The 124642-nt window shown below is 36.7% G+C and overlaps 8 protein-coding genes, 3 long non-coding RNA genes, 3 other non-coding genes and 1 pseudogene across 17 annotated transcripts; 8 read left to right on the plus strand and 7 right to left on the minus strand.

Annotated features, from left to right (window-relative positions):
• The window catches only part of LOC137724912 (cyclin-D1-1-like), a 1544-nt pseudogene extending 1043 nt beyond the window's left edge, over positions 1-501 (minus strand).
• A 3572-nt stretch (positions 502-4073) lies between these two features.
• Positions 4074-9335, minus strand: LOC137726365 (Xanthine/uracil permease family protein). The gene is made up of 14 exons (XM_068465285.2): positions 9069-9335; positions 8420-8517; positions 8129-8305; positions 7809-7909; positions 7629-7704; positions 7278-7337; positions 6973-7148; positions 6193-6289; positions 5769-5855; positions 5622-5680; positions 5210-5301; positions 5033-5110; positions 4695-4855; positions 4074-4597 (listed from the first exon to the last, which is right to left on the minus strand). Exons 1-14 carry the CDS (start codon positions 9175-9177, stop codon positions 4379-4381), a joined length of 1590 nt encoding a protein of 529 aa, XP_068321386.2. The 5' UTR covers positions 9178-9335; the 3' UTR covers positions 4074-4378.
• An 11790-nt stretch (positions 9336-21125) lies between these two features.
• Positions 21126-22296, plus strand: LOC137724913 (uncharacterized). Its single transcript, XM_068463558.2, has 3 exons — positions 21126-21263; positions 21439-21802; positions 22039-22296. Exons 1-3 carry the CDS (start codon positions 21134-21136, stop codon positions 22091-22093), a joined length of 549 nt encoding a protein of 182 aa, XP_068319659.2. The 5' UTR covers positions 21126-21133; the 3' UTR covers positions 22094-22296.
• A 10846-nt stretch (positions 22297-33142) lies between these two features.
• Positions 33143-36636, plus strand: LOC137725365 (protein CYSTEINE-RICH TRANSMEMBRANE MODULE 13). Its single transcript, XM_068464023.2, has 3 exons — positions 33143-33362; positions 33520-33691; positions 36392-36636. Exons 1-3 carry the CDS (start codon positions 33311-33313, stop codon positions 36435-36437), a joined length of 270 nt encoding a protein of 89 aa, XP_068320124.2. The 5' UTR covers positions 33143-33310; the 3' UTR covers positions 36438-36636.
• A 7348-nt stretch (positions 36637-43984) lies between these two features.
• Positions 43985-52161, plus strand: LOC148696920 (uncharacterized). 2 transcript variants are annotated; one of them, XR_015962888.1, is made up of 8 exons: positions 43985-44196; positions 44862-45048; positions 45162-45348; positions 46574-46648; positions 47921-48004; positions 48704-48788; positions 49633-50932; positions 51889-52161. It is a non-coding gene; the product is annotated as an uncharacterized LOC148696920 (long non-coding RNA). The 2 variants fall into 2 exon arrangements; XR_015962887.1 differs by lacking the exon at positions 48704-48788 and having other exon boundaries at positions 43986-44196.
• A 1760-nt stretch (positions 52162-53921) lies between these two features.
• Positions 53922-60003, plus strand: LOC137725995 (uncharacterized). 2 transcript variants are annotated; one of them, XM_068464843.2, is made up of 18 exons: positions 53922-54121; positions 54393-54468; positions 54751-54844; positions 54991-55099; positions 55174-55212; positions 55312-55395; positions 55518-55579; positions 55861-55963; positions 56385-56525; positions 56889-56957; positions 57046-57102; positions 57236-57445; positions 57688-57771; positions 57853-57963; positions 58486-58556; positions 58697-58918; positions 59068-59161; positions 59336-60003. In XM_068464843.2, the coding sequence occupies exons 2-18, from the start codon at positions 54408-54410 to the stop codon at positions 59651-59653; spliced, it is 1929 nt and encodes a 642-aa protein (XP_068320944.2). In that variant the 5' UTR covers positions 53922-54121; positions 54393-54407; the 3' UTR covers positions 59654-60003. The 2 variants fall into 2 exon arrangements, with proteins under 2 accessions (XP_068320944.2, XP_068320945.2); XM_068464844.2 differs by having other exon boundaries at positions 53924-54121; positions 54996-55099.
• Positions 60004-60382: 379 nt separating this feature from the next.
• On the minus strand, positions 60383-62228 carry LOC137725996 (LIM domain-containing protein WLIM1). The gene is made up of 5 exons (XM_068464845.2): positions 61869-62228; positions 61435-61531; positions 61274-61317; positions 60871-60954; positions 60383-60752 (listed from the first exon to the last, which is right to left on the minus strand). The coding sequence occupies exons 1-5, from the start codon at positions 62004-62006 to the stop codon at positions 60525-60527; spliced, it is 591 nt and encodes a 196-aa protein (XP_068320946.2). The 5' UTR covers positions 62007-62228; the 3' UTR covers positions 60383-60524.
• Positions 62229-63308: 1080 nt separating this feature from the next.
• Positions 63309-66046, minus strand: LOC148696921 (uncharacterized). Its single transcript, XR_015962889.1, has 2 exons — positions 65793-66046; positions 63309-63829 (listed from the first exon to the last, which is right to left on the minus strand). It is a non-coding gene; the product is annotated as an uncharacterized LOC148696921 (long non-coding RNA).
• Positions 63571-63642, plus strand: TRNAP-UGG (transfer RNA proline (anticodon UGG)). Its single transcript has one exon. It is a non-coding gene; the product is annotated as a tRNA-Pro (tRNA).
• TRNAP-UGG (transfer RNA proline (anticodon UGG)) lies at positions 64248-64319 on the plus strand. Its single transcript has one exon. It is a non-coding gene; the product is annotated as a tRNA-Pro (tRNA).
• TRNAP-UGG (transfer RNA proline (anticodon UGG)) lies at positions 65468-65539 on the plus strand. Its single transcript has one exon. It is a non-coding gene; the product is annotated as a tRNA-Pro (tRNA).
• Positions 66047-67603: 1557 nt separating the features above from the next.
• LOC137726243 (ADP-ribosylation factor-like protein 8a) lies at positions 67604-70234 on the minus strand. The gene is made up of 6 exons (XM_068465137.2): positions 70066-70234; positions 68931-69012; positions 68790-68822; positions 68515-68636; positions 68127-68288; positions 67604-68051 (listed from the first exon to the last, which is right to left on the minus strand). Exons 1-6 carry the CDS (start codon positions 70101-70103, stop codon positions 67934-67936), a joined length of 555 nt encoding a protein of 184 aa, XP_068321238.2. The 5' UTR covers positions 70104-70234; the 3' UTR covers positions 67604-67933.
• Positions 70235-82198: 11964 nt separating this feature from the next.
• On the plus strand, positions 82199-85004 carry LOC148696922 (uncharacterized). The gene is made up of 2 exons (XR_015962890.1): positions 82199-84307; positions 84524-85004. It is a non-coding gene; the product is annotated as an uncharacterized LOC148696922 (long non-coding RNA).
• LOC137721793 (endo-1,4-beta-xylanase 5-like) lies at positions 84317-87602 on the minus strand. Of its 2 annotated transcripts, none has more exons than XM_088694674.1 (8): positions 87467-87602; positions 87294-87371; positions 86998-87044; positions 86596-86818; positions 86262-86428; positions 85933-86031; positions 85004-85795; positions 84317-84876 (listed from the first exon to the last, which is right to left on the minus strand). In XM_088694674.1, the coding sequence occupies exons 2-8, from the start codon at positions 87343-87345 to the stop codon at positions 84526-84528; spliced, it is 1731 nt and encodes a 576-aa protein (XP_088550800.1). In that variant the 5' UTR covers positions 87346-87371; positions 87467-87602; the 3' UTR covers positions 84317-84525. The 2 variants fall into 2 exon arrangements, with proteins under 2 accessions (XP_088550800.1, XP_088550799.1); XM_088694673.1 differs by having other exon boundaries at positions 87294-87376; positions 87467-87572.
• A 3966-nt stretch (positions 87603-91568) lies between these two features.
• Positions 91569-117730, minus strand: LOC137724915 (endo-1,4-beta-xylanase 5-like). The gene is made up of 8 exons (XM_088693282.1): positions 117673-117730; positions 117154-117200; positions 116842-117061; positions 116573-116736; positions 116368-116466; positions 115499-116287; positions 115176-115338; positions 91569-91834 (listed from the first exon to the last, which is right to left on the minus strand). Exons 1-8 carry the CDS (start codon positions 117728-117730, stop codon positions 91632-91634), a joined length of 1743 nt encoding a protein of 580 aa, XP_088549408.1. The 3' UTR covers positions 91569-91631.
• Positions 117731-124642: the final 6912 nt, after the last annotated feature.

The raw sequence follows: 124642 nt of genomic DNA on the forward strand, positions 1-124642 counted from the left end.
AAGGGGACGTTTGGCGCCTCCATTTTTGCGGCTAAAGACAAAGGCAACACGCGACGGACAGCAGCTGAAACGGTCACGACCCTCTATGTCGATGCAACAAAACATGAAATGTACTAAAAAGTCAAGGGTCAGACACGTCAGCATTCGAAAATGCGTTTTTTTTTTTTTTTAATTCTCGGAAAGTGTTACCGGGAGAGAGTGGGGGGAGAGGAAGCGGTCGAAGTAGTTGACGGAGAGGAAGGCGGTGAGGGGAGAAAAGCGGTGGTGGGCGTGGACTTTTAGGATCTAGTTGATGGAGTCCTGGCGGGCGATGATGTCGATTGTACAGTCGCGGAACCGGGAGATATAGGTTGGGGAGGGCATGTGGTTGGGCTCAGAGTCGATGAGACAGGTGAGGATAGAGGTGGTGGTGGTTTCAATCTGATGGCAGGGGAGAGGGTGGGAGCGGAGGAGGAGGAAGAGGAAGACATTGGTGGTGAGAGAGGGTAGTGGGTTTGGTGGTCATTGCTGGGCAATGGCATCGTGTGTATTTTACAGGTTTTTGGGTTGATGGGTGTGTCTGTTGGGTTTTCCTATCTTGCTTTGTGTGTTTATTTTGTTTGTCTGTTCTGTGCGTTGGTTGGAAAGAGAGAGAGAGAGAGAGAGAGAGAGAGAGGGGCTTTTAAGCTTGATGATCTGCGTTTTACTGCTTGTGGACCATTGAATCGATTCCATGATCTTGATAGGACGGAGTATTGAGATGCACCTTTTTCTAAATTATGCTTTGCCAAACAACAATGATAGAGTCACAAAATTTATTCAAGTATGGTCGTTAAATGATGTATAGGTATAGCAAATTAGGTATGTATACTGAACTTCGACTCTTAAGTCAATTATGAAATTTCTTGTTATTTAGGAATTAAATTGGTGAACTAATTTGGGATTCGGAATCATAGTACTCTTCGAGAAATACTATAATCATTTCCTCATAAGCGACGTTGATGATCCTAAACCATTGATACATTATGTATCTTTATATTGAACTTTTGAGTATTTTTCATCCGATTGAGTTCATCAATATATATTTAGGGAGAAAAAAAATTCATATGAAGTAGTGCCATAAACATGATTACAAATAACTAAAATGTAAGTTTTTGTAATGTTTAGTGAAATTTGAAAAAAGTATTTCATGGACTTTGGCACTTTTTTAATGAAAACAGTATTTTAATTAACAAATTTGTAGATTATGGCAATTAGAACTTAGATGTAAAAGAGAACGTTATTAAATAAAAATAGTTAACAGAGTTATCTATAATGAAGTTAAGAGACGTGTCAAAATATTAGCAAAGAGACACACAAAATGGGGCAGCAGACCCGAAGCCCCTAAATAGTGGCTTAGTAGTAAATGAATGAGTATCGATTGAGCTATAAACTCAAATGTTATAGATCTGAATCTTTACAATTAAAAAATTATCCAGTATATTATATGAGCTTATATTGAATGACAGAATCCTCTTTATAATACATTGGGGGTGAGATTGGAGTAATAACTTGGTTTAGTCCTAACCTTTCTTTTGTTCACCCCTAGCTTATTTACATTATAAGACATTTCATGTATATAGAAATAAACCAAGCTATTCATCGTTATCTTTTTAAAGGTAAAAATATATATATACATACACAGGCCCATTATGCAAAGGGATTTTCATTTTTTTGAAAAAAAATTAAGGATTAGGTGTGGGGTCCACTTCACATCAAATTTCAACGATCCGAACCGTCCATTTTGTAAGTCTTGATTCATAGATCATCCTTGCAAAAATTCAATTCAATTCAATTCGAAATCCTTTGCCTATTTAATGATCAAGATCAAATTTCATTGTTTTTTGTATAACAAATTATTCATTCATTTCTTTGAACCCAATTAGATGTCTTAAAAATTTCTGATTTGGTTAACATTTTGTAAGGGTGATATATGAGGTACAACTTGAAAAATAGATTGTTTGGATCGTTAAAATTCGATATGGTGTGGACCCCATAACCAATCTCCGTTTTTATAAATAAAAAAAAAAAAAATGGGGATCGCTTCCCTTAAAAGCTTCCTATATATATATATAAGACACCTAATTGGGTTTAAAAAAATTAACGAATAGTTTGTTATATAAGAAACAATGAAATTTTATCTAGATAATTAAATAGGCAAATGATTTCGGATTGAATTGAAATTTTGCAAAAATAATCTATGAATCGAAACTTACAAAATAATCGGTTCGGATCGTTGAAGTTCAAAGTGAAATGGGCCCCACACCTAATCCTTTTTTTTTTTTTTTAAATAATGATCCCTTCACATATATAGGTGGTGAAATGAGAAACGAGTAATTGGCATTAGCTAAATTGGTAAGAAATGGAGCGTAGGTATAGTAGAATATAGGTAGTATAACCGAACTTGGTCAAGAAAAGAACGACAAGTTGGGGCAAAATGGGACAATAAATATGCTATCATTCGTCGCCCACTACCATGTGGGTGATGTGAGTGGCTAATGCAGTGTGGGATTAACATGCGTCAACAGATCCCTCCTTAATTATGTACATTCATTCTCTTTTGAGCTATTCAATTGACTACCTAGGAAAAACATAGAAATGCTAAAGGTGAAAAGAAGAGTGCAAGAATCACTCTTGGATAAAATGTAAGCAATATGTGCAGCTTGAATGGAAAAGTGAAACGCAAAGGTTAGACCATCTTCAAATGAGTGTCAAATATGCTAAATATGATTAAAAGACATTCAGGTGTTCTTCAACGAATATGTCATATATGATGTGGCAATTGAGTCATTTGATTCATTCCTTCTGTCTTTTTTTACAGCAAACAAAGGAGTCAAATATATTTAATTTAATTTTTTAATGCATAGATCCAATTATTAACAACCAATAGAATAAAAATAAAAATTAATTTTGATTATTTTTTAATAGTTAATGTAATTCTGGATCCAATAAAATAATAAAATAAATATTTGACACATCCATTGAAAAAAAAAAAGGAATTTAGCACTTGTATTCAATTTGTCATATCAGCCATTAAATAAAATTTTCACATATTGTATTTGACATCTCTTTTGAATATGCTCTTACAAGTTTGGAGTGAAGTGACACAAGAAAGTCATTGACGTAGGGCTGGTTTGGTATTACTGTGCTTTGAAAAAAAGCTGATTCTGCTGTGCTGTGAGAATAAGCGGCTGTGAAATAAAGCAGCAGAGTGTTTGGTAAACTTTTTTGTAAAAGTGCTTTTGAAAAAAAAAAAAATAGTATTATAGTGTTTGGTAAACTTTTATGTAAAACAGATGTGAAAAAAAGCCGATTTTTCAAAGCTAGGTTTTGCAGCTTCTGTTTTTGGCTTTTTTTTCACCCAAAACTGTGAAAAAAAGCTGAAGCTGAATGTTTACCAAACACAAAAATAGCTCCCAGCTTTTTTTGATACCAGCTTTTTTTAGAATCACCTCAGTACCAAACCAGGTCGTAGTACAAAAAAAATGAGCTTGCTTTGATGAATTTCAACTGCGCCTTATTTTTTGATGAATTTCAACTGCGCCTCCTTTGGCAGCAACACCAATAAGCAAAACTGCCGACCACAAGAAACACGGAATTGACACCAGCGGCCTTGTGACTTGGATACCACTTCACCCGCGGAATCAGGGATGTGATTTTTTTTTTTTTTTTTGTAATATTTATCAAAACAGAGAGATGAATTCGAACTTGTAACCTTTTCAACTTTGGAACAAGAATTGCATATATTGATTTCTACGTAATTTTAGTTGGTTCTTCTTTTTGGATACCAAAGTTCACCGCTAGTTTTGGGTTTGGATTCTTGTTCTCAATTGGTTACCTGGATTCCATTTTGCTTCCTGGGTTTGATACATGAAACGAGGACGCTAAGTAAACAGCCTTCCAATCCAATCATGCAACATCATGTGAAAAGTTAAAAACATGGTGACGCGTGATGGTTTTGAGACACCGGCACCTTACATCTTAAATGTTTCACACCAGAACAAGGCAAAAGGCATCAGATTAATAGATCTCTAATGCCATAGAAAATAGATCCAAAACAGAAAGAGATAACAATTCCAATATATAAATTAAGTAGTTCTCTTCATAACATATCAAATTCTTGAAATATCAGTAATTAGATGTTTTCCATGATAAGTTATCAGCTGTAAGAGCATAATTACAAGCTTAGAGTGTGTTCAACTACTGTATGGTATCCCCATTCCAAAACACTCCGGTACGTATCATTTTTTTCCTTCGTCACGCTCGACGTCAAAACAAAAGATACTCTTCCTTTTTAGTTTCCGCTATGAGAGCTTTTCATCGATCAGAAGTATCGGATGGAGTGGAACGCTGCTCAGAATCAAACTGAAGGGAAATGCCTATTGAGGTTGTAGGGCAGTGAGTAGAACTCTTCACTCCTGGTATCTGTGTTGAAATTCTGAAACTTTTCCCACCAGTGCCTACCACTGTCTCTCCGAGTTGCGCTGTGTCCACGGCTGACAGTTGAGTCCAAGAACAAAGCGACAATGATGCCAACGGTTGCTGGAGACGAGAAAATTACTTCAACAATATTGTTGAACTGCAGTTTCAAATAAGCAACATTCATGAGTTAGCAGAGAGTTATGTGTAAGACAACTTTCAAGCTGTGCAGATAAGTTGCAATTAAAACTACTCACCCAAATGGAACGAGTGTGAACAGGACCGCGATCAGAAATCAAGTGGTATTCATGAAAGTATTCTGTCACCGAAAGACCCATGAAGATAGAAAAGCCTACAATGAACATCGTCCTAAAGCTGTTTAGGTTGCAGAACTGGAGCAAACCAAGACCAGCAGAAGCTGCACACCATGCAACGTATATCACTATCGACATTTCAAAATATAAATCTAATATGTGAACTCTGAAGGAGCATAGACACTAAACTGAGATATATTAAGTATTCAGTCCACATAAACTCAAAAGCGGAAAATCAACAATACATAGTCATAATTATGATTTAGGAACGAAATGCATACCAACATAGGCGAAGAGGACGCAATACAATGCAGCGAAAATTGGCATTGGTATCGAAGCAAGAAAAGCCCCAAATTTTCCTGCGCATGACATAATTAATGACACACTCATACTAGATAATGCAAACAAAGTTATGAATATAGTTTATATTGTTGAATGAGTAAAACAGAATACTCTACCTAATACAGCGAAGAAGAGCATAAAGGCTGCTGCTATCTGAATTACTCTCCGACTTCCAACCCGTGTCATTCCCAGAAGGCCAGCATTTTCACTAGAAAATTAGGGTAGGATCATTAGATCACAGTTGCTTTCTCTTTTTCTTTCGGTTAACGATTATAGTTTCTTTCTTCTTTAGATGAGTTTTCTGTTAACGCAGAGTTCTACAAGCCTACAACTAAGGTGCCCACGCCGTCAATGCCTAAAACTAAGCAACCATGGGGCACTTGTAACATGGATTCAGAACAGTGATTCATATTATTGTTCTTCAGAATTATATGCAGGCAAACTGTAAAATTGAGTCAGAGAAGCATAGATCCTTATTCCATAATTCTACAACAAAAGACATCATAATTGCATAAGTTAAATACTCACACTGAAGCAGTGGAGCCAGATACCGAGCCAAATATTCCATCCAGAAAAGTGCTTACGCCCTGAAATTTTACAAGACGAAATAAGTTTTTCATTGCCACAACTATAAAGATGTGATTAACATTAGAATTCAATCGGACCACTTCCTACCAGCCAGCCAACACCTCTGCTGATAACAGAAGGTGGTGTAGGGGTGGCACTCCCATATCTTGACGCAGCAATAAATGTACCTATAGACTGCCCCAAATGAATGGGGAGTAAAAATATGTCAGCGCGAATGAAAAGCAATGTGTATTCATTTTATAAACCTTTCACTGAGAAACATATTTCAAGTCAAAAGATAACATTAGCTTAAGATGAGAATGTCATATTTATTCTTCGCATAAAACGTCAAGACAGCCATCTATGAAGGCATATTAATACAAGTTTCCTCAAGAAATCGTAATAAAGATGTCTGGTCTACTTTATGTGTATATGCAAAATAAACATCTGCCTTCGTAAATTCAGTCTTGAATTATCAAAACTAGAATAGGCAATTCATTAAACAAACAAGAAAGAAATTCATAAGTCTTACCTCAATAATGGCAACGAGAGCTGCAGCCATCATTGCAAAAATATCTCCAGCATTAAAATCAGGACGCCCCCATTGAAACGGATAGGGAATCCTTATCCTGCACATGGTGGAAGAGAAAACGTTATTGAATGGCATACTGTTTTATTAAAATCATGAATTACATTACAATGATCCAGCATCTAGCAATGCAGGAGTAAACTTCTGGAGCATGAAACCAAGAGATAAGAGTGGACGTAATCGTTTATGGTGCCTCAGCAAGTGCACTATGATAATTAGGCTTAAGTTTGATCTTATAGTAACTCAAAACAGGAAGTTTTCTTCAGAACATGGAAAACACCCACAACATATTTGCGGAAACACGGTATAACTAGAACAGCTTTCTCTAACAGAAAAAGGAAAATAAGATCCCATGGTTACTCAAGACAGGAATTGTTCTTCAGAAATATTGAAAAGCATGAAGATCATCATTGCAAAGTGCATAACTAGAATATGTTTGATTGTTTCAAATAATCCACCTCCAACAATTTCTCTATTGACTGTATCCTGTATTTGGGGTCATATAATTGCACGTCTCAATTTTCATTGCAAACAAGTGTTTCCCGCTGAAGTAAACTGTTATCGACAACTCTCTTACAGAACAATCGTATGGGGAAACAAATCCATTAGCATTAGCCATGAATGGTTGAGCACTAACACAAAAAACATGAATGATCGATTGAAAATGTCAGTACAGGTGCTTCTTGCATGAAATGCAAATGCTAGCTAGAAGTTGAAGTTTACCAAGGAGCAGCGCTAATCAGCCCTGAACGATCAGTACGGCAACTAATTTGAGTTGCATAAGATCTTTTCTTATACGCACCAGCTGCTGTTAAAATTTCTGCATATGTCCATACAATCGCAACAGTAAACAGTACGGCAAATCGACCAAATATAGGCGGTTTTAACTTCATCGTGTACTGCAGTAACAATGGTCAAATATCAGAAGAGACTATTAGTAAGAGTAGATATGCACATTTTTAACATGAGATATTGAAAATTAAATTGAAGATGTCTGCATGAAAATGATCATTCAGGACATTGCCCACCTGTGATATGAAAACCACAAGGATCAGTGCTGGTAATCCAATTTCAACACATTTTGCCAGCTGCAACCATCAAACAGAAAGAAAAAACAAATCAAAACAAAGTAATACCGACATGTAGTTGACAGAGAAGCTTAAAGGAGGTCTGAGTTAAGTAATATCAAACCCAAGTTTAAAGTAGTGCCTAAAAGCTCCCGAGACTAAATACTATAATTTTTCATAGAAATGATATTTGAGATTTAACATCATGAATTGACCACTAAAGGTTCCAACTTCCAGGAGCTCTTCAATTTCTTTCTTACAAACCAATTATTTGCACTGAGCAGTACCACAATGATTGGTTCAGAATGTTACCTGAGGGAAACCAAGTGCAAAGAACCCAAGTCCAGTAAGCGTTACAAGGGGAACTGCAGAGAGAGGACTAAGATACCTGCACAAGCCACATCAATAATCAAGTTCTTTCTTAGACAAAGTAATAACTACAAAATCACATCAAGAAATTCTAATTTTGGCTTCACCGCCGCTCCAGCTTACCTCCCAAAAATTCTCACGAACCCAAGAAAACCAAAGATCACCTGCAAGAGAGATGCAATCACAATTGCTCCTTGCACTGCTTTCATGGTTTCCTTAAACCTCTAAAGAAAACATTCACAGATAACAATGAGCGTAAGTATGAAAAAACTCAAAACCCCGGAAATCATATGCATTAGACTGCCTCTATGTCAAATCAAAATAGTAAACGGTAGCCATTTTTATGTAAACCCTTCTTTACCATCCACACATTCTGTCCTAGAGTCCAACAGAAAGCTAAAATCCACGAAAAAAGGAAAATGTAAAAATTGTGGGACACCAACCCGGTGGGGGTCTATGTAGACATCGAACCTCCTGGACAACGCAATGGAGACAGCAGGGATGATGAAGGCATATGAGGCCCCCATGACCACCGGAAGCCGAGTCCCGAACCAAGTCTGCAAGAGTGTGTTGATCCCAGCAACAAAGAGGATTGTTTCAATCACTTCAGCCTTCTCCACCTATTAACACAAAAAACATAGAAATTTCTGTTAGAAATATAAACACTACGAGCAAATAAATCAGAAGAAGGAAACAAATTTATTTGTAAATTTGGGGGTATAAGGAGGTCTTACATTGCCACCACCCATGAGAGGGACAAGTAATGTGGGGATGAACACAGTGGTCCCAAGCATTACCAGGAAATGCTGGAATCCCAGAAGTATGGCTTCAGCTGCATTCAATCAAACAAGTGTTAGCAAATAGTGCAACAAAAGACAATCTTTTTAGCAGGAAACGAAGAAAAAATAGGAGGGAAAATGAAAACAGAATATAAAATACAGGGTCATAGCCAAAAACAAAATGCTTTAATAGGTGACTGGTTTCCCGGCAAATGCAGGAAAACGAGAAAAAGAGAGGCGTAAACTGAGAAAATTTTAAGAGATTCTAGAGAAAACACTGAAACACAGAAAGGGTAATTCATGCGATTATCGAGAGAGAAAAAATACCATGTTAGTATAAAGGAAGCAACTTTATCAGAGTTTGTTTCATTTTATTTTCTCACACACGCAAACAAATCTCTGGAAAACCATTTTCTTTTCTTACAACCCATTTTTTTACTTGGCAACCAAACAAAACTGACATTGCCCAAAAACTCAGAAGATGTAAAAATACCATCATAGAAAAAAATGGAAACTTTCTCCTATGATCCATGGTAAATGTAATGTGATGGAAACAGGTTAATGCTCTGTGTGTGTGTGCATGTTAGAGAGAGAGAGGGGGTACGCCATGGGGGAGAGGAGGTGACACAGAAGTCGACACCGGGAAGCTGGTCCTTGATGGGGTGAGGCTGGAAGTCATCTGTCTTTTTGGGGCCTCCTCCGGCGCTAGCCATGGCTGTTGATGGTGGAGAGGAAGGAAAAAGCTTGAACCTTCGAGGGGTAGGGGGAGCTCAAAAACTCAGAGGCTCCCTCTCTCTCTCTCTCTCTCTCTCTCTCTCTCTCTCTGTTTGCTCAGAGCTGTGTGCTGCGCGCTGTTGTCCGTTTCGGTCCTAAAAGCGTGACAAGAGTGTCGATGATCATTAAGTACAAGCAATTAGAGGGAGAGATGTTAGGCACGTACGTTATGACTTTTAATCCAAATCCCAAAACCATTTTCATCACCAACTTACTTACCAAGTTACAATTTTCTTTCAAGTTTCAAGACTAACAGCAATGCTTTTGTATCTGATTTTACACTAATTACTTGGTTGACTATCACTCTAATAAAGTTGGATTTCATTCATGCGGATCTTGTGTATGTGGGACTTATCTTTGTAGCGAATAGAGATGTAATTAGTAAATGTGAATGTAATTAAAAGTAAATGTATGCACTTACTCTTTAATAATATTTAACTCTAAAATAAATACAACTAATTTGTAACTCCGTTGATTAAAAGCTTTCGCCCTTGCACCCGAAATTTCATGTTCAAATCTAGTAAGTAAACATGCCATAAATATTTATCACAGTTTAACATATTATATAAAAAATATTTATTTTCAAACTTTTTGTAAGTCATTTATGCATATTTGTGAATGACAAATGGAGTATCGCTACACTTAGTTATACCTTGATCAGTTGTATCAAACTCTTGCAACAATGTCAATGGGTGTGATTAGTCTTCTAATTGACAAGGAGCAATGTTATGGAGACTAATTTTGTAAACCAAATGATATTAAAGTTGATGTTACTTAAGTATTGATTAACGTGCTTATTTCTTATTGGTGACATGTCATTTAGTTTATAAATTTAATCAATACAATTCGTATCCCTAGTATTACCCAATTTACAAGTAATGTATGATGGTGCATACATTTTTACATTATGTATTCAAATACGAGTATTAATTTGTTTTTTATATTTATTTGATAATGACACAAATTCACACAATAAAAATTCCCATTAGCTTTTCAGTTCCCACAAAATATTTTCATGATCCCAATTATTATTTTCTGCTCCGAAATATGACCAGCCGGAATTGCAGAGCCAAATCAGTATGCTTGGAGGCCAAGAACTTTTCATTTTCTTCAAACTTCTGCGTGTTTGCTGGTCACATGACCTGCACGCTTCCCTGAGAGAGAAGCCCTAGGGTTGTACGACTAGAGACCATCAGAGTCGTATCTGAGTGACAGACAATAACTGTTCGTTGCAGCAGCAGGAGCCACAGTAGCATATCATATCCTCTGACCATGTCAGGAGGACTTTTGGACTTTTATTGTCATATAATCCAGTAATTAATCATTAATTTCCTTTTTACTGGAAGTTTTTATTATAATTTTTTATTTTTTGTTTCTAATTTGAAGGAGAAAGAAAGGGAGTGAGCGAGTAAGCATGAGTGAGGAGACAGAAAGGTTTAATTTTTAAAATTAAATACGTCAAAATTACATGTAGGCGATATTTAAACAAACAAGAAAAAAATTTTGTTTTGTAAAATTACATTACTGTCTTTAACTTTTTTGTTGTAATAAAAGATTAAATAATATTTTCATCTTTTGTCTCTATATATAAAGTTCCTTTCTATTAATGAAAAATTACACATAGAGTATAATTTTAATATTTAATTATATATTGAAACAACACTTTTTTAAACAATTCAAGAATGGACAAAAGTTAATATTTGCAAAACATGATATCGCAAGGCCTTTTTTGTTTTGAGTGTAAATTACGAAAATATCCTCTATACTAGTCATGTCTTCACACTTTTATCTCCTTTCATCCATTGTTTCTCTCACCTTCTCCCATGGTCGCCATCACCACCTCCTAGTTGTAGCTTCCTTGCCACCACCAGCACTATTTCTGCCATACTGCACCTAGTTAAAGGTGATATTACATAAACTGGTTCGAAGTCAAATGCCCCAAACCAGTGCCTCGTTAATGGTGAATGTACATATTTGTTGGATGTCCCAAGCCTGCAACAATTGGCTCGAAATCAAATGCTCTTTTTCTTAATTTCCACAAAAAAAAAAAAAAAAAAAAAAAACAAAGTTCTTTTATTGTTTGATTAGATATGCTTATGCGAAATTCAATTCTGCATATTATGATGGGTGGATTGAGATTTGTGTGCAAATAAAGTGCGTAAAAATACCTCCAAAAGTCTTATATGCACACACCATAACTGTTTGATGAAATAGCTAAGAAAAGAGTAAGGTCACCATAGGCAACCTCTTCAATTTCATGGCCCTTCTTATCCATCATGACTGCATCGATCAAGTAATGCATGATATGTGGTTCATGTTTTGGCATCTCAATTAGTGAAGGAATTCACTTATCTAGGTTGTTCACAACAAATATACAAATTGTGTTTGCTGAATTAAATAGACTCGAGAGGAAGGCTTCATTGACAAAAACGACTTTATGCACTGTCATTCCATTTGGCAGCAGAGAAGTTAGCTTGAATTAAACACAAATGGTGTTGGGAACAACATCAAATACTGGTCAAAATCTATCCAATGCTTGGAACGACAATCATTGTAGATTGCAAGTTGGACATGTGTGATGCAGGTCTTACTGGAAGCAAGGTCATTAACACTTATGGTTTATGGGGAGCCCACAGTGGTGGATCTGTTGGTGCAAATACTTATATACCATTATTATAACCATAGTAGTTTAGTCAGTGTGAGAAAAAACATTGAGACTTAACGACAAAACTACTCGCAAATTTTCTTTTTTATTAAATTTTTAATATTATTATTATTTCTCAATGTTATACATATTACCATTCAACTCCATAAAGTGTTATGGAGGGGGAAGAAAGTTAAAACTCTAATGACATAGTATAGTGGTGGTAGCAAAATTTTGGCTTGGAATAGAAATTAGATTTTCGTCATCAGCTCGACAGGATTCAAGGATCTCTCTTTGTTTACTATTTACCTAAATTAGCGCAGCTGTGTTAACTCAATAATTTTTACTAGGGACAAGTTATTTGAAACTAATTCTGCAAAAATGGTCAAATATAGTTTGAACTGATTTTGCAAAAATTGTCGAAGACGGATTGAACTGATTTTGCAAAAATGATCAAAGATAGTTTGAACTGATTTTGCAAAAATGGTCGATGGCGGGTTGAACTGATTTTGCAAAAATAGTCAAGAACAGGCTGAATTGGTCGAAAACGGGTTGAACTGATTCTGCAAAAATGTTCGAAGACGAGTTGAATTAATTCTACAAAAATGGTCGAGGATGGGGTTGAATTAATTTTGCAAAAATGATCGATGACGGATTGAACTGATTCTGCAAAAATGGCCAAGGACGGATTGAATTGATTTTGCAAAATGGTCGAGAACGGATTGAACTGCAAAATGGTCGAGGATGGATTGAAATGATTCTGCAAAAATGGTTGAAGACGGGTTGAACTGATTTTGCAAAAAAAATGGTCAAGGACAAGTTGAACTGATTATGCAAAAATGGTCGAGGATGGGGTTGAACTTATTCTGCAAAATGGTTGAAGACGAATTGAACTAATTCTGCAAAAATGGTCGATGACGGTTTGAACAGATTCTGTAAAAATGGTCGATGACGGGTTGAACTGATTATGCAAAATGGTCGAAGACAGGTTGAACTGATTTTGTAAAACTGCAAAAATTGTTAAAGACGGGTTGAACTAATTCTGCAAAAATTATCGAGGACGAGTTAAACTGATTCTGCAAAAATAGTCGATAATGGGTTGAACTGATTCTAGTAGTAAATGATACAAATTGATTCAACATATAGTTTCAAAACTGATCTGTAGAAATAATCAAGGATGCGATGAGCTTATGATACATATTAATTTTGTTAGAGTTGTGAGGGTTGTGTTCTGTTAATACCCCTAAGGCCTTAAGGGTATGGATAATATTAAAACGTTGTTTTTATGTTTTTGGGCTAGGTTTTAGTTGTTTTTAGGTTTTTATCTCTCTTTGACATGTTTAAAAACTAGTAGAGTTCATTGAAATATAGTGAAATTTTTTATCTTTATATATAAAGCTCCCTTCTATTAATATGTAGTTTAAATTATCTCTTAAACACGGCTAGAATTTACTAAATCCAAATCCCAAGTCACCGGACCCTTTTTTGTCACATACTTTTTAATTAGACTTCAGTCATAAAACTTCATCGGCACTAGAGTTGCACTTTTTGTGCATAAAACCATTTTTTGGTAGTATTTTGTTAGTCAAAGTTTATATTAATTTCCCCATATCAGCCTAAATTCAAACAACCATATTCAAAACCTCTCTAAAATCAAATGGGTACGTACGTGTGAGAAACATGATTTTAATGTCATTCATGGACGAGAAGAAATGACCTGTGTTACACATATAAAGAGTTAAACAATGTTCTTTACACAATATTACTACTTTTTAAATCAGAATATCACTACTCGTATATGCAATATATTTTTCATTTGTTCTTTAGTGACCAAAATATATTCTCTACACTAGAGTAACTTAAAATAAAAATAAAAATTAAAAAAAAAAAAAAAAAAAAAGGGACAACTGATGGTGAACCACGATCATCCACTCTTACCAAGCAGGACAGAGGTTAGTTGGAAATTTCACCCTACTCGTGACTTTCCATGGTCAAGCTAATTCATAGCTTATAAAGTATTGAATCCAAGACCTCCTTCTTTTTTTTTTTAAGAAGCTTCTATTCGCACTTTTTCATTATGCCACTTGTCGTGGTTACACGATTAACTTTTTGACCTTGTTGGGTTTTAAAACAAGAAGAGTAGTGGTTGGTTTTTGCCAAAGTAAATGTAAAATGTCCCTCCAAATTTTGTTTTCACTTTTGCAATTTCTGAATTTTGATTGGTTGGATTTTAATGTATGGAGCAAGAAAGGAGCAGAGTCAAAAAGAAGGTAACCAACCTGTGCTCCTTTCCATAAGTTGGGTTTATGTTGGTGATCTATATTCTTAATCCCATTTCCAAGTTAATTACCAAAAACCAAACCCATCTTTAACAAGAAACTCTAGACATTCTTCAGCTACCAGGAAATATGCTTATGTCTTTGTTAAGTACCACAAGAATTCATTTTTTTCAGCATTTTGGGTAGGAACTCAAGGCACTTAATCTAGTCATAAAGTTTTGGATTTGGTAATTACATATATTTTGGTTTTGGTTTTGGTTTTTGGTACAAACTCAAAGCACTTACTAAATTTAGTTGCCATATCTCTCTCATTGAACCTTCAATACCCACTTTCGGTTTTCTATTTGGTTAACAAATACCCATTTTCTATAGTGAACGATCATGTGGGATATGACAGAGCCCAACTAACGGCATTAAGCTCGAGGCCTCTATTTATTTGGGTCCTATTTTTTTGGTCATAAAGTAACTCATTGATAAAAGGAAGGAGGGAAAGCTCCAAAGCAGATACAAAGCCCAAAATAGCACGAGGATGTGGCCAGGAAAACGGACAGGGCAAAGGAATAGAAGAGACAGTCCACCCCATGATCAGGGAAGGTTAAACGGGAAATTCAATCCGTTGACAAATAACCACAGTTTCAAGAGAGAAACTTCAATAAGGTTGTCTTGACCAAGTTGGTACCTCTTAGACCGGATAAAATCAATGTGGGATTGGGTGGGACAAAAATGTAAAAAGCCTGATGCTTTTGTCAGAGATGTCTTGTAAATGACATGGTATGCAACCCTACTCTTGTTTTGCTCTAGTTTTAAGCAATTTCTGAATACACATAGATGTGGAATCAGTCACTGTTCTAAAAATCTCAGCCTAGGCGCTAGGCAGCTGGTCACCGTCTCAATTAATGCATAGGTGTTTGAAAATTAAGAAATGACGCCTAAACCTGTTGAGGCGCCCGCCTAGACCACCTAAGTACCTGCCGAACTAGCCCAGACCTGCCTGGACACTACCTAGGTTGTACCTCACTTAGATAGAAAATAGATAACTTTCATTTTGCATTTTATTGTTTCCAATAAATTGTAAGAGACTTATTGAACACTTAAATAAACACACATTATATGTTTGCTCCCCATATTTTCATTATGTTCCAATACTTCATTCTATTTTCTAGTTTATGATGAAATTATATATATTTTAAGTATAAACAGACACTTATTTACACGAAATACAATAGATGTACTTAAATCCACCTAGTCCACCTAGGCGCTAGGCCCCAACCCGCTGCCCGACTAGCGCCTAGCGTCTTTTAGAACCTTGGAATCAGTACATCGAGCTTCAACAATAGATAGAGATTATTGGGTATTACCAATTGTATACAATAATGTCTATCTCTCTCAACACACTATTGGCCCCTGGAATCGCTTTAGCCTTTGGAGTAGACCAAACGATTGGTTGTGTGAGCGTGACACTACGGGCTAGTTTGATATTGTTGTATTTTTATGAAAAAATGCTTCTGTTGTGAGAGGAAACAACTATAAAATACAGTAGTTATGTGTTTGGTACATTTTGTTGTAAGAGTGCTTTTAGCCAAAAAAAAAAAGAAAAAAGTGCCCAAATATTTCGTAAACTTCTATATAAACATGATGTGACTATGTTAAATGATTAAAAAACTATGATATTGATATACTAATTTCTTTATTTTTTTAAATTACAAATTATATCTTTCTCTTTATGTCAGTTAGCCTTTGAGAATTGAGATGATCAAACAAAGAGTTTGCAACTGTTCCATTTCTTATGTTGGGCAACAAGATTGACATCCCTTATGCTGCTTGAAGATGAACTTCAGCTGGCAAGGAGAAGGCCACAGTTATAATGGAAAATAATTTTCTTATTCAAGTTTGATCAGATTGATGGATTAAAGGAAAAGGATTTTCGATTTGGTTAGTCGGGCGGGGCCATGGGCAGAGGTGATGCAAGATGATAAAGCATCTAGGCATGATGTATAAATTATTTAATTGTTTAAGGTCACTTTGGGTTTTGGCTTTTTTCTTTTTTCACCCAAATTGTGAAAAGAAGTTGATTCTAGGAGGTTTACCAAACATCAAGGATACCCGCCTATAATCACAGCAGTACCAAACTGGTACTACTAGTTGTCACCAGTAGACCGGCATAAAGGATTGTTGCGCCATTGATTCAGACTTCTAATTAAACGATTGAGCAGCGAGTGGGGATTAGGTTCAAGTTCTTTTCTATGTCTTGCCTATTTAAGAGCTTTGATATTTTTCTAATGTATAGGAATTGAATCACAAGCATTCAACAACAAAAAGAGCTCTTGTTATTGAAAATGGCTAGAAAGCTATTCCAATAGAATTGCAATACAAAAGAATAAATTTGGTAGGAATCGGTTTAGATTTCCTTGAGTTAATTGTGTTTTAAACGATTGAAGCGGTCTTGTTCTCTTTGTCCTCGCTTCCCTTATAAAGGGATGATTGATCATGTAACGAAAGATATAGTAGGCAAAGCAATGCCCTTTTTTTATACTTAACCCAGGTTAGGCCCTTTACCAAATCACAAGTTTGTTCTTGTTCCCAACATAATAAAAGTGTATATGTTGGCAATATTAGAGAGGAGAAAATAAAATAAAACAATTGGAAGAATTAATAAAAGCCCTGAAAATGGTTGAATATGATCCAATGCAAGAGGACGATTCTTTCGCTTTCAACCTCTAACTTGGAGATAAACTACATAAATATAAAAACTTGAGATGGAAAAACTCACATGTAAGATCTCACATCGCCTAGGGGAGTGGATCCTTTAAGCCTTATATGTATATTCTCATCTCTACCTAGCACGAGGCCTTTTGGGAGCTCATTGGCTTCGGAGTTCATTGGAACTCCGAAGTTAAGCGAGTTTGGGCGAGAGCATTCCCAGGATGGGTGACCTATTGGGAAGTTCTCGTGTGAATTCCCAGAAACAAAACAGTGAGGGCGTGGTCGGGGCCCAAAGCAGACAATATCGTGCTACGATGGAGTCGAGCCCGGGTCGGGATGTGACAATTTGGTATCAGAGCCAATCCCTGGCCGAGTATGCCGATGAGGACGTCGGGCCCCTAAAGGGGGTGGATTGTAAGATCCCACATCGCCCAGGGAAGTGAATCCTCTAAGCCTTATATGTATATTCCCATCTCTACCTAGCACGAGGCCTTTTGGGAGCTCATTGGCTTCGGAGTTCATTGGAACTCCGAAGTTAAGCGAGTTTAGGTGAGAGCATTCCCAAGATGGGTGACCCACTCAGAAGTTCTCGTGTGAGTTCCCAGAAACAAAACCGTGAGGGTGTGGTCGGGGCTCAAAGTGGACAATATTGTGCTACGGTGGAGTCAAGCCCGGAATGTAGTGGGGGCCTGAGCCAGGATGTGACAATTTGGTATCATAGCCAATCCCTGGCCAAGTGTGCCAACGAGGACGTCGAGCCCCTGAGGGGGGTGGATTGTAAGATCCCACATCGGCTAAGGGAGTGGATCCTCTAAGCCTTATATGTATATTCCCATCTCTACCTAACACGAGGCCTTTTGGGATCTCATTAGCTTCGGAGTTCATTGGAACTTCGAAGTTAAGCGAGTTCGGGCGATGGGAAGTTCTCGTGTGAGTTCCCAAAAACAAAACAATGAGGGCGTGGTTGGGGCCCAAAGCGGACAATATCGTGCTACGGTAGAGTCGAACCCGGAATATGATGGGAGCCCGGGCCGGGATGTGACATCACATGCTACAACTTGTGCAGGTGGTTTTTTGTTTATTATTTTTATTTTATAATATACAATGATACATGATTTACACCAAGAGATAAAAAAATTTGAGCTAAGTCACACAATAGGCAAACAATAACAATTTGATTCGAACTTGTAATTGACGAGAATTGAATCTAAAACTTCTCATTCACAAATGAAGAGAAATATCACTGAACTTTAAAATTAGGTTGCAACATATGTAAATGTTTGTTTGTGCATATTTGAGAAAAAGAATTTTTAATTGTTACTAGTAAAGGTCACACACTCCATGAGTGAGAAATATAACTTTTATTTTTCTCAAATATTATTTTTTTTTTTATGGTAGGCAAGCATTAGAAAAAAGAAAAAAAAAAGTGTTGGCAGTTGAGGAGAGAGAAAGAGAAGGGGAGAGAGAATGACTTTAGAGGGTAGTGATATGGCGACATGGTTGTGAGGTTAAAAAAAAAAGTAATTATTTTTGCGAACTTACTTTAATGCCCACATTTTTTTGTTTTCTAACATTTTTTTTTTCAATTATGTATTGAAGGTTATAATTGTAATTTTATTAGTTTTTTATTGACAAATGAAATTCTATTAATATATAGTTTAGATTATAAAATATAAATATTGTAGATAAACTAAACAAAAAGAAATTCAAGAAAAAGATTTTTTTTTTCTTTTTTTTTTATTGGTCAAACAAAAAAAGGTTAGTTCAAGGCAGCACGTTAGTTGATAGTTTTGACGAAAGAGGATCATCTCCGAATCCATTTTGTGGGGATCCTAGGGATCCCTACATCCTAGCCATTCATCGTACATCGTGCGACCAGTTTTCGTCAGGTACTATTTGTGTTTCATTTTAAATAAAAAAAGTCAAATGATTTTTGACCGCACGATGCACGATGAATGACTAAGATGTGAGGATATCCCTAGGATCCTCACAATTTGGGTCCAGATGGGATCCAAATCCTTTTTAAACTACAAATGCTACAAAATGAGTGGTTTTTTTTTTTTTTTTTTGGCTAAACACCCAAAGTGATGGTGGGCATATTTATTTCCTTTAGAATAGTTTCAATTTCAAGATTTGTATAATAGATAGATTAAGTCAAATTCATCCAATGGTAATTATTCAAATTCCAAATGTCATGAAGCCGCATCAAATTTCAAATATCACAAAGCCACTTCAACATTCAAATGGTACGAAGTCGTATCAAATACCGAATAGCACGAAGCTGCATCAAATATCAAGTGCTCCTTACTTGCACAAGGCATCAAAATCCCAAAATATACATTTAGAACTACACCGGTTTGATTCCGCCAAGGATACTTAGGCAATCTAGTTTCACATTCTACACACAACCGCAAAACCAAAACACCAAATCGAATCCCTGGTTCATACTTAATCCCTTAAAAGGGTACGTATGCAAACTAGGGCTTGACCTAGATGCAGTCACAAAATCAAACAAACATATCAATCCTCAAATTACATATTTTTCATGTTAGAATCAAAGGGTATTCCTTTCCCAAAAGAAGGGTTGTAATTAATAGGCACGTAGTATAGAATGGGTCAAACTCAAATTAATGAAACCCTCTTCGTCAAGATGAATGAGGGTGAAATTGTATCGAATGAATTATTTGTTTTCATAACAATTTTTGCTCAATAGAGTGCATTTTTGCTTATTGCCTTAAAGTAGTGGTGATGATCACCACCATATTAATTTATGGTTTAAATTTCAAAATTTGTTTAATAGATAGATCAAATCTAATTCATCCAAACCACCACTTTAGGGCAGTGAGAACAAACTAGATCATGTCTTAATCTTTTTTATTTATTTACCTAATTATGAAATTTTATTTTAAAATTTCAAAATTTGTTCTAGTTATCAATGTTTAATTAGGTTAAAAGAAAAATTATAGCCCGACACTTAGTACTACAGTTTAATAGTAGTTATCAATGTTTAATTAGGTTAAACAAAAAATTTGTGAATATCGAGTTCGATACCAATTCATTTTCTTATCTCTCATGTAGATATATTGTTGTATACCAATTCATTCCTTTTCCTTTTCTAATCAAACCATTGACAAAGAATTAAGTTGTACAATGAACCAAAATCGAAAATTTTCATCAAATTTAAAAGGACAAGTATGATTGTGATCACCTGCCCACATGCTATTGACTCATCAACCACATTGATAAACCCGTTTCGTCTCTAATTATTTAACATGTTTAATGAAATAATTTAGCATTTGCTAGTACGCTCACAGCTCACTGAATCCAAATACCAGTTCAAACTTCACAGCATGTACATAACCTCATTTATCTCTATTCAATAATATAAACTCATTTATCTCTATTTGAGATTGTTGATTTCAGACACGACATGTTATCATGACTCGAAGGATACACGAATATAAAATGCGACAAATACAGGAATAACACAACTAAAACATGATTAACACTGCTCCCACAATATGTACCAATAAAATTATATCTTTTCTTTTTATTATTATATAATTTGTTTTTTTTTCTTCAATGATATAATTTGTTTGGATATAACTCCAACAATTTCAAACCGAAATAAATTTTGCACATCTATTTTGACTTTCAACATACTTTTTCTTTTAGTTCTTCAATTGAATAAGTCAAAAGATAATTAAGGACTAGAACTAAGATGAGGGGTGCAAAATGTGAAAACAAAAAAAAATTGTAAAAATCACTCCAATGAAAAATGGAGATGTATTTAAAGCTCCCTTTCAAAATAACTTTACGACAGCTTTTCCAAAGACGTTCACTTGCATCACATCGTGCACAAGTGCTCTCTCAACAATACAATAATGTTAATCATTGTTGAAGAATGTGAAGTCTCACATCACAAATCTAAAAGAGTTCAATACAACTTATATATTGAAACAGTTTCAAAGCGTTAAAATTCTCATGTAAGCCATCAAATACAAATTTTATATTTTCCATTTTCATGTTCTCACTTTAAAAGAATCCAGCGTGTCAAAATTAAAACAGAATTTTGTTAGCCGCGCGCTATTTACTATAGACTCATTTCAATTAACAAACTTCCCTAGATTTTGGATATTGATGGAGATAAATCTCTCTTGGTTCCTTGACCAACAAAAGCTCACCTCCTATCTTTTTGCATTAAAAGCAAGAAATTACATAACGTAAAATTTTCATTAATCAACAAAATCGATCTAGAGAACACCAACAATGAGTGATCACAACCAACACCAGCCTCCTCCTCCTCCTCCTCAACAACAACCTCCTTCACAGCCTCCCAATAATGTTCCTCCTCACCAGCAATCTCCAAGTGGTGTTTCTGCTCCTCCTCCTCCTCAAGGTTCAATAGGTTTCTCAAGATTTGGTGTTTGATTCTCCTCTCCCTAATATCGCTTGTATATACTCATATTTTTCCTTGAATTCGCATGCATTTGTTGGAAATATAACCTTGAAATTTATATATTTCAATAACGGGTTCGTTAATTTTGATTTGGCTTTTGTAAATACTGGAATAGGTTATCCACCACCACCTGAAGGGTATCCCAGGGACATTCCTCCACCACCTTCATATCCCCCGCAAGGATACCTCCCTCCACAAGGGCAATCTCCACCTCCAGGCTATCCTCCTCAGGGTTCTCCACATCGTGGGCATCTTCCTCCAAGTTCTCCGCCACACGGGTATCCTCCTCAAGGCTATCCGCCTCCAGGTTATCCGCCCCAGGGTTATCCTCCCCAAGGATACCCTCCCCAGGGCTACCCTCCTCCCGGATATCCTACGCACGGCTATCCTCCTCCAGGATATCCCCCTCATTATCAGCCCCAACCTGTCCATCATCAGCAAGCCAATACTAGTAGCAGCACGGGTTGTTTGAATGGCTGGTATGTTTACGCCTCTTCTTTCTTTGTTCTCTTTGTATGGACGCATACGAAAATGTGTTGGCTCTTAATTAACGATCAACGACATTTTACGTGACTTAATATTTACAGTTTCCTCACCCATTTTATACAAACTTATGCATGATACTCTATATTTTGCATGATGGTATTTTAAGGGGATAGATGAATTAAGTGAATTCTCTAATTTTTTTTTTCTTTCAATTTTATAAATGGTGCAGCTTGGCTGCTCTCTGCTGTTGCTGTATGTTGGATTGCTTATGGGGAGGAATGTGATTGAAGTCTTATTTGATCGAAGAATATTCTGTACAAAATTATTCTCCTAAATGTAGTTGCCAAATATTTCTCTATTATTTAGGTTTTGTATCTTCTTCTAGAGTGTCAATTTGCACTTCCTATAAACATATGACAGTGAAAAAGGGTGTAGTACTATTTATTTTGAATCTTTTAAATAAATTAAATTTGGCCTTGTTAGTTTATTGATCAGGAATCAGGAGCTTGGATAGAAATTAAGGAGATGGAGAAGGAATATCTATCTGCGACTCTGAGCAAATAATATGCTCGATCTAATGCTTGAGGAAAAGCCCTCACTCGCTTGACAAGGTTTGTAAAAAGCTTTACACGAAATATAAATAATAAAATTGAAGAGGGGAGCAAAGTTCATATCTTCATGGAGGATAGTTGTAAAAACCAAAAGAAAAATATTAAGAAATTTAATTGTTGAAATATTATATATTTTCAAATGAAATTATTTTTATGATATTCGAATTACACTAAAAAAAAATAAGCTTTCTGGATGACCATGTAATGTAAGCCGACAATTTTAGCTAAGAAATAAATTTTTGACGGGAAAAGACCAATTTTCGCCGGCAAAGACCAATTTTCGATTATTCCCGACCCGCGTTCCATGGCCTCAACGGGAACCCTACCTCAGAGCTCGCGCCACAGACGGAGGCTACCCTTCAGATGGGCCGGCAAGCCCTAGATGCGCAAATCGCCCATCTGCGGGGTAGAGCCTTGAGATGGAACAAACCATCATCACAGCTCTCTCGACGATCAAAACACGCATCTTGCTGGCACAGATGCGTGAGCAACTGCCCTGGCCGCAGTTGGTCCCAGGGACGGGAGATTATGAACGTGGAGCGGTGCCTTTGCCTGGCTTAAGAACTGGACGAAGTTCGCCGAGCCTTGACGGGAATTAGACACCGAATATGTCCGGCTACAGTACCAAGTGGAAGCCGAGCGCATCAAGAGAGATTACGCCATATGGCTGCTCGGCAATTATCGTTTATCATATGTATTTTAATTGATTAGCTTGTTGACAATAGTATTCAAAAGAAGAGAGCGGAAGAACGTAGAAAATGAGTTGGAAAGTGAGAGAATTGATGTGTATATAGTATTAAGTACACATAGCACTGCAAAGGGGTAAATATATACAAGAGATGACGACACCGCCACGAACATTATCAATTTATACATGAAAGAACGTAGCACTTGGGCCAATCTAACCATTTATTTTGAGGACTTCGCATCAGAAAAAATAATAAAACATTGACAACGGGGTTTTGTCAAGTCAATTTTTGTTGGCATGTTGTTATTCATGTATATGTTGATTTGATTAATGCAAGTGTTTTTGGCAATTTGCCCTTCAAAAAAGCAATTGACAAAGAAAAAGAACAAGAATAGTATGTGTGCAATAACATTATGAGTCAAAGAAGTGAGACATGTGAATTGTATAGAGGTAAACAACAGTTATGTGACTTTTTTGCTGAAAAATTGTGTGACTTTTTCATATATTGTTCCTTACGAAATAAGGAAGAAGAGGAAGAAAGTGTAATATATGATCTCAACTATTCAATTGTGTTCCACGTAATAAAGTTGTTTAGATATTGGAGAAAATTAAAAATTCATTTCGAGGAGGTCTTTCTCGTTCTTTAGGTGAAATTCGGACACCATTTCTCAAGATTGCTTTTGGCATTTTACCCTAAAAAAAATAATTGACAAAGAAAAAAAGAATAAGAACAGTATGCATCCTATAACATTATGAGTCTAAGAAGTGAGACATGTCAATTGTATAGAGCTAAGCAACATTTTTGCGACGGTTTTTTGCTGAAAATTAATGACTTTTTTCATATATTGTTCATTACGAAATAAGGAAGAAGAGAAAGATAGTGTAATATATGATCTCAACTATTCGATTTTGTTTCGAGCAATAAAGTTGTTTAAGATATTGGAGAAAATTAAAAATTCATTTTGAGGAGGTCTTCCTCGTTCTCTAAGTGAACTTTGAATACCATTCCTCAAGATTGCTTTTGGCATTTTGTCCTGAAAAAAAGCAATTGACAAAGAAAAATAAGAAGAATAGTATGTATCCAATAACATTATGAGTCAAAGAAGTGAGACATGTGAATTGTATGGAGGTAAACAATAGTTATGTGATTGTTTTTTGCTGAAAAATTATGCGACTTTTACATATATATTGTTCATTACGAAACAAGGAAGAAGAGCAAGAAAGTGTAATATATGATCTCAACTATTCGATTTTGTTCCAAGCAATAAAGTTGTTTAAGATATCGGAGAAAATTAAAAATTCATTTTGAGGAGGTATTTCTCATTCTCTAGCTAGGTGAAATTTGGATACCATTTCTCAAGATTGCTTTTGTCATTTTGCCCTAAAAAAAAAAAAGCAATTGACAAAGAAAAAGAAGAAGAATAGTATGCATGCTATAACATCATGAGTTTAAGAAGTGAGACATGTGAATTGTACGGAGGTAAGCAACAGTTATGTGACTGTTTTTTGCTAAAAATTTGTGTGAGTTTTTCATATATTATTCATTACGAAATAAGGAAGAAGAGGAAGAAAGTGTAATATATGATCTCAACTATTCAATTTTGTTCCAAACAATAATGTTGTTTAAGATACTGGAGGCAATACAAAATTCATTTTGAGGAGATCTTTCTCATTCTCTAGGTGAAATTCGGATACCTTTTCTCAAGATTACCAGCACCACAAAGTGGCCATATAAGGTCACCCTCTTGGACCTTGAGTTATTTTTAGATTTTTCCCATTTGCATGTTAAAATTCACTTAAGCTATCAAATACAAATTTCACATCTTCCATTTGCATGTTCCTAACTTTAAACAATCCAGCGTGTCAAAACTAAAACATAATTTTGTTAGCTGCTATTTACTGCAGGCTAATTTGAATTAACAAACTTTTCTAGATATTGAATATTGATGGAGATAAATTTCTTTTGGTTCCTTGGCCAACGAAAACCCATCTCCTAGCATTTTGCATTAAAAGCAAAAAAATTACATAAGGTTACATTTTCATCAATCAACAAAATTGATCTAGAGAACACCAACAATGAGTTATCACTACCAGCACCAGCCTCCTCCTCCTTCTCATCAACAACAACCACCTCCGATGATGTACCTCCTCACAAGCAATCTCCCAGTGGTGTTCCTGCTCCTCCTCCTCTTCAAGGTTCAATAGGTTTTCCCTTATTATGTGTTTGGTTCTCCTCTTCCTAATATCGCTTATATAAAAGAAAATAAATATTCCCTTGTTTTTTTAGCCTAATAATATTTCTTCAATTTTCATGCATTCGTTGGAAATATAACCTTGAAATTTATATATTTTTAATTTTTTCAATAAAGGGTTCATTAATTTTGATTTGGCTTTTGTAAATAATAGAATAGGTTATTCACTTTCACCCCCTAATCTTTCAGACCCAAATATTGCCATCTCACATCTTAACCTTCGACCATGGACAATGGCAGAGCCAGGATTTCGACTTAGAAGGGGCCTCCCACAAAAGTTAGGAAAAAAAAAGGGATAGTATTTGCAAAACTATTAACCAATACATCATAATATATAAATTGACAAAACTACTTTCATTGTTCTTTGGACTCATTGGAGACGACAACTCTAATATCTCAGGCTATGATTTTATTTGGAAATACCTTTCCATAACTGAAAACTGAAAAATATAAATTGATTAACTTTAAATTATAAGAAATATGAACATATATACTAAATTTTACAAACTAAAACAAATTAGGCAATTAATTAAAAGAAATTACAAGACATCAATTTAGTAAGAAAATAACCGTAATTTAGAAACAAAAATTGCAAGAGGGATTGAGAATAAAATGCATACTTTGGGTTGTAGGTCAACTAACTAAACTTCAATTTCGTTTTCTTTGTTGGAATAATGGAAGTAATCTTCTAGTCTAAAAAACAAATATTATTTGTTGAATTAATTTACATATGGAGATGACAATCTATATAAAATTGACAAATTGCAAAGAATTAAAGATGAGAACATGTGGAGATTTGCAGTTCATGCTGCACTATAGTTGTTGCTCCAGTGAGACAAGGTGGGACAAGGATTGTTTGTCCTTCCACTTCCGATGCTCTCCCGTGTCCTCCTGTTTTGTATGGTCATGGTTAAGCCACGTAAACATCTTATATTATTTTTTTTATAAAGATAATAAGACAAAAATGAATATAAAATATTAATGTGGTTTAAATGTGACCACACAAATAGAAAGTACGAAAGAACATCGAAAGTAAGAGAGCAGACAATCATTGTCTGACAATGTAAGAGAACAAAAAACGAGAGTTATATTATATGATGGGACGAGTGAAATCTTTTTGTTTCAAATAAAATATTTATTTTATTATTCGGAAACGGAATGAAGTTGATCAGATTGTGTAAAAGTTTATGTCAATTAAATATTTTAATATTGAAAAGGAGGCCAATTGAGTAAAAGTCTATAACATTAATTATTTTAATATTGAAAAAGGGGCGCCAATTTGATTGGAAAGTGCACTAGAAATGGCATAAGCCACTACTGTGCTACAAATAGGATATAGGTTTGAATTACAAAAGTTGGATTGGGAAGAGGGTCGAACGGGTTCTTTTATTTATTTATTTTTTTTCTTTTTTAACAAAGGTAGGGTAGGCCTAGGACTACTGTGGTCCTTAGGTCCCTCTGCCTCTGACCATGGACATTTGGCCATAAGGCTTTGAAGAAGGGAAGCTCTTCCAACGACCGACTCATCAACGTTTATTGCATCTGATTTCTGTATCCATGCCATTATGCCTCGACTGCCACAACTTGCCACGCATTAAATCCTTAAGGTATCTTTTTGTCTTCGGCTGTTTCACGCGCTGCATGCTCTAGTCGTTTAATCATTTATTAATGGACGTGCCTAAAAACGGAGACACATCATACCCGTGTATAATGGGACGTCGTGAAGACGGCTCAGACACTTTAAATTTTAACATTTTGATGATTACGGGGATTTATTTGGGATTTTCTCAATTCTCCAAAATAAAACCCTAAATCCTCCCATTGTCTTGCCTATAAAACCTCGGAAAAAACTTTTCCTCACGCTTTCCATATTTCACCTAGAAGCTCTGCAAATTTGCATCCAAGCCTTCGAATTTCCAGAAAATTCAACTTTCTTCTCTATTTTTATAGCAATCTCTAAATGGCTTCATCAAATAACTCCCAACAAACTTTTATGAGCTCCAGGAAACCAAGGAATCCATAGGTCGCCAAACCATCAAGTTCTTCAAATTCCCAAATAAAGAAACAACAACCTACTAAGTCATTGGCCCGCTTTATAAAGACATCATCCCAAACTCCATTGTTACGCTGATGAAGGAAAACCTCCTTAAAAGTACTATTCTAAAGTGGTAACTGGGCTAAGTGGGAAGTTGCTAAGCCCTAGGTTACTTGGCCTTCAGCCCTAACTGCCTGGGCTGCATGGGTTTGATCGAATGGAACACCACTTCGGTAATGACCAGAAAAGCCTAGCCTCTTCAACGCTTTCAAGATCTCGACCATCAAGATTAACATGGACCGAGAGATTTTGATGGCAACTCTTAACTTCTGGTGCCCAGCCACTAACATAATGATCCTGCCTCTCGATCCCATTAGCCTCACCATCCTATACATCACTGCCATCCTTGGCACTTCCCCACCCCCTATCCGTTGATGCTACCATGCCCTCCTTCCAATACGATATGGAATTGAAGACGGCATTTAAAAAACGAGCCACCGAATTCCTGAAAAGCAAGGACAACAAGAAAGTGTGGTCGAAAGAACACATTGCCAAATTGGCGAAATACTTCTTGAACTACAACACCCTTATCTCCAATTTTGTTGGCAAGGATGATAAGCCCATTCAACCCAAAAATAAAAAACATGAGGTTTTCTTGTTCTACTGGTACAACAAGTTTATCTTATGGTCGAAGTCTAGCAAGTGCATGATCGAAACTATGTAGCACTGGAAATCGGTCAGGTATTGGCCCTCAGCCCTGCCATTCTCGCTAACCTCTTCCACTGCCTATTCGACATCACACTGGAGGGATGAAGCCTCACCAGCATGGCCCTCTCTGGGCCTTTCAACTGTGGCTACAAACCTACTTCACGTCGTTGAGGCCTAACTGCGCACCCTTCAAAGGGGACGAAACGATGGGCTTTCAGCTTACATCACTTCCGGTTCTAGATCATTCGGCAGAATACATCTACTGGTACAACACTAAAAAAGAACTTCATGTATGCTGCTGAAGACCTTATCCCAACTCCCTCAGACTTCTAACCTCTGGATGGGATGACAAGTTGGACGTTGTGATCTGGCCAAACTGAGGCCCATTCCTACTAATCCGCAACTTGGCATTTAGTTATGAGCTGAGATGGTCTAACTTTGAAGGTTATTATCCAAACTTATTGGCTCATCAACTGGGGTATCATCAGGGCTGCCCCGTTCCTCTTGTGTCGTCTCACTCCCAACTGGGCCGAACATGGGAGAAACCACAATCGGACAAGGACTGCGAGGAGGCGCATGACAAGCACACCAACTAGTACACGCAGTTCAGACTTCGGTTATGCTCCCCTGAGGTGGGGTGTCGTCCCACTCTTTCCAAGGACGCCCTCTTCGCGCTAGTGTTAACTAAACCTTGACCAAGGTCTTTGAAGAGTGGCCAAAGAAATCCGCGACACTGAAGCCAAAATAAGTTACACAACAAACCACCCTTCGTATGTTTTAAATTCCTTAATTATTTTAATACTTGGTCAATTCTAACACTTATTCACCGCAGCAGGCTGAAATTTGAAGGGCTTTGAAGTAATGGCCATGGTAGCTGCCAAGAAGGATGCTACTCTTCTGGCAAAGAAACTTTCCAAAACTTCAGCCATTGTCCCTGTGTCGGCCCCTTCTTCGGCCAATGCCCTCTAGTTTTTTAGTCTCACAATATATAAGACAAGTAAACACAACAAATCCCTAAGTCACTATGCTCTTCGCAATCTACCTCGCAATATAAGCACCAGATTATTCAAGTTTGGTTTGGTTGGATCTGTTTTCCAACCTAAAGTGTGAATATTGGAAAACAAAAGCTGCATCTTTTAATAGAAGGCTGCCTGAATATCATCACTATGAAGGCAAAATTCCAATCCAATTTGTAAAACTACAAAGCCTTCCAACAATAAATTGAAAAAGCCAATTATTTTCTTCATATACTACTAGCACAACGTATTTTTCTTATCAAATTAGGTTACTTATGTTTGCGATCAACTCAAACATATTTATCATTTGTGTCATATATTGATTTTCATGCCAAGTAATGGTCAATTTAAAAGGAAAACTAACAAAAAATCCAAAAAAAACTTTAGTTTAATGAAAAATGACAAATAAAAGTGTAGTGAATAGTACCAGGAAAAGGTAAAAATATGATTTTTCATTAAAAGTAAACAGTATCGGAAGTGTTTCGTTAAAACTCCCTCATTTAAACATACTATCTTTATGCGAATTTTCTTGAACAAAGTGAAAGTCTTATTTCGACATCTTAGAAAACAAATGACAACTTATATTAAATTGTTCCTTCTAATTTTATCGAACCCTTTTGCATGCCACATCTATTAATTAAGTGGAGACAATATTGATGGGTTTAGTGGTGGACCTTGCTTGCTAAAGCCAAGTGTAGGTTTCGTGTAGCAGAATAACCTCGAAATCCGAGTGTTGTATTCCTCCGTGAGTATTGAAAAAGAATGCAGAACTTATCAAAACAGAAATAAAAAACATATTGAATGAGATGTAACTTTTAGAAGAAAAATGCAACAATTAAGAACACTAAGGCATCAAGGTTCTGCCTACATACAACTATGCAATTCCACCATTTCGATTCAATTTATAACTCAAATGAGATATAAACAAGAGTCTCAATCGAAAGATATAGCAAATAGGTTTTCCCAAGGGAATTGTTATTAGCACTCTAAAAATCTCATTTCGCACTCCAAACTTTCTATAATTAGAAAAAAAAAAAAAAAAAAAACACTTGCGAAGAGTGTAGAATGAGATTTTTGGAGTGCTAATAACAATTCTCTTTCCCAATATAAAAGCGTTTGATGATTAACTCTTCAATGTAGATGTTCAAAACACATAAAGGCCTTTCAATTCCTTATAGAAATAATCCCAAAGATAATTTGTACCTACAACGACAAAATATCAAGAAATTACTCTGTCGAAATCATACCAATTTATTCAATTGACTAAAAGCATGAATATTGAAACAAAACCATGATTGAACCTATGAATCATAACTAACATTCATCAATCTGAAAATAGAATAAATAAGAAATTTCCTTGAACATCCACTATGTAAAATTAACATTGAAAATCCAAAATAGAATTGAAATATTAAAACTACATAGTCATAGTATAGGTTTCTCCCCTAACCTTAGCTAAGGAGATTAGTTCTCCATAAACGAAAATTACAGAATTCTAAGAATTGAAAACAAATAGAAGGCAGAGAGGATAGAGCTTCCAAATGGAACCAAGTCTCTGCCCTTACACGGAAATTGACTTTGAACCCCAAGAGAGATACCAGGACACGGAGACCCAAATCCATTTCTTTTAATGGCACATGAATTCCCGCTGAAGGCAAATATCAAAGAATCAAAAATCGTTGGCTCCCTATTTTCTCCGCGTGCTCTGATTTCTCACCCTACAATGCTATCGGCTCGCTAGGGATGCTTTTAAAATGATTGAAAACACTTTTGGTGAAGATGTTTTTTAAATCAATTCTTAGTAAAAATCTAGTGAATCTTGAAAAACACTTTAAATACTTTTGGAACCCAAAATCAATTTTACTAAAAGCACTTTCAGTCATTTTAAAGTATTTGTAAACAAGCCATAATTCCATCTTCTCTATTTGCTTGGCATGTAAATTGCAATAGTCATCTAATTTGGGCATTTTGCTTCCTAGCCCAACTTAAATATCCTCTTACTTTTTACCGAGATTGCACCACCACTTTCCCACCTTTTACTTATTTATCTTCATCATTCAACTCCTATGCTCCCGCACATGCACATGTAAAAATAATACCAATATTTAGAGAAAAGTTATACAAATCAATCTTTTATACCCATTAAATTAATTGTAAGCATTAAAGCGCAAAATCGATTAATTATTAAACAAAAGCACTTTATGGGCCAAATTTTTTTTATGATCCTTATGGTGATACCCTACTTTTAAATAGATATATGTGGTGAAAAAGCTATTAATTGTAATCCTGTAGTGAAATTCGTTATCAATCATAGTCCAAATTGAATTTTTTCTCATTCTGTTGTCATTTGTAGGGGCAAAATTGTTATTTTCATTTTTATTGATTCCATCAACCAATCATAAAGCGCCATATGGACATAATTTTTTTTTTTTAACTTTTAGAGCTACAATAAAAGAATAAATAAAAAATAAAATTACAAAGTTAATATTATCAGACTTTCTCATTTTAAGAGAGCTAAGAGTCCAAATTCAAGATTTAAAAAATCACAAAGTACCACGTTGCATTTAGGTTAGAATATAAGTTATTATGTAAACATTGAATTTAGTTTCATTTTAAAAAGAACAGTGGTGGACGGGATGACTAGGGTTTTGTGAGGGAGAGGGGGAAAGATGGTGGGTGGTCGCTGTGGTTGTGGCAGACAAGAGTAGGGATTGGGGAGGAATTTTTTTTTTCCTTCTATTTTTGTTGATCATAAAAAAGTGGAATTACCAAAAAGAAAAGAAAAAAAAAAGAATGGAATGACCTTTTTACCCCTGCATGTGGATGAGATTTTGACAAAAATTTCAATTTGGACAATGATTGATAATGAACTTCACCACAGGGTTAAAATTAACATTTTTTTCACCACATGGGTCAATTTAAAAGTAGTGTCTCACCACAGGGATCAAGAAAAAAATTTAGCCCACTTTATGTGTACAATGAATGCGAATTAAAATGCACTTTTAAGCAATTATCAGACCTCAACATGTAATCTTTGGCTTTTGTACTTTTGCTCTCTTGAATTAACATAAGAGAGAAGCTTGGCTCCTTAAGATTGAGGAGGAGTTCCTCCTCAAGACATGTCGTGGCCAATTCACAAAATTTTATGCTTATGATTGAAATCGTTCATATTATAAATCACTCTGCAAAAATCATCTGCAAAAAGTTAATTAAACTAAAGTCATTTAGTCACTTAACTATAATAAACAATGGATAGACAATTTGTAATACGTTTATTGACACCGACCATTTATTTTATACATTACGATAAATAAACGATCTCATTTTTTTTTCTCTTAATTTTTGCATAAATAATATTTAAATGATAATTTATATTACGAACCATTTTAATAAAAAACATGAAATTCCGTGAATTGGTTATGAGGATCTTGAGAAGGAGTTCCCGCTCAAGAACAAGTCTTTTCATTAATAGAAACGGTAATGTCAAAGGGGTTCTCAGTTATGCTCCAGAGTTCTAGAATGTTGAATTTTTTTAACACTTCAACCAGATAAAATTAGTTTTGTAAATTTCTGACGCTAGAAGAGCCCCATGAATGTTAAAGAAAGAGCTAAAAACAAGAATAAAGAAGTTATAGGGAGTATGGTATTCTGTGCAAATCAGTTTAAACAAACATATCTAAATTTAAATTTTGAATGATATTTAATAATACGGTTTAATGTTATTATTTTTTATTTGTAAATAAGGGATTTTACATTCAATTTTCATCAAAAACGAATTTTTTGAATTGTATTATTACTAATTCATTATAAAGTTTTGCTGATTTGTTAAAAAATAAATAAATAAATAAAATTTGAATACGGGCGGGCACAAAACAAACCAACCTCCCTTTCTTTCCTTGCCCCAAGTAAAACCGCCCTCCTGATTTACTGCCTTCCAAATTTATTCATTCGGAAAAAAATATAATATTGAAAACGAACACCCGTTCCCACATACAGCCTGTCCACACCTCTCTGTCTCCCTACATCCACATTAAATAACTTCTCTCTACTTATTCCAGAAGCAAAAGAGCAACCACCCAAAAAAACAAAAAAACAAAAAAGAAAGAGGACTTGAGATATTTTCTGGGTTTTTTCTTTCTTCCGACTTTTTAATTTGTTAGCTATTGCAATCCATCAAGAACACCGCCAACAATGAGCTACTACAACCAGCAGCAGCCCCCAGTTGGCGTTCCTCCACCTCAAGGTAAGCAGACTTTGCATGTTTGGTTTTTTTCTTGATTATGTTTAGATCTGTACAAAATCTCCAAGTAATTTGATGATTTTTTTAATTCTGTGACACGGGGTTTGTTCTGATTTTGTATTTTTGCCACTTTTGTTTGTGTAAATTGTGATTGGAATAGGTTATCCACCGGAAGGATATCCCAAAGACGCTTATCCGCCGCCGGGGTATCCACAGCAGGGATACCCTCCACCTCAGGGGTACCCCCAAGGGTACCCTCCTCCCTACGCCCCTCAGTACGCCCAGCCTCCCCCTCAACAACAGAACACCACCAGTGGCCTCATGGAGGGCTGGTATGTAATTTCCTTCCCTTTCTTGTCCTCCTTTTTACTTTCTGTATTTCGCTTTGTAAAATTAGTGAATCTGAGTTTTGAGTCTTGGGTCTTGACTCAGATCTGGTTTGGTCTTGTTGAGTCTAGCACCGAGTCAACTCGGTCCCTGGTTTGTTGTCTTTTAGTCAAACATATCTTACAACTCTTTTCTGAAAGAGGAAATTGGAGCGATGGTCCTGAAATTATGACTCAAATTGTAGCACTAGTCCCTGAATTAGGAATTCATTAGAATCTGCCCTTGACTTTGCCAAACTATGGAGCTTTGGTCCTTTATAACTCGTTAGATTTTCTGTCAGTACGCTGAAGTAGGAAGATATCGGATCCAAAATGGTGTTAATGTAGATGCCGGGATAAATTATTAAAGAAGAAAAAAATAATCTAGCTTATTTATTATTTATTAATTTATTAAAATAAAACTAAACAAAGAAGAAAAAATGGCCAAATTGTAGCAAAGGTTCATGATCTATGCCCCAAGTCTAGTTTTTGTTCTTGTGCTCTACTAATAGTTTCTTCCGTTCTTGAATTATGTTATTTGTTGTACTATAATCATTTTTGTTAATTCCGACAATTTTTTCATTAACTTGAGGGATAAAACAGGAATTCCATCCAAACATTATGAAATTGAATATACTTGGCTCCTTAAGTATTGAGGAGAAAGTCCTTTTTCCTGACTCCTGGCACATAAGTGCGGGGATACTCCAATTTCCACTTTCTAGAAAGACGGGTTCACACAAATGGTCCTAGTCTTGACCAGAGGCCATGACTTTTGTTCCCAAATTACCCTTTTTTCATGGACAGGGACTTCCTCATCGTGATGGCATTCCAAAATAATAAAGGAAAAATAATGAAAATGGCTTGAAAAGTTTTAGTTTTAATTAAAAACCATGTTATAAGTTTTGTTTAATGATTAGAACAATGCTCATATTAAAGTAGTCCAACTAAAATGACCCAACTATAATAAATTATGATTTGTCGATTCTATCCCTAACTTTTTTAGGTTGAGTTCCAGATTTTCGTCGTTAATGGAGTTCATCGTTGTTTTGCAGATCTTCTTCTTTTTCTTTGAAACAAAAATATCGATCATTATGCTATTTAATTTATATTTTGTATTATTTCGTTGAAATGTGATCGTAGTTATTATTCATAGTGTATTTGAGGTATTGTTTTTCAATTTTTATTCGTCAGTGGAGTTCATCGTTTGTTTCTCCAAAAAATAAATTTGAGATTTGCATGCTATTCAATAATAACGGCGGGTCATTCTTTCTGGACTATAAAAATAAATTGTTTCTAGATTTTAAGTATCATTGTTTCTGGAATCTAAGTTACTGTTTTTGGAATCTAAGTTACTGTTTCTGGATTTAAATGAAATAGACACTGTTTTTTAAATGTAAGCTACAAAAGAAATAGTAAAATTCATTGTATTAGGATTCAAATCAAAATAAGCATCATGTTTCTTAAATAAAATAAAATCAACTGATGCATGAAAGAAAAGAAAGCATAGACTGTTTCTGAAATTTAAGTTACTGTTTTTGAAATTAAAGTTACTGTTTTTGAAATTTAAGTCAATGCTTCTGGAATTTAAGTCACTATTTTTGGATTTTGGTTTTTTATTTTTATTTTTTTTTCAGATACAGTGTTTGTTTATTCATTGACAAAACAAACACTATATCTGATTTTTTTTTTTTTTTTTTTTTTCTAGATACTTTTTCGTCGGTTTCTACCATTAAACTTCTTTGAATTTTTTTCGGCGGCTTTGTTCCGATGAATGCTTCATTTTTCAACTTTGATTTAGTTGTTTTTTAAATGGGGGAATTCAATTTGATAGGAAGACAGGGAATTATTATAGCGGTTTCGTGCTGGGTTGAGGTTGGTGAAGAGTCAGGACAATATCGAATCATTTAGGGGTAGTACGAAAGTGTAGATTTGTAGCGGGTTGGGCTTGTAAGTTTGACTTGAGGACAATAGTTTTGAATGATTTTTTATTAAACTTTGAGCCCTTTTGATTAAATAACATTTTGGGAGGGTTTTGGGTTAAATATTTGTTGGTCCAAACCTTTTTCATTAAAGCTCTCAAATAATAATGTGCGTGAGAAAGTTGAATCTCGTAACATTACATTATTTGTGTAGAAGAATGCATTCCATTAATTATTGTCATTTTTATCTATTTATTACATAAATCTCAAAATTTAAACTCATTCAACGATAATAATAGGATGATATGTTTTTCGTTGAGAATATCAAGATAGTGTCGTCTAGGTAAGTATATTTATGTCACAAGGGTCAGGGGCAATCTAGTTATTTAGGTATTGTTTGATGATTTTGAGGTTGTACTTGCGACAAGAATGTTCTGCAGTTTTTGGACAAGTACTATGCTGTGTGATTTTTTTAAGGGTCAAGGATTGTCTTTCCTTCCACTTCCGGTGATCTCTTGTGTCCTCTTATTTTGTGTGGTCATGGTTAAACCACGTCAATCTTTTATATTGTTTTTTTTTTTTTTTATAGAGATAATGAGACAAAAATGAATAGTAATATAAAATGTTGACGTGGATTAACTGTGATCACACAAACAGGAGAGCATTAAAAGTGGGAGGGCAGACAATCCTTGTTCTTTTTTAATGTCTGCATTCCCTAATTTGTTATCCAATTTTATGAATGTTGCAGTTTGGCTGCTCTGTGTTGTTGCTGTCTGCTAGAGGCTTGCTTTTGAATGGAGTTTTGGATCAAAACTACGAAGTGAAGCTGAAGTCCATTTATTTGGATTGTGAACAATATTTGATTCCCTGATTTGGGCTGTCAAATTTTTCTATCTGTTACATTGTGTAGTTTTTGTTTTTACCTTTTGGATTGTGAACAAAATATAATTCTCTGATTTTCATAAATAATATGAACTTGTGCTTGAAATGTTACATTGGTTTTAGATCTTCTATCTATGTGCTTAGAATGTTTCCTTTGAATTCTCAACTCGAAATGTGATGGCTTCATGTATGCGTGGTTGATGCTAGCATAATCCTTACCAATGCCAGCGAAAATGTGTCCCATTGGGTTTGAAGGTTAAAGTAGGAAGTTTAGGGAGATTTGGAAGTTCTTTACAGGAGTAGGACATTGGACAAGTACGATTTTCTGGCAGCTTTTAGGTTTTGGCTTTGTAGGGTTTGTTGATGTGATGGGTTGGATTTTGTTTTTGGGATAAAAGAGAAGTAGAAGAATATTTCCTCTGAGCTGGAGGAATGTTTCAAGTGATGCTTTGAAATATGCTTCTACATTGAGGAGGCCGTCATGGAATCTTTACATCAAAAGCAAGCAAACGGGAAGATTAAATAAAAAAGGATAGGGAGCAAGGCCTTTTTTGGTAATGAGAGTGCATTTCATTTAGTAGCAGCCCAAAAAGGCCCTAATACAAAATATTCCCAACAGTAAAAAAGAAAATACATCAGCAGCCCAAAATGTAAAAGAACCCTAAATTATAAACCCTAACATCAAACCATACGCACGCAGCTGCCGCTGTGGAAGAAGACGCCACCACCGTAGAAAAAAGTCAAAAGACAAAGAAGAGTGGTCATACGAAAATGAGGACATTGTGACGCACATATTCAATCGACCAACTGAATACAACATGATCCTGAGATCGTAGTTCCATTGCGACACATTTGCAGCCCATCGATAAAGTACAACGTATAACATGGGAAAAGGCTTTATATTCGAGCTATTTAGAGAATGAATTAGAAACATGTTGAATATGATACCATATTTGCTCAACTTTCAAGTATCCATTATGATCTAATGGTATGTTTGTTTGCCCTCACTAGTTTTCACTGGACTTGATTGAATTAGTTGTTAGAGTAGTCTAGTATTTGTTAGCCACATTACTCGCCTAGACAAAACGCCTTGCCATACAGTCTTAACAAAACCCCCAAATCTAGCGGATTGCTAAGACCACCACTGCTCTACGCCCCTCCCCGCTTTGCCCCTCTACGAGTTTTGGGCTTTCGTTCTTGCAAGCTTCAATTCCCAATGCTTCAGTGATATCATGGATGCCAAGCTCTTGTGATAGCCATGGATGCCAAGCTTCAATTCCCATCTCTGCTCTAGTGAGCTCTTGCAAGCTTTAATTCACAAAGCTTTAGGCCACAACGCCTCAAGGCCTTCAATACCCACTCCCCATTTGGTCTCCTACGCCATTTTTAACACACCCAACAAATTTTTTCCGATCAAATCCCAGAAGAAAACTACGCCATCCCACCGCGAATTCTGGGCTCTAGTTCTTGCATGCTTCAATTCCCAACGCTTCAGTGATTGTCATGGATGCCAAGCCCTTGTGACCGCCGTGGATGCCAAGCTTCAATTCCCATCTCCACGATTTTTGGACATCTTCTTCTTCTTCTTCTTCAACCTCTCCATTCATTTAAAGACATTGTTTTCACTTTTTGTTCTTCAACTTTTAAATGTCTTTTACATTGGTTGTTTAGTCTTATGTCTTAAAAATTGGGAAATTCTAATGGAAAATAATCAAAATATATGGTTTTATGAAAAGAGAGTGTTGTTTTCATAATGTTCTTACAAGGAAGGTGGTAGTATAATGTGCACTCGATTACAACAATGTTCTAGAGAACTCGACTTGTTGCATTTCAAAAACCAGGATATCTTTGAAACTCAGCTCTTTGATGGGAAAGATTCATATGAGCATCTCTAAAAGATATTTGTAAATGTCTAAATCAGCAATTACAATAAGAAAAGACAACAATATTTTCCAACCGAGAAGCCAAATCTGATATAATATGACATGGAATAGCATCTCTCTCCTTGCTGTCAAATTTGACAGCAGCTTCAAATATTTTTTTAATTAATTTTTTAATTTTATTTTATTAATTTTTTTTTTAATCAAATCTGCAACTCTCCTCTCTCACTCGAGCCTAAGAAGCGCCGCTCGTCCTTCTTCTTCCCTTTTCTCAAAACCAAACCCAGAAACCAATCTCACGATTTCAACCTAAAACCCAAATGTAAGACTCCATTTCGCACCGTTGCTCATACAAGAGCTCTCGAATCCTTGCTGCAAATCCTAGGCTACGATTCGAGGAAGATCGTCGTCGACAGACTGCAATCCCCTGGCTACAATTCCTCCACTTGTAAATCGAAATTGGAGAAGTCGTCATCTTTCCATGCCGGTAATTTAAAATCTCACACTTTCTCAGCATCCAAACATATTTTATAAAAATTGAAATTAAAAGGTTAAAAGAAAATTTTGGTTGTGGCCTTTGGATTTCAGGTGAGTTTGAGTGATGGTAGAGGCCAACAAGTTGTTGATGGAGAAGAGAAGCAGGTATACAAAGATTCAGAAAAAAAAGAGAAAGAAGATGATAGGAGATGTAACATCCCACATTGACCAATGAAGAGGGAGCGATGTGCCTTATATGTACATGCCCACCTCCATATAGAGGGCGATAGGTTGTCAATGAAGAAGAGAAGCAGGTATACAAAGATTCAGAAAAAGGGAGAAAGAAGATGACAGGAGATGTAACATCACACATTGACCAACGGAGAAGGGGTGATATGCCTTATATGTACATGCCCACCTCTATATAACACGATGCCTTTTGGGAGCTCACTGGCTTCGGGTTCGTTAGGAACTCCGCAGATAAGCGAGTTCGCGCAAGAGCAATCCTAAGATGGGTGACTCACTGGGAAGTTCTCGTGTGAGTTCCCAAAAATAAAACCATGAGGGCGTGGTCGGGGTCAAAGCGGATAATATCGTGCTACAGTGGAGTCAAGCCCGGGATGTAGTGGGGGCGCGGGCCTGGATGTGACATGAGAAGTCTAGAAAGAAGGGGCATAAAATAATGGTTTAATAAAATAAAATGAAAAGAAAATAATAATTTAATTTGACTTATCGGGTGGAGAGCAAAATTTTGAAAGATGTCAATATATCACATAGGCTTTCAAATTCAAATTTTATGTTTAAAATTTGACTTCTCCTTTGAAGATACTCTAATTCAAGATTTTGAATCTTTGGTATTTGACATAAGATCTGATTTTCCCTTTCCTTTTTATTTATAGAGTGCCTTTTTTTTTTTTTAAATTTATTGACAAGAAAGTGAAAGTTTTCATAATTAAAACTAAAAATTAAAAATTTAATCCTAACTAGTTAGGCACTGCATCAAACGTTTCACAATTTTAATACTACTTAGTCCATGCTAAGCTAATCCATCTTGGACCACATGCTCTCGCCCTATTTTATTCAATTTAGTTGAATGTCATCTAAAGTTAACCGAGCCAAATGACTTGACACTAATTTAAGATGTTTGAGTTTATCTTCATCTCTATTAATTAATGAAACTTTCTCTGTCAACCAAAAGATGGTGAGAAGACTACTTAGACCTGGTTTGGTACTGAGGTGATTCTGAAAAAAACTGGTATCAAAAAAAGCTGGGAGCTATTTTTGTGTTTGGTAAACATTCAACTTCAGCTTTTTTTCACAGTTTTGGGTGAAAAAAAGCAAAAAACAAGAAGCTGCAAAACCCAGCTTTGAAAAATCGGCTTTTTTTCACATCTGTTTTACATAAAAGTTTACCAAACACTATAATACTGTTTTTTTTTTCTTTCAAAAGCACTTTTACAAAAAAGTTTACCAAACACTCAGCTGCTTTATTTCACAGCCGCTTATTCTCACAGCACAGCAGAATCAGCTTTTTTTCAAAGCACAGCAATACCAAACCAGCCCTTAGTCTACTATCACACAAAAAAAATGATGGGCAATAATGTAATTTCACATGTCCAAATTTTACTGTTTTTTATTGAAGGCTCACCTACAGGTGATGTTAAAATACCTCCAATATTTATAAATAATAAAAAAAAAAACCGAAAACAAAAACCTCCCACTCCCCCCCCCCCAACGTTCTTTCTCATTCTCATTTTCTAAAAAAAGGTGTCCATACACACAAAGTGTTTAAGCAAATACTAGTATTTTGTAAATGGACATTTGTGATTAAGATTGTATTTGCTTCCATATTTGTACATTCCTTATAAATTATACTTGAATTTTTCAAAATGCTTTCCATACCTTGTGAAAAAATGAAATACAAAGACAATAACACAGTAGTGCTCAAACAATAATTAGTAACCTAATTAATATAACATTAACTACTTTCTCGGGCATGCTCCACAATGTTTCTTGTAATCCAAACTATTTATTTTTCGGTCATTACTAATCGTATGTCATCCTTGTGACATCCCACATCGCCCAGGGTAGTGATCCTTAAATGTATATTCCCATCCCTACCTAACACGAGGCCTTTTGGGAGCTCACTGGCTTCAGGTTTCGTAAGAACTCCGAAGTTAAGCGAGAAGAGGGCTAGAGCAATCCCATGATGGGTGACCCACTGGGAAGTTGCTCGTGAGTTCCCAAAAACAAAACCGTGAGGGAATGGTAAGCCCAAAGCGGACAATATCGTGCTACGGTGGTGGAGCAGGCCCGGGAAGTCGTCCCGCCCGGGCCGGGATGTGACAATTTGGTATCAGAGCCTAACCCTGGTCGCGCGTGTGCCGACGAGGACGTCGGGCCCCTAAGGAGGGTGAATTGTGACATCCCACATCGCCCAGGGTAGTGATCCTTAAATGTATATTCTCATCCCTACCTAACACGAGGCCTTTTGGGAGCTCACTGGCTTCGGGTTCCGTAGGAACTCCGAAGTTAAGCGAGAAGAGGGCTAGAGCAATCCCATGATGGGTGACCCACTGGGAAGTTGCTCGTGAGTTCCCAAAAACAAAACCGTGAGGGAATGGTAAGCCCAAAGCGGACAATATCGTGCTACGGTGGTGGAGCAGGCCCGGGAAGTCGTCCCGCCCGGGCCGGGATGTGACAATCCTTGTAAGAATTCACTCAAATTGAAAATGGTTTGTTACTTGATTTTTATTGTGAAAATTTCTTTTTTATTAACAACGATGTTCTTCTATTTATCACGTCACAATTAGATAACTAAATGATTTTCAGGTGCAATGAGTTTTTGCAAAAGCGCACTAGATCCATTGTGGATGTTATTGCGACAAAGGCTATGCTAGGCGTGTGGTGGACGGGTTGGGAGTTCCTATTGATGGAAGAGGAACTCTAAGTGATCACGAGCAATTGTTAAATAAGTCACAAGTTCGAATCGCCCTTCTATCCTCAATGGAAAAAGAAAATAAAATATTGAAAGTTTAGGATGCCCTAGTTTTTGTCCTATCAATTTATTTCAGTTGAATGTCATTCAAATTAACCGAGTTAAATGACTTGACACAAACCTAAGATTTGAGTTTATTCCTGTATCTTATAATTGAAATTTTATGATTAAGATTATATATTTACATTTCTTATTAATTCTATTTAGCTGAATGTCATTCAAATTAATCGTGTCAAATGACTTGACACTAACCTAAAATGTTTGAGTTTATCCTTATATCTTATAGTTGGAAATTTATGATTAAGATTCAATATTTGTGCATTCCTTATCAATTTGATTCAGTTGAATGTCATTCAAATTAATCTTATCAAATGACATGGTACTAATCCAAGATGTTTGAGTTTATCTTTATATCTTATATTTGGGAATCTATGATTAAGATTCAATATTTGTACATTCCTTATCAATTCGATTAAGTTGAATGTCATTCAAATTAATCGTGTGAAATGGATTGACACTAACCTAAGATGTATGAGTTTATCCTTATATCTTATAATTGGAAATTTATGATTAAGATTTCAAATTTGTACATTCCTTACAAAATACATTTGAGTGTTAGCAAAAACAAAAAAGAAAAAAAAAGGAAAAAAAAAATCTATAGTTTCTCAAAGTACTTTTCATACCTTGTGAAGAAATGCAAGTGACCCTCTACCATACTAGTGAAAATGAGTGTTGACTTTGCACCACGGCATAAGTTCAAACCCCGTTAACTTCCTAATCTAAAATCTAATCTAACAAATCTATTATTTGACGAAAAAAAAAAACATTGTGAAGAAATGAAAGATAATGATAATAAAAATAATAATTATATATCGTAACGCATGTAGAATCGCATATAGTTTGTTCACTATAATGCCCAACTACATCTAGGTAACAATTTTTGTATCTGGAAGTCGAACATAAGAATCTTAATGTTATATCACGTACTTTAAACACGCATAATGGACAATAATATAAATATCAAAACCGGAGCGTATCTCTAACTAGTTCCGATTTTAATATTTCAACATGTTTAAATCATCTATTCTAAAGTTGGAGGGGAATTGGCACTGTTCATGGCTATAGTCAATTGTTTGCCCCTCGATTTCACGCTATTTACAGCAAAACCATCAGATCTGGGCTGGGTTGGGAAGGTAATTCTCAAAAGTTAGGGGGTAATTGTGTCCGAATTTCACTTTATTTACAAAATTGCCACCACCTTTTCTTTCCCTCTTTCTCTCTCCCGACTCTCTCGATAACCATCCGTCAAAATCCCCCATCCTTCCTTTTCTCACTCTATGAGCTCATTTCCTACAACCCTAGCACCGTTTCTCTCTCATTTCTCTCAAATTTGAGAGACTTCTCTCTCTATTTCTCTCAACCTAGCCCCAGCGCTGCTCACCCCATTCCTCTTCATCATCTCAGTTAAATCCGTTCAACAATCACTGATGCACCTCCACACGAACCCATATCGAATTTTCCTCCTGCCCACGGACCAACCTCCATTTCGTGGATCCACCGTCCTTGCAAGTCGCCGACACCCACAAATGAACTCAGATACGACCATCAAAAGTAGGGCGGAGCTCTCGAAGATGTTAGATTTGAGAAGGGAAAAGGTAAAGTTTCGTACTTTAGTGTTTGATCCTGAAGTAGATTGAATTTTCACTCTCTCCGATCAAATTCTTCTCCTTCCCAAATTTTCTGCTCAAATCTAAAAAATTCCAGGAGCGCGAGCTCTGCTTCCAGGCCTCCCCGAAACGCTTGCAGGTCAGTCGTCCGAACCGATTTCTGAATTTTGGATGTATTGCGTATGAAAATGCCGAAAATTAATTGTTTTGTTGGAGTCCGATTGATTTTGGAGGATCGGCGGTGGTTTTTAAATTTGTATTTGTATTTGGTGCTTAATTTAAAAAATTGGAGTGAGTTTGGTGTGGATCCGAGCTCTAAATTCGAAACACTCTCATCCGTTGAAAAACAAAATAAACTTGGAACCTATGGATGCCCTAATTTTGTCGCAACAGATAAATAGCTTCGGACCCGCATGCGTGGCCTTTGTGTACATGTCACTACTATACCAAAGTAGAACGGAACTTCCATGTCACTCTTGGCCAGCAAGGCCTGAAACTGATTTTTTCGTGTCGATTCGCAAAAATCCCAGGTGGACGCGAGAGAGCAGCAACCAACGCCGTCACCCCCCACCCCACCGGGGACCTCTTGACTGAATTCAAATCAAATCTTAGAGCCCTGAATACGAAATCGAATTCAAACCAAAATTTGGTGAATTTTCTGTGCCTTAATCCCCTTTCCCTTCGTGTAATTCCGAGTCTTATTGTCTGGATTCGTAAAGTTTCATGGTGATATGAACAAACTTGTGATATTTGATTGGGAAATTGAATTGTATGGGGTTTCCCTTTTGAATAAATATTGGGAATTTAGGGTTTGTTTTGTTTGTGGGATATGAAATTTCACGTTCTTCTGTTGAATTTTGTTGTGGATGCTTTTAGGTTTGAATAAGAATCTTATTATTTTAAAATGGAGTATTAAGTTACGAAATTATTGTTTTTATTATGTAAAATTTGGTAATTCTGGTGTCCACATTTGAGTATTGAGGAGTAGTGGGGAAACTTTACTGAATTGTGATACAGCTTCAATGTGTCAATTTTTATAAATGTTGAATGAAACTGTTGATTTGTTTGTTTTGGCCTTCAAACAAGAGACTTTAAAATCATTGCATTTCGAATCCATCAAAACAAATTTGGATCTGAAATTCAAATACTAGATCCAAACTATGTTTGAAGGCTTTTATTGTAATACAATTTTACAGTTGCTTCTGTTTTATTATAACGTTTACTGGTGTTTGTTTTTTGATTTTTGATGTGTTCACTTATGTCAAGTTTTGTCCTCGGGTGTAGGCTCTAATATAGACAACGAAGGTTTTGCAGGTTGATTCTCTGGAAGAGTTCCTCTGTGTTACCCCCTACGGGTGCTCCTAAGCAGAAATGGACAGCAGAAGAAGAATCAGCCCTTAAAGCTGGAGTTATTAAACATGGTGCAGGAAAATGGCGGACCATACTTAAAGATCCAGAATTTAGTGGCGTTCTGTATACTCGTTCAAATGTAGATCTTAAGGTTAGGTTTCTTTTAACACTATTTACTTGTTGTCATAATACTCACAATGTTAGATATGAAGTTCACTGGTGCTTTTATTAATTCTTACATTGTTTTGTATCTATCATGGGTAGGATAAGTGGAGAAATATGAGTGTCATGGCAAATGGATGGGGCTCTCGAGAGAAGGCTAGGACAGCACTTAGAACTCTATGGCTCTCAGTAATGTTGCTCAAAGCGATGATGAAAACATGGAAACTAAGCCTATTTCAGTTTCCAGTGAGACCCGGTAGATTTCTGGTCCCAGAAAATCTATTGTGAGGTTAGACAGTTTTCTTGACTTTCGAATTCTAGGTTTTTTAAAAATCATTGCCATTCTCATATTTAAATATTGCCCATCTGAAATATTCTGTTCAGTTTTGAGACAAATAAGTCTTGTGCAATTCGGCAGGTTGATTTGTTTGTTAATGTTATTCATGACATTTTGAAGGGTTTAGATTGGTTAGCTGTGCGAGATTAGTGACTTCATTTTAATATTGGAGGACTGATTGAACTATGAAGATATAAAAAATGGAATGGACCCAGCATTGCATCTCTCTTGTTAACATGTAGGAGATTTTGTTTGTTATACTCATTAAGATTAAGAAGTTCACTAGTTGAGTTCTCTGTTAAAATTTTTCATAATTTGAGATGCTAAATAATGGGGACAAGTAATCTTATATGTTAATTTGTAGCTTACTGTGGACCGTGATAGGTTGAAGGCAGGTTGGATCAATCAATTGTCCAACTGGTTACTTCATTATTAAAGGTGTTACGGTTCTGATTCGATTAATAATATATACAAAACCAAATGGGGTGTCTAAAATCTTCCATAGGGTTAAATCACTGTCATTTACATACACGAGCATTTTGTGTGTTGAATTTAATGAATCTATACATGAACTCCTTCCGTATGTATGTTATAGCCTCCTGTTTAGAAGTCTGATTTCACTTGACGATGTGTACTCTTATTCCATGATTTGCAGACACAGACCTCGTTTTTCTATTTCCTTGTGAACTAAACTGACCTTTATTGTTGAAAGTACATGGTGACCCCTCAACTTGAACAAGCAATCATATATTATAAAACAAAAACGAACTGGTTGTTTGAACAATAGTAATGGATTCATTACAATTTCATATTTATTTTGTTAGGGGCACAAAAACAAAAAGACACCGGTCATCCTTTTGAATTCATATCTTCTTTTCCCAAGTTGATTAGATAATTTCTATAGTTAAGCAATAACATTACAGGGCTTACTGACAAATGTTTCAATCCTTTTGTTTAGCACTGAAATAACCAAGACATTATAGAAAAATTTTTAGTGTCTTTTTTATTTGCAATTATCGTAGGTGTAGTTTATCATTTACGGCTATTGACTATAAGTTAGTTATGATTCAATTTAAATTAGGCTATTAGCAATTATTCAAAAAAATTTCTTGTTATACTTCAAAATTCTGAACTCTACTGTAATTTTGATGCTTATTGTTGATGTTAATGGTTGTAGGCTGGACATGGAAGCTATAACTAGGTTGAGGAGCCTGGTGGATCAAATAAAACGACTATTGCTGCATATATAGAGGTAGCCTCTATGTCTGACAAAAATTATTTGTGGTATTTTACAATTTTGTATGACACATCCTGCTTCCATTAGTATACGGTCATACATTGGTTGATTGTATCAAACAGTTAGCTAAATATTTCATGAAGTTGAAAAACTTCACGAACTAGTGACTATTTTAAAGGTTTAATTACACTTCAGTTATAGGAGGCTTCTCACTGCTTTTCTAGATGGTATCCGGGTTGGGAATAAAGAACAATTGCTAGCCACAATAGTTAAAAAAAATAAAAAAAGAAGGAATATATTAACTATTAAGAGGATGGCGCATGTAGTACCATCCATTCGTTGTCCCTTGCAGGGAGCCTCTGTCTAAATACAGAGATCTTTGATGACACACATCAGTCTTTTGGTTGCGGATATTTAGCTTTAAGTTTTATAATACACTTTGCTTTCTCTATCACTCTTTCCTTGAGGATCTTTTGTCTCCTTTTTTAATTCAAGAATTCATGCCAAAGGCAGTGAAGTGTGAATGTAATTTGATCCAAAGATTCACCGATTAATAGGCTCGGAGATTGACAATATTCGGTAATAAAATAGCCTTCAGTCACATCATGGTTCAAGACAAGTGAACATTGATATTCATTGGCAAGCCTCTGCAACATTGTGAAAGTGACATTGTCATGAATTGCTCTCTTGGGTTTCAAATTCATTAAAGTTTAAGAATTAAAAAGAACAAAAAGTTTACAGTGGTTGGAACAGTGTTTAGTCACACAACAACACACCGTTTTTGAGAGAAATGAGTTCTTGTGCAAGTCTCCTTGACTTTGAATGTCCAGTTTCATCTCCTAATCTAGCATAATTTGTAAAGTAATCCCCGCAGTATGATAGCCTAGCCTTGTCAAGAAGAGTGATTATGAAACAATGCCTCTACTACATTGCAAACCCCTCCCCCTCGTAAACTTAAAAAAGAAATTGACATTTTGCAACACTGAATAAATGACATCTACTCTGGGTTCACGATACGCACTTGCATATCCTCCCAAGGTTATCACTTTGATTATCTGGTACATGAAATCAAATAATTTAGATAGGTTATAGTTCAATTTGATCATACTGCTGAATAAGCTGAATAAGATCTCAAATAATTTTAACAATAATTATGCTATGTAATTACTCAGTACATAGGCTACATCTATTTGTCATTTTATGCTTTCGAGTTATATAATATGCTAGCATTATTTTCTTGCTATTATTTTGTGTAATCAGCTCACCTTAAGAGATTTTATTTTGTAGCACGAATATTGGGCTCCTCAAGATTTCAAGAGGCTATTGTCTGCAAAATTAAAATTATTGACAACAAGTCGTAAACTGATTAAGGTAAATATATTTTGTGGTCTAATAAACGTTGTGTCCTATATATTTAGCTTTTATGGTCTTTTGGTGTTAGATTATGTGCATTTTGTGGAACAAACAATTAAAGACTTCTTACTGTGCATGTAGTTGTTATTTTCATGCACTTACAAACAAGTTGGATTTAAAAGGTTAGAATTTTTGTATGCAATGTGGTTTTTGATTGTTGTGCGGTAATTAATCAAATGATGTGCACATACATAAAAAGGTTAGGTTTTCCGAGGTTTGTCATCATATTGGAATGGGTACTCCAAAACAAGGATCATATGGGAATATGCTGCATGCCTAGCAGTATATAACACTTCCAAAAAAGTTGTGGATTTGTTCAAACTAAAGTATTCTTAGATGAGGGTGGTTGGGCTTGGTTGTGGTTTTTGGAGTACTAGAAAGTTCCATAACAGAGCCAAAGGGGTATGGGAGATCAAACTGCCACTTTGGATGTGGGAGCATATGTTCACTTCAACTGGAGCTACACGTGCCACATGATAATAATAATTTTGAATAACTGTCAACTTACGCTTTACATGCAAGGAACACATTTTCATAGGTGATTGGCAACTTCATACTTGTTCTGACTGAAATTCCCTTACATGGTAATTTCCGGATTTAATTAATGAGGTTTAGAAGATCAACTAATTAAACAGTCTTACTGGTTTTTTATCCTAGATTTTGGGGAGAAGGCCAAAAAACAAAGGCCGGGAGAGAACACAGTGCTCTTGCTTTGGTTTGAAGGATGCAGAGATCCAAATCGGTATTTTTCTTTTCCATGCATTCGATTCTCTCTTTCCTCATATTGCCTACTCCGATTTTTCCCCCTTTATTGGATTTTTTATTAGGGTTGGGCTTTAAGATAAAAATTTCAGTCCGATCTCAGCTTCTGTAGCAGTTCCATGATATAGGTTTAGCGGGGGCTTAACATGCCGGGTTCTGATACAATCGGTTCATTCTTATGTTTTTAACTTGTTTCTTTCGTGGAGTTCATTCTTATGTTTTTAACTTGTTTCTTTCGTGGTCCATTTTTTCATGTTGACAACTAAGAATTGGGTTTAATTTTTACATGGTAGTGCAATGATTGGCTGAGTTTTTCACCCTGTTTTTCTTAGATTTGGTAGATAAACTAAAAAAAGGGCTTTATTTTGACGGCTTATTGTTCCCCAAACTTTGAATGCAGTGAAGATATTGGTGATTGAATTGTGTAAAATTCTAATTTATTCCACATATTAAAGTTTTATCGAAATCATCATATTTGAGCCACCCATATCTTCTTATTTGATACCATACTCTACCAAACCAACGTTTACATAAGTAAATGAAGTGTTAAGAAATGATTTATGATTCACAGCTTCAAGAGAGTTTTGCTATGGCTTGAGAATCTTTGATCACATTGGACAAAAAATGGAAAAGTAATGTCATATTCTGCTTATAAATATGATTTATATTTGGTTATCTCTGATATTAAATATGGATATTGATGAAAATATTTACAATGTAAAAGTGGTGTTGATGGAAATCAAGAAAATATTGATATCGGCGGAAGTTGGATGGAAATTTTGAATGAAGTGTAATAAAAAAAACTGCCTTTGTATCTAATGCAGATTCTTGCTAGAAGGAGAAATATCGAGGATATTATGATACTTAATGCTTGCTGGTACTTGGATATATAATTTACTTAGTCTACAATACCGTTTTGTTCATGTGCTTCAATTGGGATTTTCATTTTTAAAAAGGTTGAATAGCCAAAATGGCCCATAAGATTTGCATAACCAATAGAAATGGTCTCTGAGATTGAAAATCAATAGAAAATGGTCCCTGAGATTGTCAACCATCCCTGATTTTGGTCCTTTTGTTAAAAACTCTTTAGGCAATTTTCAAAGCTTGTAACTCAATTGATTATTAACCATATTCGACCCATAATATATCAAAATGAAGATAGGAAAGTGTAGAATAAGATTATACCTATTTGGAAGCCCAATGGTTGCTGGCGATGGCCGGAAAATAGCCTGAGAGGTGACTGATCCGCTGGAAAATTGGAAAACTCGCCGGAAACTGGGTAAACTTTAAACGTTCATAACTTCTTCAATACTAAATGCAATCAAGTGATTCAAAAATAAAAATCATATTTCTTGACGAGACGAAGAGAATGGTACCTTTCTCGACAGCTAACTCGCCGTGGTTTGGCCGGAGAACGGCTTGAAAGTGGTTAACTCGAAATGGTTAGCCACTTTCGATTTTGTTGAGTATTGAAGAAGTTATGAACGTTTAAAGTTTACCCAGTTTTCGGCGAGTTTTCCAGTTTTCTCGCGGACCAGTCACCGTTCAGGCTATTTTCTGGCCATCTCCGGCAACCATTGTGCTTCCAAATAGGTATAATCTTGTTCTACACTTTACTATCTTCATTTTGATATATTATGGGTCAAATTTGGTTAAGAAATGATTGAGTTACGAAGCTTTGAAAATTGACCAAAGAGTTTTTAACGGAAGGACCAAAATCATGGATGGTGGACAATCTCAGAAACCATTTCTATTGATTTTCAATCTCAGAGACCATTTCTATTGATTATGTAAATCTCAGGGTTGCACCTACTCCAGCGTTTTCCCAAAAAGAAATTCCTCGACGTATCCTTTTGAGGCGAGACAAATGGAGTCTCCTTTTGAGGGAAGACTCATGGCATCCCCTTTTGAGGGAAGACATGGCGTCCCTAAAATTTGACAATGATGAGGCTATCCTGAAGAAAGCCAAAAATTGATTTGGAGCTTGTGAAGATGAGGACTATGACCCCCAAAGAAGCTGCTTTAGCTGCTGCTCAAGCAGTGAAAGATGCAGAAGCGAAAGAGGCAGACAGGGAGGCTGATGCAGCTATGAAGACGCTAAAAGGAAGAAATGCTGCAAAGATGGTAAAGTTCACATAGCATATTATCTTTTTTACAATGAATTTATTGTCTCGTCTTGAGTTGAAATGCTTAAGTTGTGAGTTTATAATCTTGGCTTGAGTTTATGCTTGCTTTTGTCAAAAAGACAAGGCTTGTTAGCCAAAATGGTCCTTGAGATTTGCATAACTCATCACTTTGGTCCTTAAGATTTGAAATCAATAGAAGTGATTCTTCAGTTTGTCCACTATCAATCATTTTGGTCATTCCTTGAAAAATTATGTTAAATAAGGACCAAATGCCAAAATACCCTCAATTTAATAAACAATGGGTTAAAATGATTTGACAAAATTTGAGGGTATTTTTGTCATTTTATCTTTATTTAATGGAGATTTTTCAAGGAATGATCAAAATGATTGATAATGGACAAACTCATGACCACTTTTATTGATTTCAAATCTCAGACCAAAGTAAGGAGTTATGCAAATCTCATGGACAATTTTGGATATAAAGCCAAAAGACAATAATTATTCTCCACAATTGAAAATTGCGTGTGCAACCTGGGCCGAATGCTTGCATAGTGAGTTTTTTTTATTTCCTCACATAGCTTCATCAAGATGACATGATGACTACACATTACTTGGTTTTTCTTTTCCCCCTGAATTCAACATCTGCTTGGTTCTCTCTCTTCGTAACTGCACTCCAACCAACAAAGATATTGTGTATTTGTAGATCCTTGTAATATATGTGTGTTTGAAGCGCGTAATGTAACTTTGTTGTTGGACTCGAGTATGTATCTGGCTGTCATTCTAGTTCAGCATTTATTTTTTAGTTTAATGATTATAATGAAGCCATGGATGCCCACAACATTTCCGCTCCTTCGTTATTAGTCTAAACAGGGTTTACGGTAATTGGATTGTAACTTTGTCTCATTATCTCTACCAAGCTTTCGAAAATTTTACTTTCCTGTGAATATATGCCAGATGAAACGTCCCTGATTGAAGTTCGAAAGATGAAAGAGCAATGAACCAGAAGTTTCTTGGGACCGGCGCATGTTTTATTGTATTTGTAAATTATGTTATCAAATTCATCAACACAGAGATTGATGATTTGTATTTTGATTAGTTTCATTGTTGGAAAGTAGGTATTGAGACCCGTCTTGTTCATGGCAGCAGTTCATTTCCTTATGCAAACTATAAATCTGCATTGTAATGCAGAAAATTAGGACTCACAGTGGGATAGAAAAGTTTTTTGTAGCTGTCTTGTTATTTTTTCTTTACCTTGTTTTTCTTGGCCTTAAAGATAGAAGGAGGCGGCTATCACTTTTGTCTTTGAAGGTGAATTTTGCGCTGCCCCGCCCGTTTAGAGCGGGGTCTTCCCTACTAACTTGAGGGCTTAGGGCATGCTGTCTTCCCTACCAACATGTGTTCAAAGGGATTTTACGAAAGGAATCATATTCGTCCGAAGCCAATCTTTCAAGTAGGTAATGATCACAGATTTGGGATCATTAGGGGGAGAAAAATCATGTTCAAAAATATTTTTGTTTCGCCAGTGCTATAGAGCCAACAGGTAATGCAAAAAATCAGTCTTCGTTCCAAATTATCCAAGACAAGTATTTTGAAAGAGAGATTATTTTGGAACCAATTAGTAGTACATGCATTCGTAAAAAATTGATCAGGAACAGGGAAACTTCTCCAAACTTTAGCAATAAGGGAGCAGTCTCTAAAGACGTGAATAATTGATTCAAAATCACCTTCACACATGCCACATGAAGGATTGTCTAACTCGTTGAGCATTTGTCAATAATTTGTCTAGCAACACAAGCCAAAGAAAAGAGAGCACTTTAGGGGGGAACATGCAACTTCCAGATAAAGCTCCATCGTCATTTGATGTTCATAGTAGCACTTAGGTCCAGAGTAAAGTTACCATCACTAGTTAGTCTTCATATACACTTGTTTGTCGAGCCACCAATAGACCTGGCATTCGTGTTGTGTTTTCTGTGTTCGTGTCGTTTTCGTGTCATACTTGATATCTTAACGGATCGTGTCTTGTAACACCTGTTAAAATAAACGGGTAAAATGACCCGACCCATTACCCGTTAAGGAAAATATATTTTAAACCAATAAATAATCAAATGAAAAATATAATACTAAATAAGTATATACATACCATATTGTTACATCCAAAACATAAAAACGTAATTTTCTTTTAAGTATATATTTATATATTTTTCTATGTAGAAGTGTAAAAATTATAGAAAAAATATATATATAAATGCTCGTAATGACAAGCTTTACCACTTTCGTGAATAGGTTAACTTCGAAATTCACCACTATAATCATATAAATCATAGATCAAAATTTAACAATTGATTGTTGTTTACATTTATGCTTCATTTTTCTCATCAAATTTTGTATTTTCGGATTTTCTTTTTTGAAAACATGATCTATTAGAGAATGCAGGAAGATGAACGGTTTGGATCATTGATATTATGTTCAAAGTTTTACGGTTAGTGAAAATATTGCTTGATGTTTATAAAGTTTCTACAAATTATATGACATTGACTTATATTTCAGTTAACCGTATTGAAACGTGATAACAAATATCTAAGTCGTTCATCTTCTTACATCCACCAGATGATCATGTTTTCAAAAAAGAAAATTTAAAAAATGAAATTTAGTAAGAATAATAAAGCGTAAATGACAATAGACAGTTAAATATAAATTTAAGGTTTATGGATTATAGTGTTGGATTTCGAAACTAATCCCTTCATGAAAGTTGTAAAGTTTGTGTGATTGTATATTCTTTTTACATTTTGTACACTTCTGCAATAATTATTATTAATTTTCCCTCAAATAAATAACATTATTCATTAGGGTTTGAAGGATTTTAAAAATCTAAACGATAATGTAAATGTAATCATTATCTACTCATGAAGGAATAATGATGAATCACTACGAGTGTTTGTATATTCTTTCTACACTAATATATTATTTTCAATAAACAAAATTTTATGTTAGACCCGGTAATTATGTCTCAAATAAAAAATTAAAAGACAGACGAAACACCCACCACCCCACCCCAGCCTTCTTTCAGATTGAGTTCTTGCAGCAAGCTTACGAAAGCAAACTCCTCCTCCTCTCCTCTCCTCTGCTCTCCGACCTTGAATCTGAATTCCTCCCGTTGCTGCTGTCGTTGTTCCTATAACTTATTGAGGTAACACCAAAAAGATGAAGTCTTTCCCTTTCTTTCCAACCCTTAAACCTAAAATTATTAAATTCCAATTATTCTCTTACGTTCGAGTATTCTTTTGAATTAAATTATTGATCTTGGTGATTTTATTCTGTTGAATTTTGGTTCTTGGGCTTCTTGCAATATCCAAATTGTGAAACGGGGTCCTTTTTTACTTGGGAATCATGTTCTGTGAATGGGTTGGTTATGGTTATTGGTAAGTTTATTGCCTGATGCTTTTAAGGTTTGACCTCAGCTTCTGTTTCTGACAATGGATGAAGATTTGAGCGATAAGGAATCGTTGTTGGCTCGAATTCATCAGCTCGAAAATGGTATGTGCTAATTTTATTGTGTCATCAATCTCCAATTAATGTTTTTTTTTTTTTTTTTTTTTTTTTTTTTTTTTTTTAATTGTGTGTGTGTGTAGAATTGGTTTGGTTATTCATTATGCTACGCTAAATCGGAAGTTGGTTTTGTGCGGTCCTGCATATTGCAAACACATAAGTTGTGCTTCTCTGTATGTACCGTGTTGTTCAGTTTGTGTCCCTGAGTTGGATTTGAGTGTCTAATCTATAGCATGAAAAATAATATATGTGGATTATGATGATGTGCAGAACGTGATGAATTGCGCAAAGACATTGAACAACTGTGTATACAACAAGCTGGTCCAAGCTACCTTGTTGTGGCCACTAAGATGCATTTTCAAAGGTATAATTTCCTTCCCCAGTCAATACGATCAAGTTGTTTTTCCTTCTTTATAGTGGAGGGCGGGGAAGGGAAAATTTGTCCCCCTGGGGTGCTACTATGAAGAAAACTATAAATGTGTTTTGCATTAAAATTTCATGTCATATTAGGACAGCTGGCTTGGAGCAGGAAATTGAAAACTTGAAAAAGAAGCTAGCTGCTTGCACCAGAGATAATGTGAATCTTCAAGAAGAGCTTTCGGAGGCTTACAGAATCAAAGTGAGATCTTTAACTTTCTTCCCTTGATAGTGTAACTGCTTATTAAAGCTAACATGTGTGCTCTGTACCTTCAGGGCCAGTTGGCTGATCTGCATGGTGCAGAGGTTGCAAAGGTCTCTCTTACACGAAAGCTCTTTTGCATCTCAATAATGAATGCAAATTAATTTCATGGTGGCGTTCTTGGGTCTTATATATTGAATTTGTTTGCCTAGAATGTGGAAGCAGAAAAGCAGCTTAAATTTTTCCAGGGCTGTGTGGCTGCAGCTTTTGCTGAACGAGATCATTCAATAATGGAGGTTAGGGCAGCTGTCCTTTATTTTAAGCTTATTTTCTGCATGTATGGCACTTATTAAGTACTTTTCTGCATGAGTTATTTATGAAAATCAAAATTTTAAATATGTTATGTTGCTTATCGCAGGCTGAGAAGGCTAAGGAAAAAGAGGAGCTCATGTCAAACAAATTTTGTGATATAGAGAAGAGGTATCTATTAGCTTTTGACGAATAGAGAATTGATTATAAGTAGCAAATGTTAGAAAAGAAAACGTGAAAAATATCTCTCACAGAAATGTTGTACTTTTACTTTCTTTTATCTTGGCTTTCTGTACCCTATATGTTGGGCATCTACTTGTCATTGCGGGAACTTGTGGTTAGGCATTTTCGTTATTTCCACAATTGTTTTGAGCTATAAAGCCAAGATGAAATTCTGATGCAAGTGAACACATGCTTCTTTCATGATGATGTGCATCTTATTTGTGATACAGGTTAGAAGAACAAACTGCAGATTGTTCTGAACAGAAGAAACTTAATGATAAACTGAAAGGTGATTTAGCAATGCAAGAAGAGAAGATTGAAGCTTTCAAGAAGGTGATCCTGGGTTCCCTTTCTCTTTCTTCTTCCTCCCTCCCTTATGTTATCCATGGTACATCCATAATGTTCAAATCATCAAGCATGGTGACTTTCTGAATGCGCGCTTCTGAATCATGAAGAAACATCTGATGTATGTTTGTAAGGATGTAAAGATGTTACATGGCGAATCAGATACTAGCATTTAATTGCACTTTCAGTCCCAAACAATCAGCAAGTTATCTGTCCACTCATATTTAGCAAATAGAGAACATATTGCATGGTTTTTTTGGAGACGTGTGTGTGCTCAAGGTATAGCGAGAACTATGTTAACATTGACCATTGTTCTTCAGTTTTGTTGTTTTCCTTTTGTCCTATTTCACTTAGTTTGATTGGAGAAAGATTTCGCATAGTTCTTATGGAGATATTATGTCCATAACAGGTAATCGATAAATTTTATGAGATCAGGCAGCAAAGCCCTGAGGGATGTGAGAGTACAAGTTGGGACAGAAAATGTGCATGCCTTTTGCATGATCCTGCAGAATGGTGGAGTTTCAATGATGCTTCAACATCTAAATATATTGTAAGTTTGCATAACCCTCTACTTTTCATTCTTGTGAAGGGGTAAATGGGTAACGATATCAGACATTATAAATTCATGATAACCTAAGTTTGAGTTACTGGAGACAGTAGATCTAAAGGATTAATTTAAGAATTGAGGAAATAAAAACATTAGCAACCATATTCGACAAGTATAGATTGACCGTTGTTTCTGAGAACCTTGTGAATCAAATAGAATATTGTCGTCTTGTTTAGTTTTCTAGATTGAATTGACATCATGCTTGCATTTGAAAACTATGCCTAATTTATTAAAAAAAATTTGCGGTTGTCACTAGATTAAGATTTTATGTCCCGTATGCAACTTGAGTAACTTATCCTCAGACAGAGTGCATTAGAGGAAGAGCTCGAGAGGACAAGGAAATCTGTAGATAATCTTCAAAACAGGCTACGGATGGTAAGCAACTTGCTTCGTACTTGTCAGCTTTGCATTGCACACTAATTTATATGGTCTATTTTCCAAAAATTGTTCTTGTGGCATGTAGGGCTTGGAAATTGAAAATCATTTAAAGAGGAGAGTTGGTGAATTGGAAAAGAAAAAAGTAAGTTCTTGCTTGAAAAAATTTAATCGAAAATCATTTAGTTCAATCTCAATTTCTTTCTTTCTCTTAAAAGAAATTATAAAAAAAAATCTCAATGGCATTCTTACTGTAAATTTGGTGGGCTTACGTGCAGATCCTTACAAATAAAATGATAAAACATGAGATTGCAGAATTGCATCATTACCATTCTCAGCATAGAGTTCTCATCATGAATTTACTCAACGAGGGAAAGGCTAGTATCAAATCAGTAATTGATGCTATAGAGGAAAGTTGTAGGCAAATTGATGCAACCAGACTCCAAAGGCATAAATCTAGTAATGCTGACCCCCAATTGGTATCCAAGGTTTGTTCACTGCACCCTAATAGAGGAAACTGCTTACTATCTCAGTGATGTTTGACGATAGACATCTTTGTGGACTTTTAGTGCTTCCTTTTATCTGATTGACTCCAAGCCAAGCACTGCTTGAAAGAGCTTTTTTTTCTTTCTTTGTGGTTGGTGAACTCAAAAGAAGTTCGGAGGGTGTAATTAATCTAATTTTCCTCCTACATTTATATCACTCGTTATATCTTCCATACTGGTTGCAGAATAGTGGTCCTGACTCGTCAGAGTTTGTGGCAGTTAGAGGAAACGATTACTCTGAAGCCCTTGCACATGCATTGCAGGACAAGGTCTTTTGGTTTATCTTTTCCTTGAAATCTGATAGTTCCTAATTTGCAGTTGCTTTTTCTTTAACCAAGAATATTTTTCAGGTGTCAACATTATTGCTTCTTTCACAGCAGGAAGAAAGACATTTACTTGACAGAAATGTGAATGCAGCTCTTGAAAGAAAAATAGAAGAGCTTCACAGAAACTTACTGCAGGTAACTTCTTTGAAGCGCCCATCTGTCAGATTACTTGTTTCTCTCCAGTCATCTCAATGTAACTAAACCGATCTGCTCATTAGCTCAGTGATGTATGCAACTCCCTGGTAACTCATGAAATTTTTTGTGAAAGACTGCACTATAAGTACTGTGTAATCTGGAACTAACAAATTGTGAAATTTCATGTGGATGTTTGTAATATACACGTGTGTTAAACTGTAAACCTTGTTAATTTGACCACTCACTCTAATATGGGATCTTCATTTCATACTAGACAAACATTATCTATTGGTGTTATCACTGTGCCACATAATGTTCAAGCATTTCAATGGTGACCTTCATGTACCACTTGCAGTGTTGCTGACTCCAGATACTTCCATCTTATTGTGTAGTTTGATATTTCATTATTTGCATGAATATTTTTTGGTTCAAAGATGAATTTCCTTGTTCGTGCGACCTTAAAAGTTTCGTACAATTTTTGGGTTCATTGATGAACTGTCCAATTATTTCTTTTTGGTTCAGGTTACCAATGAAAAAGTAAAAGCTCTAATGGAGTTTGCACAATTGAAGCAGGATTATCATCAGCTTAAAGAGTCAGATTTCTGCTTTACTTTTAGAAATGTTGGCATTATAGATGTGTTAATTTTTCCTTTACTCGAGGGTAACTTTCTTCGTTGCCTTTTAGTGATTTTTTACTTAACTTGCTGAAAGTACTATTGATGATAATGTGCAGGAGAATTGGTCAAGGGAGAAATAGAGAAAATTTGCCTGCAGAAATTGGGGATAGGAAAGTAGTTACTCATGAAAGGGATGGAAGGCTAAAAAGTTTGTTGAAGAAAACATACTTGAGTCGTTGGGTTGCTAATGTAGACTTTAGGGGACGTGAAGCTGCAAGTGACCTAAATGTCGAGGGGAATCTATCTGGCAAGAGGTTCGATAGCATGGAGTTTGCCAGGTTTGTGAATACATTTTGGGTAAATTTGAGTTGAATGATACATACTGTAGATGTGTGTTCTTGACATGCATCACCGTTGATTTTGCCACTGACATGATATTAGATATGAGATCAAATTCCTTTTTCTTCCGCATTTTTTGTCTCCTCAGAATGAAAATTGAAATAGCAACACTTCAAGAAAGCATGGGAAGTATGGAGCATCTGACTACTACAGTTCACAGGCTTCGTCTATCCCTTTCAAAGGTCTGATGGAAGTTTAAGATGTTTTTGTTTTTTATATGGCGAACTTTCACTCTTAATTATTAGTCAATCACTAGCATTGAAACACTGTTTATCAAAAGCTAGTCTGTTAGCGGTTTTTCTTTGGTCTACTGTATGAAATTAATGTGTTCAGTGTGTGCGTAATCTACTTTATAGGTCAAAGAGTTGGTGACTTCTGGAAGTACCACATTTGCTAGCCTATCAGAAACTGTCAACGACATTATTAATGAGGCAAAACTAGTGAAGACTGCACTTAGCAGCTCCCTACCGATTAGTTGGTCAGCAGATGAAGACGTTGAATTCAATGGCCAGAGTGTCCGCAATGAGCCTGGTCATGCTTACGGGGAGCCCAGCCATGAGAAGATAGATTCTGTTTATGCTGCTGGACTTGAGATGGTGGAGCTCCTAATACTTGCAGCGCAAATATTGAAAGACAACTTGAACAAAAATGGCTCTCAACCGAAACAGCAGTGATCTACTTTAACTTTGGTTATGGTTCATCATGACTGGTTAGACGCCAAAGCATAACTGTTGCCTTTGAACAGATTGATGCTAACGAGAGAGTCGGATACACTGACGATTCGTCAAGAAGGAGAAAATTAAACTCAGTCGTTGAGGGCCAAATACAGGTTCATGCAGCATCTTGTCATTGTACATTTGTAACCGGTTTCATTGTAAATCTGATTTCCTTTTGAGTGATTAGGGATTTCAGTCCTCCTGTGAACACACATGGATGTGTTCATCTGTTGCTCCTGTACAGTTTGGGTGTAGCAATAGCTGAACCAAGATTTATGGCAGAATGGTATGATGCCTTTACATATTAACCAATATCTTCATCAATGTCCAACGACGGTAGCTGCCAGTTTCAATCTTTACCGGGAGTGAGTTAACCGGCCTGGGTGATTGACAGGAAAGTTGCGTCAGTGTCTTGTTACTTCTGGAGCTCTCAAATGATATGAACTCATGACTAGAGACGTAAAAGTTATGGAGTCACTCTGTTTTGCAGACGAATTATAATTGACCCGTGTTGAAAATTTTGTTTTTGGGATTTAAATGAGATATTTTTCATGTGTCAGACGGTGATTTGTTAAAAGAGGAATAACTTGCGTATGTAAGGAGTCGAGTAGTGTTCTTTTGAAGCACGTGGTAAAGTAGAAAGAAATTGAAAAATAGAGACGATAAATGTTTTAAAATGCTGCAGTAAAAACCCTCAAAGCAAACCATTCATACCCGAATACATTCAATCTCGCGATACATCCGAGTGCCCATGTATAATGATCAGGAAACAAAACAAGACATACCAACGACATAAATGGTGGAAATCACACAAGGAGAAAGGGATGGATCATGATTCAGCAGCAATCTCCATAGGAGTGGCTTGCTCGGTCATTGTAAGCTTTTCGCGTTCATTTTCGAGCTGGCTGTAATTTCCTTTCTCCTTGAAGAGTTGGATGTGGTGGTGTTTGCAGTAGAGCTTTCCTTCATGTGCAATGTAATTGGATGGGCTTATGGTGCAACCTCCATGGCTGCATTTGAAGCAACTCTTGTGGTATGGAGTCCCGTTGACGGAAACCTTTGGAGGAACATTAATTTAATAATTTAAGATTTTGTTTATAAGGGTTTGAATGCAATCAATGGAAGAAAATTTGAGCTTTCATATAATGGTAGCAAAAAATTACGTAGGTTTTTACCTTCTCAATTGGATAAACAGTTTTCTCACAGCCCACACATTTATCTCTGGTACCGGCAAACAAGTTTGAGACTGACTTGGCATTCTGCAAGAGTCAAATTTAATTCTTATTAGCAACATACTTTAGTCCCTGACATAAATTCTTTGTGTATGACGTTTGTTCTTTACTTTTTTAGGGCATGAATTGACACGGTCTGTAATGCATCCATAACGTGTTGACATGTTTTGTTGGCAACAATAATGGTATCGACGCTTATCAATGACATATCAAAAATACGTTTTTTAATATAAGAAGGGATGTCTGTCCATAACTGGAGTATATCAGTAAAGGTCTTTAATACGGTTTTTAATAATTGTATTCTGAACCTTCAATTTTATCTCACTTGGCAAAAGAGATCTTTTACCTCATTTTCCGTAGGTCTTGCTGGCTTTACGACTTTTGGTGTTCCTGAAACAAAATTAACAAAGTTAAGTTTTTTTCGGGTTTTTTAAGAGTAAAAATTCCCAGCAAAAAGAGGTATAAGATAAAAGAGATTAACAGAGGCAATTGTTTTTTAGATTTTACCTTCAAAACTCTTGTCCAGGCTGCCAGTTCGCTTGAAGAGTTGATCATAGTGAGGCCTGCAGTAGAGAACCCCCTCAAATGAACAATAGTTGATGAGCTGCAAATGAAACCACAAAAAAAAAAAAAAAAAAGAGAAAATATTACTGAATTTTCCTTATAATTCAACAGGATTTTCGCTTCGAAATTGAGCAAAACCATGTAATTCCAGGTATTTTAATCGAAGCACATGCTGGCAATAAAAGTAAAAATGAAGAATCATCATTGATTAGAACTCTTGATCTAATTGTATTTTTCGTATCAAATTGTAAGATGTCTTAGGTTTGAACTTTACAGAATGTTATTAGAACAGAAAAGAAAACATGAAAAAGGAGCGATACGTGCATGCATGGAATTCACATAACGAGCAACAGTTCATGTAAAAGTTAATTATGTACCTTGAGGGTACTCTTGCAGTGGTGGCATCGGAAGCAGGCCTTGTGGAAAATTCTGGAATCGGCAGCCAGCCGATCAACCAGATACACCGTCTTTTCGCAGGCCGTACACTTCTGCGTGGTGCTTGCAAAGCTTGCCATGGCCTACGGCTTCCAACCCACAACCTCAACTCACCACCACCAACCCTTTGAAATCAAGACCAAGTGAGAGAAAAGTGACAGAGGGAGATAGAGCCTGCAGCACCCTAGCTTTCGTTGTCCTTAACCAGTTGTTTTTTCCTAAATCCTTCTATGTTTTCACTCCCCTAGTTATTTATTGGAAACTGGAGAGGGGGAGGGAGATGAAAAGTTGTGGGTGGGAGGGAGTTGCGGGCGACTCCGAAGCTAAATTTGTAGAAAAGCGGATGGCTGTGGCCATTTGGCAATCATGCTGTCCGAACTTAAAGCAATTCCATTCCATCCAATATCCTTTCTAGCATTTTCCTTTACATATGTTTTATTATGTCTGCTTTTTTTTTTTTACTATTTTTCGTATAATTTCGAGATTAATTTACCATTTTTAGTAGTTTTGCGGAGAAAATATTGCCAGGCTACATTTCTTTTTGTAAATTCTCTTTTCAGTTTGTGTTTATTATGTTTACGATTCTTCAATATTATTTTATGATTTTTTTTATATTATCAAACGATAAATTTGTTAGATTAGATATTAGATTAGAGAATTGACGGCATTCGAACCATACCATAATGCAATGACAACACTTTTATCCACCACTGTGGTAGAGGATCACTTGATATATCATTTGATGATTCAAATTCATTTAGTCATTTGACCTTTTATCCAATAATAGATGAACCATGTTCCTCAATTAAACAATGTAATCATGAAAACATAATCGAATGGTTAAACGATTTTCGATTTGGTTGATTTTCGGTAGACATGATTTTTTTTTTAAAATAACAGAAAATAAAAGTTTCACATCATCAAATAATATTATTGAATCTTAAAAATAAAGGAGAAGGTAACTATCATTTATCTATTCTTTCTCAACTTCATTTCAACCTCACTTTTCTCCGTAAAACTCAAATTCCACATCTTAACACTCCGAACTTGATTGAGTGTCTGAATTCTATCAAATCCGTCAAAGAGGTGTTAAAATGCTAATGTCAAAGACGAAAACAGTGTTCACCCAAAAAGAAAAAAGAAAAAAGAAGACAAACAGTAGGGTGATGGGCCTAAAAGTACTCGATTGCTAGAATTTCATCATGATGTTAGTTGTGACATAATTGGGGGAGTCAATTTCTAATCAACTAACATCATAGCCTCTACACAAATTCTTAAACAGATAATTTCTTTAAATATCCTCTGCTGGATTAGCCTCATTGGATGTGGCAACCCATGCCGGTAGGCGGGGCATACGGGGACCATCGAAGAAGTGCCTCGAATACAAAATTGTAGACTTTATTTATGTTGAAGAATGTGAAAAACCAACGTAACATATTCAACCAAATCAATACAACTTATATTGAATAGTTCCACGGTAAATTGCATCACTGTCTTCGTGATAGTGACGCATCTGCAGGTCAAACCAAACATTTGAAGGTTAGATTGCAAATCCACGGGCATATCACATGAAGAGTAGACAAAAGAGAACCAATCCTTTGTCAGGCTAATTAACTATTTGCACGTTCTAATCATCCTTATATAGGGCATTTGGTCTAGTGGTATGATTCTCGCTTTGGGTGCGAGAGGTCCCGAGTTCGATTCTCGGAATGCCCCTTTTTGCGTTACCTGTGGCTATTCTTTTTTGAAGGAACATTACTCTTCTTGATTTGGTTGCGAAAGATGAAGAGTTCAGTACTTGGATGTCATTGATAAGGCTTGGTGCACCGTATAATTCTTGCTTCCGACTACTTGAGGCTCTTTCAGGAAATGCCCTACCTCAAACATTTAGATTTTACCACACCTGCACTTCATCAACACAAGATGTTAAGTTTAGTTTTCTGAACAAGTTTTAGTTTCTTAGGCAAAAAAGATCGGAGCTAGCTTTAAGAAATATTAGCAAGACACGATTAAATGTGTAACCTAGAGAACCCTACTTATAAATTGTAGCACAGATAGAAACATTCCAATTGCTAATTTATACAAAATTTCAGAACCAATGTATCGATACTTAATGTTAAGCTACTAGTATTTTAAGTAGAATTCTGCATTTTATTGTATCAGTCATATAACTTCATGGGAAACACAACATAAGAGGTCAGACGCTGTATCCACAAGAACCAAGTATATGGCAATAGGAGAAACTGGATCAATGCAATAGCATAAAAAACTAATCACAGATTAAGATAATTACCATTTCCACGTGTAAATACTGATTGTCAGGGCATTTGGTCTAGTGGTATGATTCTCGCTTTGGGTGCGAGAGGTCCCGAGTTCGATTCTCGGAATGCCCCCTTTTTTTGTAACTTTTTAGGTTTTATTTTAATCCTATAATCCTATTTCATCTTAGCCAGCAATCCACACATAACGCCTAACAAAAACTCGAGCAGAAAAAAAATTGCAAAACACTTGAAACAGAGGATCGGATATTATCAGCCACAGAAAGTACTAAACTTAATCAATCACGCCAATCAGCTAAAGCCAACAAAAACATGAACAAAAGTTACGTAAACACTAGCACCCGTTATGACAAGTAAACATCATTTAGCTGATCAGAAAATGTGGCCCATACGACGTTTTACTCCTTTTTTTTTTTTTTTTTTTTTTTAATTCATATAGGATTGCTCTAAACATGTTGCAAGAGATGAAGAGTTCGATTTCTTGAAATTCCATTGATATCACGTACACGGACTTAAATCAACTCACGACACCTAGTAATCCGAAGATGCTGTTTCAAACACCAGTTTTGATGCTAACTGAACTAAATATTAGTAAGAAACCATTAGATGTGCACCCTAGCCAGAGAACCCTACTTTACAATTGTACCACACAAAGCATCGGTGCTCCATTTGTTAATTTATGCCGATTTTCACGACCAAGGAGAGTTAATCAATACTTTGAAGCCCCTAGTGAATTTATACTAGGGGGCCAAAGGTTTCAAAATTCCACATTTATACCCATGAGCCAAGATTAGCGTTCCCAAGATTGTGCTTTCCAAACATGGGATGGGGAAGGGAATTTCAAAGTCATTCTCATGATCGTAATCTGCGAGCTTAACTAGCGTGACTATCTCATCCAGGGCACCCAACTTTTGGAGAAAAACTTGGGCAGGGATACGAAACATGTCGTTCCTTGGACACCTCTCACAAAACCTTTGGACCCCTGTACTTTGCATGCTCCCATCCAACCTCACACTGGTCTCATCCAATGTGATTTGGGGAGCCAACCGAACCCCGTCCCATGTAAGAGCTGCCCTAGTCGAACCGAAGTTTCTCTCTTATTCAGGGCATACATTAAATTAATTAAAGTCCAACAAAATATCCATAAGGAACAAGTAAACAGAAAAAAGGAAGCTACTGAATCTGGATGAATGCTATTAATAAAAGAAAACAAATCCTAGATCCAAGTAATTATGAGTTGCAGGTATTAGCCAACATATCGAGGGCATTTGGTCTAGTGGTATGATTCTCGCTTTGGGTGCGAGAGGTCCCGAGTTCGATTCTCGGAATGCCCCTTTTTTTCAATTTGATTTTTTTTCTTTTCATTTTTCTACTTTTTGATTTGCCTCATCGACCTCAACGGAGAAGCTTAAAACAGAGGACTCAAATTTACTCTAAAAAATATGAAGTAGCATGTAATTATTAGGAACAGATACTTTTCCAAATTGAAATATTTAACCAACTAAAAAGCAAGGAGAAAAATTAATCAGATATATAGTTATGAAACGAAACGAAACCCAAATAACTTATTAAGCCACCCTTTCTGACCTGAAGAAAGTTTCAGTTTTACCGGCTTCGAATTTTCCGATGACTGATTTTCTCTCATCATCTCCGGACTTCATGAAATACACAGCGACGAGGTGGAACACCAGCAGGGGGGGGGAGAGAGGGAGAGAGAGAGAGAGCTTGGTGAGTGAGTGGCGTTGGTGGTGGTGGGTATTGAGCTCAAAAGGGGTTTTACCGAGAAAGGAATCTCTCCACTGTGGCCTTTGGACTCTGTTTGCTTTGGCGCCACGTGGGCGTTCTTTACCCTTTAATCTTTCTCGCCTTCCAAGCGGGAGACGGTCAAGTTTATTTTAATTTATTCCTTGATGCTATTAGACCACTTTCACTCCTAAAAATCCTAATCGACTATACTCAATTCAATCCACCAAATCGAATAATAATAGCGGGTAATAAATAGTAACTACTCAAGTGCATCTCAATTTTTAAAATAAATAGTTCAGACAATTTATATTAAAATATTACTATTTCTTATTATAAAATAATATAAAGTAAGTTTGTTTTTAATTTGGAATAATAATGAGAGATTGCTTGAAATATTTGAGATATTGAAATATGTGTAAAGTAGAAGAACATGATTATGTATTCATAGTTATATTTTTAATTATTTTTAATAGAGCCGATGTCGCCATAACATCAAAATTGCGTTACATGGCCTAAAGGCTGGGCCAGACAATTGTTGGCTGGAGACCAATTTTGGAGGGTGGAGGAGATTATGCCGCCTATCCCATGAGGGATGCCTAGTAGTGGAACTGCTCTTACGTGAGATGCTACCAACATGTTCAATTAGATTTTCTCTCTTAAAATTTTTGGCTCTCATTTTTGTCTCGTGTAACATTGCTTAATGATCAAAAAATCTATTTTTTAAATTACTCTTTAAAGATTATTTTTTATAAAATCAATTAAATTAGAAATCGTTTAACATTTTTATTAATGTTGTCAAAATGTCAATGCTTAAGCGACAAACATGGTTTGCATAATTATTGGATTATCATTAGATGACTAAACAATTTTAAATTTAATTGCTTTTTTGCACAGATGATCTTTAAATAGTGTAGATGGTTTCAATCATCAAGCGACATTGCAAGATTAAAAGGAGAGTAAAAAATGTTCAAATGAGAAGGTTGCTAATATTCTTCAATTATATTGAGGTCAAAGTGCGTCAAGCCTCACAATAAATAAGCAGTAGTTGGTATTGAACATGTTAGTTTTTTAAATTTAAAGCCTCACTTGTATTAAAGGAATGCTATGTACAAAAAAAACTTGTTAAATCTCAATTATAAACTAAATAACAATCCGGATACACTAATTATTGAGTTCATTCTCAGTATTCCTAAATAAATATCTCTCAGTTTAAGTTTTTACTTTTTTTTTTTTTTTTTTTTTAACGAACGATATTATCTATAAAAAGAGAAGAGGGATGAGTTTAACCTCATAATAGACAAACAATAATGTGGTTCAAACTAGCTTTTGACAAGAATCGAACCTAAGACATTTGACTTACAAATGAAAAGAAATACCACTAGACCGTAGTACTAAATGACAATTTTTACTTAGCTTTTTAAAGGTATACAATACATTTTTTTCTCTCTCAGAAACAGATTTAAACGCATGTAAAATCGGCATCTTTGGATTTAAAGGTATACAATACAGTATTGCGAAATTAAATGCAAAATCGATATCTTTGGATTTAAAATTTTCGGAATTATTGTTAATAACCATTTGACCTAACCTCATAGACGACAATGTTGAATTAAAGGTCTTTTTGGGGTAGCTGAAGTGTGGGTAATTCGTAATTAGCTAAAAGTTTAGGATATATTCTTAATTATTGAGTTGCACTACTTTTATCTCACTCAAATTTTTTCACCAAAATAATATATGCAACAACTCAATTCTGTACATTACAATTCAGAGAGTCAAATTCTATACATATATAAACTCAAATCATAGTGTCTTCCAACACATGTTTACCAAAACAACACTATGCCAAGCACATAACACAAGACGATGACGGATGGTCAGATATCAACAAACCAGACTGAGCAAACAACGATAGTCACTTCAAAAACGGATTGAAATCCACTCTCTTAAATGGAATAATGTCATCGGTGCGAGTAGGAAAGAACTCAATTTTTTGACTTCGAATGCTTTACAAGCCAATCAATGACCGTATCAATGTTGGTAGAGTTCTTGCAGGATATCATGAAGCAACAAACTTCCCTGTCGGTGATGGACTTCAGATCCCTGCACGGCAGAAAATGATGCTCAATACACAATTCATATATTAAAATAACACAAAGTATGAAAGGGTTCACTTACATCTCTCCTGTCAAATCCTCTTTAGACAGAGCTTCCTTTTTGTCAATCTTGTTACCTAATACCAGCAGTGGAATACCATTTAGTGACGGCTTACTCAACAGGTCATGAAGTTCTCTTCTTGAGACTGGCAAGTTATCATAATCAGCAGCATCCACAACATAACTGCAAAATGAAGAAAGTCACGGGAATTTAACAGGAGAAAATTGCTTACAAAAGATAAAACATCTTATGGAAGACCGGTAATCACATTTCTGGATGTGTAAAGAAAATACTAACAATCCTAGTATCTGACCAGCAATAACCACATGTTTACTGTAGTATCTGGAAAAGAAAAAGGGAACACCTGAACGATACGCCTACAAAATGTAAAATGTAAAAAAATACATACACGATAGAGGAAACTGCACGGCAATATCTTTCCCACATGCTTCGAAACCTTGGCTGACCACCAAGATCCCACAACTTTATTGTGACATTCCCTTTTGTTACCTTCCTCATATTGAATCCAACCTGTAGACAAAAGAGATGCCTTATGAAAGATATCTAAAGAACCGATTAACCGTAAAAGATAATTGTGGCAACACAATGACAAGTTTTGAAGAAAGAAAATTTCCTAGAAACAGAGTTAAACGCATGTAATGAATTCTTGAAAAAATGACATACCGTCGGGATCATGTCTTCACTATATCCACCAGTCTAAGGACAACATCAAGAAACAAAATTAAGCCATCAGCATCAAAACGAAACAGGGACATATGAATTACAAAATATATTTCACCAGAAACAAACAAATATTTTACTTACTGCAATAACATTTACAAGCGATGTTTTCCCAGCATTTTGAAGGCCTATTAAGGATAGCTCCATTTCTTGCTTGAAAAAGAGGCTACAGGAGGGGAGAAAGAAAGCATACTAGTAAGTCATTTAAACTGAAAGACTCTAAAATTTTTACTTTTGACATGAGTCTGTACTTTATGCATACATTGGGTCACTAATAAACAATATGACTGGTACAATAAGCAAAGAAATCAGTTAGATACACACATTAAGTTATGTTTTAGATTCAGTGGCTTCTTAGCTGATCGAATTCCAGGCACGTAAAACACCATAAACTAATCCAGGAAACATGAAGCAAAAGCACGGACCAAAGAAATTAAAATCTTTAGCAGAAGATGTTACTCACAGAAAATGGGCGAGTATGCTAATTAAATAACAATCATATGGCAGAACATACGCTGAATAATGCTAATTCACCACCAGAACACATCCTTTTTTTTTTTGAACAAATGATATATCTACAGGGTTGGGATTAGCCTCACAATGGACTAACAATAATGTGGTTCAAATTCCTCTTTGGCAAGAATCGAAAATGAACTGGGGCGATACATATCGACACACATACACCTACATTACTACACGATCGAGGGCCAAATAGAACTGAAAGAATCGAAATATACTTCTACGCTAAAAGCTACTCCTCTCATAAAAAATCGACAGCTTTTCAAGTAAAACAAACAACCAGAAAGATTGGTTTTCGATTAATCCAATTGTCAATCATGTCTGGATTCAAAAGTTCTTCACAATTGAAATTTAGAGACTCAAAGCTTCAGCTCTATCTTTTTTTTTTCCCTACTTTTTTTCTCATCAGCCAAACATAAACGAAGAAAATCTAAAATCTCTCGAAAAGAATGCAGTATTAACGGAATCAAACTGAATAGCAAAAACAAAATTCGGTTTAGCGGGAAAATCAATTGTCCCCGCTCCACGACTATTAAAACTGAAAAAGATTAAAATTTTCCATAAAATTCAATCCAATATTCTAATTTCCCAGACTTTCTCAGCATCAAGGCTACAACTACAAGAACAAATTAATTAGAACCGAAATATTAAAAACAAAAAAAAAAAAAATAATAATATATATATATATATATATCTGTACCTTCGCAGCCAATTGAGAAAAGCTTCCCACAACCCCATTGAGGAGGAGCAAACTCAAACACCCAATTGAAGAAACAATTGAAATTCGCTTTCGATTCTAGGGTTTCAATCGATTTAAATTATCCTTATTGAACTCTCTCTCTCTCCGTGTGCGTTTGGAATTGCTTCATCAACGAAATTATAACAACTTTTGGAAAAGATAAATTGAGGAATTTTCACTTTGTTATCCCACGCGCCTTGTGAGGAGTGACATACACTATTCGAACTATTGGAGGCCAGTGGGGACTTGGTCAGTTATGAACACGCGCGTCTGCGAAAGTGAGTAAGGTTTGTGGTGTGAAAATTTTGAAGCTGGGAAGCGGGTAAACGACGTCGTGGTTGGTTTGTGAAGGTTTAATGAAATTTGACGGGTCCAGGCTAGGCTCGGGCACGGTGCGGTTCTACTTTCAAATTTGAATTAAGATTATGAAATATCAACAGTTTAGTTTGGTGTAGTTCTATTTAAATTTATTATTAAAATTGTACGGTTTGTATCACATTGATTCTGGTTCGATTCATTCCTATTTACAGTTCTGAATACCAAATCATTTGAATACCAAATCAAAATGGTATTCAAAGTTTACTTGTTTTTTGCATGCTTGCATTCTAAAACCGGCTATAACACTAGATGAGTGTTTCTATGGTTGTCTCCTAAATGTGATGACTCAAACATCAAAGAAAGAACTTTGCAAGCTTGCCAATTGCATTGAGAGCGCTGATGAAAAACTTTGGTAAGACTTCGGTGTAAAAGCAAGACAACAGTGAAAACTTCAAGAACGAAGCATCACAGCTTTTTAATATAACTCGAATGATTCGGATGCAAGGAAGGCTTATTGCAATTGCCTGATTGATCTTTGTGTGAATCTCGATCTCTTGGAGAGAGTCTGTGAGCTACAAGTTTTTGGGTTGGCAATTCTAAGAAACAATTCAGTATAAAATGGATGAAGTTGTGGTGGTGTTATTTTATGAGCCATATATTGAGGTTGCGTTGAGTGCATATGGAACATGTGTAATTTGACATGTTACCCATGCTTGTAGTGGACAATGGATAAAATTCATTGTTTTAATTATTGCATGCATAATCAAAGAACAATGTTGGTATTCCTATCAATTGTACGATGATATTTTCATAAATTCAAAGGAGACATTATAAAGCCAAACCTTTTTCTTGAAGATTCTTATCTAAATCTCGTAACATTATGAATCTCACATTATGCGACAGAGTTGGAAAAAAAATTGAGCCCCCAAATTATTTCGATTGTTTGTGTCGATGCAAATTTTCACTGTCTCTAACTTTGACGAAAATGCACCTGCAAAACAATCAACACCTTTGATCAAAGACCTAAGCCTCATGTGCCCATGAGGTTGGAGTGGGGGGGGGGGGGTTTAGGCTAATGGATTTCCAAGGCCTTAGTTAGTTTCTCTGAGAAGAGTAAAGTGTTTAGAGCTTTTTAGGGTAGTAAAAGCTTACCAAAATTTGGTAATACATGGGGTACATATAGAAGGAGAGGGTTGACCGTAGTGTTTAGGGTTTTACCATACACATGGAGGCATCCTATTGGCCAAGATTTATGGAGAAATATTCTTAAGATATTAAATAGGAAATAATATCTTGAGATAATGGAGTAATTATCCCTAATTGATTTAAATTGGTATTACTTGAATGAGGTCAATCTTCAATTGGGAATGTATTAAAGATAAGATGTGGGTAATTAATCCTTATCTTTAATGCTTTGACTTTTCCTTGCCAATGACATGTGATCTGTATTTAGCTGCTGGGACCTTCAGGGGTGTGAACTGCGCGTGGGAGTATCTAAGGAAAAGGGCAATAGGTGTAGAAATCCCAAGCTACATGGGCTTGTAGAGTTGTTTCCCAATTTGAACTTGATCTTCTTTTTTGATTTGGAGATAGACTTCTTCTAGGAAAAGGAAACCAATTGCCCCTAATACCTATTTAATTATGCCTTAAGTAGAGATTACATAAATTTGGAGAACAATCATCATTCCAACAAGGAAGAGAGAAGCTAGAGGAAAATTGTTCCCCTTCCCCTAGCTTTCTTCTTCTCTTGCCCTTGCAAAGAGTCATCTCTCGTTGTTGTTCTTTTTCTCCGGGTTGCACCAAGGTAAGAAAATTTGAATTTTTTCCTTTTCTTGAATTTTTGGAAGTCTTGGGACTTGAAAAATTGGCTCGGCAAGGCCTAGGTGGCATGAGGGGATGTGGCAAGGGTGCCACGGGGCTACTGTGCACAGGTGGTGCGGTGGTGGAGGTTGGTTAACATGGGCTAGGTGCAAGGCTAAGCTCGGGCTGAGGTGACAGATGCGCTAGGCTTTGCGATTTTTTTTCCCTCTTCTCGCGAGTTGCTTTCTAAATATTTTTCTTCATACTTTTTGCAAAGATTTTGAGATGTCTTCCTCCGATCGCAAAAGTGACAAATACCCTACACCTTTGTACCGTCAAGGTGGTTTTTTCCAACAAGGTAGACTACTTTAAGGCTGCACATGTCAAGATCAATTCCGATGAGCTATTTCAGGATTTTCTTGAGACGTACAAGCATGCGATTCCATCAGGGATTCGAGTTAAGCGGGTGAAAGACGATAGCAGCCATGAATCGTGCGGTGAGGGTGCCACTGCTAGGAAGAGGGCTATCAATTTCCATCCGTATTACTTCGTGTTAGGATTTACTTTTCCCATGCCTTGTTTTTTTTTCCAAGAGGTGATCTGCTCCAAGAAATGCGCGCCATCTCAGTGCTCCCTGAATGCAGTTCGCATGATGGTGGGGTTTTTGAACTTAAGCAGGTTCTTTGATTGTGGCTTGACCATAAATGAGTTCTAGTACTTTTTTGAAATTGGCCACAAGGAAGGTGTGGGGCAGCTGAGATCTCACTATAGGCTGCTTGATGCTTCCTGAAAAAGGTGATCATGAGTGGGTGAGAGATACCTTAGAGGTAAGTGGAGAGTAGGAATCTAACTCCTCTCCTGAAATGCGTGTTCTGACAGACTTTATCAGTGGAAAGTGAACTGCTTCATTCCTGGCATGCTTGAATTTTTGTTGAGCTGCTCTATGACTTCAGTTTATTGATCGTCATTCTTTGTGTAGATTTGGAATTTGGCTCAACTCCAAGAACTTCGGCAGATATGAAGAAAGTGCACATCGCCTTAGGCATTACTGCTAAGTACCGTGAGTGGCACTAGTTGCTTAGTCCTTTTCGTCGGGAGAAAGGCTAGTTGCCTCCTAATAAAGAGATAAAATGGATAAAAGATAAGGCACTTGGTCACCCGATCGCTATTGTAGAGCTTACTGCCAATGAGGATGGAGATAAGATATCTTCCTCCCTTTCTTGTGAGCCTTTGGCCGAAAAGAAGCCAATGACTTCTTCTGTTGCTCGTGGGGGCTCGTCTGCTGTTGAGAAGCTTCTCATCAATTTGACTTCTCCCAAGGGGACGAAAAATCTCGTTGAGTCTGAGCCTGTGAAACCTGCTGCTTCGAGCTATTGTTGAGAGGATTATCCAGTGAAAAGGTTCGGTGGTGCCCCCTGTGTCTGGGTGTGTGTTAAAGCGTGCATCGGGAGCTAAGTTTGATTCAACTTCTAAAAAGCTCACGGCATTGAAGAGCGGGAAGGTAGATTCCACTACTAAGGTGGCACCTGGGCATGTTCCTCCTTCCGCTATGACTGATTTGTCTGCTGAGAATGGGAAATATACTCGTATGGGCAGTTGTTAGAGATCCATTGAGTCTAAGGTTGAGGAGTTTCCTGAGGTTTGTACACTGTTGAATGCTGACTTGCTTAAGGATGTTGATGCATGCGCCAAGTTTATTGATAATGTTGGGAAAGTTGTCGTCCGCTTAGACTCTTTTGCGAAACGTGATGCCTACTGAAAGAGGTCATCCCTGCTTGCCAGAATGCATAAGACTTTGATCATAGTAGCTAAGTCTATGTGCGTTGATCAGGATGTTGTCGAATGTGCTAAGGAGGCGGAAGTGGCGTTGACGGCTCAGCTTCGCTCGGCTGCTGAAAAGACCGAAAAGCTCGAATCTGAACTTGCCGTTTTGAAATGGTCTGATGTTTATGCCCCCACTTTTATGTAGCTGGAGATTATTCATTAGGAGGTTGTCTATTTGAAGGCTAAGCTTAGTGCGACTTAGGCTATGTTGGAAGATGCAGTGAAGGAAGTCAGTTATGTTGCACCAATGGTCAAGAACCTTGAGTGTGTTAATTTGAAGCTATGATCTGCTTGTTTTGCCAAGGACGAGAAGCTTGTCTTTATGCATACTGAAGTGTCTCATCTCAAGGATGTTGCCAGTAAGTTTGAATATAAAGAAGTGGATCAGCAAGGTGCACTGTCTGCTAGTGAAAACATGAAAAAGGAACTGGGTAAGCTGCATGATGCTCACATTGGGCTTGTTGAGGAGAATGTGTAGTTGAAGAATGAAAAGGTCTGTCATGAAGTGGCTTTCGCTTCTTATCAGGTCGATTTCTACTAGCTCGGCTATGTAGACCATCTTCAGGGTAGGCTATCGGATTATGAGTTTTCTAAGAAGTACTTCAAGATTTTCTCTATTTCTCCCATTGATCTGCTTGACTTCTCGTTTGAGGCTGCATTTGGTGGAGCAGCTGAGGGTTAGGCAGTCCAGGCAGGGGCGGCTAAGGATGAGCTGATGGAAGCTTTGGCTGCTGAGAGCAGTATGGCTGTTGAAAGCGTGGCGGTCGAGGAACTAGTGGTTGCGCAAACTACTGATGAATAGTTTTTTTGTGTAGACTTAGGAATTTTCTTGTTTTCCTTTTTTGTTCTACTTTATTTGAACTTTGTTGGCTTTCGAGCCAGTTTATCAATTTGCTAGAAATTTAATAAACAGCTTTCCTTGCTTTGCTTCATCTTTTTATTTCGCCATGTCTTTTGCAAAACTTTACTATAAGATGGGCGGTTGGGTAAGTTGCCTTAATGAAGCAGTTAATCCCACGTCGTCTCTTAGATTTTAATCTCGATTTTGATGCTCAAGGAGCTTTACCTGCATGAGGAAAAAAAAAGCAAGATTTCTAACATATAGAGTCGGCAGCTGAACTTGTAGCCTCTGAAGGAAGCTGACGAGTCTGCGTAACTGTTATAGTCATGAATCTCAGCTTTAACAATTGCACAAGACACCCTTTTTAGGGCATGTTGCAAAATTTTTAACTTATAGAGCCAGTGGATGGACTTGTGCTTCTCGTAGAAAGTAGAAGAGTCTGCATAGCTGCTATAGTCGTACATTTCAGCTTTAGCGGTTACACGAGCCTTGGCCCTCCCGGGGCATAATTACGAAACTTTTAACTTATAGAGATGGCTTTCGGACACCTGCTTCTCGTACAAAGTAGAGGAATCCGCGTAGTTGCTATAATAATACATTACGACTTTAGCGGTTGCACGAGCTTTGGCCCTTTAAGGGCATAATTGCAAAAATTTTAACTTATAGAGCCGACAGCCTGACACATGCTTCTTATATAAAGCAGATGAGTTTACGTAGCTGCTATAGTTGTACATTTCAGCTTTAGTAGCTGCATGAGCCTTGGCCTTCCCAGGGTATGTTGCGAAATTTTTAACTTATAAAGCCGACGACCGAACGTGTGTTTCTTATAGAAAGCAGAGGAGTTCGCGTAGCTGCTATAGTTGTACATTTCGGCTTTAACTCTTACAAAACCTTAACCGTAAGCCATTGACTCGAAGTGCTACTTTTAAATAAGCAAACGGGTCTGTGTAGTCATAATAGGCGTAAGTCTCGACTTACAAATTGTCATGGGTTGCCAGCCATTGGGTCGTCGGTCGAGCGTCTTACTTACAGAAGCAAACGTCCTGTGTGACCACTTAGGCATCTTCCCTGGCTCTTAGAGGCATTTTTGGCTTAATGTGTAGGCAAAATCGCGCCTTATAGGCTATATCCTTTCGAATTGTTGGTCTTTTGATCTTCTAAGCTGCATGCCGCTCGATATGGATCTCTAGGGTAACAATTTGTAACTCAATTTCGTAGGTCACTTAACTAGTATTGCAACACTTTAGAGTCGAGTTACGTTCATGAAGACTTACACGTTGAGGACGAAGCATCTAGTCACTTGAATTCTTTCATGGGCAGGGATCCTGCACTTAGTGTCTTTTCCTGTTAGAGACCCGGGCTCTCGTGGAATTGAATCCTTCAATTGACTAAGTCTTTTTAGGAAAAATCTATTATGGCCAATTTTGGGAGCAATCTAGCGTAGGTAGTCAATGCATTCAAAGGGAACTGAGCAATCCTAAAATCCATCCACATTTGGATATCCCGGATCAGTTTACCCTCTCATGATGAGGTAACACACGCCATGTCTGTAATGGTAGGGCTGTCTTTTGCTGTCACAGAGGTGGGTTTGCAAGTAATTCCTTTAGTGTTCATTGAAAATAAAGAAATGTAATAAGTTTTCTTGTAGGCAGTAATAACATAACAACTGATAGTTCTCAGCATGCGAAGTCTTGTTCGTCAAGCTGCTTGAGTCTTTGAACTTTATTTGTCTTGAATAGGGTCCAAGGAATGGTAGAAGGCCACACATAGTACTTTCTCAGGTTGTAGGCATTCCACTGCTTTTCGATTTCTTTGTCGCTCATAATGGTGAGGGTGTAGCTACCATTTCCGTCTACTCGGCTGATTTTGTACGGACCTTCCTAGATGTGAGCCATGTTTTTGGAGCATTCCCGATGGACGGTTACGAAGGCTTTTCTGTGGACTAAGTTTCCTGGTTGGAACTACTGGATCTTCACCCTCTTGTTGTAGTTAGAGATGAGTTGCTACTGATAGGCCGCAATACTGGTGATAACCTTATCGTGCTCTTCTTCTGCCAAGTTTAAGTTTGTGGTTACATCCTTCTCATTTTGCTCGAAATTCGACAGTACAATGCTAGTGCTCGGCACCATGACGTTGGGATGAATGATCGCCTCAAAGCCAAACGCCATGGAAAATAGAGTTTCATTGGTTGCTCATCTCTTAGTGGAGGTAGAATCGTCTTTTTGCACTTCAGCTAACATTGCAGGGGAAAAAGTCTTTATCTTTGACTCTTTAAGAACTTGTGCAGTGCATTGCCGAGATATGACCTGGTTGCCTTTGATCTCTTCGACTGCTCTTCCTGGGATGCAAAATTGGATCTTCTGATACTCGATCGAGGTCACAACTTCAATCTTCACTAGCCTAGGTTAGCTTAATATCTCGTTATGGGAAGATGTGTCGCTGACAATCATGAAGGTCTATGATGAGACAATTGGAGGGCATGATTGTGCCAATGACAGTTGAGGTAAGTCCATTGAATCTGGTCAAGACCTCTGTTTTATGTTTAATCATGTTTTCTAGGCCCATCTTCTGGATGATTGACAATTGTAAGATATTGACTGAGAAGCCGTTGTCTACCATAATTATGTCAACGATGACGTGGGCCAGTTGAGCAGAAATCACCAAGACGTCGTCATGAGGAAAGTCTAATCTCTCAGCGTTATGCTCAGTATAGCCGACGATTGATCTAGGTATAACATCTATGGCTTGAACCTAAAAGACCTATCTTGCATACTGGATCTTCTTTTTCTTGGAACTGTTGGTGGCCTCTAAATGCTCGGATTCGACAAAGATGTCGTTGATTCAGATTGTCTTGGTTAGGGGTTCAGCTTCGGCATCTGCTTCCCGCTTTGGCCGGACAGCTGGCTTATCAACATATTGTTGTCGCACTTGCCTTCTTTCACAAACTTTTCAAGGTACTTCATCCATGTGGTTAAGTCGTTTTACGTGCCCCGAACCTACGTGGATTGCACAGTACTTCGTCTGGTCCATCTTGGAGGTGTCACCCCTTATGAGTTGCAGTATCTTGAACCATCGCTTGTCCTTAAGGTCGCGAAAGATCTGGTTGATCGGGACTGAGAACTTGGTGTACGTTTTGGGCGATGTGCCTCCTTTCATTGGGGATTGGTCTCTGCCTCTGCTTTCTGCCTTTTGTCATTGAACAGTTTATCATCTGCCTTCTTTTGAACTGGTTTTGCATCTTTGCATGGCTGCTTAAGTGGCTTTTGGAAGTGCTTGGCTTCATCCCAGAGGGAGTGCTTTTCTGCCAAAGCATAAGAATCTGCCAGGGTCAAGTTTTCGCCCATGATTAGCTCTCTAAAAAGTAGGTGATTTGCTGGGAGCCTCTTCCGGAAAGTTGAGATATCATCGCATCCGACGATCTTCGCCTTTTGCGTCTTGAACCTCTTGATGTATGTGCAGAGTGACTTCTTTAGGTCATTTTTCATGTTGAAGAGGTGGTCAAACTTCTTCTTGATCGAGCGGTAGGAGGAATATTCCTTAGTGAAAACCAAGGAAATTTTGATGAAGTTTCCGATTGAACGTGGCTGCAGGGTGTGGAACCAGTCTTGCGCCTCAACTTGGAGTGCCGTGGCAAACATTTTGCATATGAGATAGTCATTGTTGCTGTAAAGGGTCATGGCGCTTTGGTAGTGCATCAAGTGTCTGTCCAGATCTTTATCTTATTTGAATAAGGTGAAATATAGCGGGCTAAACTTCCACGTTAATTTCGTCTGCTTGATTTCATCTGTAAATGGTGACCTGCTCATGTTGGCCACGTCTTTATGAAAGACATCATCGGTAATCTCAATGCGCTAGAATCCACGCAGCTGCTTTGCTACAAACCTTTGTACTTCTTCTTAGATTTGCACCTGGTAGGGCATCAGAGACTCCGGTTGCCCCTGATGTTGACCTGCTGGTCCATGTTGCTCTTCGGCATATCCTACTCGTTTAGGTCGCACTCATGGTGCACGTGGTTCATTCTGTGCTGCTCGCCGTCGCGTTTAGCAGGGGCTGCCAGTTGACCTGGAGTGGAACTGGTATTGTTCTTTCCTCGGTCTTTCATATGGCTGCTTACTCTGGTGCCTCGCAGAAGGATCTTCTTGTGGGCCTAGCCTCATGTAGACCCTTCACCTGGAATATCCTGAGTACTCATCAGAGTGTGACCCAACCTCGAATGCACACTGGCTCATTAGCCGAGTTGGGAATGAAAGCTTTTATGCGTACTGAGGTGAGAAAAGACGTTTTCTTAAGGGCCCAAACAAGAGTGCACACTACCCGAACACACAGTTCATGGCAGGCTAAGTGGCTCTTTGCTGGGACGTCGCTGGAATGAGTCATGTTCTTCCGTCCATGTCCTACTTCGGGACACCTCGTCTGGGGTGCACTGCATCTTAATGCATTCAAGGAGCTGGTTACCAAGATAGTTTGTTGTGCGAGGGCGCTTGTCAAATTGGTGACTTGGTAGGGTAGGTGGTGCTCACCATTTGGATTGGAAGAGTCTAGATAATAAGCGTACCCATGTATGGTGGAAGTGTAATGGACTGCAGGTACAAAGCTTGAGCCCAAAGTGGGCATGTTTGTAGAAAAATGAGGTGAAAATAACCCTAGGTCGATCGCCAGACTGGTGGTTAGAATCTAGATCGCAGGAGGTGGCCTCAGATTGGATTGGGCCACGGGCTGAGTCACCAGAGCAGGTCGTGGGGCAGGCTATATGTGTGGGCTCGCTGGGTTCGCATGTGTGGCAGCTGGCCTTGGGCTCCTAGCTAGGCTCCAGCTGCTGCATCTTGGGTTGCAGTGGTCTGGGCCTTTTGGGCTCAGCCTGCTTCTCCATAGACCTAAGTCTTCTACCTATGAGCTAGTGGATAGACCTGGGGCTCTTGCCTAGGATTTTGGTGGTCTGTGCGTTGCAAGGGCAACGGTGTAAGAGATTGGGCCATGGCCTGGTGGCCATACTGTGGCTGCTGGGTCGTGGCAACGGTGGTGGTGCGGACCGCAATGATAGGGCTCCTCCCTCCATCGCGTTGAGTTTTAAAGACCGCCGTCGTGGGGCTATGTCTTAGTCTCCGCTCTCCGGTCCAAATCCTTATACGTACAAGGTTCTATTCGTTGTGGTTTTTGAATTTCCTATCATTGTATCCTTTCTCCAGGGTTTGATCAATAAACTTTTCTAGGAAAAATTAATATACGACGTGTGAAAAATTCAACGTAATAGAAAATTCAAGTAACCAAATGCAAGAGGCTTATTTGAGTATTAGAATTAGCTCTCAATGAAAGCACCAATTTGTCAATGCAAATTTCTGCCGTCTCTAGCTTTGACGAAAGTGCACCTTCGAAATAATTAACACCTTTGTTCAATGACCTAAGCCTTACGCGCCCACGAGGTGGGGAGGAATTAGGCCAATGGATCTCTGATGCCTAAGTTAGTTTCTCTGAGAAGAGTAAATTGTTTAGGGCTTTTTATGGTAGCAAAAACTTACCAAAATTTGGTAGAATATAGGGTATATATAGGAGAAGAAGGCCGGCCATAGTGTTAGGGTTTTACCCTACACATGGCGGCATCCTATTGGCTAAGGTTTATGGAGAAATATTCTCAAGATATTAAATAGGAAATAATATCTTGAGATAATGGAGTAATTATCCCTAATTGATTTAAATTGGGATTACTTACTTGAATGGAGTCAATCTTCAATTGGAAATGTATTAAAGATATGATTTGGGTAATTAATCCTTATCTTTAATGATTTGACTTTTCCTTGCCAAGGGCAAGTAAGCTATAGGCAGTCATATTTAGCTGTTGGGACCTTCAGGGGTGTGAACTGCGCGTGGGAGTATCAGCTGCTGAGACCTTCAGGGGTGTGAACTGCACGTGAAAGTATCTGAGGAGCCTACTCATTTAATGAGGGCAATTTGGTCTTTCTTGAGCAAAAGCCCACGTATCATTTCTAGAATTATTGGGATTATTTTAGACTCCACAATTTGGTTATGTACAAGTTATATAAGGTGATCACTAATTATAAACTCAAAATCTTGACCCAAATACAAACTTTGAGTCCAAAATTGGTGGCGTGTAAAAGGCTAATAAGTGACATGTACAAGTTATATAAGGTGATCACCAATTATAAACTCAAAAGCTTGACCCAAATACAAACTTTGAGTCCAAAATTGGTGGCGTGTAAAAGGCTAATACGTGACATTAATATTTTTTTTTTCCCTTGCCATTGGAGCAACCAAAATGTTTGGTCTTTATTTTTCGGGATTCTGAGATGGTGTTGGAGGGACTCACACAGCTGTAAAATCTTTTCTCTCATGTTTTAGAATCATCTGGACCTATAAATTGGCATTGGTATTTGCGGCCATTGAAAACATCCTAACAAGATTGTCTAGTGTACGCATGAATAAATGTGAACAAGTCTAGTCCATCAAGAAGAATGTAATATATTAGTTGAATTTGTAATTTAATTCCACAAAAAAATATATGCCTTAAATTAGATGTGACAGATGTGAACTATGTCAATTGATCAACACAGGATGTCCATCCCTCGCAAACGAGTATGAACCAGAACCTCATATAAATTATAACGTAGTTTATATATCACATTACAACAACAAATCTTTATCCCATTAAGTGGAGTTGACTGTATAAATTCTGAAACACCACTACACTCGATTTTGAGCCAAGTTTCTTTCTTTCTTTAGTTTTTGTATATGTTGGGGTATTAGGCTGCCTAACAAAATATAGTCCCAACGTTTAGAGAAAATTTGATAAAACCCAAAATAAATTGTTCACAAAATTCAATCTCGGAAGTTTCCTTTCGAGCTAGTTACTTACAATAAGTACCTTTAGACAGCAGATAATTAACCAGAAATCTTTTAGATCACACCAAACCACAAGTCGACAACGCATGTAAAAGGAGAGTTCAATCCTTTCGAATACAAAACTGAACAGAAACATTGCAACATCTACTGCCTAGTATACAGAGCCAAGAAATTACATGCAGAAATTAAATCATCGGTAGTTGACCACAAATGTGATTTCCTGGGGCCCATCCTGGTGTGGATCTTATATCACAGAAAATAGTAGGAAGCATCCTAGAAGCAGCTGAAAACCGTGTTATAAGCAAAACTCCAAGAACTTATTGTACAATCTGTGACACACTAGGCCAGCTCTCTCTCTCTCTCTCTCTCTCTCTCTCTCTCTCTCTCTCTCTCTCACACACACACACACACACACACACACACACACATATATATGTGTGTGTGTAGATTTCCTTCACTACTAGATATGTCAACAATATTAGGGATGAGATAGCTGCTAGGTCTTTTTTACTTTTATTTCCTCCTGTCTAATGCTCAGAATTCAGTTCTAGTAGTACTTGTAATGCCATTGCATGTGATTGGGGTGATACCAGAAGGAAATGGCTATTTTGGTAATGATTTGTGAGGGGCTGAGTCACTGCGCTTCGACTATTTGGGAGCTGCAAGAAATGCGTTTCGCGGCCATTTTTGATGACGTAAGCCTTGTTGCAATCACCATTATTATGGCGGCAGTGTCGTGCTTCATAGCTATAAGGAGCTAGGCCATGAAAGTGTTTTCTCTGCTCTTTTGTTTTCTTTCTGAATCTTAGCTTAAGCATTGCACATGCTGCATGTAGTCAATTTGTAGTTTGTGTGTGTATATATATATATATATATATATATATAAACGATCATTAGTGATTTCTAAACGTGCTTTAAATTGGTAGCTTTGGTTCCATGGGCGGGGTAATCAGCATTGCCTATCAAGTTTGCTTACTCACAATTAGATATATATGGACTTGCTTTTTTTTTTTTTTTCGGTCAATAGATATGGACTTGTTATATGAGGCCATGATATATGGATATGATGATGAATTCAAATATCAAATTCATATTTGATGTGAGTGTGTAGTTTATTTGGTTTGGCGGCCATTGCCAAATTCAAGGAAAGGGCAAACTTGTGTTGCCTTCTCTTGGCCTATGCTGGCAAATGACATAATCTATCTATAACATATCATAAAATTGCTCGATCCCAATGTGTAAGCTATTAACAAGTATTGTATTGTACGTACGTCATGCTTTTTGGGGGAAATATTTATTGGAAACAGATTCACCATCATAGTGATAATAAATCTATTACACGTAAGTTACTCACTTGTCCAAGTTCTTCTAAAAAAGGAAGTGTGCAATTTTCTCCTTTCATATTCTAAAAATTAGCGTTGCATTGTAGCTTCGTTATAAACTAAAAGAATTGTGCATTCAGAATTATTTAGGCTAAGAACTTTGACAGACAATTAGGATTACGTGTTTCCGAATCTATATGAATTTATAGCTAAGTAATGCAATGCTAGAGAGATTCAATTTGTGAACTAAATTTGTAAACTAAATGATGTGGAAGTTGATGCATGTCCAAATTTATGCTCCCTATTTTGTTTAAATTCTTTGTCTTCCCAATTTTTTATGCTCTCATATATTACAGATTATAGGGGTTTTAATTACAAAATGTGGATAAATTCATTCCCCTTCTAATTGAATTTGAAAGTAAATGAATTCGTAACATTCTCAAATTATTTTTAAGCAGTAAATGCATGAAGCGGAACAAAGAATAATTGTTTGGCGTTTGTGAATATTTGATGTTATTCAATCTTTGATTATCCATGCAATGAACTTTAACTTTGTTTTAGTAAAAATTGGACAAATATGAAAAATCTTAGATAGAAATTGCAGACGTGGGTGCAACCACTTGGCTAGTGCGGGTGTGCTCCCTTTAGGCACTCGAGTCCGAATCCCCCCAATTCCCCCATCGTGTAATTTATATTAGATTGGGGCATGCTTACTTACCATAATAAGGTATGGGATACCCAAAATCAATGTGGATGCACTTATTTTCCTTTCTGCTGGTTTGGAAGGATGCTGTTAAACAGAAATATATGGCAGTAAAGACAATGACAGTGGTGCTGGAGTTTTACTTCACCTTTTTCCTATGTATTCACTTAGGGTTTGGTCTCATAGTCATTGTAGAATTATGACACTTCACTAGGATTTAGGGATTGGATTAGACTAACAACTGTCCTCTCTTAAGTAGTGTGTTAGATTGTATTATCTGAGGTTAAAGGGGTTCAAAGAGTCTAGAACTCTATGTTGGCGTGTGGATCAGGTTATTGGCTTTCCAGGTGAATTGTGGGTTCTTTTATGGACGGAACTCTATGATATATGCCACTATAAATACAAGGGATCCCTGTACATACAGTATACGCATCAAAGCTTACAAACTCCCCATTGAGTCTATTGCACATAAGGGCTATAGTGTGCAGAAGATTTCCTTGCGGTTCAAGCAACCAAAGCTTTCAGCATCTCCAGCTACAGGTCAGTCCATATATAGTCATGTACTTTATTGATTTAGCTATTAAGGTCTAACAAGTGGCAATGACTGCAATTTGTTGCGTATACTCTTAGGCAACAAATTTTCAGCTTTTGGCAACAACTGCTATTGCCTATCACAAATTTCCGTAGGCTGTTGCACCAGGATTTTGTGATAATACTGTAGAAATTTATTTTTCTCATGTATACATTGTGTTTCAGTTTCAGGTATCAATATGAACGTGAACAATTGCCTGCGGTTCATGAGCTTGTGTAACCCTAAGACTTAGGGTAGCCGAGGTATTAGCGACGCGGCCTTCTGCAGTTATCTCATAATCACCGTGGAACAAAGAAACATCGATATATCCTTGATCATCTGCTATGATTTCCTGAGTGTTAGAGTTCCACTCCTCAATCAGCTTATCCACAACATCTCCTGCTGGTGTATTCTTGAAGTTCTTATCTACAAGGGTGGTCACATTAAACCCGGCTATCTCTGGACCTACAAACATGATGATCCCTTGAACCGCCGGATGAGAATATCCCTCCCTTAGTACCTCTTCCAAATACTGAGCCTGCAAAAAAAAAAAATGAATAGTGTATTAATATAAACTCTTGCACTTGAAAATGTCACGGGCCAAGTTTGCTATTTTTGGACTTTTATTTATCATCAAATTGCTTTACATATTGCAGTTTTCGTACCTGATTCGGGTCTTTTTCCACATCCACTTCTGTAAGCCATATTGGCAGTCCGATTGCACCTAACATGTCTAAAGTAGATCTCATGTAAGCAATATTTGGCTGACCAGAACCAAAGTGACCTTGCAACCCTATTCCTAGAGACAAATTTTCATTTCTGGGATATGATAAGATCTCCTCAAGTTTTTTCTTGTAGTTGGCTGGACTTGATTTCTCGTCGCTACTATATTCTATGGTGTTATACTCATTCATGAACATAGTCGTGTCAGGATCAAGCTGTTGAGCTGTGGAATAGAATTCTGCTGAAGCATTCTCGCCGAGGTTATCTTCATAGAAACTAAAATGAAGATTCTCATTCACTACATCCCAAGCAATGAGTTGTCCTTGGTATCTAGAAACAACTGAATTGATTCGCTTTGCTGCTGCTGTTCGTACTTCCTCAGGGGAAAGGGATTTAACCCAGTCAGGCTGATACTTGGGATCGTCCCAGAAGACATTGTGACCTCTAATAGAAATGCCATTTTTTTGGGCAAATTTGACCATGTTATCTGCAACAGTATAGTTTTCTTGGCCACGTGTTTTCTCAGTGCTGTACCATTTCATCTCATTGGTGAAAGTAGTCCATTTAAATCTCGAGGCGAACCATTTCTGGTAATTGGAGTTTGTGAGGATGTAATGGTTCATGCCACATCCAAATGGGAAATGCGACTTAACTTGCTTAATGGAGACTCTAGCACCTTTGAGAGGATTTTTACTTGCCTGAGTTACTTGGAACCTCACCTTACTTTTCCGCAGCTGCAGGGATTAGAGTGAACAAAATTTTCATCAAATGACACGACATGAACACAACCTGCTAATACGAATTGACACTATCCCTATACTTATGCATAACGCAGAACAAGGGATTCATCATGTTTGGGTGTACCAGGCACCTCTTTAATGCTTTTGTCTTGGTGGGATCTCCATTCCTCCTTGGTGAAAGGTTGCAATGAGACATTATCCACCATTATTTCCACTGATGTATTTTTGCTCTAGATAAAAAGATACATACAAAAAAGCATATCGGTCAAGAAACTCATTTAATTTTGAATTTCTTGTGGTATCAGTAGGATACTGGTGATTCTTCCTTGATCGATAGTTTGAAAATAGAAATGAAGAATTGTCAATATTACAAGAACCATAACATACATATACATATATATATATATATATATATATATATGTATGTATGTATGTATGGATATATGTCACCTTACCTTACCTCAAAAAGAATCTCAACAGGGCTTGTGAAATTAGCTACGAAACCGCCTTTTAGCAGTGTCCAACACCCATGTTCAGCTATTACATCACCACCACGCACACCATCGCGGTTGGGAAACTTAAAAACAACAGCTACTATCTCACTTCCTTCATTCACTTGAACAGAAGCTGAAAATTTCCAAAACTTGCCTCAATCAAATAATAATGTAACAAATAATTAATAAATCACATAAGTTCTAGCTGAAACAAGTACTATACTCTTAAATTATACAATATATACATTACATCCAATTAAAAATAGCTTTTAAATTGATGATGATTCTGAAATTAGTTACCAGAAAAGCTATAGATTTTCCCTTTCTCAACGCAAACCTTCTGAGAGAAACTGTCTAGTGGATGTTTTCTACTGTGTGCCACCATGAACCTGTTTCCCTTCTTCGATATCCGTTCTTCTATTTTCCCTTGTCCAAAAGCCTCCCATCTTTCAATGTTGTAATTAAATTCTGGATTTACTATAATCCCTCCTCCATATAGGGCATCTAGTGGCTCTACCAAGCACTGTTGCTAGCAGTTAATGATTTTCAACAATGTTTCACAAGTCATGTATAATAAATTCATAATATATATATATATATATATATATATATATATTAATTTATTTATAAATCTGATCATTAAGTGACAAAACCTATACAAGCAAAAGAAAGAAATTATTGTGAAGGGAGTTTGATTCTTGCCTTTGTTGTTGTGGAGTAGTTGTAGGATGATGCATGGGTGCCATGCCCTGTAACAGTTGAAAAGGTTTACTTTTAGAAGGATGAATTTATATGACGGCAAAACATTCATTGCATGATTTAACAGTAACCAAAGGAACAAGAAAAACAATTAGGATCCTAATGCTTAATCACTTTTCTTGGCAAGGTGAAGATATATTTTTGTTAAAATAACATGAAAAATTTACATATATATGAGAGAGAGAGAGAGTGAGGAGAGAGAGAGAGAGAGAGAGAGAGAGAGAGAGAGAGAGAGATACCAAAATACAGAAAGATGCATGAAAGCAATAAGGTGCAAGATTCTGTGAACATCTTGATCCTCTTCAAAACACAACAGTCTTTCCTAGCAAGAAATAAAAGTTAATTACTTCAAAGTTTTGGGAAGAAAGATGTAGGTTTGTTATTGTAAAGCAACTGGAGACACAAAACACACAATATTGCAGTGGAGGAAGAAACCACTCTCTGATGACAGTCTACACAAGAACCTATCTTCAAAATGCCAGACTTGTGGTTGTGGCGTCGACGCTATTGGGGTATTTATAATGTAAAATTGAGTTGAGTGTTGTGCATGGTATCTTTCAAAAGCTAATCTCCAGAATAATTTTTGGTTTTCTTTTAAAAGTCCCTTGTGTGCCATTAATGTCTTTTTGTGCCAAGTGATTTGCAATATAAATAAATGTATCCAATTTTAATATCTCATTTTTCCTTGATGCTTTCCTCTAAAGTTTTGTGTTTGTGCCGTTGGAATGTAATAAGCGTGAGTTTATATTAGAGAAATTGGATTCATAAAAAGACAATAACCACGGGTAACAATGGCAATAGTTGACTGCTTAATTTGCAGAGTTTCATGGTACCCCGTGAATTATCTTCAGTGTTTGCATATAATGAGGTTAAATCTAAAGTGCTACGAACCTGTGATTGTTAAGAATAAAAAATTTTAATTAACAAGGGAACAAAAACTCTGATCTATACACTCTAAAAGTACATCGATTTAATTGGAGCTAGTAGTGGGGTCTGCACTCGGATGAATATATCCAAATTTTGATGTGTCGTATTGGAAGTCGCCATCTCCATTTCTTCAATGTTTGTTTGCTTTTTCCTTACTAAGCGATCACGAAGTTTTAATTAATGAATTCAAAATTGTATACTCCAAGTGGTCGTTTAGCTACATATGTGGACATTTGTAAAATAGGAATTAGTAGAGGAAATGGTAGTCTATCCTCTTATTCTACAGCTTGTTTGATTAACTTTGACTTACCGGCAGGGACATTACTACAACACAAAGCTGGAGATTATCATGAAGCTCGTTTGGAAGGGCTTTAAAATGATTGCAAATGCTTTTGGTGAAATTATTTTTGAGTTCCACAAGCATTTGAACTTCGTGTACTTTTTCAAGTGCTTTTTTAGGATTCATTTGCATTTTTATCAAGGATTGGTTTCAAAACACTTTTACAAAAAACGTTTCACAAAAAGCATTTCTATTAGAGCCTGATTTCAAAAACATTTTTACCAAAAATGTTTTTAGTCATATTAAAATCATTTTTATTAAGGATTGTTTGATTACTTACTTATTTTGAAGATACTGCTAAGTGGCATTCTAATAGGGAATGTCAGATTGCCCTCAACGGTTAAGTGGTCAGGTCTGAACTCAACGTACCAAGTCTCTCAGGTCTGAGAGGTCCAGTTATGGTGGGTGTGGTTAAATAAGTTTGATTACTTGACCCGCAAGTGAGGACATACGTATCTAAATCCAGATTAGTCTCTAGTTTATGGATTTGGGTGATCTAAAAAGTAAGGAGATATCTTACTAGATTTCCTCTTGGATTCAGAATTACACACGGATTAGCTAGGGTTGGCAATTCTTTCAAAGACTCTCCAATCACCACTGTAAATATCTCCATTCATCCATCATCTAAGGTACGCAATTATATATTCAAGCTCCAAGGCTACTGCTCTGAGGGTTTTTTGATAGCTTTAGAGGTTATTCTAGTCATTCTGATTACTGCTGCAAATTGTGCCCCATAACCGAAATATATTGGAGAAAAAAATTCACATTAATTGAAACGTCGAAAAAAATTCCAACTTCAAAGAGCAAGAACCAAGATCCCTAGGCAAATAAAGAGTGTCTAAAGAGAGAAATTACATTTGTCCTTGAGTTTGTAGATGAAAAACTTACATGTTTGGGTCAGAATATCTAGACGTACTTGCTAGAAATCATGACTCAATAGATTTCGCATTTTGATGAATAGGAAAAATCATAGTAGGTCTTAAAAATGATTTTAAAAGATTTGAAAAGAGTCTAAAACTTGGTACTCAATCATAAAAAAGAAGTTTATGAAAATTCGGAAATTAAATGAGTTCATAAAAGTCCACACGTATTAAAAAATCATTGATTTGAATGGATTTTTTTAAAAGAGTAATGCTAGGGAGATAATTTTTTTAATATATATTTTGTAAATCATATAACGTAGTTGTTAAAGATTTGATTATCACTCAAATGTTAATTATTACGCTTATTTTCTAATTGGTGACACATCACATGATTTGCAAATTTAGTCTAAAAAGTTGGTTTACCTTGGATTTTATGAGAGTTCATATATAGTGTAGATTCAACTTTAGTTATGGGTTACTACCCCTTATTTATTTATCAAATGTGTTTTCCTCATCTGATTTTGCAGTGTAGTAGTTTCACGACATCACAAAGTTGTAATTTTTATATGTTTTCCACTCAGATTTTTATGCTCAATTCTCATTTGACAAACACAAAGCATGAGATTTCTGATGGAGGGGGAAGAGGGTGGATAAGTTGCAAGCATGCAGCTGTGGAAGAAAAGCAATCAAGTAAAGAAAAAGGGTTAAGTAATGTGCAATAAGAGTATTGGCGATGTGGCACAATTTTAACTTTTCATATGTAATTTGTTGAGAGTTCAATTTCACATGGGAAAGAGAAGTAACCTTTCGTGTGTTTATAAGTAATTATGTTACTTTTCATATAGCCAATTGATTTTAAGAAAAACTAATGAAAAGAACTTGAAAACCTTGAGTTTTAACCAAAATGACAAGAAGGTATTGTAAGTGAATAGTACCAGGAGTGACTTTTTAGAGTAAAAATGTCATTAACATTAAAAGTAAACAGTATTAAGAGTGTTTCGTTAAGACTTCCTCCATTTTGTGGTGGAACTTCAACTTTTTTTGTAGTATCAGAACAAATTGTCCTACGTGTGAAGCCTAGCGGCCACATGTGCTCTATGTCACCCAACTTGTATTGCCCATGTGCTAGACTTGAAACTTCACCACACGTGAGGGACGTGTTGAGAGTATCAATCCCACATCAGGAAAACAAGACCTTACATGTGCTTATACGTAATTACACTACTCTTTATATGGTCAATTAGTTTTATGGTAGAACCTCAACTTTCGATCACATTTAATGGACAAGAATAAAATCCATGAGAATCCATAGAAATCAAGTAAATTATTAATATTAAAAGTCTCACAAACTCTATTGAAATCCAAATAGAATTCACTTGAAATATTCACATGCATGAAATCTATGGAAATCAATTGAACATAGAATTCACTTGAAATATTCACATGCATGGAATTTATAGAAATCAATTGAATTCTTTCAAAATCTTTGAATTTTTAACTCGATCACGAGTGTTTAAAATCTCAATTGAATACACCACTTAATCAATGATATAGCACTACCTGACTTTGACCCCCAAAAAAAAAGAAAAAAAAAAAAAAAGGATACAGCACTACCTGACATGACTGAACACAACAATTCATAGTTTTCATAGTGGATCACTTGCACGTTTGGGGTTGAGTTGAGCAGTTCCATTAAAATTTAACAGGAGAACCGTAAGAGAGATTGTTAATTATTGTTTTGGATTATTTTTTAAGGCATGCAAATCCCACTTTTCAGGGAGATAAAGTGCCTTGCCATTATCTCGAAGTGGATTTTCATCATGCTAGCTTCGTGTACCACTAGTACAGCAAACAAGGATCTGTGAAAATATACAGACTCCAGGGCTTTAATGTTCTTCGTAAGGCATTATCTTAAGCTCCAACTACACCATAAACCCTTATGGTGAAATGTAGAGAGAGGTAGTTAACTTGAAAAGAAGAAATACCATGGTAGCTTCATCAGCATGCCTTCAAGACGTCAATCAATGTGTCAAAATTTCTGTTGTCATAACTGCGTAAGGAGACCTGTTGGTTGCCCTGATAGTTCCAACTATTTTTTTTTTAGCTTAGAACACGGAAATTTTCACTCAGATGGACAGAAAGTTTCTAATCAAGGACATGGACTTGTGTTTTTTTTTCTTGAGGTCGAAGGTAATGCTGCTGTTGTAATTTTTTCTGTTCTTAAAAAGGTTCACTCGGTATTAGGGCGATGACGACCATAGCAAATTAAGAATACATTTTTTCGGTTCCATGATGACCCGCATCTAAAGTAATCAATAACATATATAGTCACAAAGGTATATAAGAACATAATCAATTAGTTATTAAGGAGATAACATTAACAACACAAAATGCAAGAGCATAAAACTTGCACTAAAACGTCAACAAAAGGCATAATAGAATAAAACTCAAACAGAAAGTTGGAGCTGCAAACGTTGGTGGGACGCAGTAGTTGGTGCCACATTCAGTGTTTGAATTAGGGACGAATTGGTCTCCACTGATGGCCGGGTGATTTTCACTTTGTAATCACCATGCGGGAGAGAGGCCTCAAAGAAACCATTAGCATCTGTCGTGCCAGAAGAAGCCATGCCAGCTCTCAAACCCCATTCATGTAGCAGCTTGTCAACAACATTACCAGTAGCCAAGTAGTGGAAATTGCTAGAGATGGATGTATTTATAGGGTAGAGTGGCCGACCATAGGGTTATGGTTTTGCCCTACACATGGCAGCATCCGGTGTGTGTCATCCGTTGAATGAACGAGAAAATAATATTCCCAAGATATTAATTAGGAAATAATATCTTGGGATGATGATGGAAGCATATCAATGATTGATTGTGATAGGGATTCCTTACTTAATAAAGTTTATCTTCAATTGGGAATATAATTAAGGGAGTTTTAACGAAAAGTCCATGTTCACTTTAATGAAAAACCACATTTTTACACTAAAAAGTCAATCCTGATACTATTCACTTTACCCTTTATTTTGTCCTTATCATTAAAACTCAAAGTTTTCAAGCTTTTTTCATTAGTTTTCCTTATAATTAATCATATCTTTAATGTCTGCTTTGAGGTAGTCAAGCTGCTTAGACCTCTAGGGCTGCTGAGCTACGGTAATGAGGGCATTCTTGTTTTTGTCTTCTGGATTTTGTGGATTATTTTTGTCGTCTTGTAGATTTTTTGAATTATTTTTTGCTCTACATCCTACAACTTAGAGAAATTTCCAAGTTGAACTTCTCTATATATTTAACTGTGTACGACTTGTGACTTTATTTTTGGGTCGATTGTCAGACTTATGTTTAGCAACATCAATGGTTATGTTTGTTTTTATTCATCAAAATTCTGAGTTCTTCATGTTGGCCCGCAGATGAAGCACACAAATATATATATATATTTGTGTGTGTGTGTGTGTGTGTGTGTGTATGTTCGCTCGCAATGTATAGCAACATAACCAACTAATAATTGTAGGAAAACAATGAAATCCGTACATCATAAACTGTAATTACATTGGTATCTGGTACCAAGAAATCTTAATCCCATGTTAATTAAACGCGAGGATACTTAAACTATTTTTAAGCAACATGAAGGACAGTTACCCTTTATGCCCATATGCAGAGATTCATCTTGAGCTGGCGTCCAGAGCTGATAAAATCACTTGGGATTAAAAGGAAACCTGTTTCAGGAGGCCGGCTATCATCACTAAGTACCTGCTGGCGCGGGATGCTCTTGGTGAAAGACTCTAATATGAGAGAATTTCCATTGCTTTTTACCACAAGATCATAGTAGAAGCCTTCCAAGAATGCTGATTGAACACAGGTAACCATCACCGCATATCCTAGATCTTCCATAGGATAGTTCGCGAGGACAAATAATGTGCCATCTTTCTTTTCATGGAGAACAAGTAAGGTGTCAGAAAGATTTAACATAACGGAAAATCTGCGGTTATACTCGAATCTTGTTGCAGCGGATCCCTCGTGCGCCCTGCTGAATTGTGGGTATAACTTCTCGGCTGAAGAGCGATAGGTACAGCCTAGATGGGGACATGAGCAAGGTGAGTACACTCATGCCTTTTGATGTGCACTTCTTAGATGGTATGTCACAGATTCTTTACATCCATAATGTACGTTTGGGCATGATCTTGCAATTGATTAGAAAGCCTTCTCGATTCCCCGACAACGATCAAAGCCAACTGACCCGGAGCATGAGTGGCATAGACATTTATTTTTACTTTTGGAGCAGCAGGAAACGCAGGCTAAGTAACCATTTTTGCCACATCGAAAGACAGGGATGGTCAAGGGTTCATAGCAAATTGAACAATCAAACACTTGTGGGTTGGTAAGGGTTACGACAATATTATCAGACCCATCATGTACTACTTGTGGTGTTGAAGATCAACGCCAGCCCAATTGGTGTTTGGATTCTAGAAAAGTCTAGCAAATACAAGCAGCAAGCTTGGAAGGCAGAAGCTTCTAGAGGACTTTTTCCAGCTGCAAATGAACTAGACCATTCTAGTTCAAATCTGCATGTTAAGTCGGTGGGCATGCATAATAAGCTACAAAGTTCTACCAGCTTGTGGTATTGTATGGATATTGCAAAGCCATAGGTCGGTGCAGTGTGTGCATGAACATGCACTAGAAAGTGCTAGTGAAGTCGGCAAACATGCCTAGAAATAGGTGTGTGTGCGCGCGCGCGCGAGCGCGTATCTGCTATGTAATCAAGTAAGCTTGTAACGAAGAAGTGATCAACCAACCAAGCAAGAAAAAGAAGTAAGAGAGAGCCAAGTGAGAGTGAGAAGCAAGAGTAGTCTTGTAGGAGTGTGAGTGGTCTAGAGTTTGTCTCTAGAAAGTGAGTGAGTGTCATAACTTCTCAAGTGTGTCCTTGATAGTTTGTGTGTTGTAATCTTTTGTGAGTGTAATACAAGTAATTTGTTTACTTGTGTTGTCTCTTCAACACTTGTGTTAGAGTTGTGTACTCTTAAGTTTTTCCCAACATGTGGCTCATTATTAATTGGCTCTTTGTCTGCCATATGATCATCGTCTTCGATTTCTTCATCTTCTTCTTGACTTTTGTGGTGAAGTTCTTCACTTTCGGACCTGCATGCTGCAGGCCTTCGAGAAACGTCATGAATCAGCCGTGGTCTGTTGCACCTGAACCAGATGGGTTCTTCATCTTCTTCTGAAAAGCCACTTAACGGTGCAAAACGCTTTTGACTTTGAGAAAAGAACTCTTCATTTGATCTTGCCATTGCCTTAAACCCTAATGTACTCACTCTCCAGTCGAATAAACAGCTTTGATTTTATTTGTTTTCTCTCGATTGTGTTGATATATAAATCTTATTTGGATACTACTTTTTGCTATTCCGTTTTCAATCCTTATATAGGCATCTACTGGAAGAATATAAATCTTATTTGAATACTACTTTTTGCCATTCCGTTTTCAATCCTTACTTTCATCAAGCAAAGAGGCCTGTTTGGGGAAACAAGGCTTTGATAAAAACAAATGGACAAAAAAAAAAACCCCAAAAATGGCAACTGATTTGAAAAATAGAATTATAATCCATGAGTGTATTTTCGTTAAAGAACAAGATGACAAATAATAGAAGAAAAAAATAACAAGCAAAAACATAAAAGAAATAAAATTACTTTTCCGAGAATAGAGTCACATACTTCTCTGCTCTTATTCAGTTTTTAATTGTGTTAAACTGAAATTACTTAACACCATTTGTTGATCAATTAAAACCGAAAATAAAGAAATATCCCAAGAGAAATAGAAATCAAGAGGAGAGTTAGATGTGGGAGGCATTTGACTTCATGATCGTCATGGGAGAGGGAGGCCTCGAAGAAACCATTAGCGTCGGTTGTGCCCGAAGTCAAGCCCTTCAATAATCCCCTTTCATGGAGTAACTTATCGACAACAACCATGGTGGGCAAGTTTTTTTTTTTTTTTTTTTTTTTTTTTTTTTTTGAAAACCTATGGTGGGCAAGCTTTTGAAATTAATGTTATCTGTTAAGCACATTCTGTAACATCCCTTTTCCGCGGTCCAGTGCACATAACAATTCCTTGAATGTGAGGGTGAGCATATGTCTCCCTCAGTATCTGCTCCAGGTACAATGCCTGACCATAGAAACAAATAATTAAGCTTGTTAGCATGCCATGTATTCCAAGCTCAACTAGAATCGTACATGGATTCACTATAATAACGTTAGAGTTACTAAACTTATTCATCAAATTGTTAAATTTGGACAAACATTGACACGTTATTTAGTGAGTAAGTAACATTTGGATTTGGTTTTAGTGTCCCTAACAAAACTCAAGGCCCATGATTTTTGACCCCTTTGTCCGAGAGGCGTCGCAATTAACCTTAGTATTTTAAATTATTTTTTTATTTTTTCTGACTATTAGAAAATTGTATATTAAAAAACTCCAATCAACATGTGTTCGAAAATATTAGTATTTTATAATTATTTGGGTTTGCTTGATAGTTTAGTATATGACTCTAGTCCATCCGAATTAAGGTTTTTAGTTTAGTATGAATAACAAGATAAACACAATGTAGTATTTTGGGAGTTTTGTAACCGTTTTGGCATTCTTGTTTGTTTAATAATATTCTTATTATTTATAGTCTTGTTCATCGCACACTTTATATTCAACTTGATATCAAAGTTGATCATTCGGGATTTAATCTTCTCTATTTGCTCAGAAGTCGCACCACGCCCAGATTCCTTCATACCTGAACCCCTGACCCGCCAGCTGCTCCCCCAGATTCAATTCAATGTGCTGCTCAACCCGTTGCTGCATCTGATGCAATTTAACCTCCGCATCTGACCCGTCTCTATCACGTCGTACTAGATCCGGCTGCATCACTGTACCCGTCTCTGTCGCTCACTTGTTTTGTTCATTATGGAGAAAACCACTGCCCAGAAAAAAAAAAATGAAAAAAAAAAAAAAAAAACAGAGAAAAGGAAAAAAGAGTAAAAATTAAAAATTAAAAAATTAAAAAAAGAAAAAGGAAAAGAAAAAAAAAAGATTAAAAAAAAAAAAACTGAGATAAGCCCACACGGGCAAGGAGAAACTTTGTTAGGTTTTGAGTTTCTGAGAGGCCCAAACAAGCAATGTGGCCTGTTGTTGAAATCTTTTATTGTTGGTGTTGGCATGTTTTGGAGAGGGCTGTAATTTTTTTCCTAAAATTCCAAACCAAACAAAAGAAAAAAAAAATCTGATATCATACCGAAAAATTCCGAAATCGATAATACCGAACCGGGATCAATATTGAACCGATCTCGAACTTTTCGGCACTGAAATTGTGATTACATATTCAATAGTTCAGGAATCTCGAACCGAAAATATATATATATTTATTTTGGTTGCATGGTGTTGAACTTAAATAGTTTCATAGTAGACTATGTTAGAACTAAAAGTATGAAATTAAGTAGTTTGGAACTTTGGAACATCAAATTTGACGTAGTAAGAATGAATTGATATGAAATTTCAAATTGTTAATAGGTAAAAAGCTTAAATTTTAATTGATATGAAATTAGGCAACAAAATTTCAAGCCAAAAGCCCAAATTTTAGCCCACAACCCAAAACTCTCAAATTTCTGCCCAAAACCCAAAATCTAGACCTGATCCATCCCGAAAACATTTCGAAAATCTTGAAAATTGGGAATACCGAAATTTCGGTTTAGGATTGATCTTCAAATTCTTGTCCCAAAAAATTTCGATTTGGGATTCGGAATCCCATTTTTGGTATGGGATCCATACCGAACCACCCCTGGTTTTGGATTGTTTTATAATCGTCACTCGAGTGCTTGGACCTGTGACCACTCGAGTATAGTATTTTGTTTCAGTTTTGTTTGTGCACTTGTGATATGGAAATCTCGTCCATTTAGTGGCAGGAGCACTCATATGTTTATTTCTCAATTACCGAGTCAAGTCAAGTCCAGTCAAGTTTGCATGCCAATTTACCTAACGGAGCCAGTCCACATCTACTTGTTTGCAAACCCATGTCTTATACTGCCATGATTGACAGAGGGTGGTGGAAAATTTTAGTTTTTTATGATTGTTTGAGTTTGCTTGTTAGTTCAGAGCAACTCCACCCCTAAAAACCCATAGTCAAGAGTCAATTCAATCCACCCAAATGAATAGTAATTGACTACAATGAATAGTAACTGCCTAAATGCATTTTCACCCCTCAACTGCCTAGTCAATTCGTATTAAAATATTATTAATTTTTTTTTTATAAAATAATTAAAAAAATTATTAAGTTAGTTAATGTCACATTCCGACTTGGGGCCCACCACATCCCGGGCCCACATAGCACGATATTGTCCACTTTGGGCCCCGACCACGCCAAAATTTTATTGTGACAACCCGTCCCTAATTTTACGTTTTTATTAATTTTAAGAGCATGAATTTAGGAAAATGCCCTGGAGGCAAGCATTTTGACTTCCATTGACCATCGGTTTGAGAGATGTGGGACTTATTCTTTTAGCATATCCTCATAGTACTCGTTGGTACGAATGCATAGGCGAAAGCCGTTTGTGAGTCCAGATCATAACGGTATAGTTACAGATGTTTGAAATTTATTATTTAAAGTTAGTTAAATAATTTGAGCTCTCATTTGTGGGAAGGAAGCCAATCGGTTTTTAAGGGAAGAAAAGGGACCAATCAAAAGAAAAGAAGGATTGACCAATGAGAAGGAGAGAAGAAAAGGAAAAATAAAATAAAAAATAAAAAAAACAGGGAGAAAGCTCCTAGCTTTCCCGTGCACACCACCACCGCGACCACCCAACTTCTAAGGCCGATTCCAGCCAACTCCTATGGAGTTTTTCGACGCCACCACCGCCATCTTGAAGCTCATATTCCCTCTACAAAATCCACCTTGATTAACCTCTATATGTGGCGGTTTGAGGCCATGAAAGTTAACAGTTCTCACGATGCTCCGCCCACCCTTTTTTATTTTCCGGCAAATCGGCAAAGTCGAAAACTGATGCCACCACTTGGGCTTTGTAGCCCATCATCCCAGGAGCAAAACCCAACCAACCTTGACCCCGTTGGACCATCGTAGACAATGAATCGACACTGGGAAGCTTTAGGCACCCGCCGGCTTCGTGGGCAAAATTGACCATCTTCCGTCCACTTTTGGACTTCGTGGCAAGTATAACAGTTGTTCCTCTAATTGAGATCTTCATTTATGTGAAATTTGAGAATTTTAGAGATAGTTGAATTTTTCCGGCGAACCGTGGCGGCCAGCCACCATGCGCAGTGGTGCGTGGGCCGAGACCCCACATGACCATTTTAGGCTAATTTTGACGACCCGATTCCATATTTGTCATTCACTTAGTGAAATTTTAATGTTTTAATGAAAATTCGTAATTGATCACCTAGTTGGCCACCACAAGGTCCTTGCATGAATTGACGATTTGACCGTTGGATCGTCATCAAATTTTAATACATTATAGTATGTAATATTTGAGGATATTAGAAATTTACGGATCGGGAATCTAATGTACGGATCTTTCTGACTTGGATTTGTAAGTTCGTAAAATAAATGTGCGGGAATCCAATTAGAGGAGATCCGACCGTTGGATCGTAATGAAATTTTAGTATGTTATTCTATAAGCATAATGTGGATCTCTGGAAGTTACAGATTGGAAATCTAATATGCGGATCTTCTGGATCGAGTTATACATGGTTATAGACCCTACCGTTGATCTTCGATTGACGGTTAACTTGTGATCAATGAGCCTCAAATTATTTTAGAATGTCCTTAAGGATGTGTTTTATGTGAATTACGTATTCTATTGATAAGAGTTCTGAGATGTGATTCGATAATTGTTCTAGGCGCTTATCGGTCGGGACGCCTCGTGGTGCGTGCTAGAGAACCATATCGTAGACTACAGTTGAGTGGGTCTTTTCCCTTCTATCGTCTATATATATATATATATATATATATATCATGAGTAGATTATTTAGATCTAATTCAATGGCCAGCACTAGCTCTAGATCCAACTTAGGAACTATACCTGACATTGTCAATGAAGAATAAAAACTGGATTTTCAAACAGACGAAAGTATTGATTTTTCTGACTGGAACATTCCAAAAGTTTCAACCCAAAATATTTACAAGAAAAAATGGTCTTTGACCTCTTTTAAATCAGAACATCACGTCAAAACAGTTGAGAAGACTTATGCTCTTAGCAAAGAACATGAGACTTGTCAATTATTTTCCCTAGAACAAATCAAAGCGCATCGTAAAAATGGTCATAACTATCTTCATATTGGTTTAGTTCAAATCGCAGTTAAACCATTAACACGAAAAGGTCTTAACACTTCTATCCTTTTATGTCTACGCGACGCTAGATTTACTGATTTCAACGATAGCATACTCGGAATGATCGAATCTAGTCTTTACAACGGACCTATCCATTTTGATTGCTTTCCCGATCTCACAATAAGTCTTTTAGATCCACATGTTTTAAAAGCTCTTACTCTTAATATCAAAACCTCCGGGTACCAAGTTCTGGAAGGAACACAACCTTTGGCACTTATTTTTAGAATTTATTACAAAGTCACTGGCACAAACATGAATTTTCAAGCTTTGAACAAAAGTCCTCGCGACCACACTCTTTTGATCCAAACAACCCAAGAAAGCGCAAACATAAGAGTACCAAGAACCATTAGGTGGTCAGACATCAGCCTCCCTTCAGATTGGTGTTTAATTAATGAAAGTAAGCCGGTTTCCGTCCAAAACAGTCTTGTTAATCTTGACAACATTGAACAATATTTTGACGGCACTGTAAAAATCAATTTTGATAGACCAGCAAGAAAATCTTGTGAATCGGTATATTCACATAAATCATTTACTCCTAGCAGACAGTCTTTTTCTAGATCCACGTCAACCGATAGATTGGGTCGAGATCAAGATTTGATCAAATCGTTAGTAAACAAAAAGTTAAAAGAGCAGGAAGCTGCACAACAAGATTTAATCAATGATTTGCTCAAATTAAAGTCTGTCGACACTTCTTCACAAGTTGCACATCCTGTTTATCATCCTCCAAACCAAGAAGAACCCACTTCTCCAACTGCTTCTGATTTTGAAACAACATCGGTGAATCACCAATTACTGGTTTTAAATAAACCATATAAAATCCGATGGAGGAAGCTTAAAGCTGACATCGCTTCTGAGGAAAACATCCCCAAAAGAAATATTTTTCGAAAAAAGTATTGTGATGAAGAAAAGCTAGCCATTTATGCTAAATGGAAAGCTTTTGTAGAACAACACCAATTTAAAATATCTTTCTTCGATTTCATTGAAAAACATTATGAAACCAAAAATAAAGTTACAGTTGTTACCAAAGAAAATTGGGTTAAGGAAGACAAAACTTTAATTTCTTCCAGTCATCCTCCCAAAGAAACTATTTTGATCTCCACTGGTAATACCAACATTCCTGCAACTCCTTTCAAAATTCCAAAAGAGGATTCTGGTTTTAAACCTGTCATTGAACAGAATAATTTTACAAACCAAAGTCTTCATACTATTGGAAAACAGTTAGACAAAATTGAAACCAAAATTGACAAATTATCTCAACCAAAATCTTTTCAAAAATAAAAACCTTTAATAAATTTTACTGATACTTCTTCAAGTTCCACTGCTTTAAAATCTATGACTACTTTACAAAAAATTGATCATGCTCACTGAGCTCAAAAAAGAAAAAGTTGTTAATGTTTTGCAAAACAATGATGTTTCTGTCGAAAAAGAAAACACATCTGATCCAGATTCTTCTCAGGACACAGAAACTAGTTCTGCTATTCAAAATATTGAAAATGTTTTTCAAAACATTGATCTTCAACCAACCTTTGATTTAAAACGTATTCGTACTTATTCGGTCAACCCTACTTCTCTTACAAAAAACTGGTATCCCAGGCCAACTCCTCCTGACCTACAATTTGAAGAACGAAATATCCAAAATCAATTTTCGGTTTCAGCTGACAAACTCTATGAATGGAATATAGATGGCTTGTCAGAACAAGAACTTTTGAACAAACTTCAACACATGTCCATGGTTGCCAATAGCTATATTTCAAATCACAATTTTACACAGATACAAATCGTTGATCTCCTCGTCACTGGCTTCACTGGAATGCTTCATTCCTGGTGGGAGAAGCACTTAACTTCTCAGTCCAGAGATGAAATACGCTTTGCGGTCAAAAAAGATGAGGAAGACTTTCCCATTTTTGACGAAACGATAGGACAGGGAATACCCGACGGAGTAAATACTTTACTTTATACGATTATAGAACACTTTATAGGAACACCCAGCAACGTTACTACACGTATTCACGACCAACTGAGTAATTTAAGGTGTCCAGCCTTAAGTGATTTCAGATGGTATAAAGATGTTTTCATATCCAGAGTTATGCTTCGGGAAGATAGTAATCAACCTTTTTGGAAAGAAAAATTTATCAATGGTTTACCAAATCTTTTTGCTCACAAAATTCGAAATGTTTTAGTAAACGAAGAAGGTGTCATACCTTATCATACCCTTACTTATGGTAACATAGTTAATGTTATACAAAAGGAAGGATTGAAAATGTGTATTGACATGAAGATTTCAAAACAAGTTCATAAAGATAAATCTATTGCTAAATACGAACTTGGAACATTTTGTGAACAATATGGTTTACCTCCAATTGCTCCTTCGAGTAAAAAGAAAAAAGCCCAACAAACCAGCAACTTTTCTAAACATCAATCCATATTTTATAAAAGCAAAAGATCTTCCAACAAACCTTTTCAAACAAATAAATTTTATGAAAAACCATCTTCAAACAAAAAATCTTTTCGAAAGTCTAAAAAGGATTTTCAGAATAAAAAGGGAAAATCCTACAAATGTGGCAAATTTGGTCATTATGCAAATGAATGTAGAGTTAAAAAGGTTATTAACCAACTAAAAATCTCTGAAGAAGAAAAGGTTCAGCTTATTCAGGCTTTAGAAATTAGAAATACCGACTCTAGTCAATCTGATAAAAATCCCGATTTTTCCATCCCCGACTCTAGCAGTTCTAGTGACGTCTCCTCGCCAAACATTAAGTTTGGGTGCACGGACACTTGTTGCAATAAAATTTCAGTGCTTAATAAGCAAGAAGAACAAGAAGAGTTTTTAATGGAATTAATTAGTAAAGTCGATGACCCTGATTTGAAATCTTTTTATTTGAAAAAACTTAAAAATTTGATTTCTTCTCATGAACCTAGCACTAGCCAAAATTCTTCTCAAAAGATTTCTCTTAGCACTACTTTAGAAAGATTTAATAAACCAAAAAAGGATTTAACCATCAAGGATTTACAAAAAGAAATTAATCAAATTAAATCAGAAATTAAGTTTTTAAAATCAGAGAACACTGAAATTCGTTCACATCTCAGTAGAGTACGTACACAAGCGCTCGTAGAAGAACAAGGTAATTCTTCTTCAAACTCCGATTCCGACGCTCACTCAACTAAATCTTCTTCTTCAAAATATTTTGTTTTAAGTCTTTTAGACAAAATAAGAATTCGAAAATGGTATTCTAAAGTTACGATAGTAATCGAAGATTTTCATTTAGAAACCATCGCTTTAATTGATTCAGGTGCAGATTTAAATTGCATTCAAGAAGGGTTAATACCTACTAAATATTTTCACAAGTTTACGGAAACACTTAGCGCTGCAAATCAATTCCCGATGAAATTAAACTATGAAATTCTCAAAGCACACGTTTGTCAACAAAATGTTTGTTTTAAAACTCCATTTGTTTTGATCAAGAATATTTCTGATCCAGTCATTTTGGGACTCCCTTTCATTGCATTAATCTATCCTTTCAAAGTTCATCATAACTGCATTTCTACCAAGGTTTTTGGCCAAAAAATTACTTTTGAATTTTGCATGGAAACAGATCTTAAAAAGTTAAAACAACTTCAAAAAGATAATGTTTCAAAAACCCTCAACCAGATTACTGCAAAATCCCAGCAAATTGCATTTTTACAAGACGAAATTAGACACAAAAGAATTGAAGAACAGCTCACAAATAAAGTTTTATTAGATTCTATTTCCCAGTTTTCTAATAAGCTTACTAAAGAAATCTGTTCAGATCTCCCCAATGCTTTTTGGCATAGAAAACAGCATATTGTTAAATTACCTTATATTAAAGATTTTGTTGAATAAAAAATCCCCACAAAAGCACGACCAATTCAAATGAACCAAGAAGTTTTAGAGTTTTGTAAAACCGAAATTAATCAACTTTTGGAAAAAGGAATTATCCGTAAAAGCAAATCTCCATGGTCTTGCTCTGCTTTTTATATCCAGAAAAATGCAGAATTAGAACGCGGCGTTCCACGATTAGTTATTAACTACAAACCTTTGAATGATGTTTTAGAATGGATCCGATATCCAATTCCTAACAAAAGAGATTGGTTAAAAAGACTTTCCCAAGCAACTGTTTTTTCCAAATTTGATATGAAATCAGGCTTTTGGCAAATCCAAATTCATGAATCTGACAAGTACAAGACTGCTTTTGTAACTCCTTTCGGACACTATAAGTGGAATGTAATGCCTTTCGGCTTGAAAAACGCACCAAGTGAATTTCAAAATATCATGAATGAGATTTTTAATCAATACAACCATTTTTCGATTGTTTATATTGATGATGTTTTAATTTTCTCAAAATCAATAGATGAACATTGGAAGCATTTGCATGCATTTGCTAGGATCATTAGGTCTAATGTGTTAGTTGTTTCGGCATCTAAGATTAAGTTATTTCAAACCAAAGTTAGATTTTTAGGTTACCATATTTACAGGTCTACCATTCAACCAATTGATCGAGTCATCCAGTTTGCTGATAAATTTCCAGATCAAATTATTGATAAAACCCAGCTTCAGCGATTCCTTGGATCTCTCAATTATGTTTCAGAATTTTATCCTCATCTTCGTCAACAATGCAAACCCTTGTTTGATCGTCACAAAGAAAATCCTCCATCATGGTCACAAAATCATACTTCCATTGTCAAACAGATCAAAAATCATGTCAAGACTTTGCCTTGCCTTGGCATTCCAACTCCCGACTCTCTCAAAATAGTCGAAACCGACGCTTCCGATATCGGTTATGGAGGTATCCTCAAACAGAAAACTTCTTCCGAATCTCCTGAACAAATTGTTCGTTTCCATTCAGGAATTTGAAATCCGGCTCAACATAACTATAGTACTATTAAAAAAGAGATTTTATCAATTGTATTATTTATTAGCAAATTCCAAGATGATTTATTAAATCAAAAATTTTTAGTTCGTATTGATTGCAAATCTGCAAAACATGTTTTACAAAAAGATGTTCAAAACATTGCATCAAAACAAATTTTCGCACGCTGGCAAGCCATATTAAGTATTTTTGATTTTGAAATTGAATACATTAAAGGCAGCCAGAATTGCATACCAGATTTTCTGACTAGAGAATTTTTGCAGGGGAAAAATGAGTACTAATCCTACTCAGCAACGAAGGCTCCCAGCCACCCTTTCCCAAACCCCAGCACCAGTAAAACAAGAGTCTATTCCCGACTCTTCATCGGCCCTCGCCATTACAAACAGATTCACTCCACTAGGATCCACAGTAGGAAATATCCGACCAACTTACCAAACAGCCTTAGCCACCCCTTATGATCCTTACTCTTCAGTACGTTCTCCAACACCTTCACAACCTAAAACACCTAGCTATGCTAAAACTTCTCCATATATCCAAAACCCCACTACTGAAAAGCTTTTTTGCATACCTTTTGACATTGATAAAAATCAACCTCCAGAACGCATTGCTAAACTGCTTTTGCCCCCAAATTCTCACTATCTCCCAGCAGCACCATACAAAAGCCTCAAATACTACCAGGCCATTCTCTCTGAAACCGAAAGCATTGCTATTAAACCAATCTACAACACCACTCACCAAAATAAAATTTTATACCATTCACTTCATATTGGAAAATTTCTCATTGAGCAAGATTGGGGTCTTCCCCTTTATCATACCAAACCCCTTCACACCCAGCATGTTCTCATACCGAACAACAATTATAATTATTATGATTACATTCAAGCTTGGACTAATATTTTTTTTCATCAACGGAAGATTTTAGTCATTCATGGTTCGTGACCTTTGATAAAAGTTTCAGATTAAGATTCCCAGCATGGTTTCCAGACTGGTGGGCTACTCATGGCCCAAATATTTCCCTTGTCCCTGATGACCTTCGTCAAGCATTAAACAATAGTTTCAAGACCGGTTTTGACCGCAGCCGTTTTGACAGCAGGGTTTCCCTATTCTCTTTATTCATGGCCAAATACAAAGTTCCATGGATCTTCAAATGGAATTTCCAATTAGACAATGGAGGAATTTTCAGGGCCCGGTGGGTAAAATGGTTAGACAAATTCAACCACCAAAAGATTATTGATCTAGTTCGAGCAGAATTTCCCCAGAGTTCAACCCCAGCAATTGCTGCATCTTCTTCACAGGCCTTGCCAGTTACTCAGCAATTTCCTGAACTCCCGAAAGCTCAAGAACCAGTTCAATCTCTATCAGACATTAGTTCATCCTCCTCCCTCAAGGGAAAAACCAAGTCAGCCAAATCCTCTAGCTCGAAGAAAGAAAAATCTTCAAAGACTTCCCAGCTTCTAGACTTGGCCCAACAACTCATGGCCGAAGCAGCAATGCTCCAGAAAAAGAAAGGTTCCGACTCGGACTCTGACGCTTCTGATGCAGGGTCTCAGCCTCCCGCCAATTGGGCTGATCAAGTGGACCTTCAAGACGTACAAGATCCGTTTGATTTTTGAACTGCATTATTTGCCCATGTGATTGTGTCAGCCAAACAACATCATCAGCAGTAGCTGCTATCATTTCTTCCGCAAGACAAGGCACTATTCTTCAACAGTGAAAAACAAAAAAGTCACTGTTCATCCAGCTTTTGTAAAAGTAACAACGTGATTCCACAATAAAGGCATCATCAACAGTGAAAAACAAAAAAGTCACTATTCATTTAACTTTTGTAAAAGAAACAAAGCATCTTCACTATTCATTCAGCTTTTGAAGAAGAAACAACGTGATTACACAGCTTTGCCAGCCTTCTTCAGAAAACAGCGGGATTCCCGGATCTATTTTGCAAGCCTCATTCAGTCTCCTCGCTCTATATAAGAATGACTCATCTTCAGAAGAGGGATATAGTTTTTTAGAACTCAATAGCTCAGTTCAATAACATCTCTCTGCTCATCCACAAAGGACAGAGATTATTTTCCAAACACTTGTAATACCTATATTATTAAGGATGCCTGCAAGCTCCACCTGGTTTACTTGTTTCATCTGCCATTAGGCAACATCTGTTTGTAATCTGCATTGCAGTAAGTTTTCAATAAAACTTATTTTCAAAATATATTTGCATCATTACATTTAATTCATAATTTTCATGGAATTATCTTCTATGATTAATTTAATTCTTTCCTTTCATGTTATTATCAGTCATCCATGGATGTTTCTTTTCAATCAACCTGAATTCTTTTTAATTCAATATATTGATATGCTACTTTGTTTTTATATGTTTTACTTCCGCACTTTAAATTCTATGGACGGCTTTGCCGCCTGCTGTTGTTAGTTCCGCCTCATTTGGTATATATATATATATAAGATTGACATCTCCACAGACGTTTATAAATTGAATATTTCATATAATTATTGTAAATGCTTTGGAGGACTAGTACGAACTACGAATGGTTTGATCCCTGTTTAGGGTACGTAGGCAGCCTAACAAGACGTTAGATGCAGCCATATAATAAATGAGACTAAATAATTGAGATAATAGCCTTATTTGGAGAATTGAGTAATGTGAGGGACATTGGTGGAAAATGTGAGATTTAACCTTATGATTTGGTGGTTAAATGTTGGTCATAAATCAATGTATGAAAAATCAAGAAAAATAAGTAAGGAAACATAAGTCATGATAGTTAATTAAACTAGTGTCTAGTTGGGCATATCATCGATAATTATTCTCGAAAATAAATAGTTTGGAAGTGGGGCGTTATAGATTATGCATTTCACGACATGTTGTGTATATATATATTTGGGAACACTATGTTATGGTTGAGTATTAGATTGCATCATGGTATATTCATATGTAGATTATCTGCACATAATTATTGTGAATGCTTTGAAGTGCAAAGGTGAATGCAGGACACACAGGTAAGTTCATGTGAGTTTATGGTATTAGTTGAAATGATGGAGTTATGGCATGACTACATTTATGTTTTAGGCAACTCCGACCTTGTCGTACTGGTTGCCCAAGAGTTGTACATGTTATATTGAGAAGCATTGAAAGCTCATAAACCTACACCCCGATGTTAGTGCTCCCGCCCGTGGCCAAGGCACAGTCCTTCACGTGATGTTCACCTCCCACACCTTACGCTCACCTTGGACTCAAGGTTGGTGCACAAGCCTGTTGTACAGACCACTATAAGTGGTTCCGACTCGTAGGTGACATGCGATTATTCACACAGTCTTCACATGATCATAGCACTTGAGCGTACTTATTTACACCCAGTTCTGTTGTACAGACCACTAAAGGTGGTTCCGACTCTTGTGTAGGGATGTTTGATGAGATATTGATAAGTCGTACAGGTCACTATAGGTGACTCCCGACTTATATGCTAGCATTGATTGATGAGATATTGATAAGTTGTACAGGTCACTATAGGTGACTCCTGACTCATATGCTAGCATTGATTGATAAGATATGGATAAGTCGTGCATTGATTGATGAGATATTGATAAGTTGTACAGGTCACTATAGGTGACTCCCGACTTATATGCTAGCATTGATTGATGAGATATGGATAAGTCGTATAGGTCACTATAGGTGACTCCTGACTTATATGCTAGCATTGATTGATGTGATATGGATAAGTCGTACAGGTCACTATAGGTGACTCCGACTTATGTGCTAGCATTGATTGATGAGATATGGATAAGCCGTACAGGTCACGTAAGGTGACTCCGGCTAATATGTTGATGAGATATTGGCTAGCATGTTGATAAGCTATTGGCTAGCATGTTATTGAACTATTGGCTAGCATGTTATTGAACTATTGGCTAGCATGTTGATGAACTATTGGTTGAGCCATACAGGACACAATAGGTGGATCCGACTGACATACCATTTCATTGTTGTAATACTCTGGCATTGTTATATTTTAACTGGATTACTTATGGCATTTCATTGAGATATTTGACATGGCATAATTGTGAGACTATTATTTTGAGTTATAGTCACGCCTGTTATTTTCTGAAATATTATACAGGTGTTACGATAAAGGGTTACTGCCTTTGGTAATTGAAATTGATTTGAAAAGTTTTGTTTCGCTCACTCACATTTTCTATTTTTGCACCCCTCCAGGTTCTAGCAACAGAGTTCCGTATCGACGAGAATTGGTGGCACTATTCAGTACAGATGTCTTCTTATGATGGTATAATCATTATCTTACCTTACTGTACTATACCTATACTCTGTATCACGTGTGAAATGGGTCCAGGCCCGCTCATCACGCACTTGTGTCCTTAAGCACTTTTAGGTTTTAATTTCTTCATATTTTATACATTATCACACTTTATTCGTCACCTTCCAGATGTCAGCCAGCACAACTTGATTCCGAGTCCTAGTGGACATTCCAGGTCGGGTTGTGACAGTTAATCTTTTAAACAATTTATTATTATTCTTTTCTATATTTTTAAACATTTTTTTTATTTATAATTTTTATAATTTTTTTTTTCAAATTATTAATATGGACCATTGGATTTCAAAAAGATTGAAATCCAACAGCCCAAAATTGGACACGTCACTGGCCGTTATATTTCAAATACAAATTTTTTTTACCGTGGGAAATCCAACGGTCCAGAAAACTAGCCATTGAAAATCCAATGGCCATTGCTGCACCATGTGGCCCAAGTCCCGTGTTCCTTGGTGCGCATGTAGCACAAGCCCGCTTGTGCGTGTAACGATCCGTCCCAAAAAATTATGGTTTTTATAATTTTAAAATGTGAAATTACAAAAATGCCTTTCGAGGCAAATACGTTTAAAGTCGGGGGCATTTTAGTAAGTTTAACCTTCACTCTAGAAGACTCTAGATTTTATGGAGCAATCTGATCGAGCCACGTGGATGATTGTGATGATGAGTGGAGGAGAGAAATGAGAGAGATAAAAGGAAAAGAAGGGGAGTAAAAATGAGGGAGGTTGGGCCAATGGGGAGAGAAAAAGAAATGGAATGGACCAATCAGAAAGAGGGAAATGAGGGAAAATGAGAGAAGAAGAAAAAGAAAGAAACGGGCTAACCCATATACCCCATCGAAGCCGACCCATACCGCCACCTTTCCGACGCTTTTCCATTGGTTTTCCAGCGATCCAAACCTCGCCACCCCCTACAAACTAACCATCATCTTCCCTTTTTCCATTTCCAACCAAATTTTATGGAGTTTAGCTTTGAATTCATGAAGAACAGAACCCGTCGGTTCCGATGGTGCCACGGCAGAAATCTGGTGATCGTGAAGCTAACTCAGCCAATTACCACCACCAATGAACTCCCCTTAACCCCAGGAACAAAGCCTAAGCAATGGTTGAGGCGTCAAAGCTTGTTTGGAATCGAATCAAGAACACCCAATTCAAGGGTTTTCGGCGGTTCGAAGGCGATTTAGGGTGTTTCTCGGCCGAATTGGACTTTGGCCTAGGTATAAAAGTTGCCTCTCTCATTAAGATCTTCATTCTTATAAAATTTGAGAATTTTTGGAGTTGTTCGATTTTCCGGCGAGTCAGGGTGGCCGGCCACCATGTGTGGCAGCGTGTGGGGGAAAAACCCAAGGTCTCTTTGAAGGTTTTTCGACGTGCCGAATCTGAATCCGCTGTTCATTTTCCTAAATTCTATCGTTCAGGTATAGTTTTACTAAAAGGTCTCTAATTGTGTTTAGGCGCGTTGGTGGGAAGCAATGTTATTCTCGATAGTTTGAGCGGCTTATGGGCAATGGAAAACTTGTGAGTGGACCGCTTCTAAACTTACTTGTTTTTCATAAAATATTAGCCTAGCATGCATTCCATATTTCATGATTTAAATATGATTTATAATGTGCTTTATGGACTTTTATAATTATGGTTTACAAAATAGTTTGATTTATCGAAATTACAGTTTATTAAAGGTATTGAATTATTGGATTTGCTTACGGTTTTACGAACATGAATTATTTTATGGATTTCATGCATACGATTTATCTTGGATTTATGAGATGAAGTTTGAGCTAGCGAACTCTGGATTTTGATACGAGTTTTGGAGATATGTTTTTGGTACTACCTAGTGGGTTATCATACGGCACATATGCACACCACTGGTATAGATGTCTATGGCCATAGGACATAGATGATGGAGGAGTGAGATATGATGTATTATATATCCCCAGCTTCATTACCGAAAGCAGTGTCGGACAGCTTCACTAGCCACGGCTAGTGTCGGTGTGGATGTATGCTATTTTATACAGCTTCACCTTTGGGTGATAGACAGGTTATTCAGCTTCACCTTTGGGTGATGGACAGGTTATTCAGCTTCACCTTAGGGTGATGGACAGGTATTGCCTTTGGGCGACTATGATACCCCTAATTGAGTACTCATAGATATGGTTTATAGATGTTTTACATGGCATGCTAGGGTTTTTATAAAATCTACTATGTAGTATTATATATGTGTTTTCAAAACAGGGGGTTAGTATGTTCTAAAATAAATTGGTTTTCGTACTATTAGTATTATTATAAATTATGGTCCACTCACCTTTTCGGTTTTTGCGCCCCCTCAGGGATTAGGATCGAGGCACATGATCCCAGTGCCAGGACACTTTGGCATATGTATCCTCGAGTCTTCTCAGTGCAGGTATAATTCTCTTGTTCGTACATTTTCCTAGTAACTCTTTCATATTATTCTTAATTAGTTGTATACTCTGAACACGTTCCTGTTTTGGTATAATCATTCTAATTGCATATATTTTTTTTGTATGCATGTTTAAAATGGTTTCGTCACTCTTGGGTGTCAGCCAGCATGTGCTTACCTTGGTATTTGGGGAATATCGGGGTTGGGGTGTGTCAGCGCGTGTTTCCCAAGAGCCTGGCGCAAAAAAAATTTATGCCCTTGTCTAACGTTATGCTGGCATCAGCCTGACTTCAGATGGGCCGGTTACTGGGTCAGTCTATTCTAGGCTAGGTAGTTGGCTGGCCTCCACATAAGCTCAGCTAATTTGATGGGGTGGAGTGGGTTTTTTTTTTTTTTTTGGGAGGGGGGGGGGAGGGGGGGGAGGAGAGGAGATGGGTTGTGGAGGGGTGAACTTGCTCTTAGTATATGGGCCTAGTCCATCTTAATTAGGGTTTTTAGGTTTTACTCTATATAAATATAGCTTATAGTTTAGTATGAAAACAAAATTAGACGTAATGTAGACTTTTGGAGTTCCATAGCCATTTCGGCATTCTTATTTGTTTAATAATTTTCTTATTATTATAGTCTTGTTCATCGCGCACTTTGATATTCAACTATGTTGAAGTGTGCAGAAACCCAGCTGAACAACAATTTCCCCAAAATCCACCTGCACAACCACCCCCAGCAACACAGCTGCGCCTACCCACCAACACCCAGAACCAACCCCAGTCCCAAATTTTGCAGGACCACCACGGCTCCTAACACCTCCACCCATCTAGGCCTCCTATCTATATAATTTCTAATCGTCAAATTCCAATTAATATGGCACACTATTGTGTGAAAGAGAGATAACGTGAAGTGCACAAAGAACTCCAACCCTCTTTCAAAGAAATTAAAATGTAAATTTTCATTAACGATATCCCACGCGATGAGTTGGCCCTTGTATCTATTCATAATGGAATTTAGCCTCTTGTAAGTAGTCAACCAAAGCTTTAGCCGAGAGAGTGATTTGACTAACCTAGTTGGTGATAGCACAACCAAAAGGGAAATTTAGAGATTTTTGTTGAATGGAGATTGTTGCATTTGCCAGTGGTTCCCTTGGGCATCAATTGCTTGGATTCTCACATTGCTCGTATGAACCTTCCAAAAGTGGTATTAATTTGTGTGTAACTTATTACTAATTGAGTTCAAGTGTTAATGTTTAACGTTTAATCTATTTGTATATCTAATGTCCGTAAACTCACATTAGTAATGCTTAGATCTTGATGAGGCTTCCACTACTTTTCGATGAATGGTTGCAATGAGATGCACCATAACTCAACTGATGTGTTCTTGATCTGAAATAAACAAAGTTTAAGGGTCAGCATTCTCACTCGGGTACATTTGGATTCACAATGCTCCAATGGATCACGATTGTGTTGAATACCCCCTCATATGGACTCAATGAGACACTACAAACTCTCTAATAATTATTAGTGCACTATATGAATGAATATGTGATTGCAAAAGTTGTTAAATGAGATTATAGGGGGATTCCTTATGTATAGAATTTCATATATTTCTTTGGAAAGCAAGTGACTATTTATGAAGATTTAAAAGGTGCAACTGTTTATTTGAATAGACACGTCTTTCCACCAAAAGACACTACTTATAATTTCTGTTCAACTAATAAATCAATATAATAATAATAATTTATTATTATTAAATTTTCTAACCATCCTCCACACGAATGGAAATTGACTCAATATTATATAGGAATTATAATGCAAACACTAGAGAGAGAATTCAATTGCAAAAGTACTAAATCGGGACAGGTAGCTTTTAGCTTTGAACCTTCCATAGTGAATTACTATCGGATTTACTTAGCTAATCAATGAACGTGATGTTTTAAACTGTTTAGCCGTTTGTGTAAACCAAGACAATAGTAATCACACAATACTCTCTAGACACTCCATGTTTGCTCAATTGTGTTCATTTCAGCTCTGAACAATTTCCGATTTCTCATGAGTGCTTTAGAGAATTAAGCCCTTAAGAAAATTCTCATAAGAGCGATCCATATATTCCTCACTCAAGATAGGTGACTTTTCATTAAGGGTATTTTGTAGTATCCTACTTGGACTTTTAAGTATTCCAAGCCATTGGAATCATTAAAAGCATAAAGCTTAACCTAATCTCAATGGTAAACAACACTTCTATCAATTACAGGACATGGGTAGGATGTTATATCTCCAGTGTAAGTATTTCGCTGCATCAGATATTGCTTCGAGCTACTCAATGCTACAAGCTCTTGTGAATTTTCAAAAATACAGACACAGAGTCAAAATTCACAAGGGAAAGTGGGACGATTCCACCCTTTTTGGTATTTTCCTCCACAAATAGAATAAAGCAAAGCAGAGATACTGCCGGTCTGTCTGTGGCCTGGTGGCTTTGTGTTTCACATGAGGTCCACGGGGTCGTCAGTTCGACCGGCACAAGAAGAAGAAAAAAGAAGAAGAAAACTGTTGAAACAAAATGAGGTATTTTAAAATACCTCTGTTTTTGTACTCTCTTTTGCACCTTTCAGAGTGCTTACAAAGAGTGAGAAATTGGAATTGATAAGAGAAAATGTAGCCATTTTATTAACATTTTTTTGCACGTTTTATCCCCCAAATTTGGGGAAAGTCTTGTTTCGGAGTATCTAATCACGTCATACTTATACAGTATATCTCTTAACAATTTGGAAATCCTTGTATTTTCGTCCTATCCGAATCCATTTGATCCGAGAAGTGCCCTAGGTACTTACGTAGGTTAGGATAACAATTCTAATCGTTAAACCTGATAACCATGGATAACCGTCCGAATGGATTGAATTTAGGTATGAAAATTCAGGTATAAATTGGGTATGGAGAAAAACCGTGAATAATATTTGGTTATGGTTTTGGATATGGTTATAGGGGTCCTCAATCTACATCCGTACCGGAATCAAATAATATATAATATAATTACGGGAACTTTAATGAATAGCTTCCAGTAATGTTCACTTTAACGAAAAACCATATTTTTATACTAAAAAGTCAATCCTGGACAAGCCATTTTCGTTATTCTTTCTTATAATTATATATAATATTAAAGTATTATATAATATATGTATATTCATTATTCACCGAACCTATTACCTTGAGAATACAAAATTGCATTGTGTGAATTGCATTTTGTCGCAAAGTTCAAAAGCTTTGATATGAATTTATGAGAATTTAATGGTATTTATGGAAGATATCAAAGATCAAACAACATTATCAATGTTTAGCTTTAATTTTTATGCTCCACAAGATCCATTAATTAAATCATTTTATACATCAAATATTTAATGATGAAATTAATATTTACAAAATTATCATGCGTCAATTGGACGAATATATTTTTTGTATTAACGAAAATGGATGTAACTGTTAACCGAAGGGGAATCCATTATTCGGTGGGTATGGTTATGGATAATACCGGATGGTTAATTTGCGATTATGAATATAGTAAATTTTCGTAGTTATGAGAATGGATATAACATTTTCTTCCCCAAACCGATCCGTTGTCATCCATACATAGGTAGCCTCAGCAATGAACAAATGTTTTGTCATTCATTACAAAAGAGAACAAACACTATAGTCAGTAAATTTTAAGCAGAAACTAAAAAAAAATTAATTGCCAACCACGTCACAGAATATATTTTAAATAAATAGTCTTCTTAGCATTGACCTACTAATAAACAAAAATGAACAGAACTCCCTAGTGAACAAAACTCAAAACATCAACTTGAAGCTGCATTTGTTGCTGGGACTCGACAGATGGTGCCACATTCAAACCCCAAACCAAGGTGGGGTTTACGAAAGGATGAGTAATTTTCACTTCGTAGTCGCCTTGGAAAAGGGAGGCCTCGAAGAAACCATTAGCATCTGTCGTGCCAAACATTTCGTCAGAAGTCAAACCAAACTCATGTGAGAGCTTGTCAACAACATCACCGGTGGGCAAGTTCTTGAAATTGTTGTCCGTCAAACACATCCTGTAGCAGCCCCAAGGTTTCCATGCGGACCAAATCACAATGCCTTGAATCTGAGGGTGAGCATGCACTTCCCTAAGAATCTGCTCCAAGTATGATGCCTGCATATACAACCAAAAAATAAAAGTTTGCAAATCCGCAAAATTGTGATTTTTATTTATATAATCAATACTTCCCTTCACGTGTGACATAAATAAAGTGCGTATCAAATGCAAAATCAATTATGCAATGGGTAGAAACTGGAAGGGCGCAGTATTTTACCTGATTGGGACTACTACTGACGTCCAATTCTGTAATCCAAATCGGCACCTTTGCAGCAGCAAGAGTATCAATAGAAGATCTAATGTAAGGAATGTTAGGAGTGTTGAAATGTGACTCGAGACCAATCGCCATCTTCACATTTTCGTTACCAGGAAAGCCTTGTATGTCTCGCAGCTTCTGAAGGTACTTAGCTGGTGTCGAATCTTGATCTCCACTCTCCTCAATGGTATTGTAGTCATTCAAAAACAATGTGGTTGTTCCATCGGCTTTACTAGCCCAATTGTAAAATTCAGCTGAAGCATTTGCACCCATCTTACTCTCAAAGAAGTTAAAGTGCAAATTTTCGTTACAAACATCCCAAGCAATGACTTGTCCCTTGTATCTTCCCATGACAGAATTGAGCCTCTTGTACGTGGCATCAGAGAATTGTCGGCCAGAGAGGGAGTTGAGCCAACTGGGCTGGTAATGAGGATCGTCCCAGAACACGTTGTGGCCTCGGACTGCAATCTTGTGTTGTTTTGCAAACTGAAGCAAGGCATCAGAGGCGGAGTAGTCCTCGCGGCCCCAAGAAGGCTCCGTGCTGTACCATTTCATTTCATCTTCGAATGTCGTGACTGTGAAGGGCCTTGAAGTGAACCAGTTTTGGTAGGCCGTGTTGGTTAAGATGTTCTTGTTGATTGCAACACCGAAAGGGAAGCCTGCAGCCCTTTGTTGGATGGTTATTGTTGCATTTTCTAGTGGATTTGCTTGCTCATCGACTGCTCGAACTCTCACATTCGTCTTACGAATCTTTTAAAAGAGTATAGCCAGTTAATATGTGTTTAATTAGCCTTGTTTAACGATTAATTATATGGCCTGATCAAACTCACCTTCTCAATGCTTTGTTGTTGATGAGAATACCACTGCTTCTCAGTGAATGGTTGTAAGGAGATGCTATCAACAAAGATTCCAACAGATGCGTTCTTGCTCTGAATTATTAATTTAACAATAGTCAGTTATAAGAGATTAACGTGCTAATTCATTGTAACATAAAAAAAAATCAGTAAATGTCATACAAATAGCTAAAACAAATACCTCAAAGTAGAGCTCGGCAGGACCCGTGGCATTGACAGTCAGGCCACCCTTGAGCATGGACCAGCAACCGGATTCAGCTACAATTGCACCAGCATGTACAAATACGCTACTCGTCTTGAAAATTGCTGTCACCGGAGCACTACCGCTACTCACTTGTATCCAAGCTGCACCAACGCAAACCAGATATATTGTACAATTATCGACTGATTTGTTAATTAACTAATAATTATATCATTAATCAGTAAAAAAGAGAGTAATTGGGTAAGTACCAGAGAAGGTGTAGAGCTTGTTTCTATGCAAGTAGGTCTTCTGAGAAATACTGTCATGTGGCTGGTTTCTACCATATGCCACAATGAATTTGTTGCCTTCTGAATGTCGGTGTTGTATTTTTGCATTGCCGAAAGCAGACCATCCCTTCAGGCCATCATTTAGTTCCGAGTTTACAATGATTCCTCCGCGATATTGTGGTTTGTAAGGCTTTGCCAAACACTGTAACAAGAGGAACAAGAGAGGTCTCAAATTTGTTAGATTTAATTGATATCTCTATGTAAACTTTACAAAACAATTGTTGGTAAACTTGCCTCAATACTGGCTGTGTAATCGTAGGATAAGCAATTTACTTCAAACCCTGTAAAGCACAAAGCAATTGTTTAGTTGTTCATCGTATTATGTTGTGGTGAAATAAAATTAAAATACATAGGTAATGTTGTCAAGGTAATAATTTTGATATCGCTTAAATGCAAAATAAAAAATCCTCCTATGATAGCAGAATCAAACAATAGCAGTACTGTTTTGCCTTGAGGCACAAGTTATGGCTCATCAGCGTCAATAGCAGTATTGTTCCCTTGCTTAGGACAACTTATAAGTGCGTTGACCTCGATTGTGCCTTTTAGGTGTAACTGGTTGTATAAAATTGGTGACAGGGAAGCTATTCTCCCCAGAAGGCTCGGTCAATGGGCCCCACCAAACGAATTCAACATCAACACCAAAATTAACGATAATGAGAGACCGTGTCAATAAGCGTTTAATCTTCATTCTGAAGCTTTACACAAGCTCAAAGTCAATTTTTCATAACAAGATGATAGAAATACAAAGCAAACCTGCAAAAGCGAAAGCCCATAACAACACAAGCAGAATGTTTTTGCCCCGAATCTTCATTGTAGGTCGATTGCTAGTTCAAAAACCGACGAACAGATCAGAAAGGCAGAGAGAGAGAGAGAACGTTGTAGAGTGAGAAGCAGTGGCCTGAGTTGAAGCAAATCATGCGTTGTAATTTATAGGGAGGTGAATACTGCTCTGTACATGCCCAGATTCTATATAAAGTTAGGATTTTGTATTATAATAACAAAAATAATTAATTATTCCAATCGTTTTGGCAAGTTTACAATTTTCTTTCCGCTTTTACACCGTCTTAATTTGGGAAAGAATCGTGATGCTTGTTTTCCGTCTTTAATGTCTCAACCCATGTCGCTTTAGGATTTTATTTATGTATTCTCTTTGAATTGTAGGATTACTAGAAGGATAATGCTATTAATATAAGTCACAGTTTAGTGGTATTCCTTTTCATTTATAATTAAACGCCTTATATTCGATTTTCGGCAAAGATAAATTCAAGCCAAATTATTATGGCTAGCCCATTGTAATGTTTAATCCCCCACCCCCTTAGTATAAGTAATATCGAATGTATTAAAAACAAGGGAACTTTCATGAAAATGGCTTGTGCTAAGTTTATTTTAATAAAAAACCATGCTATAACTTTATTTAATTAAAAAAACTTAAATTTTAATGAAAACCCCTTAAATTTTAATAAAAAGGACCAAAAATCTGATGCGCGTACTCACGATACACTGTTTATGAAACTTACTACATTGTTTATGAAACTTAGGACACTATTTATGAAACTTACTACATTGTTTATGAAACTTAGGACACTATTTATGAAACTTACTACACTGTTTATAAAAACTTACTATACTGTTTATGAAACTTAGGACATTGTTTATGAAACTTACTACACTGTTTATGAAAACTTATGACACTATTTATAAAACTTACGACACAGTTTATGAAAACTTACGACAAGGAGTGCCTTAAGAACCATGTAGCAGCCATAGGAGGGACTGCTACGGATGGCTATAGCGAATTCATGCCCAATGGAGAAGAAGGCACCATCGAAGCCCTCAAGGGCCTCACCTTTTCGATGGTGGATGTTCTGTTGTGTTGCACATCCTTTCAACCACTACGGCTATGCACACGCGTTCCTTTCTCTCTTACATTTTAAATGCAAAATCAATTTGAACTCTGAACAAATCTCTATTTCTTCCCTTTATCAATGTTGGCATTAGGTTTTCTGAAAACTTTACAAAAGTATTCCACATATATTGGCACAGATGATGACTCAGTTAATTCAAGTTTTTCCATTATTATAACTTTAGTCACATTTTCCAGCCTAGATATCTTCATGATTTTTCGGGCATTACATTGAACACTTGGCAAGCACGCTAAGTGGAGTAGATTTTCTTCAACTTATTGGTCGCATATTCATCCACTGAGTACTGCAATTGCAAGAAACCCCAATTGGGTTCACCAGAAACTCACACAAAAGTGTCGAAAGCACAAAAAAAAAAAAATATATATATATATGATGTTTCAGAAAGAAACTTGAAAGTAGAACATGACAACATGGTCACTACGTCCACAATGATAATTGCCAAAGTGGGTTGGGGACTTGGGAGTGAGATCTTTCTAGCTTACACCAATAGAAGCATTAACCACGACAAAAGACCAAAAAGAAAAATCAAACTCTGTTTATTCTTTGTAACCTTTCCTTCCATATTCATCTGGATCATACACCATTATTTACCTTGTTGGGGACCCAGAGGGTTTGATTGTAGGCCTTGAGGAAGAGCTCGTGGAGGGCTTGGTTGTCGTTGGCCTCGACCTCTTTGTAATTGACGAAGTTCTCACGGGCGTACTTGGCGTAGTAAGTAGGAGTTGCACCAAACTTTCGTTATGTATTTTTTGTTTTTTTTTTTTTCTCTTGTCCTTATTATTGAATAAAGTTAGTAGGTGGTTTTTGGTTAAAACTCAAAGTTTTGAAGCCCCTTTCATTAGTGTTTCTTAAAAACAAATGATCAATATAAACCTATCAGTAGTGGAGATCCACATGGCTTAGGGATTGATGGCGTGTTTACTAAATTGTAACAAGGAAAATCATGAATCGAGACGGGAAATAAGGATTGGGTATGGGATCATTTAGTGCTTATTTAATCTAATTCCGGATTTTTCAAGTGTGGAATTTTGAACTTTAATATGGAGCATGAACACTTTTTTATTTTTGATTTTTGATTTTAATCCTACATGTATTAGTTTGTAAGCGGAGCATTAAACTAATTGGTTGTATAGAGGATAAGTCAAGTGGGTGAGAGATTTATTATCAAATTAAGGTCAAATTAAGCATGCTCCTAAGACCTTAGGTGAGTAGGGCATTCCCCACCCCCAATGCATGAGTGGGGAGGAAATCACCTTGTGAAAGTAAATACAAGGGAAATAAGGCATTTAGAATAATTCTAATACCCATGTTGTAGGGAATCCAAGATTCAAACAATTTCAGGTTCTCTCATAGCATGTAAGTAAAGACATCATCATTTCAGGTTCTCTCATTGCAGCAACCAGGAGTCAGAACTCTCTCTTGCCAATTATGGAGAGGATCGGCTTTAAATCCATTGGAGATGCAGTGCAAGTTGCTGGCTACAAGAGTTTTAAAAATGGCACTGGTGGAAGCATAAACCGAGCCCTGGTAACGCGCAAAAATGGAAGGCACCTGCTATGGGCTGGGTCAAGAGCAATATCGATGGGGCTTGGGGTAAGCAACGGGGTCAGGTGGGTGTTGGGATGGTCGTACGAAATGAAAGGGGCGAATTTATTGCAGCTGCGGTGAAGAACCACTGCGGGATTGCTTCCCCGCTGCTGGCAGAATTTGTGGTACCCAGAGACGCGGCCCTTTCCGTGCAGGAAGTGAAGCTCATGGGGTTGGAAATGGAGGGCGACGCACTGCTGGTTATGGCGGCATTGCAGCGGGCTGGGAGGACGACATGTCCCCAGTTGGGCATATTATTATGGACACACGCAGGGTGATGAATTCCTTACCATAGATGAAGATTTATTTTAGCAAACGGGAGACGAATAATATTGCTCACAAACTCGCAAGAATGAGCCTGACTTCGGAGAATTCTGCAATTTGGTTTGAAGAACCCTGACATAATTCATGATCTCCGGCTTGAGCATAGTATTTCTTAATTTTTTAGGTACGGGATGATCTTTTTCCTTTCGAACGTGTTGAAATTTCCGGCAATGTTTTTATCAAGGCTCATTGTATGCACCCTATCCTTAATGATGTACTTATTCTCCTCGTTATCAATGAATATCGTACTATGAATGACTTGATCACGTCTTAAGATACGTAAGCAGTCTAACACAAAAATTAGATGTAATCATAAAATAAACAAAAGGATACTATGTTGCTAAATTATTGAGTACTTTTTAGTCATGTCTTGAAAGCGTGAGAAGACTGCTTTTATTGGTTAGGTACTTTGTGTGTGTATTTATTGGAGTACTGAACTTGGCTTTGCGTATAATATTAATTATTTAGGCCACCTTAACGCCAGTCCCTTGAAGCATGTTGGTTTTGTGCTACATTCAAAATCCAGTTTTGTCCTGGGTTCGAAACTGGCGGCCAATCCACTCCAAGTAGGGGTGGGCACGGTGCGGTTCGGTGCGGTTCCACCCTTAAATTGGAACCGGAACCGAAATATATTAACGGTTCGATTCGGTGCGGTTCCACTTAAATTTATGATTAGAACATTACGGTTCGGTCTACACCGGTTTCGATTCGGTTCTTGCCGGTTTACGGTTCCTAATAATAAATTATTTGAACACCAAATCATTATGCATTCAAATACATCTTCTAAAACTGATTACATAAAGTTGCATACAACACATCTTTTTTAATGCAAATGTCTTTGGTAGTGGCACCAAGTCAACAAAAAGAGACAACTAAAATACATATGCACTGGTCAATCAGTCAACAAACAAAAAAATGATGAAACAAATTGCAAGTTTTCAGACTTCAGAGAGCAAGCAAGAAGCAGCAGCTCCTGTACACAATTTTTCAACCTATTTTTCAACCTATTATACCATGACATGTGTGTGTATATATAATTTATTTATTTATTATTAATAAAACGGTTCGGTTCGGTTCGGCCGGTTCTTGGTCATTCGAAACCGGAACCGGAACCGGTTTGAACGGTTCGGTTCGGTTTTTCACTCAAAGTTGACTTTTCCGGTCAACACGGTTTTTTTCGATTTTTTTTCTTACGGTTCGATGCGGTTTTGCGGTTTGGCGGTTTTTATGCCCACCCCTAACTCCAAGTCCTCCCATTTCTCTACACCTCTGTAGAGGCCTTAAAGGCAAATGAGGTATTCTAAAATACCTCTGTTTTTATTTTTTAACCACTTCTTTTGCATCTAATCTCTTTTTTGTTGAAGTTCTGGAGCTCTCTCTTTGATATGTTTTTAATTAGGAAAAGAAAGTACGCTTTGAATTGTTTCATGAAGCCTTTTTAGGCAGCACGCGACATGGCGACACGGTAAATCTCAAAAAGCAAGTACACAGACAAGATTAGAACACGACGATTAAAATATAATAAATTACATATATTAAAAACAATATTTCGAATTCATAATATAACAAAGTACTACTCATTTCCCTAAATAAAATTAAGCAACAAATTAGGTTGAGGTCAAGACTCTTTTGGGTTTTAGTTTCAATATTTTCAAAATTTCTCAAATATGTTTTTTAAATTTACAAAAAAGGTCCTTGCCGTGTCTTAACCATGTTTAAGCCGTATGTTGACCGTGTCCAAGCCATGTCTAGGATGTGTCCAAGGTGTGTCGGAGTGTCCATGCAACCTAGACTAGCACCCTCGTAATACCGGTCTCGTGTAACGTGTTGGTTTTCACAATCCGTAGCCTGGGTTCAAGACTGGGAGCGCAACTTCAGTAGCATCTCAAACATAAGGCAATTAAGTAAAATGAGCTGGTATTATAGCAGTAATAAGAACATGCCAAAAGCAAGGGCCTGAAGAAGCTAGGCATGCGAGATGGAGTTTGAGATTTAACGGTGAGTGAGATTAGTAGGCAACCAATATAACTAGAGCTAGAGAGGGGTTGTGCATGGCCCTAAATCATGTGCAAAACTAAGAAATATGACCGCTTCCCTTTTCCATAACCTTTCTTGCGACAAAGCAATGATCAATCATCATTAAGAAAACAAATTCATCTCGCCGAAGTGAGAGCTCTTCCTTCTCGCTGCTTCTGTGAAACTTTCAGATCAAAGCATCTCCAGTGGCACCGAATCTAGCTTCGGCTGGGATCGGTTGTAAGAAACAGAAACTCTCTCTCTCTCTCTGTGTAAAAAACAGATTTTCATTCCTTAAATAATTACAACAGTAGAAGAGGATATATATATATATATATATATATATATATATATATATATATATATATATATATATAGACTTGCTGCACTAATGCCCTTGGCTCCTACAACTAATTACACAATTACCACAATTAATTGTTTATAGTTATAACTAACTAGTGACCTGTTTGGCTAGCTTAGCATCTGCCTTAATGCACCCCCTCAAGCTAAGCTTGGGATCAATCATTGAACCAAGTGGAAGCTTGGATTTGAGATAGCTAAACCGGCTTTTGGACAAAGACTTGGTATGAATGTCAGCCAATTGATCTTGACTACAAACAAATTGGACTTTGATGAGCTGAGCCAATACTAATTCTCGAATGTAGTGGTAGTCGATTTCGATGTGTTTAGTTCTAGCATGGAACACTGGATTGGAAGCTAGGGAGATAACTGAAATGTTGTCACACTAGAGATTAGGAACCTGAGAGAGGAAAAAGCCAATATCTCGGAAGATTTTGTAGATCCATGTAAGTTTTGCAGCAATGTGGGCTAGAGAATGATATTCAGCTTCAGTGGATGATCGAACAACAATGGATTGTTTCTTGGCACTCCAACTGATGAGATTGGAACCCAGAAAGACACAATAACCACTGGTCGAAGGTCTATCAAATGCACAACCTGCCCAGTCAGCATCTGAGAAGGTAGTGAGGTTGATAGGACCCTTTTTGAACCAAATTCCTTTAGATACAGTGCCTTTGAGATATTGAAGAACTCGTTTTGTAGCCTGCAAGTGTTGTTCTCGAGGAGCATGCATGAATTGGCAAATTTGATTGACTGCAAATGAGAGATAAGGGCGTGTCCATGTTAAATACTGCAAGCCACCAACAATGGACCTATACTTGATTGGATTGGAGAGAACATGACATGTGTGATCAAGTTGCGTAGAACCAAGAGGAGTATAGCAAGGCTTAGCATTATCCATATTGGTTTTCCTAAGAAGATACGGTAGATATTTAGTTTGGCGAAGAAATATACCTTCAGAGGACCGGTGAACTTCTAATCCCAAAAAGTAGTGCAATAGTCCTAGATCTTTAACTGGACTCAGCCTTTGAATGAATTGATTGCATAAAGAGGGACTTGGACCAATTACCAAGATGTCATCAACATAGACAAGAACAATGACTGGAAAAGGATCTTTGAGAACAAATAATGAGGCATCTGAAGAGGACTGTACAAAACCAAATTGAAGAAGAGCTTGAAAAAGTTTATCAAACCAAGCTCGGGGTGCCTGTTTAAGGCCATATAGGGATTTCCTCAATTTACATACATGATGTAGCTTGCTGGGATCGATGAAGCTGAGGGGTTGCTGCATATACATATTTTCCTTTAAATCGTCATGAAGAAATGCATTACTGATGTCTATTTGATATAAAAACCAATTAAACTGCACTGCAAGTGATAAAAGGACTCGAATGGTGACTGGTAATCAATGTCTTCCTGCTAGTGATATCCCTTTGCAACCAGGCGAGCTTTAAATCTTTTTCTTGACTCTAAAGACCCACTTGCAGCCAACAACATTTTGAGAGGAAGAT

This window comes from Pyrus communis, chromosome 5 (assembly GCF_041283825.1).
Source record: "Pyrus communis isolate YQ-2024b chromosome 5, ASM4128382v1, whole genome shotgun sequence".
Lineage (NCBI taxonomy): Eukaryota > Viridiplantae > Streptophyta > Magnoliopsida > Rosales > Rosaceae > Pyrus > Pyrus communis.

What these genes read in the sequence shown, in the direction of transcription:
- LOC137725996 (XM_068464845.2), bottom strand. Translation starts at nt 62,006, where the DNA reads ATGGCAAGCTTTGCAAGCACCACGCAGAAGTGTACGGCCTGCGAAAAG. An exon ending in ACTGCAAGAGTACCCTCAAG is followed by an intron (nt 61,532 to 61,868) that starts GTACATAATTAA and finishes TTTCATTTGCAG; the next exon opens with CTCATCAACTATTGTTCATT. An exon ending in CTGTTTATCCAATTGAGAAG is followed by an intron (nt 60,753 to 60,870) that starts GTAAAAACCTAC and finishes GTTCCTCCAAAG; the next exon opens with GTTTCCGTCAACGGGACTCC.
- LOC137724913 (XM_068463558.2), top strand. Translation starts at nt 21,134, where the DNA reads ATGAGTGATCACAACCAACACCAGCCTCCTCCTCCTCCTCCTCAACAA. An exon ending in TGCTCCTCCTCCTCCTCAAG is followed by an intron (nt 21,264 to 21,438) that starts GTTCAATAGGTT and finishes ATACTGGAATAG; the next exon opens with GTTATCCACCACCACCTGAA. An exon ending in ACGGGTTGTTTGAATGGCTG is followed by an intron (nt 21,803 to 22,038) that starts GTATGTTTACGC and finishes TAAATGGTGCAG; the next exon opens with CTTGGCTGCTCTCTGCTGTT.
- LOC137725995 (XM_068464843.2), top strand. Translation starts at nt 54,408, where the DNA reads ATGGATGAAGATTTGAGCGATAAGGAATCGTTGTTGGCTCGAATTCAT. An exon ending in ATGGTGCAGAGGTTGCAAAG is followed by an intron (nt 55,213 to 55,311) that starts GTCTCTCTTACA and finishes TTGTTTGCCTAG; the next exon opens with AATGTGGAAGCAGAAAAGCA. An exon ending in ACCCCCAATTGGTATCCAAG is followed by an intron (nt 57,446 to 57,687) that starts GTTTGTTCACTG and finishes TACTGGTTGCAG; the next exon opens with AATAGTGGTCCTGACTCGTC.
- LOC137725365 (XM_068464023.2), top strand. Translation starts at nt 33,311, where the DNA reads ATGAGCTACTACAACCAGCAGCAGCCCCCAGTTGGCGTTCCTCCACCT. An exon ending in TGGCGTTCCTCCACCTCAAG is followed by an intron (nt 33,363 to 33,519) that starts GTAAGCAGACTT and finishes TGATTGGAATAG; the next exon opens with GTTATCCACCGGAAGGATAT. An exon ending in AGTGGCCTCATGGAGGGCTG is followed by an intron (nt 33,692 to 36,391) that starts GTATGTAATTTC and finishes TGAATGTTGCAG; the next exon opens with TTTGGCTGCTCTGTGTTGTT.
- LOC137721793 (XM_088694674.1), bottom strand. Translation starts at nt 87,345, where the DNA reads ATGTTCACAGAATCTTGCACCTTATTGCTTTCATGCATCTTTCTGTAT. An exon ending in GAAAATCTATAGCTTTTCTG is followed by an intron (nt 86,429 to 86,595) that starts GTAACTAATTTC and finishes GGAAATTTTCAG; the next exon opens with CTTCTGTTCAAGTGAATGAA. An exon ending in CTGTTGAGATTCTTTTTGAG is followed by an intron (nt 86,032 to 86,261) that starts GTAAGGTAAGGT and finishes CTTTTTATCTAG; the next exon opens with AGCAAAAATACATCAGTGGA.
- LOC137724915 (XM_088693282.1), bottom strand. Translation starts at nt 117,730, where the DNA reads ATGAAGATTCGGGGCAAAAACATTCTGCTTGTGTTGTTATGGGCTTTC. An exon ending in CAAGCTCTACACCTTCTCTG is followed by an intron (nt 116,737 to 116,841) that starts GTACTTACCCAA and finishes GCGTTGGTGCAG; the next exon opens with CTTGGATACAAGTGAGTAGC. An exon ending in AACAACAAAGCATTGAGAAG is followed by an intron (nt 116,288 to 116,367) that starts GTGAGTTTGATC and finishes CTCTTTTAAAAG; the next exon opens with ATTCGTAAGACGAATGTGAG.
- LOC137726243 (XM_068465137.2), bottom strand. Translation starts at nt 70,103, where the DNA reads ATGGGGTTGTGGGAAGCTTTTCTCAATTGGCTGCGAAG. An exon ending in TTTCTCAATTGGCTGCGAAG is followed by an intron (nt 69,013 to 70,065) that starts GTACAGATATAT and finishes CCCCTCCTGTAG; the next exon opens with CCTCTTTTTCAAGCAAGAAA. An exon ending in CGTGCAGTTTCCTCTATCGT is followed by an intron (nt 68,289 to 68,514) that starts GTATGTATTTTT and finishes TTCATTTTGCAG; the next exon opens with TTATGTTGTGGATGCTGCTG.
- LOC137726365 (XM_068465285.2), bottom strand. Translation starts at nt 9,177, where the DNA reads ATGGCTAGCGCCGGAGGAGGCCCCAAAAAGACAGATGACTTCCAGCCT. An exon ending in CTCTCGTTGCCATTATTGAG is followed by an intron (nt 5,856 to 6,192) that starts GTAAGACTTATG and finishes CATTTGGGGCAG; the next exon opens with TCTATAGGTACATTTATTGC. An exon ending in CGTCCTCTTCGCCTATGTTG is followed by an intron (nt 4,856 to 5,032) that starts GTATGCATTTCG and finishes CATGGTGTGCAG; the next exon opens with CTTCTGCTGGTCTTGGTTTG.